We start from the raw sequence: 144,179 nt of genomic DNA, 5'->3' as shown, positions 1-144,179 counted from the left end.
CATGAGAGGAGGTGAGTCCAAGGTCCTTCTACTCTGTCATCTTAGTTTTGACTTCTCTTCAATTGTTTTTTTTTTTTTTTGCAGTACGTGGGCCTCTCACTGTTGTGGCCTCTCCCATTGCAGAGCACAGGTTCCAGATGCGCAGGTTCAGCAGCCATGGCTCATGGGCCTAGCCGCTCCTCAGCATGTAGGATTTTCCCGGACTGGGGCATGAACCCGTGTCCCCTGCATAGGCAGGCGGACTCTCAACCACTGCACCACCAGGGAAGCCCTTCAATTGGATTTTTATACACTTGTAATTATCAATCTGAAAGTGAAATTAAGAAAACATTTCAATTCGTAATAGCATCGAGATGAATAAATACGTAGGAATACATTTAACAAAAGAAGTATAAAACTTAGAGTCTGAAAACTTCAAAACATTGTAGAAAGAAGTTAAAGACAATCTAAATCAATGAAAAAACATTCCCAAATTCATGGATTGAAAAACTTGATATTGTGAAGATGGAAATAGCCCTCGAACAGATGGGCAGATTCAACATAATTCCTATAGAATTCCAGCTGACTTTTTTTGCTAACTGATAAGCCAATTCTAAAATTCATAAGGAATTTCAGGAGACCAAGAATAGTGGAAACAATCACGAAAAAGAAGAATAAAGTAGGAGGATTTACTCTTGCTAATTTCAGAACTTACTACAAAGCAATAGTAATCAAAAGTGTAGCAGTAGCACAAGGATATACCTAGATTAAAATGGAATAGAAGTGAGAGTCCTGAAATAACCCCATACATCTATAGTCAACAGATTTTTAATGAGGGTACCAAGACCATTCATGGGGGAAATAATGCTTTTTAAATAAGTTGTACTGGGCAACAGGACAGCCACATGCAAAAGAACAAAGTTGGATTATTTTCTTGTATCATACACAAAAATTAATTCAAAATGGGTAAAGACCTAAATGTATGAGTAAAAGCTATAAAATTCTTAGAGGAAAACATAGGAGTAAACCTTTGTTACCTTGGATTTGGCAAAGGATTCTTATATACGACACCAAAAGCACAAGCAACAATAAAAAAGTAGATAAATTGGGCTTCATTAAAATTAAAAACTTTGGGCTTCCCTGGTGGCGCAGTGGTTGAGAGTCCGCCTGCCGATGCAAGGGACGTGGGTTTGTGCCCCGGTCCGGGAAGATCCCACATGCCACGGAGCGTCTGGGCCCGTCAGCCATGGCCGCTGAGCCTGCGCATCCGGAGCCTGTGCTCCACAATAGGAGAGGCCACAACAGTGAGAGGCCCACGTACCGCAAATAAATAAATAAATAAATAAAAATAAAAACTTTGTACATAAAAGAATACCATCAAGGATGTAAAACAGACAACTTATAAAATGGAGGAAATATTTACAAATAATTTACCTCAGGATAAATTTATATTTAGAGCATATAAAGTACTCTTCCAACTCAGTAATAAAATGACAACCTAACTTTTTTAATGGAAAAATAATTTGAATAGACAACTCTCATAAGAAAGATATACTTGGGACTTCCCTGGTGGCTCAGTGATTAAGAATCTGCCTGCCAATGCAGGGCACACGGGTTTGATCCCTAGTCTGGGAAGATCCCACATGCTGTGGCGCAACTAAGCCCGTGAGCCACAACTACTGAGCCCACGTGTCACAACTACTAAAGCCTGAGCACCTAGAGCCGGTGCTCTGCAACAAGTGAAGCCACCACAGTGAGAAGCCCATGCACCACAACGAAGAGCAGCCCCCGTGGGCTGTAACTAGAGAAAGCCTGCACACAGCAATGAAGACCCAACGCAGCCAAAAATAAATTTATAAAAAAGAAAGAGAGATATACTTATGGCCAATAAACACATGAGGCGATACCCGACACTGTTAGTCACAAGGGAAATGCAAATCTGAACTACAATGAAAAAAGTAATGAGATACCACTTCACATTCAGAAGGATAGCTAGAATTTAAAAGTTAGTTAAATTTCAGTCTGGTATGTAAGGTGATTGGAAGGCTTTACTACATTTTGATAAGTAGAAAGCTGAAACTAAAAATTAAACAACTCTTCTTAGATCGATCAGAGAAGTGGATTCACAGGGCAAACCACCACCTCTAAAACTGGAGAGATACACAGATACAGAGAATCACAACTTACCAGAGCAGAAACCCATGATTAGGAATCTCTGTGGGAACCAGCACAGGAATAGAAAAACTAAACTTTGACAAATTGCTAGATACTTAGTGTGGACAAGTGTGAGAGTTAAAACTCCTGGGCTGTGTGGGGGTCGTTATAAGGTTGTCTCCCACACTTTTGACAGTCACCTCCAGGAGCTCTATGAAGTTCACATAGTAAGTAGTAGAGAAAGAATCCCCTTGTGTTTCCAGGATGAGGTGGGGAAAAGTAACATTTTGAAATATGCTAGAGAATTCTGTTCTTCTTAACAAGGTCTGTCCTCAAGAGAAACAATCCTACCAGAACCTAACCTACCAGGTTTTTTTCAGAGCCTAATTGTAATGGTTACTTTTATGTGTCAACTTGACTACATCCCAGGATGCCCAGAAATTTCCGTTAAATATTTTTTTTTCTGCAATTTTCTGTGAGGGTGTTTCTGGTTGAGATTAACATTTGAATCAGTAGACAGAGTAAAGCAGATTGCCATCCCTAATGTAAGTGGGCTTCATCCAGTTCTTTGAGGGGTGAAAAGAAAAAAAATATGGAGGAAGGAAGAAGTTGCTCTATCTCAGCCTGAGTGAAAGAGCTGGGATATCAGCTTCTTCCTGTCTTAGGACTAGCACTTACACCATTAGTGTTCTTAGTTCTCAGGTCTTCAACCTAGGACCAGAAACACATTACTGGATTTCCCGAATATACAGCATGCAGATGGAAGATTGTGGGACTTCTCAGCCTCCATAATCACATAATTCACTATATATAAATGTGTGTGTATCTCCTATTAGTTCTGTTTATCTAAAGAACCCTGGTTAATATACAAACCACTATGGTGGAAGAGAAATAACCAACTCCAGCCTGCTATAACCGTCCTGTCCCACTTAAGAGGGGGAAGAACTAAGAGGCACTTGTAAAGTTAACAGCTTTACAAAGGCACTTGTAAAGTTTGCACAGGCTCACTAAAGGACTGAGACCAAATCATAGTACTACAGAATGCTTCCCCTCTCACCACATCTTATCACCACATTACTAAAGGCCTATTTTGGGTTTCTTTTACCTAGTACATTATGTCTGTTTTTTGACAAAAACTAAAAAGCATATTAAAAGAAAAAAACAAACAAACAGGGGGAGCAACAGAGCATCAAAGCAGACTTAGCTATGGCAGAGATATTGGAATAATCAGACCAAGAATTTAAAGAAACAATGATGCTAGGGACTCTAGTGGAAAAATACACAATATGCAAGAACAAATGGGTAATGTAAGCATAGAGATCAACATACAAAGAAATAACCAACAAGAAATGCTTGAAATCAAGACCACTGTAACAGAAATTAAAAATGCCTTTGATAAGTTCATTAGTAGATGAGATATGGCTGAAGTAAGACTATCTGATATTTAGAATATATCAACAGAAACTTCCAAAAACTAAAAAAGCAAAAGAAAAGACTGGGAAAAATAACAGAATGTCCAAGAACTTTGGGGAAAACACAAAAACTGAAAGGTACACATAATAAGATTACCAAAAGGAAAAGAAAGAGAGAAGGGAACAGAAGAAATATTTGAAGCAGTAATGACCAAGAATTTCCCCAAATTAATGTTAGACAGCATACCATAGGTCCAGTAAGATTAGAAAACACAAAACAGAATTGATGCCAAAATAAAACCAAAAAAACCCTACACCTAGGCATATCATGTTCAAATTGCAGAAAAAAAGATAATGAAAAAAATCTCTAAAGAAACCACAGAAAAAAAAACTACAATCTACTTTTCCTCAGAAACCTTACAAGCAAGAAGAGATTGGAGTAAAATATTTAAAGCATGAGAGGAAAACCCCATCGACCTGGAATACTGTATCCCAAAAAATTATCCTTCAACATGAAGGAAATTCAGGGGCTTCCAAGAAGATGGCAGAGTAGAAAGAACCATATATCTGTGTCTCCACCTAGACAACAACTGCTTGGCAGAATCTGTCTGATTTAACTATTTTGGTACTCTGAAGTCTATTGAAGACTCAATTTCCAAGAGAAGTCTTGGATGGTAAATTGCATGGATGCTTAATTTCATCTTTAACACAGTCGAAGTTACCCATCATTCAACTAGCAGCCTGTGACAGACAGCTGTGAAAGTGTTCCTGGAGGAACTTGCACAAAGCTTGCAGGAGCCAAGGTGAGCAAAAAGAACCCTGTCCTCTAAACACTGGGGATCTGTGCTCTGATCACAGATTGCTGCTTCTGATTACAGAAGTGTGAAGAAAAAGTTGGTAGTCATTGTTGTTGCAACTTCCCCCATTGTTGCAAATCCCTCCTCTGGCTGAATTGAACTAAAGGGGAATTAAAGGTTGGCACATTCCTATCCCTTTCATTTCCGCGCCCCCCCCCCCCATTTTGGAGCAAGACATTGAAAACTATGACATTCAAAATCAAGCAGATATATGGACAAAATTAGAAATTCACCATACATGACCAAGGGAAGGCAAAGGCTCAGAAAAGACCTTAACTCTGCACTCAGTCAGATCCTCAGCACAGAGACAGACTACAACCAAAAAACAACAAAAACAAAGCAAAACAAAAGCCAAAACACCACGGGGAAAGGGGAAAATTTGATTTCTAGAGTTACCACATTATTAGATTCAAATGTGTGCTTTTCAACAAAAAAAATCACAAGTCATACAAAGAAGCAGGAAAATATGGCCCATTCAAAGGAAAAAAATAAACAAACAGAAACTGTCCCTGGAAAAGACCTCATGGTGGGGAGAACCTCAAGATGGCAGAAGAGTAAGACGCGGAGATCACCTTCCTCCCCACAAATACATCAGAAATACATCTACATGTGGAACAACTCCTACAAAACACCTACTGAACACTGGCAGAAGACCTCAGACCTCTCAAAGGGCAAGAAACTCCCCACGTACCTGGGTAGGGCAAAAGAAAAAAGAATAAACAGAGACAAAAGAATATGGACGGGACAGGACCTGCACCAGTGGGAGGGAGCTGTGAAGGAAGAAAGGTTTCCACACACTAGGAAGCCCCTTCGCGGGCGGAGACTGTGGGTGGCGGAGGGGGGAAGCTTCAAAGCCACGGAGGAGAGCACAGCAACAGGGGTGCGGAGGGCAAAGTGGAGAGATTCCTGCACAGAGGACCGGTGCGGACCAGCACTCACCAACCCGAGAAGCTTGTCTGCTCACCCACTGGGACGGGTGGGGGCTGGGAGCTGAGACTCCAGCTTTGGATGTCGGATCCCAGGGAGAGGACTGGGGTTGGCTGCATGAACACAGCCTGAAGGGGCTAGTGTGCCACAGCTAGCCAGGAGGGATTTCGGGAAAAAGTCTAGAGCGACTGAAGAGGCAAGAGACTTTTTCTTGCCTCTTTGTTTCCTGGTGCGTGAGGAGAGGGGATTAAGACTGCCACTTAAAGGAACTTCAAAGACGGGCACAGGCATGAGCCGCGGCTATGAGTGCGGACCCCAGAGACGTGCATGAGATGCTAAGGCTGCTGCTGCAGCCATCAAGAATCCCATGTGCAAGCAAAGGTCACTATCCACACCTCCCCTCCCGGGAGCCTGTGCAGCCCATCACTGCCAGGGTCCTGTGATCCAGGGACAAATTCCCCGGGAGAACACACGGCACGCCTCGGGCTGGTGCAATGTCATCCTGGCCTCTGCCGCCGCAGGCTCGCCCTGCACTCTGTGCTCCTTCCACCCAGCCTGAGTGAGCCAGAGCCCCTGAATCAGCTGCTCCTTTAACCCGGTCCTGTCTGAGTGAAGAACTGATGCCCTCAGGCGACCTACAGGCAGAGGCAGGTCCAAATCCAAAGATGAACACCAGGAGCCGTGCGAACAAAGAAGAGAAAGGGAAATTTCTCCCAGCAGCCTCAGGAGCAGTGAATTAAATCTGCACAATCAACTTGATGTACCCAGTATCTGTGGAATATTTGAATATACAACAAATCATCCCAAATTGAAGGGGTGGACTTGGGGAGCAATGATATATATAGTTTTTCACTTTTTCTCTTTTTGTGAGTGTGTATGTGTATGCTTCTCTTGGTGATTTTGTCTATATAGCTTTGATTTACCATTTGTTCTAGGGATCTGTCTGTCTGGATTTCTTTTTTTCTTTCTTTCTTTTTTTTTTTAGTATAGTTCTTAGCAATTGTTACCATTGGTGGATTTGTTTTTTGGTTTGGTTGCTCTCTCTCTCTCTTTTTTTTTTTTCAGTACGTGGCCTCTCACTGTTGTGGCCTCTCCTGTTGTAGAGCACAGGCTCCAGACGTGCAGGCTCAGCGGCCATGGCTCACGGGCCTCGCCGCTCCACGACATGTGGGATTTTCCCGGACCGGGGCACAAACCCGTGTTCCCTGCATCAGCAGGTGGATTCTCAACAACTGCGCCAACAGGGAAGCCCTCCTCTTTCTCTCTTTATTTTTTTTTACTTAAAAAAATTTTTAATAATTGTTTTTAATTTAAAAAAATTATTTTATTTTACTTTATTTTATATTATTTTATCTTCTTCTTTCTTTCTTTCTTTCTTTTTTTTTTCACCCTTTTATTCTGAGCTATGGGGATGACATGCTCTTGGAGCTCCAGCCAGGCATCAGGGCTGTGCCTCTAAGGTGGGAAAGCCAAGTTCAGGACACTGGTCCACAAGAGACCTCCCAACTCCACATAACATCAAATGGCAAATATCTCACAGAGATCTGCATCTCAACACCAAGACCCAGCTCCACTCAAGGACCAGCAAGCTACAGTGCTGGACACCCTATGCCAAACAACCACCAAGACAGGAACACAACCCCATCCATTAGCAGAGAGGCTGCCTAAAATCATAATAAAGCCACAGAAACCCCAAAACATACCATCAGACATGGACCTGCCCACCAGAAAGACAAGATCCAGCCTCATCAACCAGAACACAGGCACTAATCTCTTCCACCAGGAAGCCTACACAACCCACTAAAGCAACCTTAGCCACTGGGGACAGACAACGAAAACAATGGGAACTACAAACCTGCAGCCTGCGAAAATGAGACCCCAAACAGAGTAAGTTAAGCAAAATGAGAAGACAGAGAAACACAGAGCAGATGAAGGAGCAAGGCAAAAACCCACCAGACCAAACACATGAAGAGGAAATAGGCAGTCTACCTGAAAAATAATTCAAAATAATGATAAACATGATCCAACAAATCCAGCAAGGATCCAGCAAGGATCTCATTCAGATTTTATGGAAAAATTAAAACCTTTACAGACAAGCAAAAGCTAAGAGAATTCAGCACCACCAAACCAGCTCTACAACAAATGCTAAAGGAACTTCTCTAAGCAGGAAACACAAGAGAAGGAAAAGACCTACAATAACAAACCCAAAACAATTAAGAAAATGGTAATAGAAAAATACATATCGATAATTACCTTAAATGTAAATGGATTAAATGTTCCAAACAGAAGACATAAGACGGCTTGAATGGACACAAAAACAAGACCCGTATATATGCTGTCTACAAGAGACCCACTTGAGACCTAGGGACACATACAGACTGAAAGTGAGGGAATGGAAAAAGATATTCCATGCAAATGGAAATCAAAAGAAAGCTGGAGTAGCAATTCTCTCTCTTTTTTATTTTTTTAAGAAGATGTTGGGGGTAGGAGTTTATTAATTAATTAATTTATTTTTGCTGTGTTGGGTCTTCATTTCTGCATGAGGGCTCTCTCCAGTCCTGGCAAGCAGGGGCCACTCCTCATCGCAGTGAACTGGCGCCTCACTATTGCGGCCTCTCCTGCTGTGGAGCACAAGCTGCAGATGCACAGGATCACTAGTTGTGGCTCACGGGCCCAGTTGCTCTGCAGCATGTGGGATCCTCTCAGACCAGGGCTCGAACCCATGTCCCCTGCACTAGCAGGCAGACTCTCAACCACTGTGCCACCAGGGAAGCCCAGCAATTCACATATTAGACAAAATAGACTTTAAAACAAAGACTATTACAAAAGACAAAGGAGGACTCTACATAATGATCAAGGGATCAATCCAAGAGGAAGATATAACAATTGTAAATATTTATACACCTAACATAGGAGCACCTCCATACATAAGGGACATAATAACAGCCATAAAAGGAGAAATCAACAGTAACACAATCATCATAGGGGACTTTAACACCCAACTTTCACCAATGGACAGATTATCAAAAATGAAAATAAATAAGGAAACACAAGCTTTAAATGATACATTAAAAAAGATGGACTTAATTGATATTTATAGGACATTCTATCCAAAACCAAAATAATACACCTTCTTCTCAAGTGCTCATGGAACATTATCCAGGATAGATCATATCCTGGGTCAAAAATCAAGCCTTGGTAAATTTAAGAAAACTGAAATCGTATCAAGTATCTTTTAGAACACAATGCTATGAGACTAGATATAAATTACAGGAAAAAATCTGTAAAAAATACAAACATATGGAGGCTAAACAATACACTACTTAATAACCAAGAGATCACTGAAGAAATCAAAGAGGAAATCAAAAAAATACCTAGAAACAAATGACAATGAACACAAGATGACCCAAAACCTATGGGATGCAGCAAAAGCAGTTCTAAGAGGGAAGATTATAGCAATACAATCCTACCTCAAGAAACAAGAAACATCTCAAATAAATAACCTAACCTTACACCTAAAGCAATTAGAGAAAGAAGAACCAAAAAAACCCAAAGTTAGCAGAAGGAAAAAAATCATAACAATGAGATCAGAAATAAATGAAAAAGAAATGAAGGAAATGATAGCAAAGATTAATAAAACTAAAAGTTGGTTCTTTGAAAAGATAAACAAAATTGATAAAGCATTAGTCAGACTCATCAAGAAAAAAAGAGAGAAAACTCAAATCAATAGAATTAAAAATGTAAAAGGAGAAGTAACAACTGACACTGCAAATATACAAAGGATTATGAGAGATTACTACAAGCAAGTATATGCCAATAAAATGGACAACATGGAAGAAATGGACAAATTCTTAGAAATGCAGAACTTTTCGAGACTGAACCAAGAAGAAATAGAAAATATGAGCAAACCAATCACAAGCACTGAAAGTGAAACTGTGATTAAAAATCTTCTAACAAACAAAATCCCAAGATGAGGTGGTTTCACAGGTGAATTCTATCAAACATTTAGAGAAGAGCTAACACCTATCCTTCTCAAACTCTTGCAAAATATAGCAGAAGGAGGAACACTCCCAAACTTATTCTACAAGGCCACCATCACCCTGATACCAAAACCAGACAAAGACGTCACAAAGAAAGAAAACTACAGGCCAATATCACTGATGAATATAGATGCAAAAATCCTCAACAAAATACTAGCAAACAGAATCCACCAGCATATAAAAAGGATCATAGACCATGATCAGGTGGTGTCTATCTCAGGAATTCAAACATTCTTCAATATATGCAAATCAATAAATATGATACACCATATTAACAAATTGAAGGAGAAAAACCATATGATCATCTCAATACATACAGAGAACGGTTTCAACAAAATTCAAGACCCATTTATGATAAAAACCCTGCAGAAAGTAGGCATAGAGGGAACTTGCCTCAACATAATAAAGGTCATATATGACAAACCCACAGCCAACATTGTCTTCAATGGTGGAAAACTGAAACCACTTCAACTAAGATCAAGAAGACAAGGTTGCCCACTCTCAGCACTCTTATTCAACATAGTTTTGGAAGTTCTAGCCACAGCAATCAGAGAGGAAAAAGAAAGAAAAGGAATCCAAATTGGAAGAGAAGAAGTAAAGCGGTCACTGTTTGCAGATGACATGATACTATACATAGATAATCCTAAAGATGCTACCAGGAAACTACTAGAGCTAACCAAGGGATTTGGTAAAGTAGCAGGATACAAAATTAATGCACAGAAATCACTTGCATTCCTGTACACTAATGATGAAAAATCTGAAAGTGAAATTAAGAAAACATTCCCATTTATCATTGCAACAAAAAGAATTAAATACCTAGGAATAAACCTACCTAAGGAGACAAAAGACCTGTATGCAGAAAATTATAAGACACTGACAAAAGAAATTAAAGATGATACAAATAGATGGAGAGATACACCATATTCTTGGATTGGAAGAATCAACATTGTGAAAATGACTATATTACCCAAGGCAATGTACAGAATCAATGCAATGCCTATCAAACTACGACTGGCATTTTTCACAGAACTAGAACAAAAAATTTCACAATCTGGATGGAAACACAAAAGACACTAAATAGCCCACACAATCTTGAGAAAGAAAAACGGAGCTGGAGGAATCAGGCTCCCAGACTTCAGACTTTACTACAAAGCTACAGTAATCAAGACAGTATGGTACTGGCACGTAAACAGAAATATAGATCAATGGAACAGGATAGAGAGCCCAGAGATAAACCCACGTACATATGCTCACCTTATCTTTGACAGAGGAGGCAAGAATATACAGTGGAGAAAAGACAGCCTCTTCAATAAGTGGTGCTGGGAAAACTGGACAGCTACATGTAAAAGAATGAAATTAGAACACTCCCTAAAACCACACACAAAAATAAACTCAAAATGGATTAAAGACCTAAATGTAAGGCCAGACACTTTCAAACTCTTAGAGGAAAATATAAGGAGAACACTCTATGACATAAATCACAGCAAGATGCTTTTTGATCCACCTCCTAGAGAAATGAAAAAAAAAAAACAAAAATAAACAAATGGGACCTAATGAAACTTAAAAGCTTTTGCACAGCAAAGGAAAACATAAGCAAGATTAAAAGACAACTCTCAGAATGGGAGAAAATATTTGCAAATGAAGCAACTGACAAAGGATTAATCTCCAAAAGTTACAAGCAACTCATGCAGCTCAATACAATAAACACAAACAACCCAATCCAAAAATGGGCAGAAGACCTAAATATACATTTTTTCCAAAGGAGATATACAGATTGTCAACAAACACATAAAAGGATGCTCACCATCATTAATCATTAGAGAAATGCAAATCAAAACTACAATGAGATATCTCACACTGGTCAGAATGGCCATCATCAGAAAATCTACAAACAGTAAATGCTGGAGAGGGTGTGGTGAAAAGGGAACCCTTTTGCACTGTTGGTGGGAATGTAAATTGATACAGCCACTATGGGGAACAGTATGGAGGTTCCTTAAAAAACTAAAAGTAGAACTACCATACGACCCAGCAATCCCACTACTGGGCATAAACCTTAAAAAAAACATAATTCAAAAAAAGTCATGTACCAAAATATTCATTGCAGCTCTTTTTACAATAGCCAGGACATGGAAGCAACCTAAGTGTCCATCGACAGTTGAATGGATAAAGATGTGGCACAGATATACAATGGATTATTACTCAGCGATAAAAAGAAACGAAATTGAATTATTTGTAGTGAGGTGGATGTACCTAGAGTCTGTCATACAGAGTAAAGTAAGTTAGAAAGAGAGAAACAAATACTGTATGCTAACCCATATATATGGAATCCAGAAAAAAAAAAGTTAATGAAGAACCTAGGGGCAAGACGGGAATAACAACACAGATCTACTAGAGAATGGACTTGAGGATACAGGGAGGGGGAATAGTAAACTGGGACAAAGTGAGAGAGTGGCATGGACATATGTACAATACCAAATGTAAAATAGATAGCTAGTGGGAAGCAGCTGCATAGCACAGGGAGATTGGCTCGGTGCTTTGTGACCACTTAGTTGGGTGGGATAAGGAGGGTGGGAGGGAGGGAGACGCAAGAGGGAAGAGATATGGGGACATATGTATATGTATAACAGATTCACTTTGTTTTAAAGCAGAAACTAACACACCACTGTAAAGCAATTATACTCCAATAAAGATGTTAAAAAAAAAAGGCCCAGAGATAACTCCACTCACATATGGTCACCTTATTTTTCATAAATAAGGCAAAAATATACAATGGAGAGAAGACATCCTCTTCAATAAGTTGTGCTAGAAAAACTGTACAGCTACATGTAAAAGAATGAAATTAGAACAGTCCCTAACACCATACACCAAAATAAACTCAAAATGGATTGAAGTCCTAAATGTAAGGCCAGACACTATCAAATTCTTTGAGGAAAACATAGGCAGAACACTCTATGAAATAAATCTCAGCAAGATCCTTTTTGACCCAGCTCCTAGAGAATTGGAAATAAAAACAAAAATAAACAAATAGAACCTAATGAAACCTAAAAGCTTTTGCACAGCAAATGAAACCATAAACAAGATGAAAAGACAGCCCTCAGAATGGGAGAAAGTATTTGCAAATGAAGCAACTGACAATGGATTAATCTCCAAAATTTACATGCAGCTCATGTAGCTCAATATCAAAAAAAAAAAAACACAAACAACCCATTCCAAAAATGGGCAGAAGACCTAAATAGACATTTCTCCAAAGAAGATATACATATTGCCAACAAACACATGAAAGAATGCTCAACTTCATTAATCATTAGAGAAATGCAAATCAAAACTACAATGAAGTATCACCTCACACTGGACAGAATGGCCATCATCAAAAAATCTGCAAACAATAAATGCTGAAGAGGGTGTGGAGAAAAGGGAACCGTCTTGCACTGTTGGTGGGAATGTAAATAAATATAGCCACTATGGATAACAGTATGGAGGTTCCTTTGAAAACTGAAAATAGAACTACCATACAACCCAGGAATCCCACTACTGGGCACATACCCTGAGAAAACTATAATTCAAAAAAAGTCATGTCCCTCAATGTTCATTGCAGCTCTATTTACAATAGCCAGGACATGGAAGCAACCTAAGTGCCCATCAAAAAATGAATGGATAAAGAAGATGTGTCACATATATACAATGGAATATTACTCAGCCATAAAAATAACGAAATTGAGTTATTTGTAGCTAGATGGATGGATGTAGAGTCTGTCATACAGAGTGAAGTAAGTCAGAAAGAGAAAAACAAATACCGTATGCTAACACACATATATGGAATCTTAAAAAAAATATTGGTTCTGAAGAACCTAGGGGCAGGATGGGAATAAGGACGCAGACCTACTAGAGAATGGACTTGAGGACATGGGGAGGGGGAAGGGTAAGCTGGGACAAAGTGAGAGTGGCATGGACTTATATATACTACCAAATGTAAAATAGATTGCTAGTGGGAAGCAGCCGCATAGCACAGGGAGATCAGCTCGTTGCTTTGTGACCACCTAGAGGGGTGGGATAGGGAGGGTAAGAGAGAGGGAGACACAAGAGGGAAGAGATATGGGGATATATGTGTATGTATAGCTGATTCACTTTGTTCTAAAGCAGAAACTAACACACCATGTAAAGCAATTATACTCAAAGAAATATTTTTTAAAAAATAAATAAATACATATTGTAAAAATGCAAAAATAAAAAGACCTCATGGTGGATCTACTAGACAAAGATTTAAAAACAAGTATCATAAAAATGCTAAAATAACTAAAAGATGTAAAGAAAGTCAATGAATCATATAAGAGCATGAAAATGTCAATAACAAGAAAAAAAACTTAAGCAGAAACCCAAAAGTAATTCAAGAGCTGAAAAGTACAATAAACATAAAAAACTCACAGTGGAATCTGAAGGCCAGTTGAATCAGTCAGAAGAAAGAATAAGTGAACGTGAAGATAAAACAATGGAAAGTATTGAGTATGAGGAGGCAGCAAAAGAAGAATGAAGAAAAGCAAAGAAAACCAAAGGTACCTGTGCAACACTATGAAGAAGACAAATATATGCATTGTGGGAGTCCCTGAAGAGGAAAGAGAAAGGGAAATGTTTGAAGAACTAATGGCTGCAATTTTCCCAAATTTGAAGAAACATATGGTTATAAACATCAAATAAACTCCACAAGTTCCAAATAGAATTAACTCAATGAGATTGACAGTGAGACAAAATATAATCAACTGTTCCTGCTTCTTTGTCAAAAGCCAATGACATAGAGAACTTAGGAAGCAGTAAGAGAAAAGCAACTCTTTACATATAAGAGATCTTCAATAAAATAACAGCAGATATCTCATCAAAACCTTTGGAGACTATAGTCTGATATATCCAAATCACTAAAAGAAAAAAAAAATCCCTGACAGGCAAGAATTATAGTTCTGGCAAAACTCTTTCAAAAGTAAGGAATAAATTAATAAACTCTCAAAAAAAATCTCACGGAGCTCAATACAATTAGACTTGCCCTATGAGAAATACTAAAGAGAATCCTGAAGGAGGAAGGATATTCCATACAAAGAGTAACCAAAGCTGTTGGGGTGGGTATACTAATAACAGACAAATAGACTTCAAATCAAAAGAGGTAACATGAGATAAAGAAGGATATTACATATTAATAAAAGGTCAATACAGCAATAAGATAGGTCAATTATAAACATTTACATACCTAATAACCTACTATCAAAATATATGAAGCAAAACCAGATAGAACTGAAGGGAAAATAGACAGCTGTATAATATTACTTGGAGATTTCAATACCTCACTGTTGGTATTAGATAGAAAATCCAAACAGAAGATAAGTTTAAAAAATAGAGGACTTGAGCAACACAGCAAACCAACTAGATCTAACAGACATATACAACACCCACTATGCAACAACAATGGAATAAACATTATTCTCAAGTGTATATGGGACATTCCAAGCAAGTATAGACCAAATATTAGGCCATAAATTGTTTTGATTGATTCACAAATTTGTGGAAATTTAACAACACACTCTTTTTAAAAATGGATCAAAGACATAATTAGAAGAGTAATTAGAAATAATTAGAGATGAATGAAAACAAAAACACAACTTACTCAAATTTATGTGACATAGTAAAAGCAGTCCTAAGGGGAAATTTTATACCTATAAATAATTATATTAATAACTAATGTCTCAAAATAACAACCTAAGTTTACAACTTAAGGAACTAGAAAGAGAAGAACAAATGAAACTCAAAGCTAGAAGAAAAAAATAATAACTAGATCAGAGATAAACATAAGAGAGAATAGAAAAATAATCGAGATAATAAACAAAACCCAAAATTGGTTCTTTGAAAATAACAACAACCAAAGAGGACAAATGTTTAGGTAGATGGACTGAAGAAAACAATTCAAATTACTAAAATCAGAAAAGAAGGTGGGACCATTACTACTGATTCTACAGAAATAAGACATATCATAATAGAATACTATGGGCAATTGCATGACAACAAATAGAATAACCTAGATGAAATGGACAAATTTCTAGAAACATAAAACCTACCCAAACTAGTCATGAATAAACAGAAAATCTAAACACATTGATAACTTTTAAGGAGATTAAGTCAGTAATCAAAAACCTACTGACCAAGAAAAAACCCTGGACTTCATGGCTTCACTGGTGAGACCTACCAATAATTCAAAGACTTAACAACAGTCATAGTAAAGTTTTTCCAAAAACTCGAAGACAGAACACTACCTAACTCTATGAGACCAGCATTACCCTGATACCAGGGCCAGACAAAAGCACTATAAGAAAACTACACACCAATGCCCATTGTAAACACTTATACAAAAATTCTCAACAAAATATAATACTAGCAAACCAAATTCAGATACATATTCAAAGGATTATATGCCACAAGCAAATTAAATTTATTCCTGGAATGCAAGGATGGTTCAACATATGAATATCAATCAATGTAAAACACCACATTAACAGAATGAAGGGGAAAAAAACACATGATCATCTCACTGATGCATAAAAATAATTTGACAGAATTGAACACACACATTCATGCTGAAAATGCTCAACAAACTAAGAATAGAAGAAAATTACCTTAATGTAATAAATCCATAAATAATAAATTCACAACAAATATCATACTAAATGGTGAAAGACTTAAATCTTTTCACTTAAGATCAAAACAAAGCAAGGATACCCACTTCTGCCACTTCCATTCAACACAGTACTGGAAGTTCTAGCCAGAGCAATTAAGCAAGAAAAATAAATAAAATCATCCACATTGGAAAGGAGAAAGTAAAATTATCTCTGAAAATGATATAATCTAAAATATAGACAATCATAAAGATATGACAAAAAACCTTAGAATAAATTAATTCAACAAAGGAGCACAATAAAGATCAAAACACAAAAATCAGTTGCATTTCTATACAGTAACAATGAACAATCCGAAAAGGAAATTACAAAACCAATTTCATTTGAAATGGCATCAAAAGTAACGAAATACTTAGCAATAATTAGCCAAGGAGGTGAAAAACTTGTACAATAAAAACTACAAAATATTGCTGAAAGAAATAAAGGGAAACATCAATAAATGGAAAAACATCTTAAGTTCATATATTGGAAGGCCTACTATTGTTTAAATGTCAATACTATCCAAAGTGATCCACAGACTCAGTGTAATCCTTATCAAAACTCCAATGACTTTTTGTTTTTGCAGAAATAGAGAAACCTATCCTAAAATTCATATGAAATCTCAAGGGATCCTGAATAGTTAAAAGAATCCTGAAAAATAAGAACAAACTTGGAGTACTCACACTACCTTATTTTAAAACTTACTGCAAAGCTACAATAATAAAAACAGTGTTGTATTGGCATAAGAAGATATAGACCAATAGAAGAGAAAAGAGAGTCCAGGAATGAACCCTCATATGAATGGTCAAGTGATTTTTGACAACAGTACCAAGACATATAATCAAGAAAAGTCAATATTTTCATCAAATACTACTGAGTATACACAATGCAAACAAATGAGGTTGGACTCTTACCTATCACCATATATAAAAATTAACTCAAAATGCATCCAAGACTGACCTAAATGAAAGACCTAAAACATAAAATTCTGAGAAGAAAACACTGTACAACAACTTCACGGCATTGGCTTTAGCAGTGATTTCTGGGATATTACACCAAAGCCACAGGTATCAAAAGAAACAGAAAAATTCAACATCCATTCATAATAAAAAGTCTCATCAAAGTGGGTATAGAGAGAATATATCTCAACATAATAAAGGCTATTTATGAGAAACCCACAATTTACATCATATTCAAAGGTGAAAAACTGGAAGCCTTTCCTCTAAAATCAGGGACAAATGACTTCACTGGCAGCCCAGTGGTTAAGACTTCACATTTCCAGTGCAGGGGACACAGGTTCTATTCATGATCGGGAAACTAAGATCCCACATACTGCACAGCAGGGTCGAAAAGAAAAAAAAAATCAGAGATAAGACAAGGATGCCCACTCTCCCAACTTCTATTCAACAAAGGTTTGGAAGTCCTAGCCACAGCATTCAGAAAAGAAAAAATAAATTAAAAGTATCCAAATTGGAAGGGAAGAAGTAAAACTGTCACTACGTGCAGATGACATGATATTATATATAGAAAATCCTAAAGTCTCCACCAAAAAACTATTAAAACAAATAAATCAATTCAGTAAAGTTTCAGGATACAACATTAATATACAGAAATCTGTTGCTTTTCTATACACTAATAATGAACTATAAGAAGAAGAAAGCAAGAAAACAATATGATTTAAAATCTCATCATAAAGAATAAAATACTTAGGAACAAACTTAACAAAAGAGGTGAAAGACCTATACTCTGAAAACTATAAAACATTTATGAAGGGAATTAAAAATGATACAAGAAATGGAATAATATCCCATGCTTCTGGATTGGAAAAATTAATATTGTTAAAATGGCCATACTACTTAAAGCAATCTACAGACTTAATGGAATCTCTATCAAAATACCCAAGAAGTTTTTCACAGAACTAGAAAAAATAATGCTAAAATGTATATGGAACCACAAAAGACCCCGATTTGCCGAAGCAATCTTGAGAAAAAGAACAAACCGGGAGGTATCATTCTCCCAGACTTCAGACTACACTAGAAAGCTACAGTAAAACAGTACAGTACTGACACATAAACAATGATGCAAAGATTAACGGAACAGACTAGAGACCTCAGAAATAAAGCCACACACTTATTGGCAATTAATATAGGACAAAGGTGGCAAGAATATACAATGGAGAAGAGACAGCCTCTAAAATAAGTGGTTCTGAGAAAAGTGGACAGCTAACATGTAGAAGAATAAAATTAGAACATTTTCTTACACCATATACAAAATTAAATGCAAAATAGAATACAGGGACTTCCCTGGTAGCACAGTGGTTAAGAATCCACCTGCCAATGCAGGGAACACAGGTTTGAGTCCTGGTACAGGAAAATCCCACATGTTGCGGAGCAACTAACCCTGTGAACCACAACTATAGAGCCTGTGCTCTAGAGCCCATGACACACAACTACTGAGCCCACGAGCCACAACTACTGAGGCCTATGTGTCTACAGCCCGTGCTCCACAACAAGACAAGCCACAGAAATGAGAAGCGCACATACTGCAACGAAGAGTATCTGCACTTACCACAACTAGAGAAAGCCTGCACACAGCAATGAAGACCCAACACAGGCAATAAATAAACAAATAAATATTAAAGACACCTTTAAAAAAATGGATTACAGCTGCAATTGAAATTTCTCAAAAATATAAATTAGAATTACCATATAAACGAGTACTTCCACTTCTGGATATGTACTCAAAGATTTAAAAGCAGGTTTTTTTCATTAATTAATTTTCAGCTGGTTTGAAAACACGACAACCCAAAACCTATGGGATGCAGCCAAAGCAGTTCTAAAAGGGAAGTTTATAGCAATACAGTCCTACCTCAGGAAACAAGAAGCATCTCAAGTAAACAACATAAACTTACAACTAAAGCAATTAGAGAAAGAACAAAAAATCCCCAAAGTTAGCAGAAAGAAAGAAATCATAAAGATCAGATCAGAACTAAATGAAAAATAAATGAAGAAAACAACAACAAAGATCAATGAAACTAAAAGACAGTTCTTTAAGAAAAAAATAAATAAACCATTAGCCAGACTCAACAAGAAAAACAGGGAGAAGACTCAGATCAGTAGAATTAGAAAGGAAAATGGAGAAGTAACAACTGACACTGCAGAAATACAAAGGATCATGAGAGATTACTATAAGCAACTATATGCCAATAAAATGGACAACCTGGAAGAAATGGACAAATTCTTAAAAAGCATAAACATCTGAGACTGAATGAGGAAGAAATAGAAAATATAAACAGACCAATCACAAGCACTGAAATTGAGACTGTGACTAAAAATCTTCCAACAAACAAAAGCCCAGAACCAGATGGATTCACAGGCAGATTCTATCAAAGATTTAGAAAAGGGCTAAAAGCTTTCCTTCTCAAACCCTTCCAAAATATAGCAGAGGGAGGGACACTCCCAAACTCATTCTACAAAGCCAAAATCACCCTGATACCAAAACCAGACAAAGATGTCACAAAGAAAGAAAACTACAGGCCAATACCACTGATGAACATAGATGTAAAAATCCTTAACAAAATACTAGCAAAGAGAATCCAACAGCACATTGAAAGGGTCATGCACTATGATCAAGTGGGGTTTATCACAGGAATACAAGCATTCTTCAGTATATGCATATCAATCAATGTGATACAACATACTAACAAATTGAGGAGAAAAACCCTATGACCATCTCAATAGATGCAGAAAAAGCTATCAACAAAATTCAACACATAGTTATGATAACAAAAACTCCAGAAAGTAGGCATAGAAGGAACTTACCTCAAAATCATAAAGGCCATAAATGACAAACCCACAGCCAACCTCATTCTCAATGGTGAAAAACAGAAACCATTTCCAATAAGATCAGGCACAAGACAAGGTTGCACACTCTCACCACTAATATTCAACATAGTTTTGGAAGTTTTAGCCACAGCAATCAGAAAAGAAAAATAAATAAAAAGAATCCAAACTGGAAAAAATAAGTAAAGCTCTAACTGTTGGCAGATGGCATGATACTATACATAGACAATCCTAAAGATGCTACCAGAAAACTACTAGAGCTAATCAATGAATTTGGTAAAGTAGCAGGATACAAAATTAATGCACAGAAATCACTTGCATTCCTATACATTAATGATGAAAAATCTGAAAGTGAAATTAAGGAAACACTTCCATTTACCACTGTACAAAAAAGAATAAAATATCTAGGAATAAACCTATCTTAGGAGACAAAAGACCTGTATGCAGAAAACTATAAGATACTGATGAAAGAAATTAAAGATGATACAAAGAGATGGAGACATATACCATGTCCTTGGATTGGAAGAATCAACATTGTGAAAATAACTATACTACCTAAAGCAGTCTACAGATTCAATGCAATCCCTGTCAAATTACCAATGGCATTTTCCACATAACTAGAACAAAATATATCACAATTTGTATGGAAACACAAAAGACCCAGAATAGCCAAAGCAATCTGTAGAAAGAAAAAAAGGAGCTGGAGGAATCTGCCTCCCAGACTTCAGACTATACTACAAAGCTACAGTAATCAAGACAGTGTGGTACTGGCACAAAAAGAGAAACATAAATGAATGGAACAGGAGAGAAAACCCAGAGATAAACCCACGCATATATGGTCAATGAATGTTTGATAAAGGAGGCAAGAATACAATGAAGACAGCCTCTTCAATAAGTGGTGCTGGTAAAACTGGACAGCTACATGTAAAAGAATGAAATTAGAACACTCCCTAACAACATACACAAAAATAAACTCAAAATGGATTAAAGACCTAAATGTAAGGCCAGACACTATAAAACTCTTAAAGGAAAACATAGGCAGAACACTCTATTACATGAATCAGAGTAAGATACTTTTTGACCCACCTCTTAGAAAAATGGAAATAAAACCAAATATAAACAAATGGGACCTAATGAAACTTAAAAGCTTTTGCACAGCAAAAGAAACCATAAAAAGATGAAAAGACAACCCTCAAAATGGGAGAAAATATTTGCAAATGAAACAACTGACAAAGCATTCACCTCCAAAATTTACAAGCAGCTCATGCAACTCAATATCAAAAAAACAAACAATCCATTCCAAAAATGGGCAGAAGAGCTAAACAGACATTTCTCCAAAGAGGATATACAGATTGCCAACAAACACATGAAAGAATGCTCAACATCATTAATCATTAGTGAAATGCAAATCAAAACTACAATGAGATATCATCTCACACCACTCAGAATGGCCATCATCAAAAAATCTAGAAACAATAAATGCTGGAGAGGGTGTGGAGAAAAGGAAACCCTCTTGCACTGTTGGTGGGAATGTAAATTGTTACAGCCACTATGGAGAACAGTATGGAGGTTCCTTAAAAACTAAAAATAGAACTACCATATGACCCAGCAATCCCACTATTGGGCATGTACCCTGAGCAAACCATAATTCTAAAAGACTCATGTACCACAAAGTTCATTACAGCTCTATTTACAATAGCCAGGACATGGAAGCAACCTAAGTGTCCATCCACAGTTGAATGGATAAAGAAGTTGTGGCATTTATATACAATGGAATATTACTCAACCATAAAAAGAAATGAAATTTAAATATTTGTAGTGAGGTGGATGGACCCAGTCTGTCATACAGAGTGAAGTAAGTAAGAAAGAGAAAAACAAATACCGTATGCTAACACATATATATGGAATGTAAAAAAAAAAAAAAAAAAAAAAAAGGTTGTGAAGAACCTAGGGGAATGACAGGAATAAAAACGCTGACCTAGAGAATGGACTTGAAGACCACGGGAGGGGGAAGGGTAAACTGGGACGAAGTGAGAGAGTGGAATGGACTTATAAATACTACTACATGTAAAATGGAGAGGTAGTGGGAAGCAGCTGCATAACACAGGGAGATCAGCTCAGTGCTTTGAGATCACCAAAAGGGATGGCATTGGGAGGGTGGGAGGGAGATGCAAGAGGGAGGAGTTGTGGGAATATATGTATATGTATACCTGATTCATTTTGTTATAAAGTAGAAACTAACACACCATTGTAAAGCAATTATATTCCAATAAGGATGGTAAAAAAAAACGAATTTGCGTTGGTTGTAAATGTACATTGCCAACTTTAGTGCAATCACTAAGAAAAAGTTAAAAAGAGAACTATACAGAGGGCAGACAGCAGAAGCAAGAAGAACTACAATCCTGCAGCCTGTGGAATGAAACCCACATTCATAGAAAGATAGACAAGAAGAAAGGCAGAAGGGTATGTACCAGATGAAGGAACAAGATAAAACCCCAGAAAAACAACTAAATGATGTGGAGATAGGCAACCTCCCAGAAAAAGAATTCAGAATAATGAGAGTGAAGATGATCCAGGACCTCGGAAAAAGAATGGAGGCAAAAATCGAGAGGATGCAAGAAATATTTAACAAAGACCTAGAAGAATTAATGAACACGCAAACAGAGATGAACAATACAATAAGTAAAATGAAAAATACACAAGAATGAATCAATAGCAGAATAACTGAGGCAGAAAAACGGATAAGTGACCTGGAAGACTGAACGGTGGAATTCACTGCTGCAGAACAGAATAAAGAAAAAAGAATGAAAAGAAATGAAGACAGCCTAAGAGACCTCGGGGACAACATTAAATGGAACAACATTCACATTATAGGGGTCCCAGAGGAGAAGAGAGAGAGAAAGGACCCGAGAAGATATTTGAAGAGATTATAGTTAAAAACTTCCCTAACATGGGAAAGGAAATAGCCACCAAAGTCCAGGAAGCACAGAGAGTCCCATACAGGATAAACCCAAGGAGTAACATGCCAAGACACATAGTAATCAAATTGGCAAAAATTAAAGACAAAGAAAATTTATTGAAAGCAGCAAGGGAAAAATGACAAATAACATACAAGTGAACTCCCATAAGGTTAACAGCTGATTTCTTGGCAGAAACTCTACAAGTCAGAAGGGAGTGGCATGATATACTTAAAGTGATGAAAGGGAAAAACCTACAACCAAGATTACTCTATCCAGCAAGGATCTCATTAAGATTCGATGGAGAAATCAAAAGCTTTACAGACAAGCAAAAGCTAAGAGAATTCAGCACCACCAAAACAGCTGTGCAACAAATGCTAAAGGAACTTCTTTAAGTGGGAAACACAAGAGAAGAAAAGGATCTACAAAAATAAACCCAAAACGATTCAGAAAATGGTAATAGGAATGTACATATTGATAATTACCTTAAATGTTAATGGATTAAATGCTCCAACCAAAGACACAGGCTTGCTGAATGGATACAAAAATGAAGCCATAGGGGCATCCCTGGTGGCACAGTGGTTGAGAATTTGCCTGCAAATGCAGGGGACACGGGTTCGAGCCCTGGTCTGGGAAAATACCACATGCCGCGGAGCAACTAGGCCCATGAGCCACAAATACTGAGCCTGCGCGTCTGGAGACTGTGCTCTGCAACAAGAGAGGCCACGACAATGAGAGGCCTGTGCACTGCGATGAAGAGTGGCCCCCACCGCCACAACTAGAGAATGCCCTGGCAAAGAAACGAAGACCCAACACACCGAAAAATAAATAAATAAATTTATTTAAAAAAAAAAACCCATATATATCCTGTCTACAAGAGACCCACTTCAGACGTAGGGACACATACAGACTGAAAGTGAGGGGATGGAAAAAGATATTCCATGCAAATGGAAATCAAAAGAAAGGTGCAGTAGCATTACTCATATCAGATAAAATTAACTTTATTTTTTATTTTTTTGCAGCATGCAGGCCTCTCAACACTGTGGCCCCTCCCATCGTGGAGCATAGGCTCTGGAAGCACAGGCCCAGCGGCCACAGCTCACGGGCTCAGCTGCTCTGCGGCATGCGAGGCCCTCCCGGACCGGGGCTCAAACCCGTGTCCCCTGCATCAGCAGGCAGACTCTCAACCACTGTGCCACTAGAGAAACCCTAAAATAGGCTTTAAAATAAAGAATGTTACAAGAGACAAGGAAGGACACTACATAATGATCAATGGAGCAATTCAAGAAGACGATATAACAATTATAAATATATATGCACCCAACATAGGAACACCTCAATACATAAGGCAAATGCTAACAACTATAAAAGAGGAAATCAACGGTGACACAATAATAGTGGGGGACTTTAACACCTCACATACAACAATGGATAGATCATCCAAAAAGAATATTAATAAGGAAACATAAGCTTTAAATGACACAATAGACAGATAGATTTAATTGATATTTATACGCCATTCCTCCCAAAACAGCAGATTAAATTTTCTTCTCAAATGCGCACAGAATATTCTCCAGGGTAGATCACATCTTAGGTCACAAATCAAGCCTCAGTAAATTTAAGAAAATTGAAATCATATGAAGCATCTTTTCTGACCACAACGCTATGAGAGTAGAAAACATTACAGGGAAAAAAACGTAAAAAACACAAACTCATGGAAGTTAAACAGTACGTTACTAAATAACCAAGCGATCAATGAAGAAATCAAAGAGGAAATCAAAAAATACCTAGAGAAAGATGACAATGAAAACATGACAATCCAAAACCTAGGGAATGCAACAAAAGCAGGTCTAAGAGGGAAGTTTACAGCAATACAAGCCTACCTCAAGAAAGAAGAAAAATCTCAGATAAACAATATAACCTTACACCTAAAGGAACTAGAGAAAGAAGAACAAACAAAACCCAAATTTAGCAGAAGGAAAGAAATCATAAAGATCAGAGCAGAAATAAATGGAAAGAAACAAAGAAAACAATAGCAAAGATCAATAAAACTAAAAGCTGGTTCTTTGAGAAGATGAACAAAATTGATAAATCATTAGCCAGACTCATCAAGAAAAAGAGGGAGAGGACTCAAATCAATAAAATTAGAAATGAAAAAGAAGACCAAGAGACACCGCAGAAATAACAAATCATCCTAAGAGACTACTACAAGCAACTCTATGCCAATAAAATGGACAACCTGGAAGAAATGGACAAAATCTTAGAAAGGTATACTTTCCCAAGACTGAACCAGGAAGAAATAGAAAATATGAACAGACCAATCACAAGTAATGTAAGTTAAACTGTGATTAAAAATTTTCCAACAAACAAAAGTCCAGAACCAGATGGTTTCATAGGTGAATTCTATCAAACATTTAGAGAAGAGTTAACCATTCTTCTCAAACTCTTCAAAAAAATTGCAGAGGAAGATACACTCCCAAACTCATTCTATGAGGCCACCATCACCCTGATAGCAAAACCAGACAAAGATACCACAAAAACAGAAAATTACAGACCAATATCACTGATGAATATAGATGCAAAAATCCTTAACAAAATACTAGCAAACAGAATCCAACAACACATGAAAAGGATCATACACCACGATCAAGTGGGATTTATCCCAAGAATGCAAGGATCTTCAGTATACACAAATCAATCAATGTGACATCCTGTATTAACAAATTGAATTATAAAAACCATATGATCATCTCAGTAGATGCAGAAAAAGCTTTGGACAAAATTCAACACACATTTATGATAAAAACTCTCCAGAAAGTGGGAATAGAGGGAATCGATCTCAACATAATAAAGGACATATATGACAAACACGCAGCAAACAACATTCTTAATGGTGAAAAACTGAAAGCATTTCGTCTAAGATCAGGAACAAGGCAAGGATGTCCACTCTCACCATTATTATTCAACATAGTTTTGAAGTCCCAGCCATAGCAATCAGAGAAGAAAAAGAAATAAAAGGAAAACAAATTGGAAAAGAAGAAATAAAAATATCACTGCTTGAAGATGACATGATATTATACATAGAGAATCCTAAAGATGCCACCAGGGAACTACTAGAGCTAATCAATGAATCTAGTAAATTGACAGGAGACAAAACTAATGCCCAGAAATCTCTTGCATTCCTATACAATAATGATGAAAAATCTGAAAGAGAAATTAAGGAAACACTCCCATTAACCATTGCAACAAAAAGAATAAAATACCTAGGAATAAACCTACCTAGGGAGACAAAAGACCTGTATGCAGAAAACTATAACACAATGATGAAAGAAATTAATGATGATACCAACAGATGGGGAGATATACCATGTTCTTGGATTGGAAGAATCAATATTGTGAAAATGACTATACTACCCAAAGCAATCTACAGATTCAATGCAATCCCTATCAAATTACCAATGGCATTTTTTACGGACCTAGAAAAAAAAATCTTAAAATTTGTATGGAGATACAAAAGACCCCGAATAGCCAAAGCAGTCTTGAGGGACAAAAACGGAGCTGGAGGAATCAGACTCCCTGACTTCAGACTATACTAAAAAGCTACAGTAATCAAGACAATATGGTACTGGCACAAAAACAGAAACATAGATCAATGGAACAAGATAGAAAGCCCAGAGATAAACCCAAGGACCTATGGTCAACTAATCTATGACAAAGGAGGCAAGGATATACAATGTAGAAAAGACAGTCTCTTGAATAAGTGCTGCTGGGAAAACTGGACAGCTACATTAGAACACTCCCTAATACCATAAACAAAAATAAATTCAAAATGGATTATAAACCTAAATGTAAGACAGGATACTATAAAACTCTTAGAGGAAAACATAGGAGGAACACTCTTTGACATAAATCACAGAAAGATATTTTTTGATCCACCTCCTAGAGTAATGGATATAAAAACAAAAATAAACAAATGGGATGAAATGAAACTTAAAAGCTTTTGCACAGCAAAGGAAACCACAAACAAGATGAGAAGACAACCGTCAGAATGGGAGAAAATATTTGCAAATGAATCAACGGATAAAGGATCAATCTCCAAAATATATAAACAGCTCATGCAGCTCAATATTAAAGAAACGAACAACCCAATCCAAAAAGGGGCAAAAGACCTAAATAGACATTTCTCCAAAGAAGATATACGAATGGCCAAGAAGCACATGAAAATCTGCTCAACATCACTAATTATTAGAGAAATGCAAATCAAAACTACCATGAGGTATCACCTCACACCAGTTAGAATGGGGATCATCAGAAAATCTATAAACAACAAATGCTGGAGAGGGTGTGGAGAAAAGGGAACCCTCTTGCATGGTTGGTGGGAATGTAAATTGATACAGCCACTATGGAGAACAGTATGGAGGTTTCTTAAAAAAAACTAAAAATAGAATTACTGTATGACCTAGGAATCCCACTACTGGGCATATATCCAGAGAAAACCATAATTCAAAAAGACACATGCACCCCAATGTTCATTGCTGCACTATTTACAATAGCCAGGTCATGGAAGCAACCTAAATGCCCATCGACAGACAAATGGATAAAAAAGATGTGGTACATATATACAATGGAATATTACTCAGCCATAAAAAGGAACAAAATTGGGTCATTTGTAGAGATGTGGATGGATCTGGAGTCTGTCATACAGAGTGAAGTAAGTCAGAAAGAGAAAAACAAATATCATATATTAATGCATGTATGTGGAACCTAGAAACATGGTACCAATGAACCAGTTTGCAGGACAGAAATTGAGACACAGATGTAGAGAACAATCTTATGGACACTAAGGGGGGAAAGCGGCAGGGGGTGGGAGTGGTGTTGTGATGAATTGGGTGATTGGGATTGACATGTATACACTGATCTGTATAAACTGGATGACTTATAAGAACCCGATGTATAATAAAATAAAATTAAATTAAAAAGAGGACTATAATTGATATTATAAGAGAGGAAACAAATGGAATAATATAAAATGTTCAATTAAAATTGCAAAGGGTAGAAAAAGAGTGGAAGATAAAAATGTGGACAAAGGTCAAGGGCAATGAATAGAAAACAGTAACAAATATGGTAGATATTAATCAACTGTATCAATATTCGCTTTAAATGTCCATGGTCTATGTATACCAGTTACAAGATAGAGATTGTTGGTGTTAAAATCAAATATAAAATAAAGACCAGGCTTGAAAGTTTCCTGAGTAGACAAACCCAATTAATCTATATAAGCAACACTTAATTTATTTTACTCTGTGAAACAAGAGAAACTTAACTTGAGCCTCTTCTTGTAAATAGTTCAGAAAATAATAAATGAGGTTTAAGCTGTTCTCCAAAATTGGCAAGAAGTAACTCTTTATAACCAATCCCTTATCAGGAGGAAAACTTTAATGCTATAACCAATTATTGTTAAGAATAAACAACTTCTGCATTTTCAAAATATAAGCTTTCTTCTAACAATATTCCTCGAAGCCTCGCTCCACTGTCAATTTGATAGTTCTCAGTTCATTAAATGTTTCTATATGCACAATAAACTGTTACTAATTTCTAATTTAGTGATTTAGTAGTTTTGCTTTTGCTGCTTCTGGATTTTTGGCATCAGAGTAAATACAAAAATCAAGACCTACATGTTATCTATGAGAAACCCAGTTTAAACATAAGGACACATGTAGATGAAAAGTAAGAGAAGGAGAAAGATAAATCATGATAACACTAATCAAAAAAAGCTGTAACAGTTATATCAACCTCAGACAGAGCAGGTTTCTAAACAAGGAAAATCATCAGCTATAAACTGCAGCATTACATAATGATAGAGGAGTCAATTTTCCAAGAAGATACAACAATCCTAAACATATACACACCTAGCAACAAGACAACAAAATACGTGAGGCAAAAAGTAACAGAACAGCAAGGAGAAATGGATGAATCCACTAATATATTCAATCAACACTTGAATATCAGAAATGGACAGATCCAACAGGCAGAAAATCACTATGGACATAATTGAACTCAACAGCACCATCAACCAACTGGATTTAATTGACATCAATAGACTAGTAATCCAACAGAAGCAGAGTACTCATTCTTTTCAAGCTCACATGGAACATTCACCAAGATAGTCCACATTCTTAGATATAAAATAAACCTTGAGAAATTTACAAGAATAGAAATTATACAATGTATGCTCTCAGACCACAATAAAATTAAACTATAAATCAATTGGCAGGAAGATAGCTATAAAATCCCCAAATATATGGAGATTAGATAACATACTTCTAAATAACACATGGATCAAAGAAGAAATTTCAAAAAAAAGTCTAAAAAATTTTTAAACTAAGTGAAAATACAATTTATCAAAATTTGTGGAATTCAGCAACAGCAGTTGTCTTAATTTCATTTCTTTATATGGCTGAGTAATATTCCATTGTATATATGTGACACATCTTTATCCATTCATCTGTCAATGGACACTTAGATTGCTTCCATGTCCTGGCTATTGTAAATAGCGCTGCAGTGAACATTTTGGTACATGACTCTTTTTGAATTATGGTTTTCTCAGGGTATATGCCCAGTAGTGGGATTGCTGGGTCATATGGTAGTTCTATTTGTAGTTTTTTAAGGAACCTCCATACTGTTCTCCATAGTGGCTGTAACAATTTACATTCCCACCAACAGTGCAAGAGGGTTCTCTTTTCTCCACACCCTCTCCAGCATTTACTGTTTGTAGATTTTTTGATGATGGCCATTCTGACCGGTGTGAGGTGATACCTCATTGTAATTTTGATTTGCATTTCTCTAATGATTAGTGATGTTGAGCATCTTTTCATGTGTTTGTTGGCAATCTGTATATCTTCTTTGGAGAAATGTCTATTTAGGTCTTCTGCCCATTTTTGCATTGGGTTGTTTGTTTTTCTGATATTGAGCTGCATGAGCTGCTTGTATATTTTGGAGATTAATCCTTTGTCAGTTGCTTCATTTGCAAATATTTTCTCCCATTCTGAGGGTTGTCTTTTCATCTTGTTTATGGTTTCCTTTGCTGTGCAAAAGCTTTTAAGTTTCATTAGGTCCCATTTATTTTTGTTTTTATTTCCAGTTTTCTAGGAGGTGGGTCAAAAGGGATCTTGCTGTGATTTATGTCAAAGAGTGTTATTTGTAGTGAGGTGGATGGACCTAGAGTCTGTCATACAGAGTGAAGTAAGTCAGAAAGAGAAAAATAAATACCATATGCTAACACACATATATGGAATCTAAAAAAAAAAAGTGGTTCTGAAGAACCTAGGGGCAGGACAGCAATAAAGACGCAGACGTTGAGAATGGACTTGAGGACACGGGGAGGCGGAAGGTAAGCTGGGATGAAGTGAGAGCGTGGCATTGACATATATACACTACCAACTGTAAAATAGAAAGCTAGTGGGAAGCACCTGCATAGCACAGGGAGATCAACTCGGTGTTTTGTGACCACCTAGAGGGGTGGGATAGAGAGGGTGGGAGGGAGACACAAGAGGGAAGGGATATGGGGATATATGTATACATACAGCTGATTCACTTTGTTATACAGCAGGAATTAACACAACATTGTAAAGCAATTATAGTGCAATAAAGATGTTTAAAAAAAACAAAAAAATCAGTTGTTGTCTTAGTCCATTTGGGCTGCTATAACAAAATACCACAGATTAAGTGTCTTATAAACAAAAAACATTTATTTCTCACAGTTCTGGAGACTAGGAAGTCCAAGATAAAGTTACCATCAGATTAACTGTCTTGTGAGGGCCCAATCCTAAGCTCACAGATGGCTGTCTTTTTGCTGTGGGCTCACATGGCAGAAGGGGAAAGGGAGCTCTGTGGGGTCTCTTTAACAAAGGCACTAAGCTCATTTATGAGGGCCCTGCCCTTGTAACTTAATCAACTCCCAAATGCTCCACACTTAGTTACCCTCACATTGGGAATAACTTTTAATCTATGAGTTGTTGGAGATGAGGGAGAGAGCAAGCGTTAAGTTTATAGTAGTACTCTTAGAAGGAAATTGAGAGCTTTGAGTGCATATATTAAGAAATATCTAAAAGCAATAAAGTGAGGTTCTTCTGTAGGAAACTAGAAAAAGAATAAGAATTTAAATTGATTGTAAACAGAAGACAAGAAAAAATAAAAATCAGTGCAGAAATCAGTGACATTAAAAACAAGAATTCAGGGGCTTCCCTGGTGGTGCAGTGGTCGAGAGTCTTCCTGCCAATGCAGGGGACGTGTTAATATACAATATTTTTCTCTTTCTGACTTACTTCACTCTGTATGACAGTCTCTAGATTCAGCCACGTCTCTACAAATGAACCAATTTCGTTCCTTTTTATGGCTGAGTAATATTCCATTGTATATAGATACCACATCTTCTTTATCTATTCATCTGTTGATGGGCATTTAGGTTGCCTCCATGACCTGGCTATTGTAAATAGTGCTGCAATGAACACTGGGGTGCATGTGTCTTTTTGAATTATGGTTTTCTCTGGGTATATACCCAGTAGTGGGATTGCTGGGTCATACTGTAATTCTATTTTTAGTTTTTAAGGAATATCCATATTGTTCTCCATAGTGGCAGTATCAATTTACATTCCCACCAATGGTGCAGGAGGGTTCCCGTTTCTCCACAACCTCTCCAGCATTTGTTGTTTGTAGATTTTCTGATGATCTCCATTCTAACTGGTGTGAGGTGATACCTCATTGTAGTTTTGATTTGCATTTCTCTAATAATTAGTGGTGTTGAGCAGGTTTTCATGTGCTTCTTGGCCATTTGTATGACTTCTTTGCAGAAATGTCTAATTTAGGTCTTCTGTCCATCTTTGGATTGGGTTGTTTGTTTTTTTAATATTGAGCTGCATAAGCCGTTTATATATTTTGGAGATTAATCCATTGTCTATTGATTCGTTTGCAAATATTTTCTCCCATTCTAAGGGTTGTCTTTTTGTTTTGGTTGTAGTTTCATTTGCTTTGCAAGGTCCCACTTGTTTATTTTTGTTTTTATTTCCATTACTGTAGGAGGTGGATCAAAAAAGATCTTTCTGTGATTTATGTCAAACAGTGTTCTTCCTGTTTTCCTCTAAGAGTTTTATAGTGTCTGGTCTTACATTTAGATCTCTAATCCATTTTGAGTTTATTTTTGTGTATGGTATTAGGGAGTGTTCTAATTTCATTCTTTTATATGTAGCTGTCTAGTTTTCCCAGCACCACATATTGAAGAGACTGTCTTTTCTCCATTGTATATCCTTGCCTCCTTTGTCATAGATTAGTTGACCATAGGTGCATGGGTTTATCTCTGGGCTTTCTATCCTGTTCCATTGATCTATATTTCTGTTTTTGTGCCAGTACCATATTGTCTTGATTACTATTGCTTTGTAGTATAGTCTGAAGTCAGGGAGTCTGATTCCTCCAGCTGCGATTTTTTCCCTCAAGACTGCTTTTGATATTCAGGGTCTATTTTATCTCCACACAGATTTTAAGATTTTTTATTCTAGTTCTGTAAAAAAATGCCATTGGTAATTTGATAGGAATTGCACTGAATTTGTAGATTGATTTGGGTAGTATAGTCATTTTCACAATATTGATTCTTCCAATCCAAGAACATGGTATAGCTCTCCCTCTGTTTGTAACATCTTTAATTTCTTTCATCAGTGTCTGATATTTTTCTGCATACAGGTCTGTTGTCACCCTAGGTAGGTTTATTCCGAGGTATTTTATTCTTACGTTGCAATGGTAAATGGGAGTGTTTCCTTAATATCTCTTTCAGACGTTTCATCATTCGTGTATAGGAATGCAAGAGATTTCTGGGCATTAATTTTGTATCCTGCAACTTTACCAGATTCATTGATTAGCTTTCTGGTGGCATATTTACGATTCTCTATGTATAGTATCATGATCTCTGCAAACAGCGATAGTTTTACCTCTTCTTTTCTAATCTGTATTTTATTTCTTTTTCTTCTCTGATTGCCATGGCTAGGGCTTCCAAAACTATGTTGAATAATAGTGGTGAGAGTGGGCAACCTTGTCTTGTTCCTGATCTTAGAGGAAATGCTTTCAGGTTTTCACCATTGAGAATGTTTGCTGTGGGTTTGTCATATATGGCCTTTACTATGTTGAGGTAGGTTACCTCTATGCCCAGTTTCTGGAGAGTTTTTTTTTTTTTTTAATCATAAATGGTGTTGAATTCTGTCAAAAGATTTTTCTGCATCTATTGAGATGATCATATGATTTGTATTCTTCAGTTTGTTAATATGGTATATCACATTGGTTGATTTGCATATTTTGAAGAATCCTTGCATTCCTGGGATAAATTCCACTTGATTATGGTGTATGATCCTTTTAATGTGTTGTTGGATTCTGTTTGCTAGTATTTTGTTGAGGATTTTTGCATCTATATTCACGAGTGATATTGGTCTGTAATTTTCTTTTTTTGCAGTATCTTTGTCTGGTTTTGGTATCAGGGTGATGGTGGCCTTGTAGAATGAGTTTGGGAGTGTTCTTTCTTCTGCAATTTTTTGGAAGAGTTTGAGAAGGATGGGTGTTAGCTCTTCTCTAAATGTTTGACAGAATTCACCTGTGAAGCCATCTGGTCCTGGACTTTTGTTTGTTGGAAGATTTTTAATCACAGTTTCAATTTCATTACTTGTGATTGGTCTGTTCATATTTTCTATTTCCTCCTGGCTCAGTCTTGGAAGGTTATACCTTTCTAAGAATTTGTCCATTTTTCCAGGTTGTCCATTTTATTGGTATAGTGTTCCTTGTAGTAGTCTCTTAGGATGCTCTGTATTTCTGTGGTGTCTCTTGTAACTTCTTTTTCATTTCTAATTGTATTGATTTGAGTCTTCTCCCTCTTTTTCTTCATGAGTCTGGCTGATGGTTTATGAACTTTGTTTATCTTCTCAGAGAACCAGCTTTTAGTTTTATTGATCTTTGCTATTCTTTTGTTTCTAATTCATTTATTTCTGCTCTGATCTTTATGACTTCTTTCCTTCTGTGAAATTTGGGTTTTGTTTGTTCTTCTTTCTCTAGTTCCTTTAGGTGTAAGTTTAGGTCGTTTATTTGAGATTTTTCTTGTTTCTTGAGGTAGGCTTCTATTGCTACAAACTTCCTTCTTAGAACTGCTTTGGCTGCATCCCCTAGGTTTTGGATTGTCGTGTTTTCATTGTCATTTGCCTCTAGGTATTTTTTGATTACCTCTTTGATTTCTTCAGTGATCTCTTGGTTATTTAGTAATGTATTGTTTAGCCTCCATGTGTTTGTGTTTTTTACGTGTTTTCCCCTGTAATTATTTCTAATCTGATAGAGTTGTGGTCAAATAAGATGCCTGATATAATTTAAATTTTCTTAAATTTACTGAGGCTTCATTTGTGACCCAAGATGTGATATATCCTGGAGAATGTTCCATGCGCACTTGAGAAGAAAGTGTAATCTGCTGTTTTTGGATGGAATGTCCCATAAATATCAATTAAATCTATCTTACTGTGCCATTTAAAGCTTGTGTTTCCTTATTAATGTTCTGTTTGGATGATCTGCCCAATGGTGTAAGTGAGTTGTTAAAGTCCCCCAGTATTATTGTGTTACTGTTGATTTCCTCTTTTATAGCTGTTAGCAGTTGCCATATGTATTGAGGTGCTCCTATGTTGGGTGCATAAATATTTACAATTGTTTTTTCTTCTTCTTGGATTGATCCCCTCATCATTATGTAGTGTCCTTCTTTGTCTCTTGTAATAGTCTTTATTTTAAAGTCTATTTTATCTGATATGATTATTGCTACTCCAGCTTTCTTTTGATTCACATTTGCATGGAATATCTTTTTCCATCCCCTCACTTTCAGACTGTATGTGTCCCTAGGTCTGAAGTGGGTCTCTTATAGACAGGATATATATGGGTCTTGTTTTTATATCCATTCAGCAAGCCTGTGTCTTTTGGTTGGTTTAATCCATTCATATTTAAGGTAATTATCAATATGTATGTTTCTATTACCATTCTCTAATTGTTATGAATTTGTTTTTGTAGGTCCTTTTCTTCTCTTGTGTTTCCCACTTACAGAATTCCCTTTAGCATTTTTTGTAGAGCTGGTTTGGTGGTGCTGAATTCTCTTAGCTTTTGCTTTCTGTAAAGCTTTTGATTTCTCCGTCGAATCTGAATGAGATCCTTGTGAGGTAAAGTAATCTTGGTTGCAGGTTCTTCTCTTTCATCAGTTCAAATATATCATGCCATTCCCTTGTGGCTTGTAGTGTTTCTGCTGAGAAATCAACTGTTCACCTTATGGGAGTTCCCTTGTATGTTATTTGTCATTTTTCCCTTGTTGCTTTCAATAATTTTTCTTTGTCTTTAATTTTTGCCAATTTGATTACTATGTGTCTTGGTGTGTTTCTCCTTGTGTTTATCCTGTATGGGACTCTGTGCATTTCCTGGACTTTGGTGGCTATTTCCTTTTCCATATTAGGGAAATTTTTGACTATAATCTCTTCAAATATTTTCTTGGGTCCTTTCTCTCTCTCTTCTCCTTCTGGGATCCCTATGTTGCGAATATTGTTGCACTTAATGTTGTCCTAAATTTCTCTTAGGCTGTCTTCATTTCTTTTCATTCTTTTTTCTGTTCTACAGCAGTGAATTCCACCATTCCATCTTCCAGGTCACTTATCGGTTCTTCTGCCTCAGTTATTTTGCTATTGATTCCTTCTAGTGTATTTTTTATTTCAGTTATTGTATTGTTCATCTCTGTTTGTTTGTTCTTCAATTGTTTGTCAATTCTTCTAGTTCTTTGTTAAACATTTCTTGCATCTTCTCGATCTTTGCCTCCATTCTTTTTCCAAGGTCCTGGATCATCTTCACTATCATTATTCTGAATTCTTTTTCTGGAAGGTTGCCTATCTCCACTTCATTTAGTTGTTTCTCTGGGGGTTTATCTTATTCCTTCATCTGGTACATAGCCCTCTGCCTTTTCATCTTGTCTATCTTTTTGTGAATGTGTTTTTTTTCCATAGGCTGCAGGATTGTAGTTCTTCTTGCTTCTGTTCTCTGCCCTCTGGTGAATGAGGCTATCTAAGAGGCTTGTGCAAGTTTCCTTATGGGAGGGACTGGAGGTGGGTAGAGCTCGTTGTTGCTCTGGCAGGCGGAGCTCAGTAAAACTTTAATCTGCTTGTCTGTTGCTGGGTGTGGCTGAGTTCCCTCCCTGTTGGTTGTTTGGCCCAAGGTGACCCAACACTGGAGCCTACCAGGGCTCTTTGGTGTGGCTAAGGTGGACTCTTGGAGGGCTCACACCAAGGAGTACTTCCCAGAACTTCTCCTGCCTGTGTCATCCTCACGGTGAGACACAGCCACCCCCCGCCTCCACAGGAGATCCTGCAACACTAGCAGGTAGGTCTGGTTCAGTCTCCTATGGGGTCACTGCTCCTTCCCCTGGGTCCCGATGCACACACTACTTTGTGTGTTCCCTCCAATAGTGGTGTCTCTGTTTCCCCCAGTCCTGTCAAAGTCCTGTAATCAAATTCTGCTAGCCTTCAAAGTCTGATTCCCTAGGAGTTCCTCCTCCCGTTGCCGCACCCCCAGGTTGGGAAGCCTGACGTGGGGCTCAGAACCTTCATTCCAGTGGGTGGACTTCTGTTGTATAAGTATTCTCCAGTTTGTGACTTACCCACCCAGCAGTTATGGGATTTGATTTTATTGTGATTGCGCCCCTCCTACCATCTCATTGTGACTTCTCCTTTGTCTTTGGATGTGGAGTATCTTCTTGGTGAGTTCCAGTGTCCTCCTGTCGATGAGTGTTCAGCAGTTAGCTATGACTCCGGTGCTCTCGCAAGAGGGAGTAAGAGCATATCCTTCTACTCTGCCATCCTGAACAATCTGTCCTTCTTCACCTTTAAATTTTGCCATTTTGATTACGATATGTCTTGGGTTCATCTTGTTGGGACCCTCTGTGTTTCCTGTACATGTGTATCTGTGGATATCTGTTTTATCCTTTAGGTTGGGAAGTTTTCAGCCATAATTTCTTTAAATACATTTTTGATCTCGTTTTCTCTCTCTTCACTTTCTGGAACCGCTATTATTCATAGGTTGGCACACATTACATTATCCCATAGATATTGTATGTTGCTCTCTTTATTTTATAATTTGTCTTTCTGGCTGCTATTCTGATTGGGTGATTTCCATTATTTTATCTTCCAGATAACTTTTTCATTCTTTTCACCATTTAGTCTGCTATTCATTGCTTCTAGATTGTTTTTTTCTCAGCAATTGAATTGAGTAATTTTGATTCGTTCATCTTTATAGTTTCTAGTTCCTTGTTACAGTGATCTGTATTTCTATCGACGATTTTTCTTAATTTCTTTAGCATTTTTATTACCTCCTTTTTGAACTTGGGGTCTAGTAGACTGGTGAGGTCTCTTTAATCATTTCTTCTTTCAGGGAATTTGTCTTGTCCTTTTAATTGAGAGTAGTTCCTCTGCATTTTCATTTTACAGAAGTTTCTCTTTCTCTATGAATTAGGAAAAATGGTTATCTAGTGTGGTCTTGACAGAGTGTTTTTATGTGGGAGTGTGCCTGTGTGGAGTGTGTGAGTCCAATATTTTTGGTGTGAAGGCTGGTTTTGGTATGGATGCCAGCTGCATATTTCCTCAGAGTGTTCTGGCCATTATCCCCTTGATAGAGGGCAGAATTTGTGTTGTGGTATTCTGAGCATGTGCTGGATGAGGGATAGAACCTTCTCTTTGCTCTGTGGCTGTCAACATCCTATAGGTAAAAATGGCCATACTACTCAAAGCAATCTACAGATTTAATGCAGCCGCTATCAAAATACCCATGACATTTTTCACAGAACTAGAATAAATAATCTTTTTAAACACAATTTTTAAAGGTTACTTTCATTTACAGTTACTACAAAATACTGGCTATAGTCCCTGTGTTGTACAATACATCCTTGAGCCTATCTTACACCCAATAATTTGTATCTCCCATTCCCCTAACCCTATATTGCCCCTACCCCATGACTGGTAACCACTATTTGTTCTCTGTATCTCTGAGTCTGCTTCTTTTATGTTATATTTACTAGTTTGTTGTATTTTTTAGATTCCACATATAAGCAATATCATAGAGTATTTATGTTTCCGTGTCTGACATTTCATTTAGCATGAGGCCCTCCAAGTTCATCCATGTTGCTGCAAAGGGCAAAATTTTGTTCTTTTCTATGGCTGAGTAGTATTCCATTGAATATATATGCTACATCTTCTTCATCCATACATCTGTTGATGAACACTTAGGTTGTTTCCATGACTTAGCAATTGTAAATAATGCTTCTATGAACACTGGGGTACATGTATTTTTTTGAATTACTGTTTTTGGATTTTTTGGTTACATACCCAGGAGTAGAATTGCTGGGTCATATGGTAGTTCTATTTTTAGTTTCTGGAGAAACCTCCCTACTATTTTCCACACTGGCTGGACCATAGAACAAATAATCATAATTTATATGGAACCACAAAAGACCCAGCATTGCCAAAGCAATCCTGAGGGAAAAGAACAAAGCTAGAGGCATAACCCTTCTGGACTTCAGTCTATATGACAAAGCTACAGTAATCAAAACAGCTTTGTATTGGCACAAAAGCAGACATGTGATCAATGGAACAGATTAGAAATCCCAGATATAAACCCACACACTTACAGTCAATTAATCTATGACAAAGGATGCAATTATCTACAGTAGAGAAAAAACAGTCTCTTCAACAAGTGGTGTTGGGAAAGCTGGACAGCTACATTTAAATCAGTCGTAATTAGAACACTCCCTCACACCATATACAAAAATAAACAAAATTGTTTAAAAACCTAAATACAGGACGTGACTGCATAAAACTCCTAGAAGAGAACATAGGCAAAACATTCTCTGACATAAATTGTGGCAACATTTTCCTAGATCAGTTTCCCAAGGCAAAAGAAATAAGAACAAAAATAAACAAATGGGACCTAATTAAACTTAAAAACTTTTGCACAGAAAAGAAAATCATCAACAAAATGAAAAGACAACCTACAGAATGGGAGAAAATATCTGCAAATGATGTGACCAATAAGGGATTAATATCGAAAATATACAAACAGGTCAGGTAACTCAATACTGAAAAAACAAAACAACCCAATCTAAAAATAGGCAGAAGACCCAGATAGACATTTCCCAAAGAAGATATACAGATGGCCGACAGGCACATGAAAAGATGCTCAACAGCACTAATTATTAGAGAAATGCAAATAAAAACCACAATGAGGTATCACCTCACAACGGTCAGAATGGCTATAATCAAAATGCCTACAAATAATAAATGCTGGAGAGGGTGTGGAGAAAAGGTAACCCTCCTACACTGTTGGTGGGGAAGTAAATTGGTGCAGCCACCATGGAAAACAATATGGAGGTTCCATTAAAAACTAAAAATAGAGCTACCATATGACCCAACAATCCCACTCTTGGGTATGTATTCAGAAAAGTCAAAAACTCTAACTCAAAAAGATACATGCACCCCAATGTTCATAGCAGCACTATTTACAGTAGCCAAGACATGGAAACAACCCATGTGCCCATCAACAGATGAGTGCCTTAAGAAAATGTGGTGGGCTTCCCTGGTGGCGCAGTGGTTCAGAGTCCACCTGCCGATGCAGGGGACACGGGTTCGTGCCCCAGTCCGGGAAGATCCCACGTGCCGCAGAGCGGCTGGGCCCGTGAGCCATGGCTGCGGAGCCTGTGCTACCGGAGCCTGTGCTCCGCAGCAGGAGAGGCCACAATAGTGAGAGTCCTGCATACCGGTAAAAAAAAAAAAAAAAAGAAAGAAAAAAATGTGGTATCTATCTATTTACAATGGAATATTACTCAGGCATAACAAAGAATGAAACATTGCCATTTGCAGCAACACTGATGGACTTAGAAAGTGTCATAACAAGTGAAGTAAGCCAGACAGAGAAAGACAAATATTATATCACTTACATGTGGAATCTAAAATATAATACAAATGAATCTATATACAAAACAGAAGCAGGCTCACAGACATAGAAAATAAACATAGAAATGTTACAAAAGGGGAAAGAAAAGTGTGGGAGGGATTAATTTGGCGTATGGGATTAACAGATACCAACAACTATATATAAAATAGATAAACAACAAGGATTTACTGTATAACACAGGGAATTATATTCAGTATCTTGTAATAACCTACAATGAAAAATAATCTGTAAACTATATATATAATTGAATCACCTTGCTGTACAACTGAAACTCACACAGTACTGTAAATCAACTATACTTCAATTTTAAAAAATCTTAAGGAATGCACACAAACTGTCAGAAGTAATAAATAAGTTCAGCAACTTTACAGGATAAATTTATAAAAACAATTGTATTTTTATACTGTAGCAATAAATAGCATAACGTGAAATTTAAAAAACCAGTTCCATTTATAACTGCATCAAAAATACTTAAGAATAAATTTAACAAAACAAGTGCAAGACTTGTGCACAGAAAACTACAAAACATTGCTCAAAGGAATGAAACAAAACCTAAATAAATAGAAATATATCTTATGCTCATGGATTGTTAATGTGGCAGTGCTCCTGAAATTGATATACAGATTCAACAGAGTCCTTATCAAAATCCCAATTATTTGTTAGCATAAATTCACAATCTGATTCTAAAATTCATAAGTAAATGCAAGGGACTCAGAATAGTCAAAACAATCTTTAAAATAAAGAACATAGTTGGAAGACTCACACTTCTCAATTTTAAAGCTTACTACAAAGCTACAGTATTCAAGAAAGTATGGTACTTTCTTGTACCATATGGGGATTATCTATCTATCTATCTATCTATCTATCTATCTATCTATCTATCTATCTATCATCTATCTATCTATCTCACTGGGAATAGAATTAAAAGTAGAGAAATAAACCCATACATGTATCATAAACTTATTTTCAATGGGGAAGCCATGACCACCCGATTAGGAAAGAGTAGTCTTTTAAACAAATGGTGCTTAGACAACTGGATATTCACATGCAAAGGAATGAATTTGAACCTGTACTTCACATCATATACAAAACAATTATTAATTTTGCATGATAAAATTTAAGAGCTAAAATTATAACATTCTTGGAAGAAAATTTAGAAATCAATCTCTGTAACTGGGTAAGGCATTGATTCCTTACAAATGATACCAAAAGCATAAGTGACAAAAGAAAAAAAATAGATAAAATGGACTTCATAAAAATTAAAAAGACTTTGTGCATTGAAGAATACCATTAAGAAAATGAAAATAATACACTGAATGGTGAAGATATTTAAAAATCACATAACTATATGAAGGATTTCTACTGCTCAACAATAATAAGGACAACTCAGTCTATAAATGGCCAAAGAATTGAAATAGACATTTCTACAAAAGGATATACAGATGGACAATAACCTAATGATAAGATATAATACATCACTACTTATTAGGGAAATGCAAATAGGATACCACTTCACATTCACTAGAATGACTTTTTTAAAAAGGCAGATAATAGAAGTGTTGAGGAGGATGTGGAAAAATTAAGATCCTAGTTTATTGTTAGTAGGATTGTAAAATAATGTAGCTACTTTGAAAAAAATTTTTGGAAGGCCTTAAATATATTAAACATGCTTACCACATAAACCAGCATACCTTAGTTGTACACCCGAACAAAGAAAACATACATCCACAAAAAAGTTGTATTCAAATGTTCATAGCAGCATTATTTATAATAGCTCCAACATGGAAACATAGATTTCCATCAAGTGATAAATGGATAAACAAATGTGTTATATCTATACAATGCAATATTATTTGGCCAAAAAATAAAGGAAAGAGATGAAGTAATGGGTCATGCTATGACACGGGTCCCAAATTCTCCACAGCCTTATCAGCACTTTTTTTCTTTTCTTTTCTTTTTTTTTTTGGTCGTGCAGTGTGGAGTCTTAACCACTGGACTGCCAGGGAAGTCCCAGCACGTTTTCTGTTTTTTGTTAGTAGCCATTGTAATAGGTCTGAGGTGGTATCTCACTTAAATTTCCCTAATGATTAGTGGTGTTGAGCATTTTTTCATTGTTTATTGAAAATATTATTATTTTTTTTTTTTTTTTTGCGCATAGGCTCAGCGGCCACGGCTCACGGGCCCAGCCGCTCCGCGGCACGCGGGATCCTCCCGGACTGGGGCACAAACCCGTGTCCCCTGCATCGGCAGGCGGACTCTCCACCACTGCGCCACCAGGGGAAGCCCATATTTCTTCTTTTGAGAAATGTTTATTCACGTCCTTTACCCATTTTTGAATTGAGTTATTGGTTTTTGTTGTTGAGTTTTAGGAGTTCTCTACATATTCTGGATATTAACTCCTTATCAGATATATGACCTGCAAGTATTTTCTAATATTATGTGTGCTGTCTTTTTACTCTGTTGGTAGTGTCTTCTAATGCATCATTTTTTTGAAAAAAAAATTTAAGAAACCCAACTGGTCTGTTTTTTCTTTTGATACCTGTGCCTTTGCTGTCACATCCCAGAAATCATTGTCAAATCCAATGCTGTGAAGGTTTTGTCCTGTTTTCTTCTAAGAATTTTATGTTTTAGATCTTACATTTAGGTTCTTGATATATTGTAATTTTTTGATATGGTGTTAGTTAAGGGTCCAACGTTTTTCTTTAATATAGGGATATCCAGTATTCCCAGCACCATTCATTGAAAAGACTGACATTTCCCCATTGAATGGTCTTAGCACCCTGTCAAAAATCATTTGACTATATATATAAGGATTTATTTCTGGGCTCTCTCTTCTGTTCTATTGGTCTGTAAGTCTGTCCTTATGCCAACACAGCACTGTTTTGGATTACTGTCACTTTGTAAGCTTTGAAATCTCTGACTTTGACTTTGTTCTTATTTTTAAGGATTGTTTTGGCTCTTCAGGGTCCCTTGAGATTTCATATAAGTTTTAGGATCGGGTTTTCTATTTCTAAAAAAAAAAAGAAAAAGAAAAAAGTCATTGGCATTTTGATAGGGATTACACTGAATCTGTAGATCACTTTGGGTGGTATCAACAATTTAGCATAGTAAGTCTTCCAATCCATGGATATAGGATGTGTTTCCATTTATTGATGTCTCCTTTATTTCTTTCAGCAATGTTTTGTAGTTTTCAGTGTACAACTCTTTCATCTTTTTGACTACGTTATTTACTAAGTATTTCTTTAATGCAATTTCAAATGGAATTGCTTTTGTAGTATCCTTTACAGATTGTTCATTGTTAGTGTTTAGAAATGCAACTGGTTCTTAGGTGTTGGTTTGCACCGTGTTCCTTTGCTAAATTATTAGTTCTGAGTTTTTGTGGAATGTTTAGGGTTTTCTATACATTAGATCACATAATATTCAAAGCAATAATTTTACTTTCTCCTTTCCAATTTGGATACCTTTTATTTTTTATCTAGCCTAATTACTCTGCTAGAACTTCCAGTACTATTTTGAATAGATGTGTTAAGAGGGCATCCTTGCCTGTTCCTGACCTTAGAGGAAATGCTTGTAGTCTTTCACCAATGAGTATAATGTTCACTGTGAGTTTTTCATAAATGGCTTTTATTATATTAAGGTAGATTCCGTCTACTCCTAGTTTGCTGAGTGGTTTTATCACGAAAGGGTGTTGAGGGACTTCCCTGGCAGTCCAGTGGTTAATATTTCTCTTTCCAATACAGTGGGTGTGGGTTTGATCCCTGGTTGGGGATCTAAGATCCCACATGCCTTGAGGCCAAAGAAACAAAACAAAAAAACCAACATATAAAACAGAAGCAATATTGTAACAAATTCAATAAAGACTTTAAAAATGGTCCACATCAAAAAAATCTTTAAAAAAAAGGGGGGGGGTTGAATTTTGTCAAATGATTTTCCTGAATCAAATGAGATATTCATGTGGGCTTTTTCCCTTTCAGCCTGTTGATATTGTATATTACATTGATCAGTTTTCATACGTTGAACATCCTTGCTTTCCAGTAATAAATTCCATTTGGTCATGGTGTCTAATCCTTTAAATATGCTGCCAAATTCTGTTTCCTGGTATTTTGTTGAGGATTTCTGTATCAATGTTCATAAGGGATATTGGCCCATAGTTTTCTTGTAGTGTCTGTCTTTCTTTGATATAAGGGGAATGGTGGCCTCATAGAATAAGTTAGGAAGTATAGTCTTCCATTTAATTTTTTTAATAAGACTGAGAAGAATTGCTGTTAGTTCTGTAAGTGTTTGATGAATTCACCAGTGAAGCCATCAGGTCCAGGGCTTTTCCTTTGTTGGGAGATTGTTTTTTTTTTTTTTTTTTTTTTTTTGCGGTACGCGGGCCTCTCACCACTGTGGCCTCTCCCGTTGCGGAGCACAGGCTCCGGACTCGCAGGCTCAGCAGCCATGGCTCACAGGCCTAGCTGTTCCGCGGCATGTGGGATCCTCCCGGACCGGGGCACGAACCCGCGTCCCCTGCATCGGCAGGCGGACTCTCAACCACTGCGCCACCAGGGAAGCCCCTTGTTGGGAGATTTTTGATTACTGATTCAATCTACTTATTACTTTTAGGTCTATCCAGATTTTCTGTTTCTTCATAATTTAATCTTGGTAGGTTTTTTGTTTCTATGAATTTGTCCATTTCTTTTTTTAAAAAAAAATTATTGGAACATAGTTGATTTACAATTCTGTGTTAACTTCAGGTGTACAGAAAACTGAATCAGTTATACATATACATATATCCACTCTTTTTTAGATTCTTTTCCCATATAGGCCGTTACAGAGTATTGAGTAGAGTTCCCTGTGCTATAAAATAGGTCCTTATTAGTTATCTATTTTATATATAGTGGTGTGTATATCTCAATCCCAATCTTCCAATTTATCCCTACACCTCCTTACTTTCTGGTAACCATAAGTTTGTTTTCTACATCTGTGACTCTATTTCTGTTTTATGGATAAGTTCATTTGTCCATTTCATTTAGGTTATCCAATTTGTTGGCATACAATTGCCCATAGTACTCTCTTATAATCCTTTTTGTTTCTGAATCAATAGTAATATCCCCATTTCATTTCTGCTTTTAGAAATTTTAATCTTTTCCGTTTTTTTCTCAGTCCATCAGGATAAAGATCTGTCAATTTTGTTTTGATCTTTCCAAAGAACTGTTTTATTGATTTTCTCTATTGGTTTTCTATTCTCTATTTTGTTAAGCTCTGCTTAAATCTTATTTCCTTTATTTTGCTACTTTTGGATTTAGTTTTTTTCTAGTCTTTACATTGTAAAGTTAGATTGTTGACTTGTTTTAATAGAGTACTTTATTACATTTTATAATATAAACACAGGTATAAATTTCTGTTAGCACTTCTTTTTCTGGGCCCCATAATTTTTAAAAAAATTATCTCTATGTGTTTTCTAATTTCCCCTGTTGACTTCTTTGTAGACCCATTTTTTTTAGAATTATGCTGCTTAATTTCCACCAATTTGCAAATTTTCATTTTCCATCTGCTATTAATTTCTAATATCACCCCATTGTGGTCAAAGATACTTTGGATGATCTCAGTCTGTGGTATTTTGTTATGTCAGCCCTAACAAACTAATACAGATTTTAGTACCAAGAAGTGGAGTATTTCTACAACAAATATCTAAACAAAAAGTGGCTTCGGAACTAATTAATGAGTGGGAGCTTGATGAGGTTTGAGATTCTTGTTAGAAAATGCCTAGATTGCTTTGAAAGGACTACTGATAGAAATATGGATATTAAAGGTATTTCTAAGGACTTCCCTGGTGGTGCAGTGGTTAAGAATTCGCCTGCCAATGTGGGGGACATGGGTTCGAGCCCTGGCTGGGAAGACCCCACATGCCACAGAGCAAGTAAGCCCACGCACCACAACTACTGAGCCCGCATGCCACAACTACTGAAGCCCGTGAGCCTAGAGCCTGTGCTCCATAACAAGAGAAGCCACTGCAATGAGAAGACAGTGCACTGCAATGAAGAGTAGCCCCCGCTCGCTGCAGCTAGAAAAAGCCCACACGCAGCAACGAAGACCCAATGCAGCCAAAAATAAATGTGTGTGTGTGTGTGTGTGTATATATATATAAAAAGGTATTTCTGAGGAGACCTCTAATGGAAATAAGGAATGTTATTATACTGAAGAGGAAAGATGATTCTTGTTATAAAGTGACAAACATCTTGGCTAAACTGTTTTCTAGTGTTTGTGGGCAGCAGAATTTGTAAGGGATGAACTTGGATATTTAACTGAGGAGATTTCCACTCAGAGTATTGAAATGGGCTGGTTCCCCCTTACGGCTTATGGTAAAATGTGAGAGGAGAGAGATAAATTGAAGATGATAAGCAAAAAGTAACCAGAACTTGATCATTTTGAATATCCTCAGCTCATCCATATTGCAAAAACAAAAAACAAAACAAAAAACCAAGCACGTTTTGAGAGAACATTAAGGGTATGGCTGAACAGTCATTTGAGAAAGAGATTACAGGTGTGCTATAGAGTGTTTGTGTCACCCAAAATTTATATGCTGAATCCCCAACATGATGGTATTTGGAGTTAGGGCCTTTGGGAGGTGATTAGGTGATGAGGGTGGAACCTTCATAATGGGATTGGTGTCGTAAAAAAGACAACCCAGAGAGCTCCCTTCCCCCTTCTGCCACATGAGGACACAGCAAAAAGACAGTCAATTATTAATCAGGAAAATGGTCCTCACCAGACACCCAAACTGCTGGTACTTTGATTTTGTATGTCCCAGCCTCCAGAACTGTGAGAAATAATGTGTGTTATTTATAAACCACCCTATGGTATTTCTGTAGCAGCCTAAATGGACTAACAGCACCAGTGTTATTCATGGATCCAATTAGCTGTCTCAGCAGAAGTCAGGAATAGAGATGGGGTTACACCCAGAAACACGGCTAGCTTGGACTAAGGGGGACAGAGATGGGACAAAATGAAGGCAGGCTATCAGACTTCTGGGATACTACAGAATTGGAACATGTTTTATCCTTCAAGTAAAGGGAAGAATGGCTCTGAAGGTAACTCAGAGATCAGTACAGGGCTGCCACTGCCACCACAGGATCATAGGGTACAGGTCCAGGTGCCAAGGCTGCTTCCTCTTTGATTACAAATGGCAGAGCCATCTCCAGGGTTTCAGTAGGTCAGACTGCTGCCCAGGGTTGTAAGGGCAGGGCTGACACCTAAGGCCTCAGGCTGGACTACCTCCCCAGTGGGCCTGGAAGACAGAGCATTGAGACAAAAAAATTATTCTCTAGTCTTAAAAATCTAATGGAATGTTCCCTGCTAGGTTTTCAACTCCCTTGGAACCAATCACTCCTGTCTTCTTATTTCTCCCTTTTGTAATAGAAATGTCTATCCTATGTCTGTTTCAGCACTGCATTTTGGAAGCAGATCTTATCTGATTTCACAGGTTCACAGCTGGATAAGAATTTTGCCTCAGGATGAATCATACTTTGACTCTTGCCCACCTGATTTAGATGATATTTAGATAAGACTTGGGACTTAGAGTTGATGATGGAATCGTTAAGACTTTGGGCAGTTGTGATGGAGATGAATGTATTTTGCCTATGAGAACATGATTTTCAGGGGTCCAAAGAATCGTGTGTTATGAGCTGAATTCTGTATCCTCAAAATTCATACGAAATCCTAACCCCCGGCTCCTCGGAACATGACTGTTTGGGGATATAGGTCCTTCCAAGAGGTGATTTAATTAAAATGAGGCTGTTAGTTTGGGCCCTAATCTATCTGACTGGTTTCCTTATAAGGAAATTTGGACACACTAAGAGACACCACTGATGTGAATGCATAGAGAACATGTGTGAAGACACAGCAAGAAGGCAACTAACTGGAAGCCAAGGACAGAACTCAGAAGAAACCAAACCTGCTGACACTTTGATCATGGACTTCTAGCCTCCAGAATCGTTAGGAAAATAATTTGCTGTTCAAGCCACCTAATCTGTGGTATTTTGTTATGGAAGCCCTAGCAAACTAATACAGGAGTGTATGTCTCTATGTTATACCTCACACAAAATTTTGGTTATTTTATTTTTCTACCAAAAAAATTACACATAATGTTGAGGTTCTCTATTCTATGGAAATTGGTTGGTTTAAATTTTCTATTTCAAAATAGATCAATTTTGATAAATTATATATTTTTGAGAACTGTTGAAAATATAAAATTTATTTCTATATTATGTATTCTCATTACTTTAAATTTTGCTTTTTCAACTATTTCTCCTTAATAGTTCTCATTTTGTACATTTGTGCTTTATTTTAAAGGTTAGCTAAAATTTTATCTATTTTGCTGACTTCTCCCCAAAGCATCAACTAATTGTCTTATTTGTTTTTCTATTTTCTTCTTTTATCTTTTCTTAATTAAAATAAAATAAAGGCATGTAGATCTTAAGTGTTCAGTATAATGAACTGAAAACTGTATACACCTATCACACACATCTACTTCAAGATGGAGAATGTCTGCATCATCCCCAGTAAAATTATCATATTAGTTTGCTAGGGCTGCCATAACAAAGTACCACAGACTAGGTGGCTTAAACAAATTTATTTTTTCATAGTCTTGGACATGAGAAGTATGAGATCAAGGTGTTGGTAGGGTTGGTTTCTCCTAAGACCTCTCCTTGGCTTGTGGATGGCCGTCTTCCTCCTTTGCCATCCTATGGCCTTCCCTCTGTATATGTCTATGTTCTAATTTCTTCTTATAGAACACCAGTCATATTGGATTAGGCACTCCCTAATGACCTTATTTTAACTTAATCACCTACTTAAAGACATCCTCCACATATTCATATTCTGGGGTGCTAGGACTTAGAACTTCCAACATATAAATTTTGGAGGGATGTAACTCTGCCCATGACAATCTCTTATGCCCCTTTCCAGTAAATCTTTCCCATAAGGATCACTTTCTGACTTCTATCACCATAGTTTTTGCCTGCTCTCATGCTTCAAATAAATAGAATTATACTTTATATATTTGTGTGTGTGTGACTTCTTTTTCTCAATACAATGCTTTTCTGATTCATCCACGTTGTTGTGCATATCTGTAGCTTATTCCTTTTTACTGCCAAGCAGTAAGCCATTGCATAAATACACCTCAACTTGTTTATCCATTTTCATATTGATAGTCACTAAGGTTACTGCCACACTCAAACTATTATTAAGATTGCTGGAAAGATTCTTGTCTTTTTTTTTTTTTTTTTGCGGTACGCGGGCCTCTCACTGTTGTGGCCTCTCCCGTCGCAGAGCACAGGCTCCGGATGCGCAGCCTCAGCGGCCATGGCTCATGGGCCTAGCCGCTCCGTGGCACGTGGGATCTTCCTGGACCAGGGCACGAACCCGCGTCCCCTGCATCGGCAGGCGGACTTTCAAGCACTGCACCACCAGGGAAGCCTTCTTATTAGTCTTTTTGTGAACATGTTTTTATTTCTCTTAAGTAAATTCCTATGAATGGATTTTTCAGGGTCACTGGGTAAATGTAAGTTTAACTTTAGAAGAAACTACCAAACCATCCTCCAAACTGGTTTATCAGCAAGACAAAAGGTCCAGTTTCTCATAGTCTTATCAACATTTGGTGTTGTCAGTCTTTTATTATAACCATACTAGTGGATATGTAGTGGTTGTGGCATTTATTTTCATTACTCTGATGTTGTACATCCATTTCAAGTCTATTCATGTATTTTATTTTGTGAAATATCTGTCCTTTGCACACTTAATTGAACATGGACTTTTTATTTTTGATTTGTTGATGTTCTTTATATATTCTGCATACAACTTCTTTATAAAATATACATGCTGTGAATATGTTCACCCAGTCTGTGGGTTGCCTATTCAGATTCTTAGGGATATCTTTTGATAAACAGAAATCTGAAATTTTGAAAAAGTCCTTAATATCATTTTCTTTGGTGTTTCTAAGAAAGTTTTGTCTCCCCTGGTGTCACAAAGATATCCTCCCAGGTTTTCATCTAGAAGCTATATGGTTTGGGATCTTTCTTGTAGGGTTGTGATGAACCTCAGCATGTCTGTACAGGACTGAGATAAATGTTGCAGCTCATCGTTTGGATATTCTGGTGTAAGAGCATCAGCTGTTGAAGACTTTTTCTCATTGAATTTTCTTGGACCCTGGCTGAAAATAAATTGACTATGTATGTGCGGCCTATTTTAGGACTCAATTCCATTCCACTGGTGTATTTATCTATCTTTATGTCAATAACTACATTGTCTTGTTTAATATTATGATACATCTTCAAATCAGATAGTGTGCAATCTTTTCAAGACTGCTTTGACTATTCTAGATGCTGTGAATTTCTAAATTTTACAATCAGCTTGTCAATTTCTTCAAAATATCCTGCTGGAAGTTTGTTAGGGGTTACATTAAACCCACAGATCAACAAATAGAGAGTGGGCATCTTAACTATATTGAGTCTTCTGATATATGAACATGGCAAAAATGTTTCGGGATTTTAAAATTTTTCACAGCAACTTTTGTAGTATTCAGTGTAAAGGTCTTATACGTTGATCATTAGATTTATTCTGAGGTATGTGACTTTTATGCTATTGTAGATAGCATTCTTTTAATTTTCAAGTGTTCATTGTTAATATAGAACTGCAGTTTATCATTATTATTGAACTTCTAACCTGTGACCTTTCTAAATTCACCTATTAGTCCAAAATTAGTTTTGAAAATTACATAGGATTTTGTAAATATACAACCATTTTTCCTTGTCTCTTAATCATTTTCTTGCCTTTTTGTATTAACTAGGGCTTCTATTGCAATGCCAAGTAAGATTGCCTTCTTGGGCTTCCCTGGTGGTGCAGTGGTTGAGAGTCCACCTGCCGATGCAGGGGACACGGGTTTGCGCCCTGGTCCGGGAAGATCCCACATGCCGTGGAGAAGCTGGGTCTGTGAGCCATGGCTGCTGAGCCTGCGAGTCCGGAGCCTGTGCTCCGCAACGGGAGAGGCCACAACAGTGAGAGGCCCGCGTACCGCAAAAGAAAAAAAAAAAAAAAGAAGATTGCCTTCTTTCCAATCCTAAGTGAAAAGGATTTAATATTAAACCATTAATTATGTTATCAGCTGTTAGATTTCATAGATGTACTTTATCAAGTGGTGGAATTCTATTTCTAGTTTGCTGGAAATTTTTAATAAGAATGTTCAATTTTGTCAATTTTTTGAGTCTGTTTTTCTCCTTTATGTTAATGTGGCAAATTATATTGCTGGAATAAACCCCACTTAGTCATGCTATCTTTTTTTTCATTGCTAAGTTCTATTTCCTACTATTTCCTTAAGTATTCTTAACATCTATATTCATGAGAGATAGTAATCTTTTTCTTTTCTCATATTTGTCAAGTTTTTTTACCAGGGTTATGCTGGCTTCATAAAACAAGTTGAAAAACTCTCTATTTCTTGAAAGAATCTGTGAACTGAATATTATTTTTAACTTAAATATTTGACAGAATTCAACAGTGAAATAATCAAGGCCTGGAGTTTCTTTTGGGAAAGATATGTAATTATAAATTCAAAATTTTAATAAATATGGAGCTTTTTTTAGATTTTCTTTTTCTACTTGCATCACTTTTGACAAGTTACGGTTCAAGAGGCTTTTGTCCATTTCATAAGTTGTTGAATTTATTGGCATAAACTTGTCCATAACATGCTCTTCCTATCTTTAGTGTCAATAGGCTATGTAGTGATGTCCTTTTCATTCCCAATATTAGTCATGTGTTTTCTGTTTTTTATTTTTTTTAAAGCCTCCTAGGATGTCATGACAAGTCACCATAAAGAGGGTGGCTTGAAACAAAAGAAATTTATTCTCTCATATTTCTGGAGGATAGAGATCCAAAATCAAGGCTCCCTCTAGAGGCTGTAGTGAAGGATCCTTCCTTGCCTCTTCCTAGTTTCTGGTTACTGGCAATCTTCGGTATTCTTTGGTTTGAGGCTGCATAACTCTAATCTCTGCCTCTGTCTTCATTTGGCCTTCTTTTCTGTTTCTTTGTTTCTATGCAGTCTTCTTATAAAAACACAAGTCACTGGATTTAGGGGCTCATTCTAATCTAGTATGATCTCATCACAACTAATTACATCTGCAAATGTCCTATTTCCAAATAAGGTCACATTCTGAATTTCTGGATGGACATGACTTTTGGGGGAATACTATTCAACACAATGTATTAGTCTTGCTAGGTGTTTATCAATTTTATAATTTCCAACACCTCACTTTTGTTGATTTTCTGTTAATTTCCATCAATTCTGCACAAGATCTCAGTCAATATTTTCAAACATTTCTTCAATACCATTCTATCCTCTTCTTCTGAAACACAATTATAAGATTAAGACCATTTAATTTTGTCTTCAAAACTCAGATAGTCAATTCTTTTTATTTTTTTCTGATTTCCAGTTTTCATACTTTCAATTGCCCTGTCTTCAAGTTTATCAATCCTTTCCTCTGTGTAGTCATATTATATTCAATTCTAGAATTTTCTTTTTTGTTTTTCAAAATCTACATGTCTGCTGAAATTCTCCTTTTCATGCATGTTTTCCACTCTTTTTATTAGCTCCTTCAGCATTTTTATCATAGTTATCCACCTCTGATAACTGCAACACCTGGGCAATCTGAGTTTGCTTCTATTGACTATTTCCTGTCTGGATCAAACTTTTCTGCTCCTTTGCATGTCTTTATAATTTCTTACTGTATGCTGCATATTTTCTATAAAAGAACAGTAGGTGTAAAAATAATAGTTGCCTCTCAAAAGGGTCATGCCTGTTTTTTTGTCACGTTTATAGAATGGGAGGCTGAGTTAATATGATTTGCAGTTGAGGTGGAGAGATGAGCTTTGTTGTTGTTCTAGTTTGATTCACTTTATTACTTGCTTCAAAGATTTGAAGTGAACAGGATTTCCTTTCAGCAGGGATTGGGATCTGGTCATTGTGAGATTCTACTGGAACCTTTGTGCTTTTCAGTTGAGCTGCCAGCTATCCAAACATGGGGAATTTCCCTCTGCACTACATTCCAACTGCATATTTTAGAATTTCTGAGACATTCTCTTTATACTCCGATCAGGCCTTCTGAGTAGGTGAACTCTGAGGTGAACTCTATTTCAGATTACCATGCCTTTTGGAGGATACAACTGTTTACATTAAGACCCATAATGCCTCAGAAAGAGTTTTCCTTTGTTTTAGGTCTATTCTACATTCTTGTCTTCTTAATAAATGAGCACACTGTTTCTAAAACCAGCACTCTGGCTGGTTGAAAAAAGGCAAGATTAAGGACAGTAATCCAACATTTACTCAACTTCATTTCACAGTGAATCTGTACAGAACACTGCACAAGAGACAAGAGAAGTTGTCTTTCTCATTCATAAATCCATCGCGCATTTACAATATGACACTATTCTAGAAATATACAATATAATCTTAGGAATTAGGATAAACAGAAACAGAGTTCTTAAATTGTTAGATCTTTAGTTTGGTATTCTAAAATCTGATCAAAAGTGGACTAGTTCGGGCTTCCCTGGTGGCGCAGTGGTTGAGAGTCCGCCTGCCGATGCAGGGGACACGGGTTCATGCCCCAGTCCGGGAAGATCCCACATGCTGCGGAGCAGCTAAGCCTGTGAGCCATGGTCGCTGCACCTGCGCGTCTGGAGCCTGTGCTCCGCAACGGGAGAGGCCATAACAGTGAGAGGTCCGCGTACCGCAAAAAAAAAAAAAAAAAAAGTGGACTAGTTCAAGCTCCTACATGTGATTCTGTCCTTTCCTAAAAATCTTGTTGTCATCAATATACAAACGGTGTAAAGAGAAAAAACTGGGAAAGAGCATTCCTGTTTTTCAAAACCTTAATACGAAAATAGCAAACACATCCATTTCATTTACATTTCACTGGCTAAAATTTGGTTTTATGCCTATACTTAATTAAAAGGGAAATGCAGTCTTGCTGTGTCTCCAAGGACATAGGAAATATCTGCTAATTTTGTCAGCTTAAAACCTCCTATTCTAAAGGCCAAACATTCAAAACAAAATTGATTGAATTGAACTACCTTAACCGTTCATCCAAGCTACTATATCTGACAGTGGTGGCAAGGCATATTTTGAGGTAGGATATGGTTGTCTTCCACTAATTCAGCCTTAAGATGAGGGATGAAGGCACATTCAAAAATCTCTTTATTTATAATCCCTTTTTGAACTTATTCATATTTTCAGCCCATGTTATTTCTAAAGGTAAAAGTTAAATAATGGAATTAAAATACTATCCAAGTAATACTTTTTGTTTTAAAATAATTTAATGTTGTTAGTATACCTCTAAGTCTAATATTCTAGTATGGATGTACAAGTCCATGTGCTTCCCTGTGCCATCTCCCCCACACATAATTTATAATCTTATAAACTTTGATTCTATCAATTTCCCTCTTACCATACCATGGTCCTTCACAACTTGGAATTACATTTCCTTGAGGGACAGCAATCAGGACTAGATGCTGTTTCCCAGATGTGGTTGCACCATGATTTTCAGAGGCATGATAAAAATGTTTTATGGTTTGTATTGACAATTTTTTTCTAGTGATGCCAGATTTCAATCAATGTTTATTGAAATGTCTCCCATGTTCACTGTTGCTTGAAATAGCTAAATAGTATTTTATTCCATTTTCTCTCTTATGAGTCCAGAAGTCTTCAGAAATACTATTTAGAGTCCTATAACTAGCAACCTTTTCATAATTGAGATCTACGTTTCCACCATATAACCATTTTTCCTAAAATTGCTCCCTCTTACACTTTAAACTTTTTCTTACTATCTTTTATTCTGGCTATGGACCCAATTCTTCTATAAAGATAAAACTTGTTAATCTTCGTCAGAGATTCTTTTGCAAACCAGTTTGTCACTGGGCACTTCCAGATGAGCATTTTCTTCTTTTGAATTTTATCTGGCATCTGTAAACCATTCTCTATCTGCACAGATAAGGATCCAAGTAGAAGCTATCCAATCACTTGCATGACCAGAGAGAAAGAAAATTATTTTGGTAGATGCATGTATCACAATTATTCTGTACCTAGTTTTTCTGGATTGCTGATATTGTCCTTTAGAATTTGGGTTGTATAATATAAAGATCACATTCCATTAAAAAAGGCTCACCATTTGCCTGTTCAAGGCTGCTTTTTCAAGTAATTATAATTTGCTATAAATGAAAATCTTCACTCTTGAGTGCAGTTTGAGGTGACTTTTATTTTAATTATACTTACTGTTATTCACAAACTTCTCAGACTTGTGTAGGAACACTAACCATTGTCTTATGCAAAACACAACTGGAGTAAATTTACCTATAGCTACTTTTCTCATTCATTAGTAATTAAAATCTCATATCAGAGACTAAGCTTCATGAAACTATCACAAGCATGTGTATACACCAGTTAGCATACTATCTGGCCTTGTGGCAGGAATCAAATCAATATCTACAGAATCTCTTGTGCAAAGCTTAAGCAATAAAAGTGCTCACATGAATTCAGGTCTGCTTCCCTTTAAAGTTGGATTCCAGACGAAATAAATTTTATAAAGACTATAAGAAATGTATTAATATGGTAAAACTATTACTTCAAAACTCAATTTTAAAGGAGCTGTTGAGCACTGCTGATTATTTGGGGTCCTGAAACATATCTCACATAAGTGCTCCAAACAAAATATGATTTGTAATGTTTTTTAAAATGTGAAAAGCTGGATTTTGCAGACTGCTTGGTGCATTTCTGGTTGTTTCTCTTAAAAAAGTAGAAAAAAATCTACAATTTTGTAGTCCTTTGGTTTTATTTTCTGGGATAAAAAAGTATAGGCATAAATGTTTTTTCACGGTCCTCTTGAAGATATCCTTTAAAACAACACCAAATGGCTTAATTCATGTCTCTTGATTATCAGGATTCTTTGATATCACTGTCAGCCTTGATTAACTGGTTGAAAATTTCAGAGCAGAATAAGTAACTTTCATGAATATTTCCCCAATCCCTGAGAATCATAATCACCATAGGTATATTTTGTCCTTTCATCATACATCTCTGGAAAGTAGCCGTGTTCGTTCATTGTTAATAGGGCAAGGAGCAGTGTCATAGAGGGTTAATCCATGTAAAGTGGCTTCTACCCGTAAAGAAATTTTCTGGAACAGAAAAGAACATTACATACAGAAGTTTGCTCCTTAAAGACAGATCACATGTTCAATATTTTCTGAGGAATACCTTTTGGGATTAGGAATGTAAATCAATTCTAATGAGTAACAAGAGAGAGACAGCTGTTGTACTGCTGTAGTACCAACAGAAATGGGAAAAATAAGCTTCTTTCCTCAGAAGTTCCTTGGTGTTCTTTGGTTTCTATGAGGAATCGGTAAAACTAAATGTTGAGGATGGCCTATGTAAATGTAGGCAGAGTTGATAAAAGTTCTCTGAATTTCTGCAAATTCAGTTGTTTTACAACCCTATTTTCAAGACTGGACCTTGCTAACAAAACACTATTTCTCGAAACACAGAAACAATTCACCTGAGAAGTTCCTCTTCCAGCATTACTGCTTAAGAAGTTAATTTTCGAAAAGGCAAGAGTTGCTATAGAAAGCTTTCTTATTCCACCTGAAGGAGGTTTGACTGCATAAATCTAATTCTACATTTCCTTACCTGAAAATCACGAATGTAAGTCAGGAAAAAACCGAAGAAGGAAAGTGACATAGACCATTCTGCTGCAGTAGTGATCATGTGAAGCACATAACCCTTAAGTGACAACAAAAAAAGAATAATTCTATGAAATTTCATTCAAATGATCTATAATTTTTCTCAAATAAAAAACCTGTAATATTTATAAACCAATCTGTGTTCTGAATATCAACCCCTGATTTATTTAACATATCTCTAGAATTAAAGGCAGACATTAGAAATAGTCCTAAATGATCTATCATAGTTTCATCCACAGCAAGTAAAATTTTCATTTGAATAACTAAGACAGGAGAACCTCTACCCTACAACCAAGAAGTTACTACCTTTCCCAAAGCCACGAGTCATTAAATGCCACTAAAAAAAGTTTAAGTAAACGATGCTCATGATAAACTTAGTGCTATTTTTTGAGCATTAAATAATATATGGATTCTAATTAGGAGAACCTAGTAAATTATTTCATTTAGTTATTCTCACAAACATGTCCTATCTAGGGCTGATTCTTTAAAAATAATTTAAAATAAAATGCCACCTGAGTGGTTTGTGAAAACAGATGGACTCATTTTATTACCTATTCAAGTATATGTCCCACCTCGCTTTTTCTCAGTATCAGAGATGCTATGTCCATTCAGATATCCACTATATTGGAACCCAAATGCAGAGTCCATAATAATAAACTTCCAGATAACAAAAAGTAGGAAAAGAAATTTTTTTCAATTCAGAAAACAAGTATTCTACTAATAAAAGATTTCAGTCAGGTATACTGCATACTATATCCACCTTTAGAGAAGTCAATTTCTGAGAAAACTCTTTGCCATCACAATTCTCTTCAGATTTTGAAAATGTTCACAGACCACAAAGTGACAGGAGAATGTGGATGGTTCTACATAAACTCTATCATTTATAGAAAATAATCCTAAGACATCACTGATTCTTCTACTGAAAAACTTTTATTGTTAGTAGTGAAATGAAAAATACATCAAAATCAACCAAAACAGTCATCTTTACTATAAAACTAAGTTTTATAGACTCTCAGTTCTTACTTTGTCCTCAGGATTCCAATGGAGTTTCTGTACTATATCAGCACCAAAACTGCCACTGTACAAAAGTGATGAACAAGTCAGCACTGTAAAAAAAGTAAGTCAAGGAAGAATCTCAGGGAAGACCTGTAAGTTTAATTTAAAACAAAACAAAAATCTCTTTAAAGATATAAAAGGATTACACATACATTTGTTTCCAAGGTCCAAACCCATTTCTTGAAGACATCATGTTACATGGCAGTAGTAAAATTTAAAATGTGCCCAGAAGATTACTATGATGCATAGTCAATCCCTCTTTGCTCAATAATTCATTAGTTCTATCATAAGCTTTTGCTACATAATTGTTCTCAAGGAGGGCACTAACTAATCCTTCCTGTCTTTGAAGTAAGTATGACTAGGCTAGACATTATCTTTGTTTCTAGCTCAGTCACTAGGTCCCATGTAAATATTTGAATTTCACGTTTCAAATTCTTTGATTTAGGGTTTACTAAACCCAAGAATATCACCCACAAAAGGCCTACTTACAATATGCCAACAATGTTCACTTAAGTTTTGTTATTCAATTCCAAGTGTAGCCACATTCTACAGCAAAGGATACTGCTAAATGCACTTACTCCACACCAGATAACCAACAGTAGTCTGATCCAGAAGACTTGTTTGCCGTGAATTTTGGGCTGCATTTGGTAGGAAAGGATAGTCTGAACAAACATGTATAATGAGCCCATGCCAAAGGTGAGCACAGCTCCACATACATGTACAGCAAAAAAGGTGGTTTTCTGAGAAGTAAAAGGAAGAAATAAGTAAATAAAAGAAACCCCAAACGCATCGACAACACAATATTTAAAAGCACAAGCCCAGCGATTTCAATAGGACATTCACTGAGTGGAAAAGCTCTGCAGATTCTACAAATTATTTCCTGAAGTAATTTTCCCTCAGTACTCAGCATAAACCTGAGAATTACAGTAATCCATATTACTTCATATGCTACTACTGAAAACATGATAGTAATTATTCATTTACACATTAAATAATAAACTTTAGAAATAAGTAAATTCCATAGTATACTAAATGGTGATATGGGTTATAGAAAGAGTAGAACAAGTTAAAGAAGACTAGGATGCTTGGGAATGCAGGGGGTAGGGAGTCTCAACTTAAACTTAATTAAAATCTAAATGCAATTTAAAGGCTCAACAAATTAAAACATCCCCCCTTGTCTCTAGTTTGATTGGTTTTGATAAATTATACAATGAGGGATTACCATAAATTGTAGTTATCTTCTCCTTTACCTTACTCTTTGTTTTCACTTTTTAATTAATTTTTTTCCTTTGCCTTACTCTTATCAGTATCCATTTACATTTTACTCTATATGTCCCTGTTTAAAAGTGATGACAGTAGTTCACCAAAAATTCTACTATCAAAGGCCTTTGGTTGAACTGTATTTTTCTAAACTGATGCTGTCTGTATGTCATTTGCTTGAGAAGGTACTATGCAGCACTTGGTAAAGAGGGTATGACGAAGGTAACAGGAGAAGAGAGGTTAGGTTAGGGGTTGGTTCCCTCCTTCTACAATCAACTGTGCTAATTCACATAGAGTCCACTTTTTTAGTTGAAGGTACAAGAAGTTTCTAGTATAAAGAAATAAAAGGTTATAAAGCAGAAACTCACACACCATTGTAAAGCAATTATACCCCAATAAAGATGTTAAAAAAAAAAAAAGAAAGAAAAGGTAACAATTTATTTGCCAATGGCATTGGTTTCCTTTTGGAGAGAGAAAGTGCTACTTCGATAAGGTTTGGGGTGTTTTAACTGGCAATAAGTTATGAGCATTGGGAAGGGGAAAAAAGTCATTGTTACTACCACTCTGGGTAACAAAGAAAAAAAAAACATTCAGCACCCATAAAACATAATACAAAATGGTAATATCTTCTTGGTTCATGTGAATTTACCTATATATGTAGATATATGGATAAAGGCTGCAAAAATGAAACTGACTATTTTAGGGCTAAGAGCAAGAATATGGGTGAATTTTTCTCCTTAAAAATATTCTCGTATATATTTGTTGACTGAAGAGAAAAAAAAACACAACCTAAAAGTTGAGAATTATATTTTATTTGGCAGACTTTCTGAAGACTTCAAGCCCAAGAGGCAGCCTCTCACATGGCTCTAAGGGACTGCTTCAAGACAAAAGGGAGGAGCCAGGACATATAGGAGTTTTACAACAAAGAAGATTACCGTTAATTAAAGAAAACCAGGTATCTCAAATTAATTTTGTGCTTTTCTGTTTGGGAAGATGCAAGAGTCGGGGCTCACTGAAATCATTCCATTGATAAGCACCTTAGCTGTCTAGGGCCAGTATCCAGCCCCATCCTGAGTCCCCTCAGGGTGTACCGTTGGTGGGTTGCTGCAGGCCACCCATCTGTCTCCATCCTGAGTTTCCTCAGGGCTCACTGCCCGGGTGGCTGTAGTGGCTTGATGGCTGCAATACCCTTTGTTTACGGAAATGGCAGGCAATGTTTTTCATTCATATATTGATGAAGCTAAATACAGATATAGCCTGACCAATGCCCACATGTGATCAGTACACAGTTCCATCAACAAAATCCTGTAGTTAAAAAGAAAAATAAAGAATGGAGAGCATTTACTACTGTATTTTTATAATCAAAAGAGAGGTATATAAAACTGGTTTTAACTGGCCAGCACTTCTGCTTAATCCATTTTAGAGACTAGGAAAACAGCAAAAGATCTTGAAACGGGCAAGAGATTATTCTTTCAATGGAATACTAGAGCCTCTGGGAATGGTTCTACAGAAAAGTGAATTTTATTTGTCTTTGATTAGGCTATTTTGCAGAGAGAACTTGTGCAATGATGGATATTATGTGTATAGACAAAAGTTAACTTATTGAAAATGCATAATAACACAAATAATCCATATGAATAGAAATGCATATTGTGTCCTATTGAATGAAATTGACTATCACTCTGTGAATAATGATCAGTTTCGCTAGCTTTGCATCTATCTGTGAATTCATTTGAGCATTCCTTATCTGACTATAAATGTGTGGTACTTTGATTTCTCTTTTGAAGTGGTTTGTATTACCTACTATTCCTCTCATTAGTAAATTAAATACAATCTTTGACATGTACAAAAGTCACGATTTTATCTTCTTTAAAAATATATCATTTAACAAAGACAAAAAGGTATTCTTTGACAAGGACAGAGAAATTACAGAGATATGTGTGGTCAGGGGCAAATGTTTGCTATAGAACTTAAAAACTATGTATTGAGTGGCCTGTAATCTTCACCTAAAAGCAGTTAACAAAATTTAAGAACTAATCTTTATTCCTTCCAAAGTCTCCATGAGGATAAATTTTCTAGGAAGGGAGAATGTCATGTGACAACAGAGGCATAAATTATAGAGTTATGTTGCCACAAGCCAAGAAATGCCAAGAATTATTAGAAGCTGGGAGAGAGACATGGAATAGATTCTCCCTCTGAGCCCCCAAAAAGGAACCAACCCTACCAACACCTTGATATCAGAATTCTGGCCTCCTGAACTCTGAGAGAATAGATTTCTGTTATTTTTAAGCCACCCAAATTGTAGTATTTTGTTATGACAGCCCTAGAAAATTAACATCGATTTCTGCCTAGTTATCCCTTTCAAGTTTCCTTGAGGATGAATATCCTAGTGCCAACTAAAGAATGTCGCTCGCCATCTGGCCCTACAAGGATTGAGTCATTAGCCACGGTAGTCACTGACCTTCAACATACTCTGAAAGGAGCTCAGGGCAGAGATCAGGAATGAGGCACTCTGCTCTGTGGAAACTGGCAGAACAGGCCTTCAGACAGTTAGATGTTTTCAGGAGACAATTTTATGAACCCAATTTCTTGCTTCTTCCCATACTTAGAAAAGCACTAAGATCATTAACTAAGATATCTGTGCCTTGTGACTAGCAGAGACCTTCTACTGAGATGTGTGTTTGACAGCACGTACCCTTTCTCCAATAACACATATATGCTGACCTCCCCCCTTAACCTCTTTGGAGCAGTCTCTCAGAGCTATCTCAGAGGCTGCCTCCGGGCTATCGTCCTCAGTAAGTCCCCAATAAAACTGCAACTCACATCCCTCACGTTGTACGTTTTTATTTCAGTAGACATCAGGAAGGGAAATATTCCTAGGCACTGAGGACACATATTTGTTTTGCTGCATGTTTTTTTTTCTTGTGGCTGTGAGGCTTGCAGGATCTTACTTCCCCGACCAGGGACTGAACCCGGGCCCTCAGCAGTGAGAGTGCAGAGTCCTAACCACTGGGTCACCAGGGAAGTCCCTTGCTGCGTGTTTTTATACACACTTGTTTTCAAAGAAATTAAATATGTATTTTTTTAAGTCAGAGTTTTTGTGCTAAGTACTCTGTTAGGTGCTGGATATACAATGGTGAACAAAACCACTGAGCTATAATTAGTGGAAATATATCAACTAAAATTTTTTTAAATAAATCTAAAAAACATAGATAAAAAATTAGACTATAAAAAGTGCTGCACAGAATTAGTTTCCAGAGGCCTGGAGAACATAAAGAAAGAAAACCTGAAATATATAGGAGGAAATCTATTGACAAAAAAAGACTTCCCTGAGGAAATATAGTCTGCCTACATCTATTTAGGCTTGGGGCTGTGGAATGTGCAACAGAAGAAACAATGTATGAAACAGAGTAAACCAGTCTTATTTAAGGAACACAGAAAGACCCCGTGTTATGTACAATATTAGGAGGGGAATGATGTAGAATGAGGCCAGACAGGTAGAAAGTAGCCAGATCACAAAAGACCTTTGAGTTAATTAAGCAGTTTGGCAGTTTAACAAATTATTTTTTGCTCTCTTGATTCTATCTCTTTTCATGTGACCTTGGACCTGTGAGCTTTAAACAGTGGTACAAGGAAACAGAATGAGGTGTACATATATTTCCAAAAGATTACTTTGGCTGAGGCATCAAATTAAAGGGATGTAACAGTGAATGCAGAGGAACTATTAGGGAGGCTAGGGCAGTAATCCAGAGGAGAGGTGATGAAATCTAAACTGGTTGAGAAGGAGATGGCAGAGACAATAGAAATGAAAATGGAGAGAAGCAGATGTTTTCAAGAAATATTTAAGAGATAAAACCAACAAGTCCCTACTTTAAAACAAAGTTCTTGCCTCTCTTCCAAGTTAAGCTCTCTAACTGTAAACCATTTATAGACCTGGTTTGTGTACAATTTTTCCATATATGAATCAACTAGAGTTTGTCTCTGCAAGAGAGAAGTGGGGACAGGAGAAAGAGACAATGCATTCACCACTTTAAATAAGCAGTGAAAATTTACATTAGAAAGGAAGGAAGGAGAACTGTTTGATATGTAGGTAATGCTACAGGGTCTGCTTATAAATAGGGTCCAGCAATAATTTGCAATGGGTGCTATTAGGAACTGCCATTGGAATTTACTGGACTGTGTAAAAAAGTATTAGTTACTAACAGGAGTAGTATGCTATATGTGGAGGTCACTTTGGAATCCATTTTTACCATACAGTCATGAGATATTGTTAAACTGATCAAGGGATAACTGGAGCAAAGAATCACTATCCATATACTAAAAACCTCCAAATGACTTTTTTAAACACTGAGCTATACAAACTGATTAGGGAAAGCAGGACCCTATTTGTGGTAGACAGCTAGCTAGTTGTCCACAAAAGTTTTTGTGTCCCTTCCATAGCATAGAGATGCCCTGGGAACTGATGCCCAGCAAGATTACATTTCCCAGCCCCTCTTACATCTAGCAAAAAGGAATGCCAGTGGAATGATGCGAGTCACTGCCAGGTCCAAGTTTCTAAGAAGTAGGGGTGAATTGTGCATGTTCTCTTTGACTGTTTCAGGCAGCTAGATGCAGAAGACCACAGAGTTTTAGGGAATTGCAGGGCCCAAAGATGGACAGTGTCTGGGCCTTAAATCACTGTGGGAGGAAGGCCATCTATCAACCAAAAATACCTGCACTGGATGCATGTATGTAAGAAATAAACTTCAATTGTGCTGTATGTGTAGGGCTGATTCATTTTGTTGTGCAGTGGCGGCTAACACAACATTATAAAGCAACCATACTCCAATAAAAATTAAACAAACTTCAATTGTGTTAAGCCACTGAAATTTTGGACTTCGTTATAGCAGCAAGCATTACCCTAATATCCACTTGGATTATACTTAAAGAGTTTACTAGTATTAACCATTACTAAAAAACTGAAAAATAGGAGCATTCAATCAGAAGCATTATAGGAATGGAGAACTTTGAATAAAAAAGAGAGATGGAATATGCCTTTATACATGTATTTGTATGATGAGGGTGTGTTTGTATGTCTGAATAGCTACTAGATGTCGAAACTGAAACTCTAAAGACTGCAGGGATTAATAAAAAAAGCACCATATGCTTAGGATGCAGCTGGTATTACCAAAGACTCCTCTGAAAGAATGTCAGTAGAAAGGAACGTGGAGACTTTACAAATATTTGCTGAAGGCTGACTGCTACCTTAACATAAAGAATTCCCTGAGAAAAAAACTGGAAAAGCTATAGCTCCTCCCTTGACTTCCTCATTTAAGTGGCTGGGCACCTAGGGATGCAGGCAATAAACAGGAACATCTAAACAAGAATATAAAAGAGGTAAATGAGTGTGACTTGTTAGGCATAATAAAAAAAGAGTTTAAGTCTGTAATTGTGTCACTTATAATTTATGTCAATTCTCTCTGGTCTTGGAGTAATTTCCAACTAAGTAGTAATAAAGAATCTAGTAAGTAAAGAGTCCTGAGGATCTTTAAAAAGTTATAATAATTTGTATTTGTTCAGAAGATTACTGAGAATGAATTTTTCTAATTTCTAAGAGGGTCAAGTAATTTAAAGGCAGTGGATTCCATTTTGTTAAGGCAAAAAACAATAACTACATGTAACTGAATCTTTCAGGTTTTCTTTCTTAGCATGTATTTTTATGTACTTCAGGAAAATACCTGTGCTGAGCTAAAACACAAACCTGGAAGTTTGCCACAATAGAAAGTCCTAAACAACTCAGTAATCCAAGTACAAGGCCAGCCTTGTTTAATTTGATGATACGACTCTCTTCAGGATTCAGAGCATGAACTTGCTTATAACGAACATAAATGGTCGCAATGCCTGGGAAGAGATAATCGGAAAAACAACAAAGTAATAAATAACTAAGGAATAAAGTTGCCAATAAAGAGCTCACAAAGGTCACTGCTATCCAGAAACATAGTTTCCTTTTAAAGCTAATCTGATAGAAGAAAAAACAATAAAAAAACAAACAAACAAAAAAACGGCTGTAGATTTTAAAGAACTTTTAAAGTTGCATTGTGAAACTACTGCTACCTCTGTGTGACTGAGCAAGTCGTTTGCCTCCCATAGCCCTCATATTAAAAATATTTAGGAAAGGGCTTCCCTGGCGGCACAGTGGTTAAGAATCTGCCTGCCAATGCAGGGGACACAGGTTGGAGCCCTGGTCTGGGAAGATCCCACATGCCACGGAGCAACTAAGCCTGTGCGCCACAACTACCAAGCCTGTGCTCTAGAACCCACGAGCCACAACTACTGAGCCAGCATGCCACAACTACTGAAGCCCGTGCACCTAGAGCCCATGCTCCTCAGCAAGAGAAGCCACCGCAATGAGAAGCCCGCGTACCAAAACGAAGAGTAGCCTCCGCTCGCCGCAACTAGAGAAAGCCCACGCACAGCAACGAAGACCCAATGCAGCCAAAAATAAATAAATAAACTTATTTATTTATTTTTAAAAAATTTAGCAAAAATTTAAGAAATTAAGTTTGATGTTTTCTGAAAATCTCTAGAAATAAATTTTACATAAAACACAAAATATTCTATATGATTAGCATTAAAATATAAAGTAATTAGTTCTAGAACACATATAAAATGAAAGGCAAAAAACACCGAAGGATTATTTGCCTTGCTCCCATTTCATTTTATTTCAAATTACTACAACTTGGCTCAATCAGATATAGCAGTCAGTTACACAGAAAAATAAAACCCACTTGACTGTCCTTATTGTTTAAGAATCATTTTTTTAACTTCAATGTTTTACCTGACCAAATAATAAACATCATATGGAAACATGCAAATATTTTAAACAATCACGACTGATGGAAGAAGTATTATTTTAGTAAACCATTAATAAAAAAATTGGTTCAGGGACTTCCCTGGTGGCGCAGTGGTTAAGAATGCACCTGCCAATGCAGGGGACACGGGTTCCATCCCTGGTCCGGGAAGATCTCACATTCCGTGGAGCAACTAAGCCTGTGTGCCACAAATATGGAGCCTGAGTGCCACAGCTACTGAAGCCCATGTGCCTCAAGCCCAGGCTCCGCAACAAGAGCAGCCACAGCAGTGAGAAGCCCGTGCACCGCAACAAAGAGTAGCCCCCACTAGCCGCAACTAGAGAAAGCCCACGTGCAGCAACGAAGATCTAACACAGCCAAAAATAAATTAATTAATTAATTAATTTCAAAAAAATAATGAACAGGAATGTAAAATACTGTAGTAGAACTCAATTTCTTTGGCATTAGAATATCACTCAAAAATCAAAACACGGTTCCACAGCTATTCTCAAACTTCTGAAGTGTTTATCATAAAGGAATTTTGTTGGGGTCAGCTGTGGTCAGTGTGTTTACAGCTCTTTGTCCTTTATTGGTTGCTTAAGAAATCCACTTAGGGCCTCAAGGAATATTTGGTTATACTTTACAACTTCTATAAGCAAGTATATTTGGTTATACTTTACAAGTTCTATTTCTATAGTAGTCAAATAGCCTTATAGGTATTTTTAAAAGATTTCCATAATTTAGCATTTCTAGAAATTATTTTTACTTTAAAAGAAACATATCTGTGATCAATGATTTAGTGATAACATTCCTTCAATTGTAACCAGAAAGTAAAATAAATAACCCAACAGTGTTGAAAGAAGAAAAGGGCAATTCAGCTATTAATTTTGATTGTTAAAACCACTCTCACTACTTACATAAAACTGCAGCAATATTTAACATTGCCCCAAACAAGCATTTTTCTGGAGCTACCGTACCAGTGTCACTGAAAGAAAAAAAAAAAAGGTATGAGGATTTCTCATATTAGATTTAGTATACACATGTATTTCTTCTAAGGGATAAGAAACAAAAGGGGTTATTTCAAATCCTTTATCTTTTTATAAACCTATGAGCTCAACTCTTACATAATGTTATAATAAGAACATGATAATTTGAGCTCGCAATAATTGCCTTGTTCACCTTTTTCTTATATCACTTAAGGTTATTTCTTTTTCACATAATAGAAATCACTATGAATTGATAAAAAAGCTATCCTTATTTATGTTAAGGCTGCATTATTAACTTACATCAGTCAGGTGGCACGTTTACCTGTCTCATCTGAATATTCTCTAAACACCAAAGGACCTTTCATGATTCTTTTGGCATCTGTTATTCTCGCCTATAATTCAATTAACACCTAATCGTTTCCTGATTAATTTTAAAAAATATTTATCAAGCACCTACCAGCATTGTCAGACAGCATTTTAGGGACAGGAACACAGTGGTAAGTACAAGAGACCAAGCCCTTACCCTTCTAGAGATTCCACTCAAGACAGCCTTGCTGACTCACACAGCTCTCAGTCCAGACTTCTATTAAAATCACAGATGACGCTCTGCTGCAATATGTCTGTTACATGCCTGTCTTTCAGCGCAGGGTGAAATGCATAGATCCTGATTAATAGTCCACCATTTACTACTAACTGGGGAACCTTGAGAACATTCTTTTATATACCTCAGATGGTTCCCTATCTGTGAAATGGGGCTATCAATTCCCTCCCAGCCTCATCAGATCAACATGAGGAAACAAAACTGTGGTCGTGCATGTGAAGTGTCTAGCACAGCAGCAGACACACAAGAGACACCCAGTAAATATTAGTTCCTTCCCCTTCTCTCAAACTACTGAAAAGATTAAAAAGACAAACTCTTTAGCCTCAAATTGAAGTACTATAGGAAAGAGGTAAGAAGGATCTCAATTCAGACAATGTAATGGGAATAAAAAAGAAATGGAAAGTCATATCCGCTAAGGAATCAATAAGATTTGGCGAACATTTGGATTAGGTTTAGGAAAAGTAAAGCATCAAATATGAATTCTAAGGATTGCTCCTTCCCACTCTAAAATGTTTCTTCAGACACAAAAGATTTTGTTACTCTTGATCACTTTCAGGGAGTGCGGATTACGTTTCGTTGTTGTCGTTCCTTCTACCTTTCAAGTTTTCAAGAATAATGCATATGTATTATTCTTATAATCAGAAAAAAATCCGTAATTTTAACAGTCATATTCCAAATGATGCTCCTGTTTTGGATTACCCCATAAGTAAATAACAGCACGCACTTCCAAGATGGCTGGCTAAGTGTGCTCTGGATCGGAATGACAAACTGGCCTAGAAGTGAAAACACGCATCAGCATCGCACTTCAACCCAGTAGTCATCAAACTATTTTGATCACACACCGTCCAAAAAAAAATTGTCTGATCATCATTATATGTTATTTATCATATTATTATACATATACTAAATATAAGTTTAAATAGTTTTTTTTTTTTTTTGGCCGCACCGAGTGGCTTGTGGGATTTTAGTTCCCTGACCAGGAATTGAACTCAGGCCCTCAGCAGTGAGAGTGTGGAGTCCTAACCACTAGACTGTCAGGGAATTCCCAAATGTAAGTTTAAATATTTTGAAATCAAAAATACATAGAAGTTCTAAAAAATTCTTCTTATACCCCAGTGGCTAGTCTCATGCACCCTACTTGAGCATTCACTACTTGAACTAAGAGAACACCTGAAGCACACTTGCAGTGGAATTGTTTTTGAATTGTGAATTGTCTTTGAAGTGAAATTTATATTTGGTTATGTCTTTTGGGGACTTTAATAATTAAGCCTTTTAGGTAGGGTCTATGAACTGAAAGGAATTCTGCAGAGTATCTAGTCTAACTCAACCACTGAATTTAAATATATCAGAATGTTGGAGAAAGTTCCCCGTGCAACAATACTAAGTTCATTTGCAAAAAAGTTAAAAGGTAGAAGGACAGAGACAGAAAAGGAAGTGCCTGGGGTCATATCGATCAGAGAATCACATGCAGTACCATTAGAGAACTGAAAGTGAAAAAGAACTCAAACAGACAAGTTCTCTAAGGGGAAATAAAAATGCTGAAGGACGCTCAGGAATATGTATGCTCTCCTGGAGTTACTAAAGAATGAACTGGCTCCTTAAGCTGCATGTCCCTCTAGCAGAGTGGTAAACAGAGGTGACTACTTATCAAAATTATTCCTAGAACTGGAAACTTAAATTCTAAAATACCTTTGGATTTTGTAAATCTTCCCAAAGTGGACTCAATTTGTTGGTGTCCTTTGTGCTACGCCATACCATAGCGGTAACAACAAATGTAATGGCAATGCCCTGACCTCTTCTTGACATTTAAAAAAGATAAATTTAGCCTTTTGGTTTATCATCCTTTAAAAGTTCACTATTTTCTGGGTTGGAAAGGTTATTTTTCAGAAGGTAAACAAATAAATAAATGCAACAACTACAACAAACAACAAAACAAACCAAACTCTGGAAGGAAATCAACCAAACCATTAATCGCCTCTGGAAGGGCAGGAACTAGAGGGAGGCTGGAAGAGTCTTTCACTTTTTATTTTTATAATCACTCTAATAGTGTTTAAAATTTGTTATAATAAGCACATATTGCCTTTATAATTGGGGGGGGAAGAGGGTTATGGACATAGCACACGCAATTGAGTACCCATACTTACATCATGAGTAGTTTTGAAATTTCAAAACTATTATCAATAAATTTAGATACTTAATGTGTCAGAAAGATCTAGGCAACATGTCATATATCAGCTCGGTGCTTTGTGACCGCCTGGAGGGGTGGGATAGGGAGGGTGGGAGGGAAAGAGATGCAAGAGGGAAGAGATATGGGAACATATGTATATGTATAACTGATTCACTTTGTTATAAAGCAGAAACTAACACACCATTGTAAAGCAATTATACTCCAATAAAGATGTTAAAAAAAAAAAAAGAGTAAGAGCACAGTCTCTAGAATCAAATGGCCCAGTCAAACTGAATCTTGGTTCCATTAATTACTGAGTCATGTGCCCTTGGACAAACAACTTAATCTCCCTGGACCTTATTTCCTCCTCTACCAACTGGGGGTAATAGTTCCTGCCTCAAAGGGTGGCTGTAAGGATTCAATTATTTAAGACCTGAAGAATGCTTAGAACATTACCTTGTACACAGTAAGTGGATCAATTAATGTTTGTCATTATCATTATTTTTTAATATTATTATCGTTGCTCTAGCATTTTTTAATGGTAAGGGGAGAATAATTCCAATTCTGTCTTCTGAGACCTCAAATAGTTATTTGGAAGACAAGGCACTGAGGTGTCATAATTCACTAAATGAACCTTAGCCCTCTGTCTCCACATTTCTCTATCACATAGAAAGAGCCAAATACAACTTCCTTTTTATGTCCCTTTCACTGTTGTAATATCAAACATAAAAGTTGAATTTTAAAATGTTAAAATTGAATGTTGGGTTCAATGTTCAAATATGAATGAGACATACCATTCTCCATAAAAGAATACATTTCACTGACCTGATATAAGGCAAAACAGGGTCAACATGGTGAAGTGTTATAGCAGTGATATATGAAAATATGAAAGCAGCAGCCGTCCAAATTACAAGGGCTGAAGGAAGGAAACTGAGGCCTTGCTGAAACCACCACATCTCAAACACGTCTCCTGAAGCAGAGAAAAACAAATTAGAAAAGATTATTCACACGTATTTCATCTATTCCGCTTTAGCCATCCCATCCCACAACCTTGTACTTATCATCCTCAGCTGTTTCACTTCTCATCGGCCCCCACACCATCTACTGACACCTGCTCTCCTTCAGCTTCTCAGTTAATGGAACCAAGATTCACCCACTTGCCATAACTAGACACTATCTTTCTCCCCCATCTTTCCACACACAACCAAGTACCAAGGACTGTTTATTCCACCTCCTAAATTTCCTCAAATCTACTCGTTCTCCCCATCTTCACTGCCACTACCCTACTTAAACCACCATCATTTCTTGACCAGATAATTATTATAACCACCTAGACTTGACTTTAAAAATCAGAATGAGCCTTCTAATTCTAAAATACCAACCTGACCACTTTATTCTCCTCCAAAGAACCTTTTAGTGCCTCCCCTATGCCCTTATAAATTGTCCTTCCTCCTTAACATGTCTATAAGGTCTTTTTGTTGTCCAATCTCTACTTAACCTTTCTGTATTCCTCTCCCACCAGTTCTGTCTGCTCCTAGTTCCTTGCCCTAGCTATCATCATCTTCATCATCATTACAAAAGCAAACACAGTGTTTACTGTGTCAGCAAGGCTACTAAACACCTTAAATACATGATCTTGTTTACTCCTCACAACAGAATTACAGAGGTTAAGAGAACTGCCCAAGGTCATAGGGCTGCAGTAGAGACAGGACTCAAACTCAGGCAGTTCCAGTCTAACACCAATCACCATGCTATACTGCCGCAGCAAACTTCTTTCAGATCGTCAAGTGTGTCATGCCCTCTTGCGCACCTTTGAAACTTGGTGCACGTTGTTTTGCCTGGATGACTAGACTACTATGGTGTCACCCCTCCTGCCCCACTACCACCAGTTAACTGCTATACATTTTCAAGCCTCAGCTCTTCTAGCCTCAGCTGAGTGTACCTGCTTTGCTCCCAACAGCAGGCTCACTTTCCCAACCAGGTCATTCATCACATTTAACTGTTACTCGCTTGTTTGGTTCTATCTTCCTCAATAAACTTGAAAGGGCCTACATATACACATACCACTTATCACCATTTTCTCCCTTAAATTCCAGACTGACGATGTTAGTAAGTAATAAGAGGTCAATAATATGAATTAGAAAATATTAATGTATTTGCATGCACTTAATTAAAAAGAATAAATACAGAAATATTTTCAAATTATAAGAAATTACTCCTACGCATGTGAAAATAATTTCGTATTTGGAGGAGTATTTTTTCATAGTGTGATGGACTGAAATTTAGTATTTCCCAAGGACTCTGTAAAAACTTAGAATTCTAATCTCCACAATCCTCCAATATGCTCAGCTTCCTCATCTCAGACTGACCTTCCAGATAATAAAACCTCAGCCATTTTTGACTTGTACTTGTCATTTACTCTGATCATCTGACTTGCTAAAATATGTACATTTAAATCTTGCCAAATAAGTTTCTTTTCCTTTATCCCTAAAGTCACCATTATAAACTTGATTTGAGTAATTTCCTGTCTGAATTGTCATAATCTCTTTTCTGTTTTTTTTTTCCTGTCAGCCCTTAACATTCCATCAATTTTACTCTTCTGTTTAGCTAATCATGACAGTTCCTTGCCAAGTTCCTATAGGACTTTCCCCAACATAAGTTTATGGGACAATAATTCTCAATTTCAATAAATTTTGATTAACTTCTAAAATCTTTCATGTTTCTCCCTTCATCTCTTTAAATGTTATTTTGTTTTTTGTTGTTGTTGTTTTTGTTTTTGTTTTTGCGGTATGCGGGCCTCTCACTGTTGTGGCCTCTCCCGTTGCGGAGCACAGGCTCCAGATGCGCAGGCTCAGCGGCCATGGCTCGCGGGCCCAGCCATTCCGCAGCATGTGGATCTTCCCGGACCGGGGCACGAACCCGTGTCCCCTGCATCGGCAGGTGGACTCTCAACCACTGCGCCACCAGGGAAGCCCTGTTTCTGATAAATTCGATTCTAAAATCTTTAGGAGTCTAGTTCCGTATTTGTTGGTTCTGCCAGCCCTTGTACATGTGTTTTTCTGTTTTTGACTATGAGCTCCTGTTTGGATGATCTTAACTGGGAGTATTCTAAGAGGCTTAGATTAAGGGTGAATCATTCCAGGGAGGGTCTGTATTTACTTTTGCCAAGCACTCTGGCACATTACGAACCTGGGCCGACTTTTAATTTCTTGGCTTCCAGGTTTTTTAGACCATGTAGATAAGTAAATTTGAACCATGAATCTGAGTGATGACAGGCCCTGTAGTTTCAAGTTCTTATGTGGTATCTTTATTCCCCCACCTGGAGCTGTGGTGAAAATGAACAAATTTCTTAGTGATCCCCCTTTGCCAGGAAGGAGGTATTTTTCCTAGCCCACCTTTCACTGAGTGTATAGATTTTTGAGCGTCCTGGCTGATTTGGGGGGAGGTGGTTCTCCAAGGCCATGAGTTGTACAATTTCAAGTAGAAATATTTACATTTTACTTTTTATGAAAAAGTCATCCCCTGACACACAGGCATCATCTACACAAACTGTATCATGTGAATAGTGTCTCTGGAAGTTGTACACCTGGGAGGTCAAAGGGGTATGAATTCTATCTCTCTACCTTGGGTGGTGAGCAGGGGGAGCTTATCATTTACCTTTGATTGTACTTTATTTCAAAGGCCCCAAAAGAGACACACTACTGGTTTACTACTCTGGTGTCAGCTCTCTTCGACTTTTTAGTCCTGAGAATGTTTCTTTCCTACGTGAACTGCTATGCATTTACAAGGCTAATATATTCAGCATTTCGGTGTTTTGGCAAAAGGGATTTTCAAAACATTTTGTCCACCCCATTGCTAGAAGTATGACCTCTTTTTTTCAAAACAAACAAACAAACACTACAACTCCCAGAACTCTGTGGGTCGCATTAGTCTCAGGTATGTTGGAAGGAATGGTCCCAGCCAGGTTCCAGAGTAGTAGATAATGTCAGAGAAGAGAGTAGGAGTGGTAGAGATAGATGTCAGAGGATTTCACTGGAGGGACAAGGAGGCGATGGTTCATTTCAAAGTTGAGGGAAAGCACTGTCTTCCTCTAGGGAGAATGGGAGAGCCTATTTTATTTTATTTTACTTTTTTTGGCCACCCCACACAGCTCACGGGGATCTCAGTTTCCCGACCAGGGATTGAACCTGGCCACTGCAGTGAAAGCCGGGTATTCTAACCATGAGGCAACCAGGGAATTCCCACATGACCTCTTCCTTTAATTGTTTTTTCATGTCCAAATCCTTCCTATTCTTCAAAATCAAGCTGAAATACCATCTTCCACACACAACCTTCCCTAATCCCTTTGCATCTGGAAATAAACACCCCTTCCTCTGAGAACATTTGATTTGCACATCTCTTACAGCTCATTATCTTCTAGAGTATAAAAGTTTGGGAGGGTGTCTGAAGTGGATAAAATCCTTGGTGAGGGATTTCACTTCTCTGCCCAAGCAGAGAAGAGGGCCTTGCTCATAAAAATTACTCAATAACCCAAACCAAATTCTCATAAACCCCAAAAAGGTTCATTATTTTTCCATTTCAGTTAACAGTACAGGAGATCCCCGACTTAACGACAGTTCAACTTAGAATTTTTCCACTTTATGATGATGCAAAAGCAATAAACATTCAATCGAAACCTTACTTTGAATTTTGACCTTTTCCCAGGCTAATGATATGCAGTACAATATTCTTGTGACAGCGAGATGCAGCTCCCAGGCAGACACAAAAATCACAAGGGTAAACAACCGATACACTTACCACCATTCTGTACCCAGACAACCATTCTGTTTTTCACTTTCAGTACAGAATTCAATAAATTACATGAGATATTCAGCACCTTATTATAAAATGGGCTTTGTATTAGATGATTTTGCCCAATTGTAGACTAATGTGTTTTGAGCAAGTTTAAGGTGGGCTAGGCTAAGCTACCATGTTCCTGTAGGTTATATGTATTAAATGCATTTTCAACTTATGATGTTTTCAGCGTACAATGGGTTTATTGAGACATAATCCCATTGTAAGTGGAGGAAGATCTGTTCGTACTACCGTTTTTTCAGGCTATCCAGATTCTAAGGCCTCAGAGTAACCTTAGGTTTTCTCATCCAAAGCCCTCACATGTTGTCGCTAAATGACGGCATTTCTACCTTCAGTCATTGGCAACCATTCTTCTTCCTAGTTGCCAGTGTAAACACTCAAATCAGATTCTCAATTCTCTTGGCCTATTTTTTTCTTCCTATCCATCCATTCTATGTGCACTGCCAAATTAACAGTCCTAAAACATTTTTCTGCTCAAAAACGTTTTTTTAAATAAAATTGTGCAAACTTGGGCAAACTTCATTAATTTCTCTGAACCAGTTTCTCCTTTGAAAAATGGCAATAATATTATTGGTAAAAGCTGCACTGTCTAATATAGTCACCACTAGCCACATGTAGCTATTTAAATTAAAATTTCAATTGATTAAAATAAAATAAAATTTAAAATTTCAGTTCCTCAGTTGTACTAGACACATTTCAAGTGCTCAAAAGCCACAGGTGTCTAGTGGCTACCATATAGGATGGTGAAAATATGGTACATTTCCATCATCGTGGAAAAGTTCTATTGGACTAAGCTGGATAATTATTGCAGGAATTACACTGACATAGCACAAGTAAAGAACCTAAACACATTGCTGATACCGGTAACTTTCAGTAAATGGTCTAAAATAATACCCGCTTCAGAGAGGTTTATTCAAGAACTAAATAAGATAATATATGTAAAGATGCTCTCATAGATGGTCAATAAATGTTTGTTCCTCTTTTAGAATGTAAAAGACAAATTACCTGTTTTACAAGTTCTCAAAATCCCAGTCTTCAAATCTGCCCAAAACTGCACCTTTTGTAAATCCTGAAATCCACACACAAAGAAAATAGAGGTTGTTTCGACCCACAGGCTTTTAAAACATGTAAAATTTCAAGTCAATGCACCAATATTGTTCATGGATAGAACACTATGCTATAGTATTATTAACGTTTTCTCTTTTTCTTTAAAGAGTTGACACTTGTGTATTTTATAATGATGTACCATCTGGAATTAAATAATATTTTAAATCTGGGATATCAATTTTCTCATCCTTTCTCACATTAGACATCTTTCGCTGATCTCAAAAAGGATAAAATAAAATGAAAAACACTGAGTTCCTTCCCACAGAAGGAAAGACAATAATGAGGAAAGAATGATAGCTTATTATTAAGCCAAATAAAGCACTGACTAGTCCCTGTGATGCAATGGAAAGAACACAGCTGTAAGATCAGATTTATCTAAGTGCAAATCCTAGCTTTATCACATCCCAGCTGTATGATTTCTGGCAAGTTACTTAGCTTCTCTGAGTTTCAGTATTCTGATTTGTAAGGTAGCTCTGTTCCTTAGAGTAGTACAGAGTAAGCATACAATATAATAATGAAAGGTGATTTGTACAACCACAATTAGCCACAGGGATGGGGAATGACAACACTTCATTCTTTGTATATGTGAATCATCTTGGATTCCTATCTCCTTAGGCTTTGAGGGTTCTAGTTATCTAAACCGACAATTTAGAGGAAAAGCAGGGCTTGAAATAGTTTACCAGTTTGCTAAGGACTACTGAGAAATTTAAGTGCACCGACTAGGTGAGGAAGACTACTATTGCCTATGTATCATCACACTGGAAAGCTGGAAGCTTGGCTGGCTAACTGCCAGCCAAGCAAAATTAGAATTTTAATGGTTAACAATTTAAGAAACTTTTCAAGATACTTGAAAATATGCAGGAATAACCTTCATATAGTAGTGAAAGTGTTTAACAAAATGTTCTTGCATCACTCACCTATCTCTGCTTTCCTTGAAGATCCGTGAATCAGAACTGCAGTTACAATTTTTGAATTTCACCAATATTTAAATGCCACCAGTGAAAAGATGAATTCCTTACGCTGTCTCCTCTAAGTGGTGACTGCTTAGGAACAATAAAAAAGTAAATTCTGGATATTCCAAGTGAAGAAATAAAGCCCTAGGTACACAGAATCATGCCCAATGCAAAGCATAATAGTAAATGGTTATTTTTCGAAACTCTAATTTGGCCTTCTAACAAATGTAATATTCTCGTAACGGTTAAAAATTAAATAGTCTAGAAAATTAAGTAACTGTTTTACAAGTTGGATCAAATGTTACAGGGAGAGAAGTCGGGGAGAATCTGATGATGCACGGCAAATTAGAGCTGCATTTGGGTACTGATTTACAAATTTAAATTGGGAGAACTAGGAAAATGTGGTGTTTTGTAAATGTATCCTAATGTAAGCACGGTTGTGAGGATACAAAGGACCAGCCATTTACCTTTCTGTATTGGGCTTCCCGCGACAAAACTCCGCGTAGACTTGAGCTTCGAGTAAACACAAGGTCACCACGTACCTCAATTTCAAACCTTCCTCCCCCTTCTCCCCCCAACCCCGCAAAAAGGAATCTGAGCCCAGGAGTGACAAAGGGAATGCATACTCAACCACTGTGTTTCGTGGGACTGGGGCTAAGGTTCTCGGTAACCGCTTAAAACAAATAAAACCAAAGAATTATTTACACTCACCGCTGCCTTCTTCCGGAAGCGCGAAGCACTCGGACGAAGAGCTGGATTAACGCGTTGTTTGGTGCCGGGAAAAGATGCGAGAGGCAGAGCTCGGTCGGGCTTGGGGCAAACGGGGCGCGGAGAGGAGGGGAGCTGGGGGGAGAGAGCAAGAACCCGGACGTAAAGGTGAGTAGCGGAGACCTGAGCCCAGCCTGCACCCACTCCCGCCCCCGCCTCCCCAAGGCCCCCTCGCAGCCCGCCTGCGGCTCTGGCCAGCACCTGGTCCCTCTCCCGCGCGTCGCACAGCGTAGTCTTTGGAGGCAGGGCGAGCTGGCACGCGACTCGCGCGTCCACCGCGGGGGTGGAGAGCTCCCGGCTCCGCTTCCCTACTCGCCCGATTCCATTCTCTGATACACACCCCTTAGTGGGAACTAGGGCCGGTCCTCATCCCCTTTTTGGCCTACCTTGCTTGGATGTCCCTGCCTGTACGGACGGCCGGCTCCGGAGGCTGCCGGCAGGACAGAGGCCCAGAAGCGCGCACCCGAGCAGCTAAGCCGGCCCTGGGGCGCGCTCACCACTAGGGAGTGCGCGCTCGCACCGCCTCCTGTTCCGACCCTATATCCCTTTACGGCAATCGCGAAAGTGTCGTGAATGTGCTGCCGCGGATCAGAGTCACTCAGTCGGCTGGAGGCGGAGGTCTGTTTCCAGGGGTGTGCTTTTGGGGGCCGGGGTAAGGCTGCGGGGCTCGGTCTTTGGAAAACGGCCAGGGTGTGAAGGGTATGTCCGGGGACACGACTCTCAAGAGGGCTGGAGAGATGGCTGCAAGCTCTGGGGTGGGGCATTGGAATATAGCTGTGTATGGACTCGCGCGAGGCAAACGCAGTCCTGCCTCGCGCTCGCTTGTGGGGAGGGCGAGGGGCGACTGCTCCTATGGCCCCGGATGGAGAGATTGATATGGGGCATTGCCAGCGGTAGAGTCCGGGGGCTGCTGTGCTGGGAGTCGGGGTGGGGAAAACCTCGGCGGCCCGGACTGGGCGGGCCGAGGGCGCTGCCCGCGCGGAACCGACCTTGGCTCTCAGGTCCACACCCTCCTGCTCAGGTGCTGCCAGGTCCACAAACGTATTACATCCTGTGCCGGATTTGCCTTCCCTTTGGAATACGGTGCTGGTGATTCGTGGCTAGGGCCGCACTTCTTGGTCAGCAACTTTTCTAGAAATTTCAGGATATATTGACAAGCTCTGAGGTTGCCAGCTAGGGCTTATTTCAGCAGTATTCTTGGAAGGAGAAAGGACAGGAGGGTTTGCTAGTCTTTGCCGGTATTCTAAGAATACTGGATGAATGGGATCTTTACGTTTAACTTGTTTTTTCTCCAATTCGGTGCTTGGCGTTTTTGTGTCATTTTTGACGTTTTGCATCATTGGTATTAATATATAATTTTGCTTGAAGTCTCAGTTCATTGATGAATCCTTGTTACGGTAGTAGGCAAATTCATAATTATCTTTAAACAAATGTTAGTGTCTTGTATGTGAACAAAGAATAAAGATTCGGTTTCTACTCTCATACTAGTAGGCATGTGTTCGGTGGAGGTGTTGAATTGAGTAACAACCCAAGTAAGACTGGTGAAGGCATTTAGGGCGTAAGGACTTTAGAACCATTGGCGTTCACGTAAAATTCCAGAAAACGAAGTTCTAAAAGCAGTTTGCTACATATTTGTTTTGTGCTGAGCAAAAGCTAGTCAGAAGCCCCTTGTACAACTTGTCTTTACAACCCTGCCATTTAAGAAATAAGCTAGATAAATATGCCTCTTGTATTAACCTGTTCTGACAGAGGTGTCTTTATTTGTTGTCCAGTTAATAGATTATTATTGAATATTTACAATTGTGGTTTCATAACTTCATTCTTCTTCCTCTCCCACACCCAGTCTCTTAAAATTTACGTTATAAACACTATTATATATTTGATATTTAACTGTAAACTTGTTTTATAACCGCAGTTATATTTTATTGCATAGTCAATGTGTTTTCTAGGCAGCAGTAGACTTCTTTAAGCTGGCTAAAGTGCCGGTGATGTTCTTTTTGAGGGTCACGCTGTGCTGTCTCTTTCAAGGGAATAGGAAAATAATCCACAAAATGTTAGGCTTTGGCTTTGTTTGTTTGTTTCTGGAGGAAGTTGCTTCCTTTTTTTTTAAGGAATACAAGATTTCACTTCAGCAAAACAGTAGATCTAAATTGTGTTACACAGTACTGTTTTAGCTTCCAAGTCTGCTGAAAAGGCTTTTGTTTTTGCTAACTTGTTCTGTGTATCACTTGTTAGATAATGCTGAATGTAATCCTGTGATCCTATTAGTTTTTTTTTAACTTGCTTTTTATAATTTGCTCTGCCTCCCAAATATTGTTCACCATTAGTATTTTCCTCTAGTCGTGCCATAAAAGTGGAAAGAGCTGTGTAGTCACCAGTTCCTGTGAGAGGACTATAAACATACTGCTGAATCAGCACAGCTCAAAACTTGGAACCCTTAGACATGGGAGGATGGGAATTTGGAATTTCACACTACAGGTTGGATATTGTGTAAGCTTACCTTATGCTCTGCTGAGCAGTTGGAGATTCCTTTTTTAGTGTGATACTTGTCAGGTGTTCCCCAGTGCTGAACACAGGAATAATGTAGGCAGCATGCTATTATCCTCAGCTGCTATAAGCACAGATGTTCTACATCATAGATTTAAGGTCCACGAATTTTGTATAATTTTAGTAAAGGTATTCATTAAATATCTCTGATTTTATTTTTTGTACCTTTGTTGGACTTTTCATATAAATATTCGTGCCTGCACAAAGAAGAATTTGGGTAGACCATAGGTGCCCCCTCCTCTGGACTCCCACAACAGTTTGTTCACAGTATAACTTAGCTGTTTACAAGACTCCCCACCACTACTTTGAGCTTGAGAGCATGGATGGCATATTTCAATCCTTCTGTTTCCTCAAGGGTCTAGAGCAACTAGGTGTTCATTAAATACTAGATGAACCATATTTGTTCATTGTTCCACAAATAAGTACTGATTACCTACCTGATGTTAGGTATGGTCTGGGATTCTGGGGAAAGAATATTAAGACATGCAAGGCCCCTGCACTCCTTTGTCTTACATACCAGTCTGGGGAAAAGACCAAAAAACAACAACATCTAGCAAAAAAGTTCAAAATGTGGTAAGTGCTATGAAAGGAGTATCACATTTGAGCCAGGTTATAGCAGAGGAGGGGAATTTGCTGACTACAAGTGGAAAGGTTACAATAGGTATAGGACAGTACAATAGGTATAGGATCAGTATTAACATAAACTGAATTCCAGGTGATGAGAATTTTTAAACGTTTAAAATACTCACTTTTACTGTTACAATTTATCAGAACATTTCCTCAGTTAACAAATAGGCTGTGCTACAAAATTATAGGAATCTTTTCAAGCTAATTGATGGCTTTCTATAACATCAGAATAAAATCTTAATTCCTTGCCAAAGTCTATAAACCTCTGCATTGTCTGGCTTTTCAAACTTTATTTTATCCCACTCTTTCATATGGTTTACTACTGCCCCGCCATAGTGATCCCAGAGGTATGAATAAGAAAGATAAGCTCACTCTTGGGTCAGGGCCTGTTCTCCCTTTCTTGGACTGTTCTTCCCCTTGCTCTTGGAATGGCTAGCTCCTTCTCTTCCTCTGAATTTGGTATAAATGCTTCGTCTTCATAGTCTTCAACCACCTTATCTAATAAAATGTGCACCTCAACTATTTCCTGGCTCCATACCTTGTTTTCTCCATAGCGCCCATCACAGTGTGTAATGTTATTTGCTTGTTTACCTTCTTTTAGTTATTTTCCCATTGGACATGGGAGCTGGGACCATGTCTGTCTTGTTTACTGCACTCAGATATTGGTTGAATGCGTTTGAAACTTGGAATCCATTTTCTCATAAAAACTTAGGACTGGTGGCTAGGTTTCTAGGCTAACCAGCAATAATTTTAATTTCTTGCATTAATTTTTTCGTTCCTTATAGTGTGGGTAGTAAAATGACATTTTCTCCTCAACCTTTTGGGCATAAGCTTGACGTTAGATAAAAATCTCAAGTGGCTAAAGTAATTTTTGTAATGTTTGTACCTCCTTTCCATATTCCCATCTCACATCCTTTTCCTCTTTCTCTCCATAGAGTCTGCTCTTCTATTGGAGCAGCCTACACTGTCCTGCTCCCTTGATATGCTTGCTTTTCACTTGCTGAAATTCGGAAATGCCTCTTTTCTCCTGATACGGTTTTCGTGGCAATAGCCTCCTGGTCTCAGGTGATGGGAGGAAGGAACAGTGGAGATGGATCTGTGGTAGTGACAGCAACCTCTGTGGCTACCTGTTGAAAGCAAAGTAGCTAACTATATATGTCAGTGGCAACATGTATCTGAATTTTTATTTGAAATCTTGTTACTAATAAGCTTCATGGAGACAGTGTTCCAAATTGAAATATTCTTTTTTTTAATGTATGAATTATATAATGACTAGATCTAGAAAGGTTTGTCAAAATGTAGATTTTTCTAAAAGAGAAATAGAAGGAAAAAAAAAATCTAGGTCAGAAGGGGAAAACACTTAGAAGGAAGGTATCAGTTTATCAAATAGTCCTGCCAAATGCTCAAACTTAAAACCATTAGGATCAGTTGCTTGTAGCTGTTTAGTGCCAAAAGCAGGCCAGCATCCTCAATATGTCACTTTTTAACTATAGAATGGAACACTGCAATAATAAAATATAAATTGAGTTGGCTAAACTTTTTATTACCATTTTAAGTGGAAATCCATAAGAGCTGATTGATTATAGCTCACCAAATATGAAAATACATCATTCAATTTGACTTTTGAAAATTTGGCTGCTTTATAGTACAGTATTTTGGTGGTTCTCAGTCTGTCATTTCATCTAAAATGATTTTGTAACCAGTTGTTTGACATTGTATAAATATTACTTTAAAACAGTTTTAATCAGTTGCTTTTGGTACAGTTGGGTGTGTGGAAGAATTCTTTGAAATAGTAGGAAATTAGCTTTCATTTGACTTGGCTTGAAAATTATTACAATATTTTTATTTCAGAGTACTTCAGTTAAATTGGGGTACTGATGATTCTTTATAGATTTTTGAAAATTTATTTAAGTCAGTTAATGACTACAATAACTATTCTCTAAACCAATTATTGAGATACATGATTGACTGAGGTTTGGGATGCCACTTTAGATCATTCGTGACATTGAAATTTTGGAATTTCTTGTTTTTGGGAATAGAGAGAAGTCGTGGGCATGTTTTGCTACCAGGTCCATTGTTGAGATGTCCTAGACCCTGTATCACATTCTGTGTTCCCACAGTGCAACATTTCCGGGAATTTCATATTGCATTCTGGATAGCTTTCTGCCAGGAGATCAGAGTACACCTGTGTTGGTTCAATGCCACTACCCTTTTAGTTCCATTAAGATTTTCTTTTTTTTTTTCCTTTTTTAATCCTTTTATGGCTTCTCTTCCTGCTCACTAACCATGAGTTTCCCACAAGGTTCTTTATTCTTTTCCTTTTCTCTTCATACTTAATGCCTTCAAGAAATTTTCTACTTTCTAGTCTTTAACTAGACTTCAGCTTCCAAGTTGAAAACTTGAAATTTCTATCTCTTACCCAAACTCCAGTCATTTGATTTTGTCTAAAACATCTCTACTTAAAAGTTGCATGTATGTCTTTCCTACTCTCATCTCGAGATCCCCTCTCACCCACACCCGCCAAAAGCCAAAATAACAAACTGATTTTCCTTCCAAACTCTCCTTTTTGACAGTAGTACCACTAGTCTTTGACTGTTGATTTCTTTTTTCTTCTACTTATTTACCCCTCATATCTAATTCCTAAGTACCTCCTCTTGATTCTTCCTTCTAAGTAGAAATTACTTATAGATTTGACTGTCTTTCATATTTCCATTTTTACCACCCTACTCTAGGCCCTCACCACTTCATACCTTTGATATCACCATACTGATTTTTAAGTGTTAAACTTGTCATTGTTTTCTTACATTAGTTAATAACTTATGATAAGTATGTTATTTCTGATCTTTTCGAAGTCAAGTGCAAGTACTTCAGGGATTTAAGGTTTTTTATGAACAGTCATCACTTAATGCAGTTACAGTTTTTTCTTACTACTTCAATGTATCAGGTCACTGCTAACACATAAATAGTGTCCTCTTAAAGTTAATTTTTTTCATTGTTGTTTATCCCCTCCTGGAATATCATTTATATCCCTTTCCACTAATAAGTTTTATCTTTTAATTTAAACAGAAACCTTGTGTTTGTTTGAACCTTACTTACCAGCTGTGTGAGTTTGGACAAGTTAATTAGCCTCTCCGTGCCTTAGTGTCACTTTCTGTAAAAATAGGGATAATTAATAGTCTTTACCTTCTTTGGTTGTTGAGAGGATTAGATGAGTTAATACATAAAACTTGCTTAAAGTGTTTAGTACATAGTAAGTGCTCAATAAATATTAGCTATTCACATTAAATAAATATCTAGTTTAAGACCCATTTGATTCAAGTCATTCCTCCACTATTAAGACTAATTTGCTAGCTGTCTTTGGGTATGCCTTGGACCTCAGTTTCCATATATGTGAAATGATTAGGTCATTTCTAGGATTTTTTTTCGATTTATACTACTGAAAGTGTGAGATAGAAACAAGAAGATCATGAGCTTCGAAGTCAGGTAAACTATAAGGTAACAGGAAGCATATTACTATTAAAATTCTTAATATTTTTCACTTAAAGGTGAGGTTATATGACTTCTTTTGGCTTACATCATCAATAAGAATTAGAGCTAAAAACAGATCCCTGGTGTTCTGATCCCTGTTTAATATGTAATATTCTGTTACCAGTTTGATTTTTTGTTTAGTTTACTGACATTGATATAAATAGTGGCTGATGAATATATCTTTTTTTTCCTCCAGATAAAGACTATCCACAAAAAGCTATAAAACAAGATAAATTACACTCCCTAAATTAAAAAAAGGCAAGATCCATGAGTGGGCATCGGTCAACAAGGAGACGATGTGGAGATTCTCACCCGGAGTCCCCTTTGGGCTTCGGGCATATGAGTACTCCAGGGTGTGTATTAAATAAATTGTTTCAGTTACCTACACCACCATTGTCAAGACACCAACTTAAGCGGCTAGAAGAACACAGGTATCAGAGTGCTGGACGGTCCCTGCTTGAGCCCTTAATGCAAGGGTATTGGGAATGGCTAGTTGGAAGAGTTCCCTCCTGGATTGCCCCAAATCTCATCACGATCATTGGATTGTCAATAAACATCTGTACAACTGTTTTATTAGTCTTCTACTGTCCTACAGCTACAGAGCAGGTAAGAGGAATTTCTTTAATAACAGATATAAACATTTATTGCATGCCAGAAACCCTATAATTGGGATTTTTAGGTCATTTAACTAAAGGTAAGATAATCTGACAGCTATTTGTCAACTGTTTTAAAGTATCCTATCATATATATCATTAATAAAGCTCATAGCTACAACCTACTTTATATACACTATGCTTATGAGAAACCAGAAGCAAAGTGTGGACTCTGATCCCAGTAGATAAATTAATGTTAGTTGAGACTAACATGTAAAATAGTCCTTTAAAATCATTAAGTCTCAATTCTTTAAAAAAGAGTTTTATCCCATTTTTTTTAAAAATGGCTAGTAAAGTCTTAGCAAAGTTTAAAATGATCAGAGAGGAAAGTCTGTGGTAGTAAGATGGCACAGCTATAAATCAGTCTTATCAAAAGTATTCTCTTGATTCCAGTAAGAGTTATTGAATATCCCTTTTACCTTCCTGTAAACATATGTGGCTGATAACCTCAGGAGTATCTCTCTTATTCTAAGAAGGCAAAAGAAGTATAAGAAAGAAACAGTATAATGTATTTCCTGCTGTGGTATCCTGCTATGGCTGCCATTAAAAAAAGGGAAGCATGGTACTGCTTACACAGACTCTCCCTGGGCCTTCTCAAATATAAGTCTCTCCACTGCTATTCCCTCTTTTACTTTCTCTACTCACTTCCTAAAACCAAAACTGAAACTAGAGCCCTTCATCTGAATGGGTAAATTGATGTTTAATTGATTTTAAAATGTTCTTGTCAAAAAGTGAACTGGGTAAATTGATGTTTAATTGATTTTAAAATATTCTTGTCAAAAAGCGAACTAAGGTAGTTAGGTAGATGAAGGAGAATCAAAAACATTTATTGTTCCTGTATTAATCAGAATGATCAGCCACAGGTAAACCAAGAGGATAGAAGGTGATCCTCAACTAAAGCTGTCAAAAGTGACTGAACCATGTAAATCATAATGGCCACCACATTCCTTGTCTTGTTTTAAGCTTGAAGTAATTTTTTTAATGTAGTCTTTTCAGATGATTTTTTGAGATAAAATTATCACCATTCAATCCTTTATACCTTTCTGTTTTCATTAATTCATTTGTTACCACATATTGCTCTTAAAGTAGCTGTTGAGGGTCACAGTTACCTATAAAACATACTTTATTTTTTGTCTTTTGCCAGATGTTTATTTTCCCCTCACAATTGAATACCTTTATCTTAATTCCTCTTTTACTATACAGGTACAGTTTATACAGATTGTATGGATAAATTTCTGGTTTCCCCTCATTTTCTTAACTGTCTTGCTTTACATCAATCAATAAACTTAAAAATAAACACCAGTACAATTGTTTAAATATGTGCTGGGATTCTTTATCACATTCTTCGAGCTGTTTTACTCTTGGCTTACTTGAGGACCTGACATATACTTCCAGAGGAATCTGGTCCAGATCTCGCACATCTTTAGAGGTCTAGAAGAACAGGGAACTGGGTTGGTTCCAGTTGAAGCCTTCTAAGTCCTAAACTAGTTCCAGGATGGGGATCAGGGAGTGGGAGCAGGGTGGAGGGTAGCTTGGCCACGAATAGTCATTTATTCAACACCCAGAGTATACCAGGCACCGTGTTCCCTATAATACTTTTCCTCATCCTCTGTTCTTAAGTGATTTGGAATTATTAGAGTAACCTTAGAATTAGTTAAATCTTTGGGGAAACTTCCAGAATAGGAACTACACTAATCACAGAGAACTTTTCAGAATGCTGCTGGGAGGACTCAAGGTGGAATATGACTGTACAGTAATAATTCCCTGATTGATATATTCAGTGTATCAGGCTCTTAACCCAGCTGAGACCAGACTGGCTCCTGAATGAGAAGGCTTTCTTCTTAAAACACCTATGAGAGTTGTGAAATAATGGAAACAAGGAAGAAATATATAAATATTAGTTTAGTGTTCTACAGATTCACCGGAAGAAAGAAAAGTCCAAAGATAAGAAGGCTTTGCTCTCTCTTATATATGTAATAACCATCTTGCTGTTTTCTAGGATTATGTATATACTAATACTTGAAGTTGTCTCTGTTCCAGAGTAACACTTTTCCCCATTAAAATCCTAAAACCGCCAAGAAGTTCCTTGTCCCCTAAAGCAGTACTGTTCAATAGAAATTTCTGTGATGATGGTAGTGTTCTGTGTCTGTGTTGTCTGATACGGAGGCCATAGATACTTCTGGCTGTTGAACACTTGAAATGTACCTAGCAACTGAGGAACTGAATTTTTGGTTTTATTTAATTTTAATGAATTTAAACTAAAATAATCACAGATGGCTGGCTAATGGCCATTATAGGACATTATAGGACAGCTCTAGAGAGTTACTGGATTCCTCTAAGAGTAAGAAGCAGTAGACCCAAAGTCTAGAAAGGTAGAGTTCTTAGTCTCATAAGATAAATCACTTAGTCCAGTGTGCTGGCATGTAAACTATGGTTACATAACCACAGTTATTGTTTTCCAGGTTGGTAACTCGAGCCTGGGGGAGGTATGTACGATGATCCTTTTAGCAACCTCAGTGTTTTAAAGTATGAGATTCCAAGAAAACATTTAAGAGAAGATCTTTACCTTTAATAACTGAGATCTAAATAGACCTCTGTCAGAGAGATACCTCTTTGCAGTGCAGAATATACTGAATATTTTTTGCAGCTCTGAGTAGTTTTAATTTGCAGCCCTGAGCATTTAATATGGTTAACTTGATAACCAATATCTGAGAAATATCTTGCGGTTATAAAATTTTTTTCATGGCCTGGACATGGGAAAATAGTAAAAAGTGATGCAAAACACTCTGACACATTCTTACGGAGAACAGACCAAATAGAAGCTCTCCTTTTTTATTTATTTATTTTATTTGTTTTTGGCTGCATTGGGTCTCTTGCTGCACACAGGCTTTCTCTAGTTGCAGCGAGCGGGGGCTACTCTTCATTGTGGTGCGCGGGCTTCTCGTTGTGGTGGCTTCTCTTGTTGTTCAGTACAGGTTCTAGGTGCACGGGCTTCAGTAGTTGTGGCAGGCGGGCTCAGTAGTTGTGGCTTGTGGGCTCTAGAGCACAGACTCAGTAGTTGTGGTGCATGGGCTTAGTTGTTGCTCCGCGGCATGTTGGATCTTCCCAGACCAGGGCTCGAATCCGTGTCCCCTGCATTGGCAGGCAGATTCTTTACCACTGCACCACCAGGGAAGTCCCAAAGCTCTCTTCTTTTAGTTCACTACATTTAAATTCAATATTAGTGGTTCAGTTTCTGTCTGGGAAAAGAGAAACCATTCCTTGAAAATGTGACCATAAATATTTGAAAAATAATATAAGCACTCTGTCTAGTAAGTAGATCATTATTTTCCTAGTGTTGTTTCATAGAACATTGAAGAGATGCCTAGAGCCCATGCTCCACAACAAGGAAAGCCACCGCAATGAGAAGCCTGCACACCACAACAAAGAGTAGTCCCCGCTCGCCGCAACTAGGGAAAGCCCGCCCACAGCAACAAAGACCCAACACAGCCAAAAATTAAAAAAATAAATAAAATAAATAAATTTATAAAAAATAATAAATAAGTTACATGCTCAAATAAGTTTGGGAAATGGCAGCATGTTGTATCCCCCTTGAATATGCACAATAGGCATTAGTGAATAATCACAATATGCATTAGCAATCTGAAGGGCTGGAAGAAGTCCAGCAATTAAGAAATCTGTTTAACATTGTTTAATCCAATGTTTCCCAAGTGAGTTTAGCATGGAAATTTTATTTTCGTGTAATACCTATAAGCGTCTTGAAAGATACAATTTGGGAAAAACTGTACTGGGTTATTCATTAATTGATTCGTAGAATCTAAATGTTAGGAGAGATCTTATAGAAGTTACCTAGCCTAATCTCTCATGGGATTTCTGTATTATCCCTGTGAAGTAGTTATCCAGCATCTGTTTGAGTACTCCTACAAAGCAAGGAATTTTAATTCTCTTATAATTCTGATTGTTTACAGAAGTTTTTCATTATGTAGCACCTGGATCTTCTCTCCCATAGCCTCCAACGTCTCTGAAAAATGAAGATAAAATATCTGCAAGTAAAAATATATTAGCCAGATACAGTAATTAATATGTCTTATTACTCTTGCTTTTCTTATTTTATTTCACAGGCACCTCTGTGGGCATATATTGCTTGTGCATGTGGCCTTTTCATTTACCAGTCTTTGGATGCTATAGATGGGAAACAGGCAAGAAGAACCAATAGCAGTTCTCCTTTGGGAGAACTTTTTGATCATGGGTGTGATTCACTATCAACAGGTATTGTTGATTTTTTAATATTAATGATTAGCAGAGTTAAAAGGAATATGATAAACAGTGATAATAAGATAAATAAGAGGTTCCTGGTGTTATAATAGTTATCAGAGTAAGTGGTTTTTTGTATTACAAGTTTTAATATTTTCAAAAATATAAATCTGGTTAATATTTGTTCATTATTTGGTGGTATTGGGAAATTTAGAAATTAATTTCTACTTAAGTTATTTTTAACCCTATATATCATTGTTTTGACACCTGTTGTTTTGAAATTCTAAGGGCATAATTGTTATCATGGAAAAATCTCATAAATTATAGATGAGAGTTCAATAATGCGAGACTAGGAATTTGTAGTCTTTATATTTAAATGGACGTTATGTAGACATGTAAAATTACGTTGTAGACTTGGAGTATAACCGTGATAATGGGCTTGGATGAAAAGACTAGAAAAAAATACACTAAGGTGCTAGCAATAGATAAGTTACTATAATTAGATTATATGTGTTATGTCTTTATTTGTACCATTTAAAAAATAATATTTCGGTAGTTTTTTAGAGGGCAAAAAGAAATTTAGAAATTAAGTGACAGTTTCTAACTAGTCTTCCTTTGAAGAAATCCCCTCACCCTGACTTCCCACCCACCCCCGACACACACACACTTATTTTTTATTTAGCAGCTCAGTTGGTTTCTTGTCATTTGTCATAGCATTTAAAATATTTTAAAAGAAGCAAACAAAAACCCTTGATGGTTTTACCTTGTGAACTCAGATTCACATACGTAGGTGTATGTTAAAATCATTGTTTCAGTGTATCCTGACAGCAGCTTGCTTAGTAGAGGGGAAGGAACAGCTAAGCTCTTATAAAGGCTAGTTGGGCATCTTGAAAGGCTATTATAATTTAATTAGTTGGCAGCAGAATGATAGGTGTCCTGTTTTTTAAGTGATAGTCATTTTTGCATTAGTAGTTTGAGTTCCAGACTTTTATAGGAAGTCCTTTTTTTTTCATGTATATTACCCATAATGAAATCTGCTAAATAAGAAAAGACAACTATCTATCTAAAGCTAGTAGGTCCCTTTGTGAATTATCTAGGCCTTTTGTTTTTCTTTCTTTTTGACCTTCTGCCTTGTAATTTTTCACTGCTAACTGGTATTATAGAGTTGGGGGAATACAGACATACCTCAGAGATATTGTGAGTTCGGTTCCAGACCACTGCAATAAATATTGCAATAAAGCGAGACACACAAATTTTTTTGGTTTCCAATGTATATAAATGATATTTTTACACTACACTTTAGTCTATTAACTGTGCCAGTAGCATTATGTCTGAAAAAACAATGTACATACCTTAATTAAAAAATACTTTATTGCTAAAAGAATGCTATCATCTGAGCCTTCAGCAAGTTGTAATCTTTTTGCAGTAGTAACATCAAAGATCACTGATCAGAAATCATCATGACAAATATAATAATAATGAAAAAAGTTTGAAATATTTTAAGAATTACCGAAATGTGACACAGAGATAACTAAGTGAACAAATGCTGTTGGAAAAAAAAAGGCACTGATAGACTTGCTCAATGCAGGGTTGCCATAAACCTTTACCTGGTTAAAAAAAAAAAAAAAAAAGGACAGTATCTGGAAGCATAGTATCTGCAAAGTGTAATAAAATGAGATATGCCTGTACTCCAAAAAATGCTAAAGTATTTTAGTTGCTTTCAAGAAGTTTGGTTCCACTAAGTGGTGTAGTGAAAGAAGAGATCGAAATTACAGGGTAAATGATAATGTAAAAGATGATATCCTACTTTCCTGTTTGCATAGATAACTGAGAGAAGATTGTACGTTCACAGCATGTTTTCTTTTTGCCTCATGTAAAATCATTTCCAGCTCAGTTAATGTTTGTTATTCAGATTTTTCAGTTTTCATTATGATCTTTCTTTTTCAGTTTTCGTGGTTCTTGGAACTTGTATTGCAGTGCAACTGGGGACAAACCCTGACTGGATGTTTTTTTGTTGTTTTGCTGGGACATTCATGTTCTATTGTGCACATTGGCAAACATATGTTTCTGGAACATTGCGATTTGGAATGTAAGTAACACTTAATGGTGATTTTGTTTTCTCTTTCAAATATGTAGAATGTTGCTTATAGGTATTTGAGTATTAGGACTTGATTAAATCACTAGTTCAGTAAATAAAAGACGTTTAAAACTCTCGTTATTTAGCTACTATGTAACGGTCTCAATCATGTGTCCTTCTGTCACACTTTTTAAAAGGAAATATTAGAACCTCCCAACCAATATTTTTAAAGTAACATGAAAAACAGTAGGCCCTTCACTCATATCCACTGTATTTCCCTCAGACAAATTCATTTTTCTTTCTCCCCACTGTTATTCACCTTAACACTATGTTTTACTTTGACACATGAAAATGTATTTTCAGGAAAGAAAAGATAGTTTATGAAAGCAAAGAGCAACTCTTATCTCCAAATATCATAGCTTAATTAGATTTTATTCTTTTCACATCGTTTTATTTATGAATCTATAAATATCTAAGCTCTTAATAATTTAGTGGATATGAGCACACCATATAGATTACTACTGCCAACAAAATGGCTAACAATTTAAAAAATGAAATAGAAACATTCTTCAAACTCCGAAGTGAATAGTTCCTACGTGGTGATTAGTACTTTTCCGTAAATATTAATGAGTAAACCAGTCTTGGAACAATGTTAAGGATGGAATTCACCAACTGGTGTTTAGTTAAGTATCACAGATCCTATTTACACTGCTTAAGTTAGTCTTTTATTTTTTTCACGGTGTAGGATTAAAAGATAACTTGAGAAAAGACTCTGAAAACTTCATGGAATATCAAAATAAAAATCTTGATGTCAAATGATAGGAGAATATCTTAACCTAATTTCTCATTAAGGCAAATAATTAATGAATTTTAAAATTTTAGATCACTGATAAACTTAGTTTTCTAGGCCTTGAAAAAGCCAGAATGCATAGAAATTTTTAGCTGTTCCCTACAAGTTCACTTCAGGTGATTTTTGCTAACCTTATTTAAATAGAATTTAAGATGTTCTTATGACAGTAAATGAATAATTATTAATACTTCGGATGTTAACTAAAAGACATGTCTTGGAAGAGTTTAAAGATAAAAGGATTTAGAGAACATGTTTAAGGCCCATCTCAAGTGACAATAGTGGACATGAGTGTCCAGTTGAAAACTGTATGCCTGTGCATTCATCAGCAGTTTATAAAATGATCTATGCTCAGAAAATATTGAAGATATCTGATATTAGAAAAGAGCAGTAATCGAAAATATTATATGCAGATGTTTTTCCTCAATATTTTCATAGCCTTTACATTATCTCAGTAATGTTTTCATAGTTTTTTTCTGCTTTAGGTAAAAACCACAGATTATGATAGACTTCTAGGATCACTTGGTTTGTCCTAATTCAGTTTTAATTGTTTGTGATGTTACTGTTTTCAAAAATAGCAGAATTTGTAGTATCTGTTTTTCACATAGTTTATGTTTCATTGGTTATTATCTCACAGTTAACTTTCAAACCCTTATTTTGGAAGCTTATCTAGCCCTAACTTATTTTCTTTCCCTTTCAAGTAAAGCAGCACCAGCTACATGGTGTAGGAACTGAAGGAAGGAAAGAAAATGAACTGTGGAAGCAAGGGAAGAGTTAAATAGACAGTGTTTTTAGCAGTGATTTGCTATCACAACTTTCTTTTTGCCGGTCTTAAAATTTCCCTTGCAGTGTATTCCTTTGATGAAATATATACTTGAAGAACTGAAAGCAGTTCTATATTGTTAAATCATAAGATGCTTATAGGAGTGTGGCAGGAGATAAGGCTGGAGAAGATCCAGAAAATTGAGGGCCTTCTATGTCCTGCTGAGGGCTTTTTATCCTGAATCTATTGAGAACCTTTGCAGGACCTAAAGCAGGGAAATGACAAAAGTACCTTTTGGAAATACCAGTCTAGCAACAATTTGGAGGGTGAATTAGAGTGAGCTGTGACAGAAGTAAGAAGATCCCTTAGGAGCCATCAGCATAATTAAATGTGAGGAACAAATGAAATCTGAACTAGCACAATGACAGTGCTATCGAAGAGAAAGGGATAGGTTGGAGAGAGACTTAAGAGGTAGAAACTGTAGGACATAGTCTGTATTTGGTTATGGAGAATGAATGAGAGAGCAGAGACTGGAATGACTCCCAGTTCCCCTCCTTGGGTGGTTGGATGGAAGGTGGAGAAAGGCCCTGCAGGGAGAGGAACCTATTCAAAGGAATAGTTTTATCTAGAACACGTATGTGAGGGATTTTAGACATCCAAATAGAATGAGAATAGCAGAAAACAGAGAGAGCAAGCCTAGAAAGAAGCCCATGAAAATTATTGAACAGCCAGAGTAGGAGGAGGCATACCAGAATGAAAAGCCAGTAGAGGGATGAATTTCAAAAGAGAACAATGCTAAGTGCTGCCAAGACTCAAAATGAGGCCAGACTGTAGGGAACAGAAGTGAACAAAATAAATAAGCACACAGTTAATACAGGTTACTTATAAAACGTGTAGCTGGGATGGGAAGGAGCAAGGTATCAGAGGAGCAAACATGGGCTCAAAGGAAGAAGGGGTTTGTATTTTTAATGGGAAAATTTTGAACATACAGAAGAAACTGACTTAGAAAAGAGATTGAAGACACCTGAAGAAAGGGGGGTGATTTATCGAGCTTAGACTGCTAAAAATGCAGGACCCAAAGGAGTAGAGTATCAGGCAGTTGGGACTAGATTAGGAGCACACTCTCCCTCTGAAACTGTAGTGCTTCCTTATAATGGTGTGGAAAAATATCTAGAAATATCGAGACCAGCTGGACTTAATTTCTCAGTTTAAATTAAATATTTGTATTGTAAAGGATTTTTTTTAATCGACTTTATTTATTTATTTAAATTGGCCGCAGCTTGTGGAATCTTAGTTCCCCCGACAAGGGATCGAACATGCGCCCTTGGCAGTGAAAGCATGGAGTCTTAACCACTGGACCTCCAAGGAATTCCCTAAGGGATTGGTTTTGATTTGGGAAAACTGTATACAGTTTTCTGAAATCTTGCATCCACATTAAAGCAACACCGAATTTAGTTATTTTTAAAATTAAAAGCAAGCTACAACCTTCATAGAAATATACTGCAAGTGCTTTACATTTAAGGAAATATTTATCAGAATACCAATGTAATGGAAGCATATGGAATAATATAGATATTTCTAAAGTAGTTTTAAAAATGCCATTTTAGATTTCACTTTTTTTTTTTTTTTTTTTTTTTTTTTTGCGGTACGCGGGCCTCTCACTGTTGTGGCCTCTCCCGTTGCGGAGCACAGGCTCCGGACGCGCAGGCTCAGCGGCCATGGCTCAGGCCCAGCCGCTCTGCGGCATGTGGGATCTTCCCGGGCCGGGGCACGAACCCGCGGCCCCTGCATCGGCAGGCGGACTCTCAACCACTGCGCCACCAGGGAAGCCCCAGATTTCACATATTTTTTTTTAAGAGCAGATATAATAGGCAGATGTATAGTAGCTTAAATATCGAAGTAAAGTTTATACGTGTGGAAGAGAAAGTCCAAATTTTATTTATTTAATTAGGAAAGGTCAATTCTCAAATATAATTTGAGAAAAGAAATTTTTAAAAATCACTTGCGTTTTGTTCCTCCTTAGGGGAAAGCAGCCTTAGCCATCTTGGGAATTTTATTTTAAAACATTTTTATTTTAATTGTTTTATTTTGATATTTATACACGAGTGACAAAAAAATCATGAGGTTTCTTAATATATATACAATAAATCCAGGTTGTTATATGTTTAATAACCTTATAAAATAGTATATTTACCAAAGAAGAAATTTTGTTTGTTTTTCTTAGTCTCCTAGTGTCCCTATTTTTAGTTTTTAAGTGTGCTTGCACAAAAATTGGCATAATAATTTATCCATAACTAAATAATTTTCATTCACAGTCAAGTATTGTGAAAAAACCAATGTGATTTGGATACTTCTTCCCTGAAAGTATGAGCTATATCTTTGTTCTGATTACTAAAATCTGATTTGCTAAAAGCTGCCTTGCACAGAGAATATCAGTACCTGTCACAGCTAGACAGACCTCTGTCCTGACAGTGCTTCTGGACTGAGTAAGTAGAGAGCTGATGGAGATGGGTACTGCTCATGGGGACCTTCCAGACACAGCTTAGACCTTTAGGATTCTTACTAGCCTGGATGTGAAAAACTGAGGGAGGGATATGGGCTTAGAGGCTAGAACTGCATAGAAGGATTGGGTTAGTGGAAGGAGAGAAGAATTACGAGTTGAAGCTCATTTGTAAGCGTTTGTAAAATATTCTTTTAATGTTTATGGATTATATTAAATGGAAGAGTTCACATTTCTTAAGACCTAAACCCTCTATATCCAGATACTTTTAAATATATAACTTGTAGATGTATGTATAGAATCATTTTTATAAATTAAATGCTTAGAAACCCTAAACAATCTACAATAAGACTATATTTCTGTAAAACATAGGTCTTAAAAAATCTTACACACTGTGAAAGGTAAAACTCTTAAGTTATCGTTTCAGAAAAAAAATACTCTTGTTATCTTTTTGGGAGAGAATAAAAGAAAGGAATTATAATAGATTGAACTCAGGCCGGTGTGTCTTGCCTCAAGTGTTATCTCCAAATTATCTGTATATCAGTTTGGGCAAGGCCCATGACTTTTGTGGGCCTCATTTCCCAATTTGTAACGTAAGAGTTTTGGATTACATGATATCTAAGGTTCCTTCTGAGAGTCTATTACTTTTATAGATATTATTTCTACTGTGCTTATTATTTATAGTTATAGCAGGCAGAGTATCTTCACTTTATGACACTTTTCAATTCATGCATCTAGGGTTTCACATTTACATTAGCTAAAAAGCCTGCCACCAACATTTATTCCTATGTAAGTAAATAACTTCTGGCTTTTTCTTTTCTGTAGTCAATTGAAAAAAGTTAATAGGCTGTGTATTTACTAGTAGTGTGACAAATCCAGTTCATCTTCATATCCAAATAACCTCTAAAGAATAAGTATTCAAAGACCTCCTACTTCCAAGTAATTAAAAACTGTTGTCTGTTATATTGGGTTGGCCAAAAAGTTTGTTCGAGTTTTTCCGTAAGATGTTATAGAAGACCCCAAATGAACATTTTGGCCAACCCAATACGTAATCCACTTTCTGTGGATTAAGAATTAGGAAATTTCCTATATATAAAATAGATAAACAATAAGGTCCTACTGTATAGCACAGGAAACTATATTCAATATCCTATAATAAACCATAATGGAAAATAATATGAAAAAGAATATATGTTATATAACTTATCTATTTATAAAGTATGTTATATAACATATACATACTATATATACATATTATGTTATTTTATATATACATATTATATTTTATTAACTGAATCACTTTGCTACACACCAGAAACTAACACAACATTGTAAATCAACTATACTTCAATAAAAAATAAAAGAATTAGGAAGCTTCCTACTAAATTGCTGTATAGGATCTGCCTATCTTTAAATGTTTAAGATTTATCGCATGAATTATTAAATACCAGAGATTTTCCTTTTAGTTCCTAGTTTACCTGTTTTGGTTTTTTTTCCTCAGCAATGATTCATTCATTTGGACTCTGCCCATTTAAATTTTATCAAATTATTATAGATAATATCCTAAAACAACTACAGCATTTGTATTAATGTAAAACCTAGATTGTAGTTTGAACTCTCAGATCATCAGGTAAAATCATGGACCTCTTTCTATCTCATTAGCATTCCTCAGTTCTTAATTTTGATTATGTAGTTTTTATTTGAAGCCTGTTCTATACTGCTACTCTATTTCTGTCACCATTGAATTGGATGTTTTAGCTATTTTTACGACTAATAAACTAATCCAATATAGTAGAGAGTTATAATGCTGATGGGGAATTAAGGGAAGAGAAAGGAAAAATGATAAGATTCTTAGACTAGAAACAGGAAACAGGATAAGGAAATGGCCAATTTGATTTTTGCTGTGGCCATATCAAAAGAAGTCATACTTTCACTTTCCCTCTTGCCCCTTCCACATCCATGTGGTAATTTTACTGAAATAGCAGAGGTAGGAGCAGGATGAGGTGTGGAGAAGTGAAGGGTATAAGATGATTAGCGGTTTTTCAAGCACATAGATAGATGACTGTCCACTGGGGCTTCTGGGAAGCATTTCTATCCACAGGGAAGTCTGGATAGGTTCTGGCAGTGAGGGGACCTATGTCACAGACAGTGTGATTATTTAGCGAGTAGTATTCACCATTCCTAGGTAATTAAGAATTGACTGCATTTTTAGTTCCAGTGTTTCCAGCTGCCTATTTATGAGTCATTTATTCGGTGTATTACAGTTTTAAATTTTAAACTTTTATACTGTTTTGATTTGGGTAAGAAGTATACCTGTATGCATAAGGATAGTAATTGTACTGTATAAATTGTTTCATTGAATCTTTAGATGTCTTTATAAGGAGAATGCTACATTTTAAATCTATTTTTGCTACCTTGTTTTAGTAGGGCTCTTTAGCAAAAGCTCTGAGTAAAGTTATTTTGAAATGTTTGTTTCCTTATGCATAGATTCGATGTTACAGAGTCCCAGATCATAATTATAATATGCCAGCTTCTCACAGGAACCCTGGGTCCTTGGTTCTGGAACTTCACGGTAACTGCTAGAATATTCATGCTGTCCAGTGAACAATGGCGTGAACTCAATAAAGACAGCACCTTTGTCATGCACAGAGTAATTTAAAAACAGAAATTCAAGTTTTCTTGTGGTATTTCACAGACAAACAGGTTATTAGAAAACAAATAATTTTAAGATATAGGGCAATAAAAATCCACCCTATTAAACAAAATTTTTTGAAATATAATATTTCTGGTGATTTGATGCTAAAAACAATTCTCTCTCCCATTTACCTACTGTACCTGGTAACATTTTTGCTCTGAAATATTTTTGAAACAAATACCTTTCCACCATTAAACAGAACTTTTTGGTATTTACATTTTTAACAAAATAAAGCAAGCAGAGTTTTCTTTAGATAGGTTAGTTGAGAGGACTCTTTATAGTAATGTAGGAAAAATTCTGTTTATTCTCTTAATATTCTTTAAGAAACCTGGTACTAGTTTTTCTGCTTCTATTAAATGATCTTGGTTTTAAAAAAATAAAAAATTTAATGTTAGAAGCTATTCTCACTTCTATTTGTTTTGTTTACTGTTTTCCTCTCTTAGTTGTGCTTTAAAAACTAAGTATTCTTAGCTTTTCATGTTACTGTAGTTATTCTTTGAATACCCTCCTTTTTCTGTTTTGTTTTGGTAAATACCTATTTCCTTAATTAATGCTAAGAGAGGAAGTAATAATATCTTTTTTCTTTCATATTAGAATTGTAATTTTGGCCTTATGACTTTTGAAAGTTTAAAAAGATTTATTAAGAAATGGTTTCCCAGTGGAATTTTCCAGAATCCTTCACACTTTAGTATGATAAGGTTTATTTACAAGAAAAATAGATTTTTTAAAAAATTTTGCAGTTTAGGGAGTATTGGGGAACTGTTCATATTACAGATCATTCTATCAATACAAGGCAGCATTAGGTTTTGTGCATTGAATCCCCATACCCAAACATGCTTCAATAATATGATAGAAATAGTGAGTCTCTGATAGCAGTTCTTTCTGAAAGGTATCTTGTTGCATTATAAATCCAGTTATTCAGTGGTAGTAATGATGGCTTTGGGGACAAATCAATAGTGAGGGATATCCTACATCATGTTTTCAAATAAACTTGGAATATGGAGTATACTAAAAAGTACTATAGGCATGTTTTAGGAGCAAAACTAAAGCCATTTTCAATTGAATTTACAATGTATTGGCATAATTATTTGTGGGATTCCCACCTAGAGCAGAATAATATGCATAGCTCAGGATGTGTCATTCTTTAGCACTCCTTTACACTTAACCTGTTTCTGGTACTTTCTCCAAAGACCTGAAGCTTTATGCTCACTGCAGTTGTCTAGATTTATAATTTTTGATAGCTCATTTATTAATATTAATTAAACTTACAAAAGGTTTTTTTCCACCAATGTTCTTAAAGAAATTAATAGGATACTATTATTTACCTTCACCTTGTCTGTCTATGATAACAAAGTACCCTCTGTTTATAGAACCCTTCCTATTAAAATGTTTCTAGAACTAAAGCATTTTAACATCTTGAAAAATGTTTTGGAAATACATTTTTTCTTCAGATATATTGTCTTCACTTTTATCAGTTGCTAACTTGCAGAGATTTTCCTTTGCTTTTAATGTGTGTTGCTTTAACTGATTTGGTCATTGAAATGAAATTGTCAGATGTACTTTCTTTTTTCTTTACAAAGTCAGAGGAAAATATAAGCTTCAGAAAGAGTTGTTCTTTGTAATTTGTCTCCAAATTATTTTAATTTATTAGCATCTAAACTTCCTGTGTTAGCTATTGCCTGTGGTATTCTGCCATTTTAGGGAAAACTGTGTTAGAATGCAAGAACCTTCATCCTGAAACATACAGACATCTTAGTGATAACAAGTTAAAAACGTATGACAAATGTTTGTCCCAGCTGATTAGCAGACTAAAAATTAGAAGAGTTTTAGCACAGTGTAGGAACAACACTAATTCCTTTCAAGGCTCTGCCACTTATCATTTCTGTAACCTTTGAAAAGTCACTTACCCTATCTGACCAGATTTCCTCATCTATAAAATGGTGGTAATATTTCCTACCTCCTAGGATAGTTGTAAAGATTAAAAGAGTAAAACATGTTGTGTGCTGACTACAGTGCTTGTCATAGTGTTTATTATCATTATTGTTACATTTTAAGACCTGTGTTAGTAATTCCTAATAATTTCCAGATTTCTTTCAAAATTGATTGTGCTATTTTGAGAGGAAGAATATGTCCATGATCCCTTTATTTAACTCTGAGATTACTACTAAATGAGGTGAGAGGACTGTCTTCTAATTTTTCTGTTGCCAAAGGTGATAAGGATAGGCTGCCCCCTTAAATTTGAGACCTAAACTTTAGTTCCTCTTAGAGGACTTGTTCTATTCTAGCTTTTGCCTGTTTTTCTCTTATTCAAAGTCACTGGGTGGGTTGTTGTTTTATTTTAGTCTTCTCAGATAGTCTAAAGATCTGTATAGTCACTCATGTGGTAGATAATACTGTTTTAAATAATTCAGCTTATCTCAAAAATAGATGCTTAGACTTTCTCTATATATAACACTTGACTTTAAAATACTCGTAGTTGTCACTCAGCTGTATAGTTAATGTTAGTAACATTAAGCTTGTCATGCGCAGTTTGCCCCTTATGAAGGGTAGAAAGTAAAATATTGGAAGGCAGTATGTTGAATTTCTAGGTCAATCTTCATTCCGGTCTACTAGTACTTCACCCACCCTGGTAAAATATATAATGAGTACCATATTCTGCTTATGTATAAGTTCCCTAGAACATCAGATCCATTTACAAATAATTGCAAATCTGTAGTTAACAGCAATCTAATCCTTGACTAGGACTCCAGCCCCCTTCAATGACTTTCTAAGCAAAATGCTTCTTTTAAAATAGTAGCTAACAAGTCAAATTGTACAAATCAGAATTTCAATGACATTGCAAATCTAGCCCTAGTGCGTATTCTCTATTAAAACCAAGCTGGTAGCCAACCCAGTTACAACGAAATTATATTTATTATGTATAGTTTAATTTAAAAAATTATGTTTCCAAATTAACTGCAAGTATAGTTTAATTTAAAAAATTATGTTTCCAAATTAACTGCAAGTATATCTTTGAAATGCATATGCCATATGTAGATGAAAACTAGATTAAATTGTCTTATTTCTGATATTGAAAATGCTAGGAAATGACGATTAACATGCTTATCAACGCTCACAGAATGTCAGTTAAATCCCTTCACATTCCTCAGTTAATGCTGAGTCTTGTTGGAATTCAAACCAAATGCATTTGTTAGGAATCTCTCTGAACACTAAGAAATAAAAATGAGACATTCAAAATAGAAATTTTCTTTATAGTTAGCTAACTTAGATGGTTTGGAGTTGTTGCACCCCTTAATCACTTTTAAAAGCTGTACTTCTCATGAAATAGCTGTCCTGATCAGGGAACTTTTTAAGCTGTCTTTCTCTGGTGATGAAGCCTCCCTAGGATCCGCACTCCAACTAGAAAGCTTCTATTTCTTTTTAGTTAAACAAGTTGAAGTTAAAATTACTCATATTTATTTAGGACGCCTTGATATCTTTACCTCTTATTTAGTTGACCATTAGGATGTTGTAAGGAGTGATGGGCCCAAGGGATTTGTTATGAGTGTTGAAGGTTATTTTCACTGTGGACTGCCACACTTACAGCTCCCCTGTCAGAAAGATGGGAGAGCTCAATCTCCACAACTGGTTTGCTTTTCTCCACCTTTCTTCTGTGACAACCATTAGAATGGGTTGTTTGTTGCTGGCTTGTTGTAGTAATTTAAGTGTGTTCTGACCAGAGTACTCATGGATTATCCACAGCAGTTGGGAAAGTTCTTTTTGTCCTTTGACAAAACCTATACTAAAATAAAGTAGAAATAAGAAATTATTTAAGCAATACAAGTCAAGATATTTAAATACTTTCATGGTTATAGAAAATTATGTTTATTATCGTCTAATTTCCCCCCTCTGAAACTTTTAGGCTGTGAAAATCTAATGCTATAGTTAAAAGATTTGTTTTCCCATGTCTGTTTTAAAAAGTCACTCTGGTGTTTTAGGTGGTTTTCTACCACATAGCCCTTGTCCCTTGTTGTTTTTTTTGTTTGTTTTTGTTTTAGAGAAATAGTTCCAACACTTGGAAATATTATCACCCATGTTATTATTTTGGAAATAACAAGTGACTACAGAAATGCCAAATTCCTGCCTTATATAATATTCTCTAGATAATTATGTCTTTCCTGCATAGCCAAAAAGCATAAAATGAGCCCCCTCCTAATATGTGTTACAGTAAATTCAACCCATATTGAGAGACTTCTTAGTGGAAGGGTGGAAAAATGGACTGTCAGGTAACCACTTCTCTTCTAAACAGAATCATTAACTCTTGTTCACTGTTAATCATTTCTGCCACCTGTCCCACTTAGCTTGCTTAGTTTCTCTCTTTCGGGATGGCCTCGCACTGCGCGTTTTTTCATTGACAGTCAAGATTAGAGCCACACATCTAGAAGTGGTGATAGGCAATTCTCATGATTCAGAGCAGGAGGGCTTTATCCTGGAGTACAGAGTATTCCGCTAAATCAGATAATCACACAGGAAAAAATGTTCTTAACTAACTACCAACTGGTAAGTAAGTTTTCCCTGACTCTCCCTCCTAACATTAAGGCATTGTTGATCTAAATTCAGTGATAATATCTGAACGGTTTACAGAATTCTGTCTTCCAAAATTTCCAAACAGGCTAATCCATAAAAATTTCCCAGGAATCCCAGTTTGGGCTTTGTAAAGATCTTTCATGTTTCCTAATCTCTTTTACTTACATTCATCCAAGGTACAAAGATTAATTGCATGAGGTTCCCTCCATTTTTATTTTGTAATTCTATACTTCTGGCCCTTCCCCTCCCAAAAGGCTACTTCACATATCCAGCAAAATGTTGTAAGATGTCTACCCTCCTCCACCCAAGACAGAGTCGATCATCTTTGACACCTGCTTAGTCTCCTGAGTCTGCTACTGAGTGTAATTCCCCTTATTGGCAACATCACTCACCAGGTCAGCTCTACAGATTCTTTTGAGCCTAATTCAGTCCATTTTTTTTTCAATAAATGTGTATATCAAGATAACTACATCACTATATGTTTGCAGCTTAATATGCTTCTATTTAAAAAACATTCTTGAGCAATCAAAGATAATTTTTTTTAGTTGTGAGAGATTGGTCTCAATCTGGTTATTTATTATGAGCATAAAACTTACATGTCTTAAGCTCACATGATAGATTGTCTGCTTGAAGTATCAATTTTAGAAATGGGGGCTCTATTCTGCTCTGGGATTTGAACCCCCTTGCTGTTGTTGCTATCAGTTTTCTTAGGCTGAATTTTTTTTTAAGTTTACCTTCTTAATAGATAAATTATTCACTTTGTTTAAAAACTAACATTATAAAAAAGGTGTGCAGTGAATAGTCTCCTTCTCATCCTCATCTCCAGCTGTCCAGTTCCCACACTGTCCTCTCCAATAGGTACCCACTGTTCTTAGTTTGTAATGTATCTTTCCAGAAATTTGTTATGTAATTATCAGCAAAAATTAAAATGTAATATTATTTTTCTTCTTTTTTTATGCAAAAAGTTCATATACACATTCTGCAGCATTTTTCTTCACCCAATATAACTTTGATATTTTTCCATGTCACCACTAGAGAGCTACCCCACTCTTTTTTTAAAAGCTACCCAATAGTTCACTGTATGGAAGTACCATAATTTCTATAACTACTCCCTCATTGAGAGATATTTTTAAAGTTTTGCAACTATTAATAATGCTGTAATAAATAACCTTGTACAGACATTTTGTGCAAGCATATCTGTAGCGTAAATCAGTAAAAAAATTAAAAGGCATTTGGATCCAGTAATCTGAGAATGACAATCTCAAGATTATAAAAAGTGCTAGTTTACAGAGGGAAAGGAACACCAGTTTTTGCTTTGCTCCTCAGTCTTCAGAATATGCCCATATTCTTTTTTCAGACTTTCAGGCTTCTAATTTCTACTGCCCTGTTTTTGTACCAGGTTTGTCTCTTCTTGACTATAAGATCATTTTCAGCAACCTCAAAGCTAATTCTTGGCTGCTTTCAGTATCTTCCTTCTAGACGTCTTAGAGTAGTTGACCTAATAAGCATAAGAATTTGATTGAGAATTGGGTGAATTTTTTTTTTCACACCCACATCATGGAAGGCATTAAATGAATATATCTAAAGGGCAGTAAGTTTTGCCAAGGTATCAGAGATTTATGTTACTTTAGTAATAGCTCGCCATTTCTTCCATTTGATACTACAAAGCACTTATTTGAAGATCTCATATTATATAGCAGTACAATGCAATCCTCTGCTTGACATTCAAAATTTAATACACACACACTTTTTTCTTTTCTTTTCTTTTTTTTTTTTTTTTTTTTTTTTTTTTTTGGTGAGAAAGGTTAAGCTGTAGTTTCAGCCCAACTTCAATGAGTCAGAAATTTTCTTTAGAAAGGAGGGGTTTTTATTGCTCTGTGAAATTCATCAAATGAAATTAAAACGCTCTGGATTTTATTTGATTTTGCTCATAACAAATTTTTGACACCTCCTTCTCCCCTTTCCTCAATATTTGAGATTTTTTTCTATTGTGCATGATAGAGGAATGCTGCTAAGCTTGCAAGTAATTAACCTGAAATTGTTTTGAGTAATTCTGCTTTTTTGGATTTTTTGTACCTAATCAGAATTGATGTGACTGAAGTGCAAATCTTCATAATAATCATGCATTTGCTGGCAGTGATTGGAGGACCACCTTTTTGGCAATCTATGGTAACTCTGCACATTGTGTATCCCATATAATGCATGTTGTCTTTTGCTCGTGTTTTTCTAATATAGTATAATCCAGTTAAAGGATGATATGTAAAATTATTTTATTCTTTCTGAAAACAAAAAGTCACAGCAATGATAGGACACAAACTTCTCTTTAGGGCATAGTGAATTTTACTACCTGGGGTTATGTTGTACAGTAGGTCCATTTCAGGGTTATTTTTGAAGGCTATCAGAATTATTATTTGTTATCCTATTTTACAGCTGAGGAAACAGCAGGTAGTGTATCAAGTTAACCAATGACAAGATTAAACTAAATATTTTATTCTCTTTCTGAGCTACATGAGTCTACTAATTTCTCCGTTATATGCTTAAAGCTGAGTAACAAATCTTGGTAGTAAATTAACTCTGGCCCAAGAACAGAGTAAGTGCTTATTGAAATCAGTGCCTTAGGATTGTTTTCACAACCCAGGACCTTGATTTTCAACTTGACTTGAAATACAGTCACCCCTACAAACACAAGTTCTTTTCCACAAACTTCTGAAAGAGCGAATATAATATATATAATACGGGGGCCAAGAACACAGTCTCAGGAACCAGACTGCCTGAGTTTGATCCTGGCTCCACTGCCTACTGTATGAACTTGATCTGTTATTCAACTCTTGTGGCTTAGTTTTCTTCTCTGTAAAATGAAGACAATAATAGTACCTGTCTTATAAGGTTATTTTGTGTATTAAATGAGTATGTGTAAAGCACTCAGACCAGTGCCTATCAAATAATGAGCCCTCAATAGAAGTTGTTGCTGCTCTTACAGTTGGCATGTTTGCTACTCCTAAACAAACACAGTTCATAAAAATCAGATTAATTTTAAAGTATAAGGGAAATTTACTGAGCAAGATTTTTCCCTTACCTAACTCACTTTATGATGGTAAATTAGATACTTAAGGAAGTGTAATTAACATGCTTCCCTAAGTATCTATTACCAGAAATTGTTTAATGCCTTTTGTTGGGAGGATAGTGTTGTGAGGAGGGCGAAGATGAAGGAATAAAGAAAATCCATAGTCAACCAGGAAAATTCTGAAACTGTTCATTCATGTGCATAATATCATTCAAAATCACATCTTTTTTTACACATTAGTCTCAAAAGTCAATACTGTCTCTAGTGACATCTGAGGTCTATAGATACATACACACTGTATACATATAGATCTATATCTATAGATCTTGGATTTCACTAGAATGTTATTACTTTTGCTCTTGTGTAGGTTAAATAGTTAGCAGTTATAAATAGCTGTAAAACTATTAAATAGTTAATAGTTTTAAACAATCTGGCTGTAGAAGAAGGAAAGAAAAGATTTTCTTTTCCTGAAACTAGGTAATAAAGCCTAAAGCCTACCTCCCACTTAATTTTTTTTAAATTTCTTCACTATATTATTATTTTCATAGGCTTTGTGTTTTATACCAAGATCTCTCCCCCTCCAAAATTATTTTGCATATCTTACACACATATAAATTACCTTTAATGTTTCAGCATATCAGTAACAAAAAAAATGGGATTTCTGGCTTAATCATCCAAAATCAAGTCAGCATCAGGTATATATCCCTAATTATCTGTATCAGCATGGAGGTACAGAAAGCATTGTTTTCAGTGCAGTTATGTATTCACGCAGGCTATACACATATCCATAATTTTTAGGTGGTGCCTGGTAGTAAATTTGCTTCAGGTAAACTTGTCACCTTTCTTTATTAGAATTTATATACACAATCTATACATGTACATAACATGTAATTTTTTTTCTTTTAAAAGGATCAAATATTTTATCCTATCTTTATTGACAATTAAGATAATATAATCATTCTTTTTTATTATATGTTTTAAAAAAGTAATCTGAGGAACTCTCAGATCCAAGACTGAAATGGAGGTTGCAGTAGGGAAAGAGATTCACGGGCCACTGTCTCATTATTAGCATCGTTGTTTCTACTGTTACCATCATTAAAATAAAAGGAAAGGACTGGACTTCTCTGGTGATATTCGGAGGCTTAGAGAAATACTCTGGGTTCTTTGAGCAGATTTCAGTACAGATTCCCATAATTGACTCCAAACCACTGTATTTCTTTTTTTCTTTATCCTTGGCCCTATGGGCTCATTGCTGAATATGCTGTTTTGAATTGCATTGTGTTAGTTCAGGAAAGACTACTACATGCAGTGCTCTGATTTATTTGTGTGCCAAAATGGAGAGAAGATATTTAGGGCCTAGCTGTGAAATTTTTATCTCTTTTGAGGTTGAGGCCATGAAATGGAAATTGCCTTCCAAATCCTCATTAAAAAACTTTTACTCATATTTAAGAAAGCAACTTTATAGTAAAAACAAACAAAAACAGTGCAAATGTCTTCTTAAAGCTGATTTTAGAAAATCAGCTGTTTTGCAAAGGTAAGTGATTTCTATCTACTGCTTACTGATTACCCATTTCTTGCCTTTTTTTTTAATTCAAAGAGTTTTGTGGGGGTTTTTTTGTTTTTTTTTTTGCGGTACGCGGGCCTCTCACTGTTGTGGCCTCTCCCGTTGCGGAGCACAGGCTCCAGATGCGCAGGCTCAGCAGCCATGGCTCACGGGCCCAGCCGCTCTGCGGCATGCGGGATCTTCCCGGACCGGGGCACGAACCCGTGTCCCCTGCATCGGCAGGCGGACTCTCAACCACTGCGCCACCAGGGAAGCCCAAAGAGATGTTTTTTTTACCAAAGGTTGTAGTTAGTTTTTGTTGGTTTTGGTTGGTTGGGTTTTTTGTGTGTGTATGGTTTGTGTTTTGGTTCCCCCGCCCTTTTTTACGGAAAGAAATTATTTTCATGCACAAAAGTTAGTATATGGTTTACACATTGCAAAAAACAAGACTTTTTTTGTGTATTACTTCCCTAAAAGAATATATCCTTTTGGGATGTCTTGGAACTATCTTCTATCATATATATAACTCTTTAAAAAAAGAATGTCATCACTTTGGAAGGGACCCATAAAATCCCCTCACAGTTACTTTCACTGACGTTTGATTCTTTTAAAAGTAGTAGCTGAGGACTTCCCTGATGGCGCAGTGGTTAAGAATCCACCTGCCAATGCAGGGGACACAGGTTTGATCCCTGGTCCGGGAAGATCCCACATGCCACAGAGCAACTAAGCCCGTGCGCCGTAACTACTGAGCTTGTGCTCTAGAGCCCGCAAGCCACAACTACTGAGCCCGTGTGCTGCAACTACTGAAGCCCACGTGTTCTAGGGCCCATGTGCTGCAACTACTGAAGCCAGGGTGCCTAGAGCTTATGCTCCACAACAAGAGAAGCCACCGCAATGAGAAGCCCACGCACCACAACAAAGTAGCCCCCACTCGCCACAACTAGAGAAAGACCATGTGCAGCAACAAAGACCCAATGCAGCCAAAGATAAAAATTAAAAAAAAAAAAAAGTAGTAGTAGATTAAACGTGTAATAAACCAGGAGACACCTTCTGGAATCCAGTTAAGGCAAATGGTGGGTGTTACTACAGGTGAAGTTTCAGAATTCATTAGGTAGAACTGAAGACGTGCTATATAGTGTAATTTATTTGTATCTCATTCTTAAACTAAAAGACTTAAGTAGTGGCTTTATACTTAACTAAATCAGACATTATAAACAGGCATTCCCACATTCTTTGGAAGGAAGTATCTAATCTCAAAATGATACTTTCTGTTTCTGCTGAAATTTACAAAGCCTGTAAGAATATTTTATTATGCTCATAAGAAAACTTGTCTAACAGCTTAGTAACTGATACTCTGCATTAATCCAAACGATTAAACCAAAATCTGTGTCCATTTAATCTGGTACACCTGAGAATTTAAGATTTTTTTTAATCTCTGAAAAATGAACTACATTAAACTGATATTATTTGGCTACATAATTTTATGGCATGAATCCAGAGGATTTTACCCTAGCTGTAGAGCAGACACCATGACCCAAGGGAGTTCTTATTCTTCCCAGTCTCAAAGACCATTGACATTCTGGGTAGGCCTGAGATAAAAGTGTTTTTAGTACAGCTTTCTGGCTGTTTCTATAGAGTGGATGCACTTTGATCACCCTGCATATGTTCCAGGAGGCTGAGGACAGAAAGAAAGATTGGGAAGGACAATGTGTCCACCCTCCTTGGTCTTGAGTGTGAGGTGAAAATGGCAGTAATTTTAATACTTTTTAAAAGTGATTGATCAGTGCTGATTTTTAAGTGATCACCTGGTGAGACTTGGGGTTCCTCTGACTTCCGCTTTCCCTTCATGTTGCCTCATTTTGTTGTAGCTAACTTCCTTTTTTCTTCTTAACGTGACAGCAAGGTGTGTCACGTATTTTGAAATACGGTAGTATTTCAAAAAAAGACATTCTACGTAGAGAGAGAAAGGGAGAACATCTTAATCTATTTGATAAGTTTATACTGAGCACCTACAATATCCAGGGTTCTAAAAATCAATTCAAACATAAACCTACATTCAGGAGCTTATGTTTTGGTGTATGTAGCTATCATATATGACAGAAGTGAAGAGGGCCCTAAGAATGTTTATGATTCTTTGCCCCTACGTCTATAGCTTGCTTACTTGGTTTGTGGTCCAAGCCATTTACTAATTTGCCTGGCTTTCGTAATGTTGCTGTTTATCCTTTGTTCTTTCAGAGAGCAAAAATTTCCATGATCCTAAAGCATTTTCACCAAATTTTAAACACATTTGTGATGCAATGCAGTTCAATTGTGGCACAGATTACTGCTACACTAGAGTTGGCACTTGTTTAGTGCCCTGGCCTTAATACAGGCATGCCCCTGTAATGGATTAATGCTTCACTTCTTTTGAAATCTAAGTGAGTGTAGTATTTCCTCCTTTGCCAGACAGGTCCTTTGTCTTTGGAGGGAAAAGGAAACTAGACAGAATATTGAATTTCAGCCAGGTGCATCAGACTTAGATTGTAATATCCTTAGTTTTCTGAACTGGAGCAAAAAAGTCTCTTGGAGTTCAAAGCAACCATGGTGTTGATTTTCTCCTTTATTGAAAACAAGCTCTGAGTTTGGACTGTAGGGTTTGGAGATCAGTTAGAGAAGGAAGGAGACAATTTAAGATGCTCCGTGAAGTTCTGGGCTTAATTTTTAAGTTGACCTATTTCATTTTAGAAAATTAAACACTGCCACAGTACAACTTGAAATTTGAATTGTTGATTTCCCTGTTTTTTTAGACTGCAGTTTTGCAAGAGGTCGTAGAGTTGTGTAAATAAACTGAGTTCTTGAGAGTTTTAAAGAAATAGAGTAGCTAAACATTAAATTTTATATCTATCAATTTTACCAGGGTTTTATACATACAAAAAATAAGAAGTGTCACATTCTTATTTGATTTTAAAAGTGTAAGCAGATGGCATCCCTAAAAAGTGTAGACAGCCCTGATTAAAATGTCTTCATTGTAAGAACTCATTGCCTATTAAACTAATGTGGGCTTTTGGAATCTTATTCCTAGGGTCATTTGTTTTACTTAATAGAATCTATCATTTTACTATTCCTTTCTTTTCAGTCCATATTGGACAAAATTGGAGACTTCAGAAAAGCTAAAAAGAGATGTGCAGAAAGAAAGAAAATCTTAAATGATTTTTAGGATTTAGTATTATACAAGTGTATTTAATTTTAAATGAGGTATATTGTGTTCACAAGGTTAGATACATGATCTCAAAGCATTCAGCCCCCCTTACTTTAGGTAAATCAATTCATATTTTCATATACTGTAAAAATTTATTATTTACTTCTTCTGAAAAGTAAACATGTTAAAGTTTCGGATTCACAATTATAGAGCTGTACCTGCTTGGGTGTGCTTCACATATTTTTCGTCCTGTCCCTGAGTTTGCTCTGCTCCAATCAGAATCTCTTGACATCAACATGGGAGCTGTTTTTACTCTTATGTGAAGCTACAATTTGAGATTACAGAAGCTCCTTGAATATGAATGCCTTCTTAGTTGCTTTCTACTTTTACTAGCTGGCTGTATTCTAACAGTTTGGAATTGGGAATTCTCTAGTTTGCAGATTTTTTAAATCTAGTTGCAAATATTTCTAGTCCTTTATGCTCCATGCTTTCTCTCATAACAATTAGTAACGAATTACAGATTTAGCAGTAGAGTTCAAAAAATGCACAAAGATAAAGGAAAAGTACACTTCTTTTATTAAAAGGCCAGAAGATAGCCTGGTTCATTATTGCGAGATTTCTGGGATGCATTAGGTGAACCTTATTTAGCTATGACAGGAGCTAATAAAGTTGGATCAGTTATTTTTTTTTAAGTTGGTATCAGAAGTCAGATTAATTTTTATGTAGTCTCTCATTTCTTGAGACTTTATATTGTTTATAATGGAAAGGTTAGGGAAACTTCCATCAATTTAAGTATTTACTAAACTAGAAGGAATGGAGAATATATCAGAATATGAATCAAATGTTTGATTTGTTTTCTTATTTTGATTTATATATATATTAATTGTTTTCTCTCTCTACCCATTAAAGATTCCAGTGCTGAATATTCAAATGAAAATTTTTCCTGCGCTTTGTACTGTAGCAGGGACCATATTTTCCTGTACAAATTACTTCCGTGTAATCTTCACAGGTGGTGTTGGAAAAAATGGATCAACGATAGCAGTAAGTATTTCTTAAGATTTCCAGTGATTGTGCTAGGACTTAGTTTTGCAGTCACTTTGTTTTTCATTTGAATTGTTATTTGAATTAATTAAAATCATTGTTAATTGAGAGTTTCCACTTAGTCTTAAAAAAACCCCTGAAACTTCTCAGTTTTATTTACACATGTATACATTTATATGCTTTTATTTGCATATTTTTTGTGCATGCAGACACACACTTTTATACACATATATATATATATATATTTTTTTTTTAAGTGCGATCTGCTTTGTAAAATGTCTGCCCTCTTAGGTAAAATCCTCAGTTTGTGCCTAACTAATCCATGCTGCTGCTTTTCCTTAGCTGTTCTGGTATTCAGTTATAAAAGCTGCTGGCTCTCAGACACCGTGCGGTTCTTAGAAGTTCAAGTTGATCTGTCTTCCATCAAGCAAATCGGTATAGAATACCACTAACTCCTCACTTCTCTTTACTCTGTACAGGGAACAAGTGTCCTTTCTCCTTTTCTCCATATTGGATCAGTAATTACATTAGCTGCAATGATCTACAAGAAATCAGCAGTTCAGCTTTTTGAAAAGCATCCCTGTCTTTATATATTGACATTTGGTTTTGTATCTGCCAAAATCACCAATAAGCTTGTGGTAAGCACCAGAGTTTTTGTCTGTTTTCTTTTTAACTTTCATCTTATTTTGGTTTTATGGCCATAGTTTTCATTTCATAATTTCCTAAGCAGTTCTAGAGTTTGCTGTCCTCTAATCAAAATCTCTTGATGTCAATATGGGAGCCATTTTTACTCTTACATGAAGCTACAATTTGAGATTACCAGAAGCTCCTTAAACCTCTACAACTCTTCTTTCTATCCACATTCTTCATTCTCATTCTTCATTCTCATTCTGTACACTCAAGGCTCCTTGTGAAAAGCATATTTAGGGGGACTTAGTTGGCATGGTATATACCTTCGGTGTATAGCTCTCACACCCACTTTTTGTTGTTGTTTTAGTTTTGAAAGTTCAACAGATATTGCTAAAGAATTCTTGAAACTTGATATTTGATCACAATACTGATTTACTGTGTAGCTCACAATTGCTTTAATATGGAAATGCCTGCCTACATCACCGATTCTCTTTATTCATAGGTGGCACACATGACTAAAAGTGAAATGCATTTGCATGACACAGCATTCATAGGTCCAGCACTTTTGTTTCTGGACCAATATTTTAACAGCTTTATTGATGAATATATTGTACTTTGGATAGCCCTGGTAAGTTTTGTACTGTGTTCTATTTCATGATTTGAAGGGTACTTGTTTTCTGTTTCAGTGGGCCAGTCCTGAGAGACAGATCGTATAATTGTAATGATTTAGAATACTAGAAAACCACATTTATGGGACTTCGTGGGAGTTCTTCATGGCTTCATCTTTGAGTCATTTTTTGTATTATTCTTATTAGTCCTGCCTACATCCTGGCTCATAAATTCCATATTTCTAACTGTAAAGCAGGAGTTGGCAGACTACAGCTTGTGGGCCAATGGCCAGTTTTTGTAAATAGTTTTATTGGAACACAGTCATGGCCATTCATTTATGTATTGTCTGTGGCTGCTTTCATGCTACAGTGGCAGAGTTGAGCAGTTGTGACAAAGAGAGTATGGTTCACAAAGCCTAAAATATTCACTAAGTTTGTTGCTCCTTGGTGTAAAGGAAGAATCTTTGAGGAAATTGAGTTATTAAATTTTATGGAATTGAAGGTAAATTTCAAAATAAGAGAAGAAAGAAGCCTCTCCTCTTGGCTTTCAGGAATCTTAGGGATGGCCTAAGCAGATTCCTGAGAATCTAATAGTATCTTTTTTTTTTTTTAGGTCTTCTCTTTCTTTGATTTGATTCGCTACTGTGTCAGTGTTTGCAATCAGATTGCGTCTCACCTGCACATACATGTCTTCAGAATCAAGGTCTCTACAGCTCATTCTAATCATCATTAATGATGTAATTGATGTTATAGGAAACTCATGTTTTCTGCCCGAAAGGATCTGAACATATTAAGGAGAATGGGGTGGTTAAGAACAAATATAATTTATAGTAACCAACGTTATATATAACTTTTATTCTTTGTTATTGGTAACACTCCTTAACTATCCCTGTGTGAGAATGGGAGTTTCAAGTTCCATCCCGTAAATTGTACATGTTGTCAAACAGGGTTGGCCCAAGAAAGCATGCAAGAAAAAAATGCCATGTGTTTGTAATTATCCTGGATTCATAGTAAAATTGTCATGGGGAGCAGATCCCCAGTGGTGGAGATTTCTAATGTAGAATATTTGCAGGCCAAAAGATGGTTGCTTTATAATTTTAACAAATCATCATCTTTTAGTGACGTCCTTGTTTAGTATCTTCTCAAGCTTTCTTTATTGAGGAGCTCAGCTTGTGGCACAGATATATCTTGTGAGGTGGAACCTAGTGATAAAGATCTTGAATTTGGATTGAAAGGTTTCCTATCTTTACATTATTGAGGAAGTCATTTTTTTTATTGATCAAGAAATGGTATCTCATGGGCTTGGGAAATCCTGTTAGCATGCATAATAATGTGGTAACTTTGTCGATCCATTTTATTTTTTTAAATAAATATATGATCTGAAAGCCAGTCTTCTTCTCAGTTTTATTCAGTGGAAAGATAAACTAAGTTTTAATGTCGTTTTTAAAATTTTTAAGCAAAATTTATTTCTGTTCTTTAATAAATGAGGAAATTCAGTCAGCTACATCATCATTATGTGTCCTGTGACCTTTCTATTTTGTATAAAACTGTTTAACTTAAAACACAGGAGTGCTGGGCCTCCCTGGTGGTGCAGTGGTTGAGAGTCCGCCTGCCGATGCAGGGGACACGGGTTCGTGCCCCGGTCCGGGAGGATCCCACATGCCGTGGAACGGCTAGGCCCGTGAGCCATGGCTGCTGAGCCTGCGCATCCGGAGCCTATGCTCTGCAACGGGAGAGGCCACAACAGTGAGAGGCCCGCGTACCGCAAAGGAAAACAAAACAAAACAAAACAAAACACAGGAGTGCTATGTTCATTTTCCCTCTTGGTAGATTTTTTTGGTTGTGGTTGTGTCACCCTTGAGATTATAAATCTTTTTTTCCCTTTGAGAAAACAGAATCATAATCTTAAAAGTCCAGAGGGGTTTAATAGTTACCTGGTCTAGGAATCTCAAACCCTTCCCCCAGATTTTTAATGAGAGAGGCTTGGGCCTCTCTAGGCAATTATTGAAAATTTGCACTCTCCTTTTCTGGCTACTCAGTATCTGTACAACAGTTTGAATTGAAAACCAGGTGTCCTCAGTAACTATAAACCAGATCTGTTTCCATTGTATATAGTTCAGTTGCTTGAATGAAGAGGGAGACAAGCGGAAAAGGTTTAAGCTGTTGACTAAAATGAGGTATCTTACTATTGATTTTTATTTATACCCTGTTTCCATATGGATACACAATAGCTGTGCTGCCTTGCCTGGCAACCAGAACTCTTCCTTGCACTTTTAATGATTTCATCAATTCCATGTAATCTTGATTAGCAATGACTGTGAAACCTTTCATTTCTTTGCTAGAATGTAGCAGGAAGGGGAAGTTTCTCACTGCCTTTGCTTGCTAGCAACTTCTCCAGCATCTGGGGTAGAGAAGTACATACAGAAAAATGCTAGGGCGGATCAAATGTTGCAAGCTAGGACAAAGGAAAAAGAAGGAGGGATAATTAACTAAAGTTACCTCATTGTCTTATTATATTAGATAGACAGAGCAAATGTTAATTACCTACAGTGGAAATTGAGGTCTGGAGAAGCTCAATGGCATACCAGTGTCACAACAGTTACTCCTTTTCCAAATGGGGACTAGAATCCAGATCTTCTGAATCCTAATCCATTGTTCTCTCCTACACCACACTAGGTTTTAGTGGGCTGAAGCTACAAACTGAGATTCTAGAATCTTTTTCAGTGTAAAGGAAATCTGGAAGACGTTCAGGTATTTGGTGTGCTCTTCCTTCAGCTCTAGATAACCATCCGCATCATATCAATGGTATGTTTATAGTAAACCTCAGCTGGTCCTAATTCTTCTTGTGATCATATTATATATGATTTTGATACCTGGTTAGGTATCAAAATTATCTGAAGAATTTTAAAAACTACAGGTTCCCAGGTCCTATTGCTAGAGATATTTGGTAGGTTTGAGATGGGGCCTCATATTTTCATAAGCTCCCCAGGATTCCAGTCCTTGTTAAACCTTTTGAGTTACAACTAGGCTTAGGAACCACTGTCATAAACTACCTAAAAAGGTGCAATGACTCTTGGAAGCTGTGAAGAGTAGCAGCATAGTTAGGGGTGGCATGTGGACGGAAGAACATGTGCCACCTGCAGTAGGTCTCTGTGACCCTAAAATAAAATTATATTGGCTTTAACTTCAATTTGGTAACCCTAGTCCCCATCCCACCCTCCAACAACATTTGTGTTCTTTGTACAGAATGCAGGGGCCTCTGAGGGCCACACTCACATACTCACATTAAAAAGATGGAATTTTTGAAAAACAAGATGCTTCTAAAAGTTTCCCATCCCTTACAGTGTTTAAACAGAAACCGTCCATAGAGATACAGAGGGAAGATGGACCAGGTGACTACTAAACTCGTTTGAACTTCTAAGATTTTGATTCTCTTTTCTCAAAGAGAAAAAACGTCAATGCGGGGGATCCCTCTACCTTTAGCTAAAGAGTTGAACTGGGCTTCTCAACATATTGAAGTTGGAAGTAGGATGTCTAAAATGGAAAGTTCCAAACTGGAAGTGATGGGCAGACAGACCTATTGATGGAAACAATGTAGTGTTCTTCACTGGCTTCTGTCAACTGAAATTCCTACCCTCAAGTTACTCGACTGCAAATCCTTCACTCTGGCTAGCAGCCTTTCCTCCCAAGATTCTGGAAAACACACCGAACTAGAACCAAGAACTGCTGCCGTGTCCCCAGTGCGGTTGCTGCTTTTACCAGTATCCCTCACCCTTCCTATTAGAAGGCTCTGCCGACCCCTGTAATCCCACTGCTCCAAACACAGTCCCAGAGTTCTGGGCACTATTGCCAGGTCCTCTACTTCTAGCGCAGTTTATTCTCACATCTATTGCCTTGTTTTCCTGGTTTTCTCTCCATAGTGGAAGCCAGAGATACACATTTAAAGAACAAGAAGATTTTCATCTTTATTCTTATCCTCACATGTCCACAGACCTCTTCTTCTATGTGGAGAAACTGAGCCTTTGGGCCACAACTGCTTTCCCTGTTGAGGATTTTGTAAGAGGTTCCTGGAAGAGGGCAGTTACAGCAACTTGTAAGACTCTACAACACCTCTACTACTGTCTCCTGCCCGGTGTCACCTCTGCAGGAAAGGCAGCTTTGTGCCCAGCTCTGTGAGCACAGAGGTCAGAGCCTTCCAAAGTCTTGAGAAAGCTGATTCCAGGGATCCCAAACTCAGGACACCAACTTGAAGCAAGACCTGGTTACCAGGACTCGGAAGAAGGCTGTGGATTCTGGGGGCTGAGAGCTTCACATCCTACCATGCTGGCAGGGGCCAAAGTCCACAACTGGCCTATAGGTCTAGTCACTGCTGTTCACCACAGCTCTTATTTCAAAGTCTTTTCCTTTGGTTTCTTCTGTTTCTTCCGTTCCTCGTATTCAAGTATTTTCTGTTGGAAATAGCCTGTGGGTTCAGATACATGTGTTAAGAGACATCTAATCTGGCCAGGCAGACTTAAGATAAGCTCAGGAGTGAGGGTCAGGAATATCCTCTCTGCTGCCCACGCTCCCAGACTACACCCACATTCCTGCCAGGATGCCCAAGCCCTCACAGGTCTTTGGAGATACAGGTATTTGATTTGGCCCCAGAGGGGGCCTAAAACAAATAATAATTAGTAGGAATTAGCTCCAGACTAAAACAAAGAGCATACGGCCTCCTGCTGGCTGATGAACAGAGCAACTTCTGCAAAGTATCAGCTCAGGAGGCATTTTCTTAGGCTTCAGGTTCTTTCCTTCCAGCCCCGCTTGGTAAGATTACAGCTATTTTTGTGGGCCTCTAGAGAGAAATGCTCTTTCCTCCCCTCCTCTTCATCGTAGGGCCACACCTGACTTGGAGGCAGTGACCCTCTGGGCTTGGATTGATAGGGGCCTGTCACTATACCTGCAGGAGGGTTCTTGCTCTTCTCAGCTTCCTGGATGAAAAGGGAAAAGAGCTGTGTCTTCACAAACTTCTTCACAAATCGGCGGTTGGCCTTGGAGGTCAGAGCCTTATAGAAGCCCCGTTCTTGGAAGTGGCCTTGCCCATTTGCTTCCCGCTTGATGTAGGAAGCGTAGTGGCCCACAGTCTTGACAAAGAACTGCACAAAAGGGCCTGAAACATGCTCATTGATTTGTTCAGAAGCTGCAAGGAACAGAGACCATCTCAGGATAGTGGAAGGATGAAACTACCCACTCTTACCTCCAGTGGCTTTCTTCGCAAGCTGAAAGCTCTTGGAGAAGGGGTGAGGTAGGCTTCATAACTACTGATTGACTGATTAAAATGGGAGACTAGATATGGGTTCACCATTGCTTAGGAAGAATAAAATCTCATACTTGCCCTAGAATCAAGGCCTCTGGGACTAGCCCAGGACTGCTGAGTGAATTTGTTTTAGTTCTGGAAGGGAATTATTGGGAATCATGCCCTCAAGCTCTTAGGAGAAAGCCAAAATAAGAGGAGCCTAGGACTTACTCTGTGACCCCTTGATCCCCTGACCAAGAGATTCTAAGATGTCCTCCTGAAGCTTGGGTGGTAGGATGTCTTTTTCATCACCAACCTAGGAGACGACAGAGGTAGCTCAGAGGTTAAGCAGTCAGGGGGGAGGTGTGAAGTGAAGTGTTGGCAGAGAGTGTGAGATGGGGATGAATTCTACACTCCACTCTTCCCCCCACCCCCAGATAATTGGCCACATAGAAGAGAAGCAACAGAAGCTTTGACTCTAAACACTAGTAAGTTTCTCCATCCCTCTGGTACTTGGTTTATATCCTTGCCCTAAAGGCACTAACAGATGCCTTGTGAAGTCATCTGTCTTTGTCATGGGCTCCTTGAGAGAGGAGAGATCTTGTTAGCATGGATTCTCACTCAACAAAAGTTCTTAAAGTTTGTTAAAGTAAGTGGAACATCAGTGAGACTAGAGCAATTGAAGTGGTGGTGGGTCTGCTGGGGATCTGAACCCAGACACTTACTGACATTAAGAAGGTTCCTTCACAAAGATTCACCAACAGGACCTGAAAAAAACACAAAACAGCTTGATCTCTTCCCCTTTCTCCATTTCTGCCTGTGGTTGTAACTTTCAGCCCAAGTAGCAATAAAATCAGCACCTTAAGTTCTCATTTCCTGTCTGATAGTCTCTTTTCTCACCACCCCCTCTTTCCTGGGAAAACGGTGTGAGGGTGTAGGAAGCAGGAAACAGGAGAGAGCTAAGGAAGATGGGACAGACAATATGGGTAAACCATAGCCAGTCACTCCCTTAATAAAACATTGATCATGGTAATGGCTTCTACATATGCAACATTTAGTACGTGGCACACATGGTGCTTTGCACATTTTATCTCATTTAATCTTCCCAATGCTCCTGTAGAGGCAGGTACTGTGCCTGTTTTGCAGATGAGGAAACAGACCCAAAGAAGCTAAGCTGCCTGAGGTGATACTGCTAACAAATAGGACAGTTTCCAAGCCGAGGTTGTGCTGTCCCTGGGACTACGTCTTTCTCCCGACAACTCTCCTTCAACTCCCTTCCTTCTGGTCAGCTTTAGGACAGGGATGGACATCTTTTGATTTTTTTAATGCTCACAACAACTTTATGTACAATTGCCTGGAGTTCCATTTATAAAACTCCCACAGAGCTCTGAGCCTTCCAGCAGGAAACAGCGAGAGGAGGAAATGAGCCCAGGGTCAGCAGGAAGAGGGAAGGAAAGGCAGTAACCTGTGTCTATAGGCTGCAGGTAGGACAAGCACAGGGCTGGAACTTGGGAGACCTGAGCTCTAGTATCAGCTCCATCATTGCCTGAGAGGCCTTCAGTCCAGACTAGAGATGACAAATAGGCATCCTGCTGGTTGGATTCCAACCTACAGATCTGTTTCTTTTTGCCTCAGAGAATTTTTAAATAATTCAATTTAGTTTCCAATATTTAAATTGGAAAATTTCACATAAAATTTGGATTTGGGGCTTCTCCTGAAAAGTCAGGAGCTCTAACACTGATCCACATACAGATGGAACTGAGTTACAGCTGCCCCCTTTAGTCAAGGCCTGTGCTCAGCAGTTTGTCATAATCCCCCGAAGCCTGTGTTGGCCATTTAAATGCCTGCTGGCTCCCTCTTTTCAGTTTGTGACCCTTGGTCTCGACAGGTGGGTGAGTGATCCCTGCATGCACCCTTCTCCCAAATAAAAAGAAAGAGGAACTAGGAAGTGTGCCAAGAGACAGAGCAAGCACTGTAATTATCCATCGTCAAGGGAGAAAAGTTGAACTAGTTCAGGCCTGAAACCACTTGTATACATAGGCTCAGATGCCTTCACTCAGGGCAGGCTGTTTACTTCGGGGGCTGGGAGGTAAGAGTGTGTGAAGAAATTTTTTGTGAAGTTGTTCCCAGAAGTCTTTCCAGTACTTGGAAAGACTGTCTGTCAAGCGTTCCCTTCCAGAGAGTGGACGTGGGGAGTCAGGGAATCCCCCTCCCCTTCCCTGGCCCCTAGCCCTCTCCCTTCCTCACCCCCTGCCCATTTCACGGAGCAGCTGCAGAGGAATAAAATAGGCCAAGGCTCTTAGCGAGCAGGAGCTGGAGTCTGTGTAGCCTTCCGGTGTCTTCCCGCCAGGCCAGTGGAGGAAGAGCCACAGCTGAGGAGATAGAGCTGTAGCATCAGGAAGTTTCATAACTTCTGGGTATGGGGCATTTTAAGTCATTGCTAAACATGGGGCTGATACTCTGTCCCAGTTAGTCACAAGGCAAATACTGGCTCAAAGGGCATGTGTACTCAGCAGTCCTGAGGAGGGTTGAGCGGGCCAGCAAAGCAAGGAAGGGAAACAGAGCCTGCTTCTTTACCTCCCAGCAGCACTCTGTGGAAGAAAGGCTTTGGTTCTATCTACTAGATTCCATCCTTGCCTATGTGGCTTCAGATAAATGAGTTATCTGGACCGCAGATACTTCTTATGTAAATGGAGGAAGTCCTCCCACTAGGGTGGGTTGCAAGCCTTCAATAGCTTACTTCTAGGCCCTGCCTCTCCCCTTGGTAGGCCCTTTGTCTACACAGGGAGTCAGTGGTTAGCCCGTGCAGACAAACCGAAGTAGCTCTTCTGGCTTGAAATTATCATCATGTGCTATCTCTTGAAAGTTCCTATTGACAACTCAAGCAAAGCACATGTTTTGAGTTGTTCTTCCAACACTGGAGATAGATTTATGTTATTAATGCCTATTTTCACCACTGATCTTTCTGGTGTATCTGGAGGCACTGCCAAGAAATAAGAAGCTGACAGAGATCAAAGGGAATTTGGACCTCTATCCTCATTAGCCAACTGAGCTCTGAGCTAATCAGAAAGATGACCCTTGCTACAAAAAAAAAAAATCTGCATTTTCAAGGCTTGTTGTTTGCAGGAAGGCTATGTCAGTTCACTTCTAAGCACCGCACCGTGAACAGCCCCCAGTGGGGTGTGTGTTGTATAGACCAGCTGTTGTACAGACCAGCTGTGCTCGTCCGTTCAGAAGAAAAACGGGACACCTGGGGCCTGCTCATTAGGACTAGCTGGCCTAGGACAGTCGGGTGAGCCCTGAATAAGCCACGTGCTGCCCCTTAAGCCCAGGGAAATCATTCAGGAGGAGGGAGCAGACCCTTATTGAGTATCAGCTATATGTCAGGCACCAGGCTAGGTGCTTTATGCAGAATTTTTCCCCCTAGGATCCCTAGGAACTGAACATTGTCATTCCGATATTACAGATGAGGGAGCTCAGGCTTAAAGAAGTTAAACAACCTGCGGCAAAATCACCCAGCTGTTAGTAGCAGAGCTGGGATCGGGATCCAGGTCTGCCTGGCTCCAAGTCATGCCCTCTTCTTGCGGCATCATACCTCTTCCATGGGGCTCTCCATAACCTCCTGCCGAAAGCGCATTTGGACTCCAACCATGAAGGGAGTGGGGCAGCAGACAGTGGCCAGAAGGCTCTCGGGGACAACAGGGATGTAGGTGTGGGCCCAGCTGAAGGGGTAGAGCAGCGCCGCAGCAGCATGGATGCACTGAGACAGTGTGCTGGGGACAGGGCACAGAGAGTGAGAGTCAGAGGGGCCTCCCTGCGCCTCCACCCCCAGGGACCCACCCCTACAGCCCACCACTGACAGCAGCTGCTCATGCTGCCTGTAAAAGCAAGTCTGGGAGCCATGCCAGTCACAGAGCTTGTGACTACTTGTAGCTGGGAGGAAAGGTACAGAAACTGGGAGGCTGAGGCTCCTCTCATCAAGGATGGGGCCTCTATTTGATCCTTTTCCCAGTTAAGTCTTCTCAACTCACTTCCGGGGGTGGGGGGGGGGGCGGGGGAGTGACTCTAAAGAGGGGAGGGAAGAAGAAATGTCTTCATTGTTCGAGTCCCTTCTCTGTGCTTACCACTGTGCTAAGGATGTGGATACCAGGAAGCATAAGACTGGCTCTGCTTTTAAGGAATTCAGTGTAGTTAAGGAGACAAACGTGTAAACATTGGGGTGCAGCAGAGAGGTCAAGCCTGTTTCCTCCTTATGTCTCATCCTGAGTCTTTAACTCTCACAGCTCCCTCTGGCCACTCGTGGTTATTTCAAGTTACCGGGTTGGTGCCTGAGTTTGCTTGGGAAATTCCTGGATTCCAGGAACCTCTGACCAGCAATTCCTACCTGGAAAGTCCCACAGAAGTGGCTCCTCCACCCTTCCCAACGAAGCATTCCCTGTGTAATTATTGCCTAAGTCACAACTCGGGCCCAGCTCCCCCCAATCCCTCCCCCCTTTGCCCCTCCAACACACACACACAACCCCCCTTTCTGTCTTCTCTATTCTCCACTGGCTTTCACGGCTCTTCATTTCTCCAAATTACCCCAAAGCCAAAGCCAATCAAAACACAGATGCAGAAACCTTGTTTCAGCTCTTGGTATGGAGCTAGCACTTCCTGAGTTAGAAAGATGGAGTCTCTGAGAGTCTCGCCAAGGCTTAGGCTGACTGGAAGTCCCCTTCCTGCCTGAGTTGCAGAGATCTGAAACACTCAGTGTAGGAAGGAAGTGGGGAGTGGTGGAGTCTCCCTGAAGAAAGTTAACGCCTGAGAGATGAGTCTTGCCGGCCTTTGCCCATGTCCAGGCCAGAGTCCCCTTCACTTCCTAAACACTGATCTTAGGAGGAAAAGGCCAGAATCCCAGCTCCAGCTGTGACAGAAACTTCTCAGTCCCCTACAGGGCAGAGAGTAGAAGAGCTACTTCCAAAGCAAAAGATTACACCACTTTCCACAAGGATTGGCCTACGACTGGTGCCTTTTCGGTTATCACTGATGTTTACAGAATTTTCAACCCACAGACCCCCATTGCCTGCCCAAGCTTCCTTTCCTCTAAAACCCATGACATTCACCTGGCCCTCTGGCCTAATATTTGGGTCCCTAATATCCTTTTCTTCTTCTTCCCTAAAAGATAAAACCAGGGTTGTCAGCCCAATATAAGCAGCTTTCTCCATCCCAAGACATAAATAGGTCAACCTTCTACTGTCTTACGATTTTTCTCCCTTCTCTATTCTGTCACACATCTCCCCATGTCTTTCTCAGACTTGAAGCCCCTAAGAGGTAGAGACCAAGACATGATATTATTCTGCTTCAACTATACACAGGGATATAGTCAACCATGAACTTATTATTAAGAAAAACAACTAGCACTTACCAGTGTGTGCCTGGCAGAGTGCTAGTTACCTAATGTGCATTACTTCATTTAATCCTTACCGCACTCTTATGAAGTAGCTACAGATCTCCATTTTACAGATAAGGAGATCATGACTTCAAGAAGTTAAGAACCCAACCTAAGGAACACCATGTAGCTAAAGGTAGAGGAAAAGAACTTGAACTTTGTTCTGCTGATTTCAATACCTGTGCTTTCTTTTCAAATGGGGATAATTCGACATTCCCTTAAGGTCTAGGACCATGTCTTATTTGTCTGTATTTTCCTGATGCTTGGCATCTGGTAAACAGTTGACACACAATAAGTGTTTGTTGAATGAGTGAATAAATGGACAAATGACATGTGTTTGCCACTAAGGATAGTGCGCTTGACCTCCCTACCACTCTATGACTTCCTGCCCTGTCCTCCCTCAGCTTCTCGAGAGCAGAATCATGTCTGCATCCACCCTAACTGGTCTCCTCCAGGGCTGTCACGGGAATACTTCTTGTACTTCTCAGTGCTAAATCACAAACCTCCTTCAGGCTTAGGCAGTGATCAAGTTTGGAGGCAGAAACAGGGAATTATAACAGCTATTTTCTAGGCTTAGTGCAGATCAAGGCAGGGTGGCAGGAGGGTGGGGAGCACACAGGTCCTACAGCCTGATTTCCTTCGAGAACCCTCCGGTCTATTCCTTGGAACCCAGGGATGCCAGTCAGTTCAGGTGACCCCGCTCGGTGGCTGGACCAACCTGAGACCTTCTGCCAGGAAGATGATTCTTCTCTCCAGCACTGCAGAGGCAAAGATCTGAAGAATCTGCTCAAAACTGAGACAGCGCAACAGAGAACTAAAATCCACGTGCTCTAGGTGGGAGTCAAGGGGCCGCGTCAGCGAAATGAACTGTGGGGAAACCAGAGAGAGGGGGAGTCACCACACTGAAAAAATCACACAAACCCCCGAAAGCTGGGTCTCTACCAGCCTCCACCCTATCTTCCCCAAAGGAGTACATCTGACCGTGCCTCCCCACTGCTAAAAACCCACCCATGGTTCCCCTACGCTCTGAGGATGACACTGATGTAATCCCCTATGTGGCCCACAAGGCCCGCCTCTCTCACCACCTGCCTCACCTCGCTTCCCCGCATCAACTCCTTTCCGTTCCTTGAGCATGTCACACTCTTTCTTGCCGGAGGTTCTTCCCTCCCTCCCCTGGGTTGCCTTTCACTCTTTTTCAAAAAAACTAACTTATTAGTTTTTCATTGAAGTATAGTTGGTTTACAATATTTTCTCTCTTCATTCTTATCCTCCTTTATGTCTCAGAGGCCTTCATTGGCCACCTAATGCAAGGTGTCAACCTGTGTTTCTCATCATTTTCCCATGTAGCATCCTGTTTTCTTTTCATCACAATCATATAATTTTTAATTATTTATTTGTGTGTTTACTTATTTAAGTCTTTAGACTTTTAGCTCCATGAAGTCAGGGACCACATTCATTTTATTTACCGCTTCGTAGCCAGAAAATAGTCTAACTTGGTGCATAGCTAGCCTGCCACACTTATGTTTTGAATAAGTGAACAAGCCTAGCCCCTCCCCTTATTCCGATCTGGGGAAGCAGAGGACACAGCAGATTATCCAGAGTACCAGGGGTCAGGACTGGAATTCTTAAAACAACGTTCTACTTGCTGCTTTGTCTGCTTAGTGTCTTAAAACAATAGCATCCCCACTGTGGCATGGGTGGGGACTCAGGGGTGGGGATGTGTGATAAGAAAAAGACAGGTGGAGGCCATAAGGTAGAGATATAGGACAGACACCGGAAGATAAGTGAGGTAATGGGGAAAAGTGGCAGTTTGGCGGCTGGGGGCAAAGGCCATTCTAGGACCAGGAGCCTCAGCTTACCTGATTTATTTATTATAAATAAAAGTCTTGGTGGCTTAAACAGTAAGTAGGTCCTTGTGAGCATCAGGTTGGGAGGATCAGAACATTGGGGTTTGACTTTCAGCTCTGCCGCCAATAATTCGAGCCAAGCCCCAGTGCCTGCCTGGCTCAGTTTCTGGTGAATGGGAGCACTGTGACGAGAGGTGCCCCAGGAACACGCCCCCTGCAGTCAGGGAGGGTCTTGTCCATTTTGCTCACCCACCTCAGTGCCTGAGTCGGGGATGAAGCTCTTGAGGGTGACGGTCTTCCCAGGAGCGGGGAAGGCTGCCTCTCGGAGGCCCTGCATGAATGGGTAGATGACTGCCATGGAGATCTGATGCCTCTTTTCCACTTCATCCAGGATCTGTACGGAAGAGGACCACGGGAAACATGACTCAAAGGGACGCTCCCAGGCTGGTAGCTGAGATCTCACGTGTGAGGCTGGTCCCGCCAATCCTTAACTGGTTCATTCTTCCCTGGCAGAAACCAGTCTGCTGTTTACCTCCTGCGCAAGACCTGCTTTTGCTCCTAGCCTTCTTCTTTTCATCTTCTCTCTACCGATCCGTATTCCTTCCTTCTCCTAACATCAGCACGAGCTACCTTCCCCAGGAAGTCATTCGAGAGTAAACTCGTCATCCCTGATGGTACCATGTTCATTTGTGCTAGATGGAGTGGGAGACTAGAAGCTGGGCCTCTTAGGTGCCACTCTGCCCTCCAACTTCCACCAGAGGCTCCCCAGGTCGAAGGATGGCCTTCATCCACAGAACCCTGCACAGATGAACCATCCACCCAAGCCAAGGCTGATGGAGTATATTACCTTCATCCTTCAAGGGGCCTGCCTGGGGCAGAGCACACTGATGCCCTTTTCTGGCCACTAAGACATGCCACATCCATTCGGAAAGATTCCTCTCTGATCCCAACTCAGGTGTACTAGCACTCAAATTGCTCCAGCAGAAGTCCTGGAGACCTCAACTTCCCCCTCTACCCTGGAAGGAGTCAGAGGGAGTCCCCCAAGCCCCGCTGTATAATTGTCTTTATATCTGTTTAGTATTCTGTCTTCTTCATGTATCATGTCATCTGAGCCTCACAGCAACCCATGAGATAGGAAGGTGAGGGATCATTCCATGCACTTGACAGATGAGGAACTGGAACTCCCCACTCCTGACCTGGAGCTCTACCCATGTCCCACTCCAGCTGCATTCTTACCTGACTAGACGGGGAGCAGTGGGCTTTCTGCAGGGGAGACAGTCCTCTAGCTTCAGTTCCTACTTTTCCCTAAAGCCAAGTCCAGCCCAATCGCCTGTCTGCCTGAATCTCCCCAGGGTGCCTCGCCTGACCCCGGCTGTGGGGGAGGAGCACAGGGGGCTCAGGCAGGGCAGGCAGCCAGGTGGACCTGGAGGCTCAACAGGCCCAGCAGGCCCCGAGGAATCCCGTTCCACCCCTACCTTGGAGAACAAGCCGAAGCAGCCAATGCAGCTGATGATGCAGTACACCCTGGGGAGGCGAGGACCACGGCCGGCGGGCTAGGGAGGGACGGACAGGCTCCTTCAGTGCTGCAGCCTCCCCAGGGCCTCTATGCAACTGGGGCTGATGGGGCACAGGGCTGGTGGCTGGGGCTGGGGGATCCATGGTGAATGGTGGGCTGGAGGGAGAAAGACCTGGCTGTGCAGAGGTCCCACTCATGGGAGAGGCAGCAGGGAGGCCAGAACGGCCACCGAAATCCAAAGAAAGTGGCCTTGAGGGGGCTGGTTGGCTCAAGGGCGAACACTGCCTGCATCGGCACCAACACTATCAGGGGTGAGCCAAGAGGGAGCAAGTGTGTTGTAGAGACGAGGAAACAGCTAGGCAGGAGAGCGCTATGAAAGTGACTTGAGAGCCCAAGGACTGAGCTTCGTTGTCCAAATCCCAGGCCAGGCTGTGGGAGGCAGGGGCCAAGTCAATGAGGCCTGGATAGAGAGGGCGGGGAGCGGGTTAGAATGAAGCTTCCCCCCGAGCTGGGGAGAGTAGAGACCAAAGCATGGCAGCAAAGGTGCCCTGGGTGGGTGAGGAGGGGTGTGTGTCCCCATTCTTGTGAGGTGGCACAGGGCACTAACATGGCAGCAGGTACTGGGCTGTGCTCTCTCTACAACCACCTCTGCCAGGGAGCCTTGGCTTTTGCAGCTGAGGCTTGAGCAAACCCAGCTGTGGAGCAGAACAGGCTGCAGAGAGGAGGGGCCCGTTCTGAGCTCTACAAACCAAGAGGCGCCTGCAGTATCCAATCTTCCTGCTGCCATCCACGTTGGTCAGGACAAACGAGAAGGTCTCCCTGAGGAAGAGCAGACAAGACCTGGTTTACATTTGCTCACTGGGTTCTTTTTATTCCTTAAGATTTATTTATGATTTATTTATTTATTTTTGGCTGCCTCGGGTCTTTGTTGCTGCGTGCAGCCTCTTCGTTGTGGCGAGAGGGCTTCTCTCTAGTTGTGGCATGTGGGTTTTCTCTCTCTAGCTGTGGCACGCAAGCTCCAGGGTGAGTGCTCTCCGTAGTTGTGGTGCGAAGGTTCCAGAGCACGTGGGCTCTAGTTCAGGCATGCGAGCTCAGTAGTTGTGTCTTGGGCTTAGCTGCCCTGCGACATGTGGGATCTTAGTTCCCTGGGATCGAACCCGTGTCCCCTTCATTGTGAGGCGGATTCTTTACCACTGGACCACCAGGGAAGTCCCTGCTCACTACATTCTAAAGCAGGAAGGCAGTCAGCATCAGAGCAGGGCTGAGGGGGGTGAGGAGGGTAAAGGGGAGCTGCTGATTAATCCTGAGAGTAACCGTAACATCAGTAATTTATTTAAAGTGCTTATTGGTGTCAAGCTCTAAATGTATCATCACATTTAGTTCTCAAAACAACCCTTTGAAGTAGGTTCAATCACTATGCCCACTTTACAAATAAAGGAACTGAGACTCTGGGGGAGTGTTTCTCATCCAAGGTCATTCAACTCATAAGTGCTAAAGCCAAAACTTGAGCTCAGGCAGTCAAATTCCAGGACTCACGGCGTAAAAGGCTCTGGCATATAAGGGACTCCTTAGAGGCCAAAGGACTTCTTCTAAGTCCATCTTCTGCCAGAGGCCGTCAAAACACAGTGACTAGCTCCTAGGACAAGTGAAAGAGCCTCGCCCTTCTGTTAGAAGGGACTGCTTAACCTGGTTACCCGAGCTCTCTTGCCTCGAGGTGTCCCAGGCAAGATGTTTAGAAATGAATCAACTCCAGCCCCTCCCCATCAGGAAGGAAGCTGGTGAGAAATCCAGTTGACGGGGGGTGCAGGAACCCCGTGGTTCGCCCTTCTCCTCCAATCCCAGATTCCCCCGTCCCAGGGCCGAGCGATTACCTGGGATACTCAGTGAGTGGGGCCCACTCATTCCCATCTGGGAAGCAAAACAAGGGGATGGCTCCGAGCAGCCGTTCCTCCTCCTCCTGTTGTCCCCGAAGCAAGTTCTCTCGCTACAAGGAATGGGAAAAGAGACAGGTGGATGTGGAGGCAGGAGCAGGTGGAGAGGGCTTGGGGGCTGGCGGGCTACTCTGTGCCCATCACTGCATAGAGACTGCGTTCTGGGTCTGGCTGGAAGAACCCCAACGCTGAAACAGTCCCTCCCGGGCCAAGTCTACATGAACCTGAGTTGGACTTCAGTATCCTAAGGATCTACATAGTCAGGAAGGGGGCCAGGACCATGCTGAGTGCAGAAAGGCCCAGAGACCTCCTGGCTTCCTGGGAGGACCACATCAGAGAGATACCGCATCTGAGAAGAGAAGCGGCCAGCTCAGTAGCCTCACTGTCAGGGTTAATGAGAAAGATGCCCTAACCCCACCCCTTCACCCGCTGCGGGACCAGACAAGAAGGAGTCCGATGCTTGGGCTGTGGCCACCAGCTACGTGCCTGCCCCACCCTTTCCCTCCCACCCACCCCAGGGAGGGGATTCCTGCGAGGATCTCTGGCAGAAGGTAAGATTCTCTACAGAGAAGGGTGGCTGAGCATAGAATTTGGAAGAATTAGGAGGTCCCCCAAACAGCAGAAGAACTAGCCTAGTTTCCCAGCTAGGGAGCCTAGGTCAGTTCGTTACAGACCTAGATTCTGCGGGTGATAAGAGAAAACAGGGCTGGACCTGAAGGAAACAGGAGCAGTGAGCTCAGGGCAGCTCTAGACGAGCCCCCTGCAGGGTGGGGGGCTGGGGATGGGGAGACGGCACCCCCCCACACCCATCGCCTCTCAAACACCCGAACCCTCTGTCCCCCATTGCCCCTTCCTTCAATCCTTACCTTGGGGAACTGGTAGGTGATTGTGGGCTCATAATCATCCCCCGAAGGCTTTTTTTTGAGAGAAACCACGAGGAGGTATTCAAAGAAGTGCTGCCCTCCGGCAAAGTTGGGTAGACAGTGCTCCTGGGCCCTTTCTGGTTCCTTTACAACTTCCCCCAGATTATCCTGGGGAGGTCCTGAAACCAAGACACCAGGGCCCACTGGTATCTCATTGATCCAGGCCCCGAGTGGAGGATGTGAGGCTCCAGTATCTTTGGCACTTCTAGGCCGTCATACCGACACCGAGGTCCCTGGAGCCTGCCCAGCACCTCAGGTCCAGGCACGGGATCAGAGCCAACTGGGCAGTTTCCGTGCCTGCCTGGGAGATTTGGAACCACCGGGGGTGGGGGGGCAAGAGGAGGAAAGAAGTCACTGATTCGGAAGCCAAGGAAATATACTGGGGAGGTCACCTGGGAGGCCCGAGGCCCCAGGGTAGCAGAAACTCTGCCTAAGTGAAACAGTACACCCCGAGTTGACTTGGACTCAAGAAATCGGAACAGGCCAAGGGCCACGTGACTGTGACCACAGGGCATGACCGGCTCTAAAAACCAACAGGGGAAACCTCCTGGCCAGGTCACATGGGGAACCAGGGGAAGGATGAGATATAAAAGAAGAAGAAAAAGAAGTATTTCAAGGAAGAAACAGCCCCATCAAAGAGGGTCACCCTGGAAAAAAGAAGTAGCTAATCCAGTCCAGACCTGCTCCGTGTCGAGGCAGCCAGTTGCGGAAGCGCCTGAGTATCCCGCCTACCACTTGTCTTTCCATCTTCTTGGGCCTGTAAGGCATGGAGTGCTTGCCTTTCCTCTAACAGACTGGCTACAGAAAACCTGAGAAGGCGGCTGCCGTTTCAGTCTCCAGCCACAACTCTATGAAGCCAAGCCACGTGCTGTCTTCCAAATAGGGGAGAGCAGTTTCCATCCTATGCACCCAATAGTTGAGCAAGGAGCCCGTGTGACAGGACCCAGAAAGGCAGCAGAACGCCTGCACTGACAGAGGCAGCATCCTGGCACTGCAGCTCAGACCTCAGCTCCTCCCAAGAGCCCCAGGGTGTGGTGAGAGAAAAGGTCATAGGCAAACACCTCCAGAGCCCAGCTGCTTCTGGGCTAAGGGCTTTTAATTCTGGGCTGAAGGTTGTGCAATGGGTTTATTTACAACCCCTTGACAGTGGAGAATGCCTTGCCAGTCCCAGGACAGGGATCTTATATCTCCATAACTGATTCCCGACCTTTCACTTCCTAACTCGGTCAATGGCAGCAGATAACCTCTGCATGGCCCCCTGCTGCACTCTGGGACTTCCAGGACTTCAAGGCTGCAAGCAAGAGCACAGGACCAAAAACTCCTCACAGCAAGGTTGCCCCTGCCTCCCCTGATTAAAATCAATAGACTTGACCTCATTCATTATTTAAGTGGAGAAATTGTTCTAGCAAGAGGAATTCCTGGATATCAAAATGAACCTAATCCTCTCCTGGTGGTGAAATAAAGAGCAAAGTCCATCTCTGGGTTGGAGAGTTCCTGATATCTCAGCACAGTCTACAATGGTGCATCTTTCATCCCCTGCAATATGTCCTAAGGCAAACTTGTCTCACTGGGACCTGTTCCAGGGCTCCAGCAAAGAATCCCTCCTCCCAGATAGGAAGCACTGACTTAGGACAGTCTCCCTGGCCTACCGTAGGGGACTGGTTGCATCAGTAGCCTGAGGGGCACTCAGTGGAGTGGAAAGCATCTGGGTGATCTCCACCCCACCCCCACGCCTGCTCAGTCTTTTTTCCTGGTTTGTCCAGGTCAACAGTTCTGCACAAGCTAAGAGCAGAGCAGCTGGGCCCTGGGGCTCCAGTGGTGCTGTGTCTGGAGGCTGGGGAAGAGAGACAGAATAGCAGTAAATCACCTGGGATTCTCACATAAACCCTTGAGTGTGTAAATGCACGTGGTAAGAGAGAAAGACTCTTGCCAGGAGGCTGCCCCTAAGAGAAGCTAGAAGGCAAAAGGGTTTGGTGCCAGTGTCTGCCACTCCTGCAAAGAATTAATAGACCTCTGGAAGAATGTGTGGTGCTGAAATAGGGGACACAGTTGCTTGCTCTTAATAGTTCCAGACCTGGCTTCTGTGGACTAGTAAAAGCCAGTACTCAGTGGCCCAGCCATGACTCCTGGGGAGATCAAGGATCACAGTAAATAAGAATGTTTCAATCACTGTAGGGACTTCCCTGGTGGTGCAGTGGTTAAGAATCCGTTTGCCAATGCAGGGGACATGGGTTCAAGCCCTGGTCTGGGAAGATCCCACATGCCACGGAGCAACTAAGCCCGTGCACCACAACTACTGAAGCCCGTGTGCCTACAGCCCATGCTCCACAACAAGAGAAGCCACCGCAATGAGAAGCCTGTGCTCCGCAATGAAGAGTAGCCCCCACTCGCTTGCCTGGAGCTAGAGAAAGCCTGCATGCAGCAACAAAGACCCAGTGCAGCCAAAAAAAAAAAGGGAACGTTACATTCACTGCAGTGGTGAGAACAGTGACCTGGAACACTCGGATCTGTCACCACACCTTATCTGCAACCTGCACAGACTGGCTGCACAATCCTCGCCACCAATCTGAGAAACAAGCATCATCTCCAGACACAGATGGGGAAACCGAGGCACAGAGTAATTCAGGGACTATTTGGGGAATACAACAGAATCTGTCGGGGGTGGGAATGATGAGCGTTTCATGTTCACGCTCCTGCCTCCTGGGTGCAGTACACACCAAACATCCCACAAATGTGGATGCCTCCTGTTTGCAAAAGACCTTGAGAAGCAAAATCTTTTCCCTGGGCATTCCAGAACCTCAGGAAATGATTTCTTTCCCTAAATCCTTCGGGTTGCATTTTCAGCCCATTTCTTCCTGCTTTATCAGAAGAGCCAAGAGAACAGCAAAACTTACAATCGCAAACAAAAGAAGTTACTGGACTTTGGGGCTGAGGACCAAGAAATCCAGAAAAAAGTCTTCCCCCTTTCAAAGGGGGTTATCAACAGAAGGAAAACCTCCATCACACACACGTTTAATATGGGTCTTCTCATTTAATCCTCAGTGCCCTAGAAAGGAATTATTATCCTGAATTTTCAGTTTAGGAGGGAGACGCCCTTTCTAGGGAAGTCAGGAGTCTGGTTACACGTGTTCCTCCACCAGGAAGTGCCTCCCACAGCCCTCTGACAAAAGTCCCAGAACCAGCTGGAATATAGGTGAAGGGACTTTCTGGAACCTTGATCTGGAAAGCTGGCCCTTCCTCTTCTAGCTCAGCTGCTCTCGACCCAGGACCACCACCACTGCCAACCCTCCCATCAGGATGATTTACACCCATGCATGTGTGTATACACACACACACACACACACACACACACACACACACACACACACACACACACACACCCTCCTACCACACAGTTGCCTTGGGGCCAAAAGGGCAAAAGAGGGAGGGGGAAATTCCGGGAAAGGTGGAGGATAGTATGGAAGATGAAGGCACACTCTCCTGCCCGCTAGGTGCCAGACCTCAGGACAGGTAATACTGGCTGCACATCTTACAGTCCCTCATTGTCATCAGGTACAGTCATCAGCCCTGTTTTGGGAACAACTGGAATGTTTCCTCTGGGCTGCAGGGAGCAGATCCCTTCCATTCACACAGGCTTCTGAGGGTCGAGGGAGACCAGGAAAGACCAAGCCAGTGCTCTCCAGAGAAAAGAGGCCACCAGCCCCACCCTGCATCTGCTCCTGCCACGGCACGCTCCCAGGCATCTGTCCCAACCCATGGTCTCTGACCTCTCCGCCTCAGTACAGGTGGAATGACCAGATAGATACTGGAAACCTGTGTTCAGGGAGAACAGCAAGGGCTAGGGGTGGGGGACAGGGGTAATGGCAGAAGGAGCACTGATTCCCCCCTCCCAGGTCTCCCCAGTTCTGGGGCTTGGAGTAAGAGGGGGTCTCATTCAATCTTTTGACCACCAATGTTAGAAGGGGTGGACTGTCTTGGTATGACCCCTGCTTACTTTCCAATCGGTTCCCTTCTTCTCAGAAGGTGGGACCTCTGGACAAAGTATCTAAGGGTTGTGGCTGCTTAGCCATCGGGCTGGTCAGTGGTAAGCAGCAATAAATATGTGTTGAATGAATGAAAAAAAGAATGAATGAATTCCTAACTCCCTTCCAAAGCCCAGCGCCCCTGCTGAGAAGAAAGGAAGCGAATATTGACTGCTAATTTAATCCGTACAACCCTGTATGGCAGGAATCATTCTTCCTTCTGTAAAGGGGGACCAAGGGATAAGGGAGCCTTGCCTTGCCGGGTTCGCACACTCTAAGGAAGCAGCTGAGCAGGCTCTATCCCAGCTCTGCTCGAGGCCACACTCTCCAGGGCTCCTCGCCGCCCCTAGGGGAGGGAGGGGGGTGACGTCGCAGGGGAAGGGCAGTGCTGTGGCCGGCGGCTGTGTGCGGGGCAAAGTCGCGGGCTCCCACGAGTGGAGTCCGGGGGCGGGGGGGCGGGGAGGCGGGGCAGCGCGGGGAGGCGGGCGGCCGAGGGCTGAGGCTGTGTCTCCCGGGCGGCCGCCGCGGCCCGGGAGCTGCAGGCACCCTGCGGTTGCCCCACAAACTTCCTGGCTGGTAGGACACGTGGCCCCGGGGCCCCACAACGGTTTCCTTTGGCTGGCGACCTCCCCTTTGCCCCTGCTGGCGTGGCTTCTCCTCTGACCTCCGACCCCTTCCCCACCAGCCCGTTTCCACCTCTACCTGCGCCCTTTCTCTCCAGCTCACCTGACCCCTGCCCAGCACCCCCGGAATGCCCCCTCAGACTGCTCCTCGATCGATCGCGACCCTCCGCACCGCCCTGCCTTGGCCCCTTGTCCCCGTCACCTCCTGTCCTGGCCCGCGGTCCCCCCGCTGTGCCCGCGCCCTCGTCCCGGCGCGCCCCGGCCCGGCACTAACCCCCACGGCCGCGCTTCAGTCTCAGGCTGGCTCGGAGGCGGCGGCCGAGCCCATCCATGGCCCCTGGAACACCCGGCGCCCGCTCCCAGGTCCGCGCCGGCCCCGCCCCCCCAATGCGCGACCTCGGCTGGCAGACACTTTCACTTTTCCGCGGGGGAGAGGCAGAGGGGGACGAGCCGGGACGCGACGGCACACCTTCCGGACTCCGGCCCAACCCCCGGCGCACCTGGGCGGGCCCGCTCTTCGCTGGGCGCCGGGCAGGGCTGCGTGGGGTGACAGAGGGCGCTCAACGCGCGTCCGGGAGGGGCGGTGCCACCTGGCTCCCACCCTCTGTGGGGCGTCCCGGGAAGTTTGACTTTCCGAACCCCGCGGTCCGCAAATGTTCGGGGTCGCCACGAAGTCACCCTCCGCCTCCGCGGCAAGCGCGGGTTGTGCCCTCCCGGTGGGCATCCCTACACCTTCCAGGTGGCTCGGGGACTTATGCCAGAAGGAGACAGAGTTTTCAGAGTCGGCACAGCTTTCCAACCTCTCCACTTCGCCCCCTGCAACTGCGTTAGCCTCTGGCCATTTCCAGATCTCTTGCTATATTTGTCCTTCTCCTCCGTGGGGCCCGTGCCCCTGCGTTGCTCTTTTCCCTATTCCACTCCCCCGACGAAAGGACCTGGCCCTGTGAGCTCTTGAGGAGGGACTGGAGATGCAGTTGAGGGCCTTGATCCTGCCTTCCATCCAGCCGGCTCTTGGGCAGTTCAGCAAAATGAGAGTAATCCCTGCCCTGCCACCCTGCAAAGACATGGAAGTCAAGGATTAGAAAGCTCTTTGTAAACTCTTATGTGATACAAATGTAAGGGATGATGATAATAATGATGACAATAGTGATGATGACAGTTGCAGCTAGCCACACTCCCCTTCTTCTAATCCCAAATCCCCATAGAGCCATTCAGCTTTTCTTCTGCCCTTCTCACCTGCAATGGCTTCCTTACACTTCCACATTTCAAGCTTCCTTTGTCAGAAATGAAAATTTGCATTTGATAAGCCCCTCTTGCTCCTGGGGGATCCGCCCTGGCTCTCCTCTGCCTCCCAGGACCTGTAGGGTGGAAAGGATAGAGGAAGTGCAGAGTCCTGTCTGAAATTTCTCCATTCACAGAGGTTTTAGCCTCTGTTTCAGATGTGGGTGGCAGAGGGAAGAAGACACTGTGGCAGAAATACGTCTAGGATCTATAGAAATGACCCCCGGACCTACACCCCCTTCCTCTCCCCTGCATGGCCTCCAGGTGACTCTTGTGTCACAGACTATGGGTGAGCAACAGTGAGGAATCTAGCCCTGGTATTAAACTGTCTAGTCTTAGCCCAGAGGTTCTAAAAGTTGCCTCTACTCTGGGCCTATGCAATTTTGTACTTAATTACACAGTCTGTTTCTGTTCCCTATTCTCTGTGAATTTCCACACACGAGGACACATCTGTTTCTCAAGTACCTTCTCTTGGCTCTGCATTCATGTCTTCTGCATCTCCGTGTAAGTATAGTAGTTGTTCATGATAAACTTGTCCCACTGGTTGAACATAATTGTGCCTTAATTTTCCCAACCTATTTTATGGCGGCCTTAACCAATCTACTTCCTTCCTGTAAAAACAGATGAAGCAATATGTGTATAGGTACAGCAAAAAGATATGTACAAGACTGTTCATGTTGAATCTTATCTGAAATAGCCTCAAACTGTAATAACCTCAAATGTCCATAAACAATGACATGGATGAGTTGCAGCATATTCTTACAATGGAGTACTATACAGCAGTAGGAATGAATACACCATGACCGCATGCAATAGCATGGCTACACCATACAAATATAATGTTGAGCAAGACAGTCAGACACAAAAGACGACATAATGTAAGTTTCCATTTATGTAAAGTTAAAAACAAGCAAAACTAATATATGGAATGAGAAGTCAGGATGATGCTACGTTAGGGAGGAGGGAGGAAGTAGTGATTGGGAGAACACCATAGGGCTTCTGGGGTGCTAGTAGTGTCCTATTTCTTTTTTTTTTTTTTTTCTTTAATTAACATCAAGCCATTTACTTTCATTTATCTGTCACTTTTTTTTAAAGGATTTCATGATGATGTATGTTTCCTAAAGTTTAGGTGTGAATCAAAATGAGCCTTTGTGTTTAAAAATATATACAATACATCTTTTAGATGGCTTATTGTCCACCTTTGATTATGAACTATTACAATGAAAATGAAAAATTGGGCAACGTTGGTACAAGCTGTGGCTTTCGCATGCCTTACCTTGCTTCTTTTTATCCCTGTCTTCTCTTCATTTATTTGATGTTTTCTGCCTCACCACGACCATTTCAGTTGGTGATACTGTGATAGTGAAGTTATTTGCCAGTTGGAAATATAAACCTTGCTCCCGTCACGATTTGTTTCACTGCCGAAGGGCTTAATAATTTTTCTCCACCCAACTTTTTCTGTCTGTGGCAACCAAGGTAGTGTTATGAGAAATTCTCTCATGAATAAAGCTTAACTTCTGAATCTGGGGGCAGGGAGTAGAGTCCTGTTCAGTCAAGTTACTGATTTCTCTAGTTTATCTTTTTTGGTAACTAGAGCCCTCAGAACAAAATGGTAGCCAACAGACATTTCCCAGAGAAGAGGAAGTCAAAAAGGAGTTCTCCACGATGTAGTAAGGACTCTTAGGAATTCATAGGACTTTTATAATCAGTATTGTCTCTCCTCTCTCACCATGACCCTTTTATATAAGAACAATATTGGGCCATCAATGTCCTATTTCTTAACCTGGTGGCAGATACATAGGTGTGGTCATTCTTTGCACTGTATGCTTACATGTACTTCTTTCTATGTATGTGAAACTAAATAGTTTTTTTTTAAAAAAAGTATCCATTAGGACATTAGGATGACATAAATGGAGGCATAAGCTAGTTGAGAATGAATTGAGAAATTATTGGGATGTAAGTAAGCAAGTATAAATCTACATTTTTGAGAAGTGTGGATAACAATAGGAAAAATTGGTCCATAGTTAGAGGGAGATTTGGTTTTAAAGTGGTGGGTTAAGATGGGAAAGATGAGAGCATATTTATGGGCGTAGGGGCAGGAACCAGCGGGGAGGAGATGAAGAGTACAAGGGAGTGGCAGGTTGAACAAGATCTGAGAGCGGGGAGAAGGTAGAAGTTGGAGGCTTTGGCAGAAGACTGGCTTTAAATGGGAAAAAGAGCTTTATTTGTGGGAAATGGGTATAGATGTTGATTAATTTGTAGATGAAGAAGTGGGAAGTTAAAAGGATAAAATAAGAGGCCTCAGTTTCTACTAGAAGAAAAGTTTTTTCCTCCTTTTCTTCTTGTAGCTGTGTTACTGAGTCCAAGCTCGCTCTTCTCGCCACACGACAGGCCAATAAATCAGAGACGAGGTGTTGAGGCAGGGAATACGACTTTATTCGGAAAGCCGGCAGACCAAGAAGGTGGCAGACTAATGTCTCAAAGTAACTGTCTTATCTGGCTTTGGATCCCAGTTTCTTTTATAGCACAGAGATGGGGAGGAGATAAGGAAGTAAGTAAAAAGGCCATAAGATTTGCAAATGTCCCCTGGAATGGCCAACCTCTGGAAGGGGATGTGTTCGTTTCTTCTTTCTTGCAGCCATCCACAGGTGGACAGGGTCAGGATGTTTCCCTGAACAAAGGCACTCTGGTTTAACATTCAGGCAGAGGGGCAGGGTTCCCCAAGGCAGGCCATTATGTATAGACAGTATCCTTTTAGTGAACAAAAGCAACGGGAAGCAAAGGTTAAAGTAAAAGAAACAGATCCAACATGTAGTCAGATTTGGCGCTTCCTCCCTCTCTATCCCTCTGCCTGTTCTCCCAGAGTCTGACTGTGGAGTGGGAGAAAATGAGCCAGCCTTCTTTTCTTGAAGGTCTTGAAAGGAAGCCTACAGGTAAGTTTTATTCAGGGAGGCAGCATGGCACAACAGAATGACCTTGGGTGCATGGACTTAGCCCCAGGATGATGCTTACTTGCCCAGCAGCCTTGGGTTAGCCATTTCCTATACCTTACTCTCCTAAAATAAATAAATCACTTTCAGGGTGCTTGTGAAAACTAGAAAGAATAGATTTGTAATGCAAATGTCCAAACTTCACATATCTCTTTAATGCCTAAAACACTGTAGTCTCAAATCATCTCTTTTAATTGCAGAAGTACTGTCTATTACCAGGCTTCTCTTTCCGGGGATTTCCGGGCAACCTTTAAGAAGTGTTTACACATTCCACAAACCAATTCTGGTAGTTGCTTGTCATCAGAGTCCGTAGTAGGGATCCAAGCTATTACTTCCTCCTTCCTCAGTTATGCGTTTGTCTCCCCTGTGCCATTTTGCCCAGTTTGGACATTGGCCCTATCTCCAACTCAGGACGGTGATAGCTGAGGTCAGGAAATACGATTTGTTAGGATTTTGCTGACGGCTTTGATAAGAAAGGATATTACAAAACAGAGAACTTAAAAACGAAGTATCGCTGCTCTTGGGGTCCACAGAGGGGTCCTGTCCTGGCACTTCTCTGCCTGCCCCTAGGGCTGCCCCCATGTTGCAGGGACCAGCAGACTTAACCTCAGCGGAAATGCCCTTGAGTCTAGGCTTGTCTCTGAGTTCACATATTCCAGAATGATCTACGGTGTCAAGGTTTATTACATTTGGGGGGAGCCCTGCCCCTGAACGCGATCCTGTCCTTTGGCACAAAACATCAGAACAACAACAACAGACTCCACAAAACGCCTCCAAAGAATGGGTCCTTCAGTACAGAATAACACTGTCCATAGTCCTGTACAGTTCTTCTTCACAGCTTGAGGTGCACAGAAGCTCAACTATCTGTCCTTCAAGCCACCTTGGAGTCTTGGTTTCTAATCTCCTGTGAGCAACAACTTGAACAGGGACCCACGCCTCTGCTAGGAATAATCAACAATAGCCAGGATTAGCAAAGGACCTCTGAGTACTAGGAACAAAGACTACCTTTTTTTTTTTTTAATATTTATTTATTTATTTAGCTGTGCTGGGTCTTAGTTGTGGCATGTGCCTCCTTTAGTTGCGGCCTGCATGCGGGATCTAGTTCCCTGACCAGGGATTGAACCAGGCCCCCTGCATTGGGACCGCACAGTCTTTTTTTTTTTTTTTTTTTTTTGGGACCGCACAGTCTTAACCACTGGACCACCAGGGAAGTCCCACAAAGACTACCTTTTACATTCCCACAAAGAGATCCTGGAGCCAAAGTTCTCAAACCTCTCTCCTGGACAAGGGTCTCTGCTCTATATTTGGATAATTTTGACCAAACCTTGACGCCCCTCCTCCCTATTTAAATTAGATCCTCTTGTTACAACCTCAGATCACACTCTTCCCTTTGTTTTCTTAAAAACACTTAACGATTTATAGTTAAACATGGATTTCTGAAATTAGTTGTTCAGCTATTCTCTGCCTTTCTAGAGTCACCCCAGGGGGCATGGATCGTGTCTCTTTTGCTCATCCCTGTGTCCCCAGTGCCTAGCACAGTGCTGGGCACACATTAGATAATCAGTAAACACTTCTCCATTGAATAAATAAGTGAATGACTAGGGGGGTAGTCTACCCTTAGCGTCCACCTCTAAGGAGACAGAAAATTACTTGAAACATTTTTGGTCTTCCAAGTTCTATCAGGACTAACACTTAGATTGCTTAACGCTCATTCTGACTCTTTCTTTGCTGGATGAGTCTTTGATCAGAGGTGTATCAGATCAGTGGGATCTGATCATGGCGGTCCCAGTCTCCTTTCTTGAGAATGATTTGTAGTGGGCAGGTGACTCAGCTCTGGCCCAGTAAAAGGTAAGGAGGTGTCTGTCCTAGTCAAGGGGAGATCTGCTGGGGACTTCTGGTATAGGTTTCTCTAGAAAGGATGGTATTTTTCTGCCTCTCGACATCACTGAGTTTGGATATGATGACAGGAACTGCCGAGACGGAGCCAGCACATGCAGCAGAACAGGGCAGACCAGCTCTCAGAGTAAGGGGACCAGAGCCAGCTACAGCTGGGCTGGCAGGAGCCTGGAGCTGCCTCAGCTCTGCGCTTCTTGTTACCCAAGGTATCAACTCTTCCTACGGATTAAGGTGGTGAGCTTTCTAAGTACATTTTACGTGGCGTCCGACACAATACACACACAGGTAATATACAAAAAACACAAGCTTCACAAAACAATACCACTCCCACTATATGCAATGTATTTCTGCTTTTTTTTCTTCCGTTCTATTATTGCATTAAAAAATATGCTTTTTGAAGGCACCCTAAAATGATTTCATCACCCCAAATGTGTGCAACCTGCAGTTCAAAACACTTTGGAGTTTTCTGGTGCTTTTAACTGCAGACTCTGGGGCCAGACTACCTGGGTTGGTATCCCAGCTCTGCCAATTACTAGCTTTGTTACATTGGACAAGTTTCTTAACCTCTCTGTGATTCGATTTTCTCATATTTGATGGGGATAAGACTGACCTACCTCATAGGGTTGCTTTAAGGATGCATAAATGAGTTAATGCCCCCAAAGCACATGGTAAGGGAAGGCATCGGGAGGTCTGAAGAGAAGACTGACATGATCTTACAAAGATGAATAAGCTACAGTCCCTGTCCTCACGGAGTTTACATTGTTGTGGGAAAGATACAACGAAGAGGTGCTGAGATTAAGAGAAATACAGAACAGTCCAGAAACATGAAGGAGAAGCATGCATTCTAGCTGTGGAATCAAATCTAATCTCCAGGAGGTAGGACTGGGAGATAAAATGAGTTGTGAAAATTCTACTTACTTAAAAAAAAATAGGGCTTCCCTGGTGGCGCAGTGGTTGAGAGTCCGCCTGCCAATGCAGGGGACACGGGTTCGTGCCCCGGTCCGGGAAGATCCCACATGCCATGGAATGGCTGGGCCCGTGAGCCATGGCCACTGAGCCTGCGCGTCCGGAGCCTGTGCTCCGCAACGGGAGAGGCCACAACAGTGAGAGGCCCACGTACCTCAAAAAAAAAAAAAAAAAAGACTAATTTTTAGAGCAATTTTAGGTTTATAGAAAAATTGAATGGAAAGTATGGACAATTCCTACATATATCCTTCACTTCCACCCTCACACACAGTTTTCCCTATTATCAATATGTAGTACATTTGTTACAGTTGATGAGCCAATATCGATACACTATTATTAACTAAATTCCATAGTTTATATTAGGGTTCACTCTAGGTCTTGTAAATTCTGTGGATTTTGACAAATGTATAATGACAAGTCTCCACCATTACAGTATCATATGGAGTAGTTTCACTGCCCTAAAATCCCCTGTGTTCCCACCTATTCATGCCTCCTTCCCTCCCTGGAATCCCTGGCAACCACTGGTCCTTTTACTGTCTCCATAGTTTTGCCTTTTTCCAAAATGTCATAGAATTGGAATCGTACAGCAAGTAGCATTTTCAGATTGGCTTCTTTCACGTAACAATATCTACTTACATTTTAAAAACCTCTCTGAGTACAGAATACATTCAGAAGAAAAAGAACGAAGAGTAAGAATTTGAAAGTATCTTTCATCACTATTCAGGGTTCTGAGCAACCAATAGGCATAACCAATGTCCTCGACAAGCATCTGCTTAATAAATATTTGTTGAATAACTATGAATAAGTTCCCAGTGCTATGACTGCAACAGTAGTACATGGTTAGTACATATCTGTTGAGGGGAACTACAGTCCTAACACCTTTGATTTTAACTTAGGAGCTTCCCGGTTCTCCTTGGCCATTCACTTAATAGGAACAGACAGTTCTCATGGTTTGAGCTCTTTATATGTTCCAGGAACGATGCTAAGCATTTTACAAATATTATTTCAAATCAGCATTACTAATAATCCTTTGAGCTAGGTGTTACTATCTCTGCTTTATAGATGAAGAAACAGGTTCAGAGATGCAAGGTCACACAGCAAGGTAAAATGAACCTTTCATTCACACTCAGATGAGAACGTTATCTCCAGGTTCTTAAGCCACTGCCAATGAGTCCACCAGCAGTTGCTGTGGAGTCTTCTATGGAGCTGACAAGTGGTCTGGCCCTCAAAGCCTTCCCTGATGTCCTCAGACAGATATCCTGTGTGATTACAGTCAGGTCAGTCTGCTCAGTGCTCCTAAACTGCCCTACCTTCCACACTGAGGAATTCCCCAAAGTCTATGTGGGTTTCATTGTTGTTGTTGTTGCTTTTTCTTTTTTGGGACAGAGGCTCATCATTATCGGTGTCACAGCTACTAAAAGTCCTCAGAGATGCGAATGATCCCCTAGAGATAAGGCAGACAGTTCTAGTGAAATGCTAGGAAAATAAGCCCACCATTCACCATTGTATGGGGAAAGAAGGGGCCCTGAAGATCATGTATGGCTTTGTAATTCATTGAGGAATTTCTGCATTTAGAAATTCTGCATTTAGAAATTTTAAATGCATTTAGAAATTTTAAATGACTGAGTTCTCTGCATTTAGAAATTTTAGAAATGCAATTTAGAAATTCTAAATGCAGTTTAGAAATTCTGCATTTAGAAATTTTAAATGACTGAGTTCTCCAACGCTTCAAACTTCTGGCAGGGAAGACATATTAATCCAACAAGCAAATCTTCTAAACATGTAAATGAGTCTTGCAAATCGAACATATCGACCTGCTAAATGTGGCAAGCAGACAGAAGATAACCAAAGCCTCACCGTGAAGATAAGTCACTTTACCTGAATGAACACAATTTACCAAAAGTACTGATCCCACTGTCATCTATTTATTGCCTCCTTGCTTATCTGTACATTTTCCCAGAACTACATTTTTTTCTCAGCCAACCAAGGGAAACTTAGAAACCCTCAGTCCCATGACTACAGTAACTGACATTTCAGAATCAGAGTTTGGTCTGAGACTCTGGATAACTAAACAAGGCTTACACAGTAATTCTAAGATCATGCTAGATGAGCCATAAATAGGCTGAACTCTTCTTAAGTCTTTTCAATCCTATACATTTTCTTACAATATAGTGCATCTTCTAACACCTTTTTGATATTTTGAACAGTAACCTTTTATAACACTTTTACTGAGATATCTTCCATGTGAATTTTGATTGACTAATTGGAACTTCTTTTCTCCTTGTCTAGTTTTCAATGAAATGCCTTTATTGCCTGCAGTGAAATCTCTTTGTTCCATACCTTCTTTGTTTCTCTACATCTCATTTGTCTCATTAACCATATTCTGGGCATTTATTGACAGAAAGAAACTAGACTTGTAAAATGTCCAGTTAGAAGGAACCGGATCAGGGGCATTCCTATGCCCCAGGCTGGCCCTGTCAAGGGCTGCTACCTCTGCGGGCACAGTCTCAGCAATAGGAAAATCCCTGCCTTGAGAACTTAGAGTCTGCCAGTCCATGGCCTCCCGGGCCATGTGTGTGCGCGCATGCGTGCGTGTGTGTGTGTGTGTGTGTGTGTGTGTGTGTAGCCTTGTCATCATACAGCTATTTAGTGGCTGTCTAAGGACAGGCTCTGTCCAAGCCCTTATCTTCAGCCCAGTGAAGGGATCTGATGGATAACTGTCTTCATTTTTCCCCCCTTTTTCCCTTAATGAGCAAATACCACAGAAAGCAGTGAGCACTAAGCACAGCCCTAGAACACAGAGATCAGTAAATACTTGTTCATTGACTGATTAATGACACTGACCCCCAGCTGTCCACATTCACCCTAACAACAGAGCCTAAGAATATATGAGCCCCACACCCCCATGGGTCTCTTCCTCTCCCCTTACGCCTGCCCAGTTCAGAAAGGAGCTGTGCTGAACAGCCTTGACCATGGCCATCCTGTAGTGGAAGCTAAGGAAATGATGAAAGGTTTTGAAAGACAAGTATGTGAAGAAAGGGGGAAGGTCACAGTGGGCAGGGACCTGGAGGGAAGAGAGAAAGGTGGCTGGGTAGAGAGGCCGGGGGCAGGACTGTCATCCCC

General features: G+C 39.0%; 3 protein-coding genes across 9 annotated transcripts; 1 reads left to right on the top strand and 2 right to left on the bottom strand.

The window, feature by feature from the left end:
• Positions 1 to 53,683: 53,683 nt before the first annotated feature.
• On the bottom strand, positions 53,684 to 77,788 carry DRAM2 (DNA damage regulated autophagy modulator 2). 4 transcript variants are annotated; one of them, XM_060301411.2, is made up of 11 exons: positions 77,624 to 77,788; positions 77,181 to 77,312; positions 76,434 to 76,559; positions 75,415 to 75,478; positions 70,381 to 70,525; positions 66,719 to 66,786; positions 64,712 to 64,851; positions 58,274 to 58,451; positions 57,679 to 57,761; positions 56,603 to 56,695; positions 53,684 to 56,094 (listed from the first exon to the last, which is right to left on the bottom strand). In XM_060301411.2, exons 5-11 carry the CDS (start codon positions 70,509 to 70,511, stop codon positions 55,987 to 55,989), a joined length of 801 nt encoding a protein of 266 aa, XP_060157394.1. In that variant the 5' UTR covers positions 70,512 to 70,525; positions 75,415 to 75,478; positions 76,434 to 76,559; positions 77,181 to 77,312; positions 77,624 to 77,788; the 3' UTR covers positions 53,684 to 55,986. The 4 variants fall into 4 exon arrangements, with proteins under 4 accessions (XP_060157394.1, XP_060157391.1, XP_069902254.1 ...); XM_060301408.2 differs by having other exon boundaries at positions 76,434 to 76,556; XM_070046153.1 differs by lacking the exon at positions 77,624 to 77,788 and adding an exon at positions 77,439 to 77,467 and having other exon boundaries at positions 76,434 to 76,556.
• CEPT1 (choline/ethanolamine phosphotransferase 1) lies at positions 77,774 to 113,855 on the top strand. Of its 3 annotated transcripts, none has more exons than XM_030869003.2 (9): positions 77,774 to 77,855; positions 84,136 to 84,545; positions 88,714 to 88,861; positions 90,794 to 90,935; positions 104,379 to 104,463; positions 110,989 to 111,120; positions 111,600 to 111,758; positions 112,253 to 112,378; positions 112,972 to 113,855. In XM_030869003.2, exons 2-9 carry the CDS (start codon positions 84,207 to 84,209, stop codon positions 113,089 to 113,091), a joined length of 1,251 nt encoding a protein of 416 aa, XP_030724863.1. In that variant the 5' UTR covers positions 77,774 to 77,855; positions 84,136 to 84,206; the 3' UTR covers positions 113,092 to 113,855. The 3 variants fall into 3 exon arrangements, with proteins under 3 accessions (XP_030724863.1, XP_030724862.1, XP_030724864.1); XM_030869002.2 differs by having other exon boundaries at positions 77,820 to 77,889; XM_030869004.2 differs by having other exon boundaries at positions 77,835 to 77,936.
• A 2,506-nt stretch (positions 113,856 to 116,361) lies between these two features.
• On the bottom strand, positions 116,362 to 134,351 carry DENND2D (DENN domain containing 2D). Of its 2 annotated transcripts, none has more exons than XM_030869007.2 (12): positions 134,198 to 134,351; positions 129,222 to 129,397; positions 128,296 to 128,408; positions 127,174 to 127,243; positions 126,384 to 126,461; positions 125,162 to 125,302; positions 123,780 to 123,928; positions 121,229 to 121,406; positions 118,359 to 118,400; positions 117,865 to 117,949; positions 117,298 to 117,537; positions 116,362 to 116,820 (listed from the first exon to the last, which is right to left on the bottom strand). In XM_030869007.2, exons 1-12 carry the CDS (start codon positions 134,253 to 134,255, stop codon positions 116,744 to 116,746), a joined length of 1,407 nt encoding a protein of 468 aa, XP_030724867.1. In that variant the 5' UTR covers positions 134,256 to 134,351; the 3' UTR covers positions 116,362 to 116,743. The 2 variants fall into 2 exon arrangements, with proteins under 2 accessions (XP_030724867.1, XP_069902594.1); XM_070046493.1 differs by lacking the exon at positions 134,198 to 134,351 and adding an exon at positions 129,959 to 130,049.
• Positions 134,352 to 144,179: the final 9,828 nt, after the last annotated feature.

The sequence above is a fragment of the Globicephala melas genome, chromosome 1 (assembly GCF_963455315.2).
Source record: "Globicephala melas chromosome 1, mGloMel1.2, whole genome shotgun sequence".
NCBI lineage: Eukaryota > Metazoa > Chordata > Mammalia > Artiodactyla > Delphinidae > Globicephala > Globicephala melas.
This window is presented reverse-complemented; position numbering and strand designations above follow the sequence as displayed.

Excerpts from the sequence above, each read along its gene's own strand:
- DENND2D (XM_070046493.1), bottom strand. The coding sequence starts at position 130,046 with ATGCCTTACAGGCCCAAGAAGATGGAAAGACAAGTGGTAGGCGGGATA. Across the intron at positions 129,398-129,958 it reads GCTGCCTCGACACGGAGCAG|GACCTCCCCAGGATAATCTG; the intron begins GTCTGGACTGGA and ends TCTTGGTTTCAG. Across the intron at positions 117,950-118,358 it reads AAGGAACCTTCTTAATGTCA|GTTGGTGATGAAAAAGACAT; the intron begins GTAAGTGTCTGG and ends GTCGTCTCCTAG.
- CEPT1 (XM_030869003.2), top strand. The coding sequence starts at position 84,207 with ATGAGTGGGCATCGGTCAACAAGGAGACGATGTGGAGATTCTCACCCG. Across the intron at positions 104,464-110,988 it reads CACCTTTTTGGCAATCTATG|ATTCCAGTGCTGAATATTCA; the intron begins GTAACTCTGCAC and ends TACCCATTAAAG. Across the intron at positions 111,759-112,252 it reads AAATCACCAATAAGCTTGTG|GTGGCACACATGACTAAAAG; the intron begins GTAAGCACCAGA and ends CTTTATTCATAG.
- DRAM2 (XM_060301411.2), bottom strand. The coding sequence starts at position 70,511 with ATGTGGTGGTTTCAGCAAGGCCTCAGTTTCCTTCCTTCAGCCCTTGTA. Across the intron at positions 58,452-64,711 it reads CTATTGTGGCAAACTTCCAG|AAAACCACCTTTTTTGCTGT; the intron begins GTTTGTGTTTTA and ends TTTACTTCTCAG. Across the intron at positions 56,696-57,678 it reads ATTGGAATCCTGAGGACAAA|GGTTATGTGCTTCACATGAT; the intron begins GTAAGAACTGAG and ends TTGTCACTTAAG.